We start from the raw sequence: 116,887 nt of genomic DNA on the forward strand, positions 1-116,887 counted from the left end.
GGGGATGAGTAGCATTATTAATACAGTCACCTTCATGCCTCTTTTAACTTTAAAACAAAATTTAAACTTTTTTTAGGGGGGGGGATGGCCCCATGTTGTCCCCTCTCCTAGATTCACCTTGATCCCCCCCCCCCCCCCCTTCAAACCTCATACAGTGTGCCAAAATTTGCTCTGTTAAAAAAATGGAATAAATGTCTATTTGTAATCGAGGTCACGTCTGACAGCGCATTGCTTGAACGCTCCGTTGCATACTGCCAGGGTCACACCCACTACCCTTAGCCATTCTCAAGGCCATTATCTCTCCGTCGTACGTGTACTGTCAAAATGAAAGAGACCTATCAGTACTGTACATGTGTATGATGTACATGTATGATGCGCATAACCAATGTGCACAGACCAAGTTATGAAGGTGATGACCAACACATTAATCATCAAGAGTACTACAACAAGAACACATGCGTGAATGAAGCTGGCATGCCTGGCGTGATGCCAATTTCATGCTACATATCCTACTGCTTTTAATTAAAGAGCACTTTCAAGAGAATCCCACCCTTTTGGCTCGAAAATGCATATTTACGGTGAACACATTTACCACTTTTCTCACAGTTTTTGCCATCTATCACAGCTTTCAAGGCTTGCCTATGTACCTGCTATGCGTGGTGATACACTATTTTTTGCCCAGTACATGTACAATAGCGACACTGACTTTCTGGTACCCGGAAGCAGGCCGGGTCATGTGGGTCAGTGAGAGAACCCTGTACATTGTACTCTGAAAAAATGCAGGTTTTGTGTGTGTGTGTGTAATTATCACGTGAAGTAATGTCAGATATATACAAAATTGTGGTTCAAATTGGCACACAGACACTAATCTTTGATTTCCACCTTTTTCTTTTTCAAAAATAGCGCTTCAAATTGGATGCTTACCACTGTTGTGGGACCCGATTTCGTACAGTGAATTGCAACTTATGTGGCACGACAGACTGATGTTGAATACTGCTAAATACATGTTAGCCGAAGTAAAAAAAAACACCAGTTGACCCTCCAGGCTTTGTCAAAAAAGAGGAGGATGAGGGCCTTATTATTTTTTATTGAAAAAAGGCTAAAATAGCCATTTTTAGCTTAAATACACGATCTATGCCTTAAAAAGGAGGAATCCTTTAATTTGATAGTTCTGTGTACATGTAGTTGTCTACTACCAATACCAGTAGTTGATGGTCACAAACCTTAAAGTGCTTATTGAACATTCGTAAAGCTAATAGAAGCATCTGAACTTCTGAAACATCTTGAGAAAATGTTGTGCCTGATAGTTAAAAAATGATGCAGCCTCACAAAAGGAAGCGGGCAGGGACGATCAACTGGTATACTTTCTTTTTCCTTGGCTTAATTTGATGGCCCCGTAACTGGAATAGTATTGGGTAGACAAAAAAATGTGCCTTGTATGCATTTTCAACGGACTATTTTGTAAACTAATACAAACCATGTACATGTATTCAAAAACTTACCATGAAAACCATACTCAGCGATGTGTGCTTGAAGCAATGTCTTTCATCACACCAGGCTATTTATGGAGAAAGTAATATTGAGATTATGGAAAAAGGATACACTTTTTTCACAATGTCATGAATGTAGACGTACATGTTTGTCCTTTAAATTGAGCTTGCAACCATAGGATCACACATACGTGTGCATGTATAGGTGGGCACAGAAATTTGGGATTTTTTACCCCCAAAATGGCTTATCTACATGTTTGTAGCTCCCAGATGTTGTTGAAACTCATGGTTCTTGAGTCTGGAGTGCAAATGAATAATAAACATACATGTACATGAAGCAACCAATGAAAACTGGTACATAAGTATGCTAATGAATACATGTATGTGTTTTCATCAGATGACATCAGCCCCCCCCCCCCCCCCCTGTAGGCGTCACCGGACCGATTTGAATGGAAGTGGGAGGGGGGGGGGAGGGGAGGATGCCATCCGAGTGATGCTGCTTTTGCCGGTTTGAATATTTCAACAACAAAAAAAGGCATGTACCGGTACACACACGACTGTGATGTTATTTTATCGTAAAATTGCGCTGCTTTATTATCAGGTGCCACTTTTTTGTCGAGGACTACACCCTTGGTGTAGTGGATAAGCAACGGATCTCATGAGCGGGATCCGGGAAGACCCGGGTTTGATCCCGATCCCCGCTGACGACATTTCTAAGGTTTTTTTCCCCATCCCCCAAAAATAAGAATATTCTTCTTTTATTATTTTAACATGTCTCAAACATTTTATTGCAGGGTATTACATTTTCTTTTTCAGACTTGTGGCTCTGGAGGATTTTTATTAAAGGGAAATAATGTCCGAAATTGTAAAATGGTCTGATTCCCATCTTGTGAATACGAAGTTACAACAATAATGTTGGCATGGAGCCAGACTAAAATTTGTCACCGGAAAATGTCTAAGTACAAAAAAAATAGTAACTGTACATGTTCAGTGCATATCCAACAAGCTAACGTTTACTAAAGGTCTCTGGCAAAATATCCACTGGGCACCAAAATTAAACGCACACTGATAACTGCAAAACACTCCAGCAGCCAACGCTTGACCGGCACGCCACGCAATTACAGCTGGCAGTTTCAAATATCCAAATATTTGGTCTTTGAAAATGCAGTTTCGAGTATAAATCAAATAAAATAGTAAATTATTCGAAAATGGACAACCCTATGACCGTTTTCGTTTTTCCTAAACTTAAGTATGAATTTTCTTCCTTTATCATTTTAAATCGAATCCTAGTTCCGTAATTGCAGTGTTTTTTTTTTCTGATGCGTGAATCTGGAAGATTTCAAAACAATTTGGAAAAAAAAGTGTGAAGCCCCCCCCCCCCCCCCCCCCGGCCGCGAATTTTCTTTTCCCAAACGACATCCGTATACATGGTTATTTAGCGCCCTCTAACTTCTAAGTTACTTGTATGATGCGTACGCAGGTGAGGTAGGCCCCCCATATAATTGTTTTCTCCCAACGTTATTACGTTAGCGAGCACTGCGATTCACGCGGAGCCTCATACTAGTTCTAGGGGTACATTAATTGCGATATCTCAGTCGATACAGGGTTGTGATTTTGCACCGCGAGGTTGCGGGTTCGAAACACGGTTTTGCACCTGAATTTTATCTCTTTTCCAACCTGAGGCTTTGGAGGATTTTTTTACATGTTTTAAAAGGGAAATATGGCCTAGGCTATAGGCCTAGTCCGAATTTCAAAATGTTCGAATTCATTTGTTTTTTGTAGGGCCTAATTTTACATATTTTTTCAAGTTTTTAGAAAAGTTTAGTCCAAAACGCCATAGCGCACATCCATATCCGGATGTCGTTCGGGAGAAAAAAATTGCCCCCCCCCCCCCCCCCAGCCAAAGCCTGGGTGCGCCATCCCACTGGAAACACGTGAAATTAGATGCTAAAGTCAAAACTCCCAAAATCTCCAAATCTGTTTATGTCATAAAATGATTATAAAAAGGGGTAAAAATGACAAGAAATCTCAAGGAATAAAATACCTTCATGCATTTAACAAAGTGTCCAGGACTCGCCTTGTGATCTTTCACAGTTTCAGGAAAATCTCGATTTTCACAAATTTCAGGGAAAACCGAAGGCCGCCACGAGTGGCACGACTCCACTTTATTTACAACTCGATGCCAAAAGTACATCAAAATGCAATAGCGCCCTCTGTAGTCTGTACCGTAGTTTTAGTTTGTATGGCAAGCCATGCTGGACAGAAATTGACATTATTTATGTAGATGTAGGATATTCGAATAGTTATGTGGACGTCAAGTTAATGTCTACATCTTGTCGAATTATTCCTCACATACATGTTTTACACAAACCGTTCCTGTCTTTTAATAATTGTATTTGTTTGATCAAATGAAATCAGTCGAATTGGCTCCATCAAAATATTTCCGTTTTTGTCTAACACGGCTTTCCATAAGTGTAGGCCAATTAGGTCCGGAAGTGATTGACCAAAAGGCCACACACAACATGCACTGTGCATCACTAGCGCTTTCTCGATTTCTACTCTACTACTAGTTCTAGGTTCGCTATACGCATTCGTCGAAAGCGGTAGGTAGCCTCAGTGATCATACTGTTTCCGAATATTTTCTATGACTCGTTGGAATAATATACATTTGAAAAGACTGATCTCTTCATTCAGTGTGTGTGATTAGTCTGGTGATTTGACAATGCCATTCTAGTATGATCTACAGTATGGAGAAATGTGTAGTAAATAGAGACTAGGCCTAGTTCCTAACTTGCCACATGTTTCTTTTGGCACAGTAGATTGATAAAGTTCTGAAGCTAAATTGAAAAAAAAAATGTTTCAATTTTGCCGACACGCACGCGAAGACCAGAAACCAGAAACTTTGTTTGGGGGGGGGGGGGGCCTTATGGTTGGATAGCAAATTAATTTAATTGTAATAGAACATACATGTACATGTGTTGCCACACGAAAGGAGTTTAAAGCTATTCACTGCTTAAAAACACCGTCACATGAGATTGAGTACATGTACGTAATCAGAAGGGGAAAAAGCTCGTTTTATTTAAATGCCGTGCTGTTGCCGTAATGACTTAAAAACACAATTCATTTGCCTTACTTTAATTTGGCATGGTGATAGCACGACATTTAGAGCCATTTGGCTCTGCAAATTGAGTTCGGCACAGCACCATCCTTTTGGTTTGACAGGGCCTTTCGTTCTATCCTTGCTCCGAAAACCAAGCCATGGCACTGTTCCAAATGCCATGTTACCATGCCAATCTCAATTTGATGTTGGGGTGAACGTTTTAAGAATGCGCATGCTTACAATGGCGTGTCTGCATCCCGGGGAGTGCATATGGTGCGAATACTTGACGGCATGGAGTGTGCATTGAACTAATTGAAAATTATTTTAACAATGGCATGCAATTAACTGCTGTGCAGCTCTGTAGCCGAGCTATTGCAGAGCTCAATTCAATTGAGTTCAGTACAGCAGTGTCATGGCATTTAGAAAATACCAAAGAAAAAAAAAAAAAAAAAAAGTTGATTTTAGACTTAAAAGTTTCAAGAGAAGAATTGTTATAAATTTAACATAATGCCATTATTATGGCCTTGTGTTACACAAACTCACCCGTACCTAAATAGAATGGACCTATCAAGACAACAAAGTGTTGGACAGTACTACTACTAAATGTGTTTTTTATCCACTGTTTATTGACACCTGACCAACAAAATGCCTTTTCTCACCATCCAGGAACCCACTCGTGTGTAGCCTCAAACCTGCATTCCATTCTCGTGGGCCTTTACCTGCCGCACTGGTGCAATGAGTGCCATCAATGAAACATCCAAGCAAGAGGCCGAGGGTGAACAAGAGGACAAGCCAAACTGTCATGACACTGGTGGCAAGGTCCGCGAGAGAAAGCAGGGGCATCCTCGGAGGACCCAAACACAGGAAAAGACATCTGCCAGTGACATCTGTGGCCAAGACTCCTCGTTGAGTACTACGCTTCAACAGAATCAGAAGGTGGACACTAACAAGGAACCATTCTTCTGTGGCATCTGTGGCAGAGGCTTCTTAGAGAGAAGTGCCGTACTAGAACATCTGAGTGTCCACGCAAATGCGAAATCCTTTGCTTGTGATATTTGTGGGAGTCTCTTCTCACGGAGAAGTGGCCTTCAAAGACATCAGAGGGTCCACACTAATGAAAAACCATTCACCTGTGGCTATTGTAGCAAAGGCTTCTCTCAGAAGAGTCACCTGAAAACTCATGAAAGAGTGCACACTAAAGAGAAGCCGTTTATTTGTGACGTTTGCGGCAAAGGCTTCTCGGACCAAAGTACCATACGACAACATCAGAGGGTGCACACTAAAGAGAAACCATACGTTTGCACCATTTGTAGCAAAAGCTTCACGACGAGTAGCCACCGACAACGACATCACAGGGTCCACACTAATGAGAAGCCATTTGCTTGTGGTACTTGTGGGAGATGCTTCGCACTGAAAAATGACCTTCGAAGACACCAGCGGGTCCACACTGATGAGAAGCCATTTCTCTGTGAAATCTGTGGCAGAGCCTTCTCACAGAGTAGTCACCTTAAAACTCATACCAAATTGCATGCCAGTGAGAAACCCTTTGTTTGCGACTTTGGAGCAGAGGTCTCTCGTGCAAGAGTAGTCTTCCCCACACCAACATCAGAGGGTCTACACAAGTGAGAGACCATTCGCTTGTGAATATTGTTAAAGAGGTCTCTCACCCAGAAGCACCCTTCCTGGAACAATCTTAGGGTCTACTCTGATGAGAAACCATTTTGTTTTGGTATAATGCCAATGATACAACCATTGATTTGCACTGCCTGTCTGTATTTAATTTATTATTTATCTGGCACACGTGTTTCCTCCACTCCCGTGTAAGCACAGATCTGTTGTAGACTTCACATGTCATGTTTATAAAAGTGATTAAAAAACATGGTTGTGTGTGCATTTGCACAGTCTCATTCATTTCATTTCTGGCACCTAAAGCTGTTAGGAATCCTTGCATGGGGTATGGTTTGTCTTGGTCCAAGTCTTGGAACTCTATGCTTGTTATACAGCCAGTCCCTGACGAGCGCAGTAATTAAGCCGCGGTGGCAGTAGAGGCTGTTTTCAACAAGATGGATCGAATCCAGTCTTGGGAACAATAGACAGCGCTACCCAAGGAAGTTCCGAGCATTCGTCACGCGCGTGCATTAGCTGGAAAACAGCGCGCGCGAGGTACAAATGTATGCTTAGAATTGATTGTGACTCGCAAAACTTGAACTACAGATTGCGCACTGCAATGTACAAGTTAAGAAGACCCACTGACGGTGATTGCGTTTTTAGTTTTAGTTGACAATATCTGTGCCGGATGAGCCATGTGCTGAACTTAGACATCAAGCGTCTCTATATCTCCCTCCTGTCAAATTAGTGGATTACGGGGTGCGAGGCTGCTGGAGCAAACTTGATATTAATCTTTTTTTGTCAATAATAATAAAACGGGTACCTATAAAGCACTTGTTACTAATATCATAGCGCTTGCTGCCATTTTAAGAGTAAATTAGAACATTCTTAATACTAAAACATACTTCCTTTTTTCTCAGCGAAACAACCTTTTATTCGTTACCAAAGACAGAAAACCGTAGGAAATCACCATCGATGGAAATTCATTTTTAATCACATGACGACATAGTTATATTTCTGTTGCCAGTTTGACGTTGGGAATATGATGAACAAACTAAGAAAACTGCCGCCAGCGCCATGGGCAACGGGTCTACTCCGACACGCAACTGGGGTGGATCCGAGTTTGGATTAAAAAGGGGGGGGGGGGGCAGCTACCAAAGGGAGGGGTGTTGGAAGCATTTCTTGCCCTTTTTCTGTATGATTTTCCGACTTTTTCTATGCGGCCGAAGAGGGGGTTTAAACCTCCCGTAGGTCCCAGCTTGCCTGCTGAAGCTTTAAATGCTTGGATTGGTGAGTAGATGTACAATACCGGCGATAATGCAAAAAAAAGACCGCAGACAGTGCACGATTCTACTGGAATCTATCTGTCGGAGCCCGGTCTTTTCTTGGGTTTTTCTTTTAGATTTGTTAATTTTTTTTTAAATTCCAGCCCAATTTAAGTGAAAGGTTCTTCGTATTTTTTGAAACTCTAAAATAGTGGCGTATGTCTCTATCTACAAATATTATCGGACGTATATACAAATTAGCGCCTTGTGCCTAGGAATCCATCAAGCGCCTCAATCCATAAAGATTAGAAATGTGCATCTTTCTCAAAACTTCTTCGTATTTTTGAAAACTCTAAAATAGTGGTGAATATCTATATCTACAAATTAAAGTTCTTATCAGGCGTATTTACAAATTGGCGTCGTGTGCCTATGAATCCACCAAGTGCCTCAATCCATCAAGGCTAAATGTGTATTGTTCTCATTGTCCAAATCCTAAGGTATGGTCCTCATGTTGACGAATCAGTCTCAAGTCCGGCGATCAATATGATATGAATCTAAATATATATTTATATGATAAATTCGCATGAACAAAATCCCGTGACCACAATTTACAATTCAAAAAGGTTGCAGTTTTTCACATATTTGAGATCAGTGACTTCAGCCTCGGATCTGGTGGCGTTGTTGAGCTGACAGACTTTCTTGTCATCACCCTTCTGCCAGAGATTGAAGGAGCGGCATCGAGGCTCCGCCCAGCACGCCTGACTGCACCCAATGACTCCCGCAGCCGTCAGGTTCTTGATCTCATGGTTGAGCAGACACTGGTGTGTGAAGCGCCCGTCAGCATCAGCTTGCAGGCAGTATGAGCGACGAGAGACGCGCATCTCACAGGCGGCGTATTTCAAATAACTGCAAGATGTATCTCTCCAATTACCGTTTTTTGCCATTCGGACACATCTGTGATTAACATTGTTCTGTTCAAAATATTTATTTTTCCAGTTTTTGTAGACAGGATCCCCATTTACACCGAAGCATGAAAGCGACCCGTTGTTGTAAATATCCTTACATCCTATCCACATGTCCAAGCCATTAGCGGAGCCAAATTCCCGCCAAATAAAGTCCTGTTCTTTCTGCGAGTCAGGAACGATCAGGCTGCTCCCGGGCCGGTCACAAACCCTTTTAGCTTGCCACCAATCCATTTTGTCAGGCAGCAAGATGTAACAGGCGTCTTGCCAGGCCAACCAGCCGGGAGGACAGACAGCCAGCAGAGTGTGATATCCCCCAACAGTCATCAAGATCAGAACGTTTGCAAGGCTGAATATTGACATCTTTATCGTTGGCCTTTTTTCCTTTCTCAAATTAATGTTATGCGCTCACGTGAGCCAATTCTTTAATGTCCGTACGGGATAAACAGCACTCTCCCTGTCTCTTCCTTCAGGTTTCTCTCAGCTTTGGCGTTATTCTGAATTTTAACCAAATTATAACCGATAGTTATTATGTTGGGTTAGATGTACTTTCAGATAACTTCGTGACTCAGTGCGCACATCTCTCTTTGCTGGATACCAAGGTTTACTTTAATATTTTAGTGATTTACAACTGCGACATAAAGTGGTTTTCACAAATTTTGTAGCAGCTAACATTATACATTATTTAAGCGTGCATTTGTGGTGGCAATAGACTGCTTAGCGCTTAATGCAAAATTTATGCTCCAATGACATTCAAAACGCATTTGTCAGACTTTATTTCTCATGTGCTTATTCCATGAGGTCATGCATTATAAAAGATGACAGCTCAATTGTAGAAGAACGTTGGCTACACTAACTCGAAGGCCGGGAGATAAACACATTATCCTTGCTCACATTTGAATACTCCTTGGTTTCACTTTTAAGATTCTAAAGTTTTGACTGCAGTATATTTGTAAAATCCGACCATTCATTACAGACTTTACTTTTGAGACCGTAAATACCTACACTGTAAAATAACGTCGCTTAGAATTATATTTGGCACCTACTTTTCCTACATTGTCTCAGTCATGTTCAGAATTTTGTGCACAATGTGAAAGTCTGTTTGTGATTCAGAATATAAATGTCAGTCAGTTTTATGTCTTAAAAAAAATTGGTGATATAAAGCAAGAGAGGACAGTTTGTATTTACTGCCGGTTTTTGTTTACTATTTCATAAGCCACTGTTAATTATTTAATTAGCTACAAGGATTATTTTATTTTCCACAAACATATCTTGGGGCGGGTGATCCAATGGCCAATTTTGAGGGGGTGCTTTCAGGGTAATCGCTGGTGAAAAAGGGGCATTTGAATGAAAAAAGGGCAGTCTTTACAAAATATTTGGGGGGGGGTGTAAATAACTTCCTTACCACCCCCTCCCCCTTCCCCACCATACTGGCCCGATCGAAACTATTGAATCATTCACGACTTTCGAGCAACCCACCTACGGAAAAGAAATTCGCTTGCAGCAGCACATTTTGCGTTAAGTAAAACAAAACATGTTAATTTCGTATGGTTCATTAACCAGGATTGGTTTTTCCCCCGTGTCGATGTGTCTTTTCCTGTCAGGAAATCGATTCACAGTTCAATTTTCATTTTTTTCATGAGCTTCGCAGGGCGTAACTACCTGTAATGGCAAAAACACAGGTTCTCTCTTGTACTAGTTTTAGGCTTGCAATACCATCATGATGCTTTCTCTCGAGAGCTCTTTATTGTAAAAGGAAAAACATATATGAGACCTGATTTTAGCTATAGCGCCCTCTAGAAAATCAGGTCTCAAGTGCACACACCAACCATTTACTCGCCACTGTTGTGTATTTCTTTTTAATAACAGACTTTACAGTTTCGATTCCATGTGGTTGTTTCCCAACATTATCTGTAAAGTTTAAAAGGGAATAGGCGCGATTAAAATGTATACAAACTGACAGGAAATCCTTCAGATGTCAGGGTTATGTGCAGAGTGACTACACCCAACTCGAAGTGAGTCTACGCTTACAATGCGACGGCAATGGCAAGACGATATATAGCACTGCCCATGTTGATTCCGTTTCTACATCTGACCTCGTCCCTGACAGACAAAAAAGGAAGCAACCAGTTAACTGCGAGTAAATATCCAGACGCCCCAATGGAATCACAAGATGTTTTTACCATTCGCGTAGGCTCCCCTGACGTTGAGGGACTTTCGTCTCTGGACAGTACTAGCTGCATGTGCATACGTTGAGTTTTTTACCACCCCGTCAGCAGATTGTTTTTGCCTTGACTCTCCCAGCTTGAACGGTGCATCACGCGTGCAGCCAGCTATTGGGAATATTTGGGCCGAGTAGTCAGTTAGGGGATTGCGGTTCTTCGCTGTGTTGCCACTGCCTCGGGGCACCGCTGCCGAATTTGGCGTTGGTAGGAAATAACAAACGGAAGACGGTTATAGTTGAGTGCCTTGCCCAAGCTTAATTGCCACGCCTTCCCTTGCTGTACCGAGGCTCCAGAGGCAGGAGAGCAGGCAACAAGGTACGAGCTGCAGATGCGAAGCCAGGGATAGGAGTCCGGCCTTCTTTTACCATGACACAATCTTCATCACTCCATCAGCATGCACCACAACACTGCAACAAAAAGGTTCTTGACAGGCATATCCCATGCTGAGTAGTTTACGAGGCATCAGACGTCACATGTTCAGACGCAACTCTAAACTCCGGCGCTCGTAATGTAAGCACTTAACTCGGGACCTTGGTGCCCTCGTGCCAATCAAGCTACACCAACCTTTTTTTGCTCATGGCAGCGTCTAACCTTCTCTAGACGAAGGTATTCCGATCAACAAGTAAAACATCTACAAAAATATATGTATGTATAATTGACACCTGTTCATAACTTAACTACGAGTACTTCCGCCAATGTGGGACGTGTATGTGTGGGATTATGCTGCACGTCTATACAAATGGTAGTTACAGATGATGACACCTCGGAATTAATGCACAGGATTGGCTGAGTAGGGGAGAAGTTGGATAACAAACTATAAAGGACCGACTCCGGTATTAGGAAGCAGGCCCATTCAGACGGCGATGCCCGCCCGTACCTTGCCGGTTCTGCTCTTGTTTGTACTCTACGTAAGCTGTGAACTGACCGCCGCTGGCGCGGCGCGAGGAGGCCGGGGACGGGGCAGGACCCGTGGCCGGCGGCCCAAGCGGCCCGATGAGACGCGGTGGGAAGGAGATGGTGGCGGTACTCTCATCAACCATGCGGCCAGCAACGACGTGCAGGAGGCATTGGTCTTCAGCCGGGATATTTATGAGGGAGAGGTGACGGAAGATGCCCCGGTTGGGTCGCTTGTGCTCACCCTATCGGCATCGCAGACAGGAAATGGTAATGTTGATTGTTTTCTCACACTTTCTTGGATTCAAATGTCACATAGGCCTACCTTGACTATATGGAAGTTTGTAGCAGTTTTGGCTGCCTTTATGACAAACTATAGTCTTATATATTTAGCAAAAATATATTCAGGTGTATTTTTACATTCGCAAAACATCATGATCGCTTTATGCTGGTAGGCCTATACTTGCTATTGAAATAATTTCTCACTTGAAAAATGGTTTTGAATTTTTAATAAACATTTGTTTATCCTGGCAAGAAAAGACTCTCTGAAATGCATACAAAGTTGTAAAAAATATGTAATCTTATAAAAAGAAGAAGTTGCACTGCGTTTAAGAACAGATTAACTAAAAAGCCAAACAATGAAAACTAAACTGTATAAAGTCTGCACAACCTAAACGCGTTTTACCTTCCCCTTGAACTGCACTAGTCTGGAATATTCCCCAAGGGTTAAGAAGGTCATGTGACCTGCACCAGGCATGAGAGGCACAATACATATTTCTCTGGATGACATGCTGATGTCAGCAACTGTTGAAAGATCATATTTCATGAGAATACAGCGTAAGCACTGAGCTTTATGAATATACAAAATGTGAGGACCGCGGATAAGTGGCCCTAATCGGAGCGTCCTACGGGAGTGATAGGCTGGGCATGGAGCTATGTGTTTATAGCTCCATGGGCTGGGTAAGCTATCGATGAAGTACCTGGTCTCACGGGGGGAATTTGGTCACCTGTTTAGGCTGTTTCAAGTTGGAGTCGCTTATTCCGGCGACTGGCTTCCACAAAAACCACATCAAGGGAATCGGCAGCCCTCACCTGTCGTAAAACTCGATAAGGTGTTTGCAGGAAACCTAACGCAGTTGACTGATTAATGTCAAATGTTTTTGCCTGTAGTCTTGGGTCTTATTCTGGCGCTAAAGAGGCAGGGCGAGGTGACCTTTGACCTGTTCTTGCGGGCCTGACGACTTCCTCCCCGGCCCACGCCGCTTGTTTTTCAGCAACTAGAACTCAAATCCAAATGTCGCATTGAAGCCTACATTAAAGCGCTCCTAGGTGTCGATTTGTTTGTTGTTAACTTGTTGCGTGAGTTCTTAGAACTTTTGGAGTCGAGATTTTTAGACTAAATATTCATTCAACCATACCAAATACACATACATACCAGGTTAATTGGCCATGACCTTTGGCGGCAATTCGTATGTCACGGCACAGATCGAGGTCATGACATCTGACCCTGAAAAGCAAATGAATCCCGGTGTTTGTTTATTCCAATTGCTAAATCGACTTTGGAAATATTACCTTGAGCAATAACAACTGTAAAGCCATTAATGCCATGATTGGTGCACTTTGCACACTTTCGGCGTAAACACTGGCAAAGTAAACATGTCCTCAGAGACCTGAGTCAAAGACACCCTGGCATGCATGCATGTATTATGGCTGTAAGGGCATAGGGTGTGAAGCACTGAAATGACTGCATCCATGGAGGAATAAAAATCGAAGTTGCCTGTGATCTCTGCAAGCAAATGCTGACCCATTCGTAAACGGGAAAATATCAAATGAATGTCCATGTCTGTGTATTTTTTTTCTTTCTTTTTAGGTTTCCGCTTTTTTCCCCATGATATATTTGAAATAAGCACCATGAGTAATACTTTACAACGGCAATTTCTACCCTCTTTTTATCAAAACGGAGTTCCGAGTCCTCGCGTGTCCACGCTGGTGCCCCTAGTCCCCTGGGGTATGAAGCAATGATGGGTTGCGGTCACTAGTATTCCCCACGGGATCTGGAAAGCTCACCCTGTCAGCTCATTTAATTCAATTTAAGCTGGGATAAAATAGGAAATAAGTCATGTAAATGATTTCGGCTCGGATGGAGAGGAGTATCCAAGGTTGATGGGTCCCGAGTGATTCTTTTCCGTTTACCGGAGCTGCATTTCCCCCCCAACTGTTTTAGACTGCCAAGCATCGCCAAGGGAGTGTACATTGAGAGAGATTTGTCGGACTAGTTATCCAATTTTCTGCCCGCGTATTTTCATGCTGCGGTGCTGGGGACCTACTGGACGGTACCCGCGGGGCCCGAGGCTGGAAGGAAACGAGCTGCTTATATGAAATCGGACAGCTCATATCTTGCATTTTATGACTTCTCATTAGGCGGTAATTGTGCCGGAATTGTGGACGGTATACTTCTGAAGAGTCGAAAATGCCACTGTATTTTTGCAAGGTTAGACTCGCGTCAGTCGTTCCAGTTTTTGTTTTTGTTTTAATCTGTACACATTATGTCTAAGATATCATAACAATTGTTCCGAAGCTATTACACAAATTCCTTATGGTCACAGTACAGGTTCTCCGTCAATACCAGCCGAAAGAGGATTCACTAGACATCACAATTTAGGCTTGTCATTATCTCGTCCTCAATCAAGGATTGCTACAATTTTTCTTGCCAAGAACTGTGGCCGGTACCCTCTACCGGTATAAGAGACTTACCAAGTCTGACTGTCTTCAAATCTAAAATCAACAACATAAATCTCCTCACACTCACATAGGGGTTCTTAATAGCACCGCGTCTGTGCCCTGTGCGGATATCCGTCAAGGAGTTTGCACAGTATTTTACAGATGCAGATATGAACGAGTGAAAACTATACTTATTAGCATGCTTATGAAAAAAATAGGAAAATGAAACGCAATGTAACTATTTTTAATGCAAAACTTGGAAATGCACCCGTGGTGTACCATCGAACCTTATACAATATTCACTTTTTTGTTTTGCCATTTCAAAAGTGTTTTGGTGTCTTTTTTATGCTAATTAGAATGTCCACATTCATGAGCAAAAGTGTGATGACATTTCGGGCAGAAACAGTTATTTCAGCACCAAAAGCTGCCCGAATTTTGGGTATTTCTCTGTCGTAATTTTCTTTGATGTTTCGTTGATATGTCATTAATCTTGATTCCAGTCACACATTGTTTGACAACTTTACTTCGTGTTCTTATTGTTACTATGGGAATTGATTTCCCATGAACAGGCATGTAGCGCCACCGCCAGCCTGATGAAAGTAACAGTGGTGTTCGAAAAAAGTCCGTAAAACCGACATTATGTGGATTGAATATGTGCACTGGTGGAACATGTGCGACTGGAATCACGTCTACCACCCAAACAGCAATTTTTGAGAGTCAAAATTTTGACCCCCGAAATTCGTTTTCTTTTGAAATGCGCATCTTTTGATACCAAAAACATAAATTTCAGACCGGGTTGCCGCGCAGCGAAAAAATTCCGACGCTACGCGCCGTGAAAACTTAATTTCCTCATATACGTAATGTACACAAAGCAGAATTACCGTTCGTGCATATCAATAATTAATTAGCCATCATTCCAAAACCCTTTGACCTGTAGCCATGAAATTTCTAGGGTATGTTCATGATAAGTCATTCTATGCATGTACCGAGTTTCATAATTTTTTGTCACTCGATGGCCGAGATTTTTTTTGGGGGGGGGGGTAATCTGTCCCCCCCCCCCCCGGCAGTGAGATGTCAAAATAACCCGGCCCTTTTATGGTTAAACACAAAATGGCCAGTTTTTAAAGCATGGTTGTGTGGTCGTTTATATTCAGCTTTAAAATGCTCTTTCCAATTATTAAAAGTGTTGGGCAGCCGTGTTAGTCAGGCAGTAGTGTCCCTTTATTATCGCCACTTAGACAGAAACTGGGCATGGTATTATACAAGGTTCCATACCTGTGTTCTTTGGCAATGAATCAAGAGTTATCAGCATAACAAGGCGGGTTGCGACCGCACAGCTGTCGGGGCCACTGACAGGGTGTAACACCCTTGAGCTGTTGTTGGAACGTGCTCTCATGGAAACATTCTCAATTTCATGTTTTAATGTTCCCAGCGATTCCTGGTCCTTGCCCCAGCTGAGTTTATTTTCATGTGCACAACATGTTCTTCATGCTTCAAATTCCTTTTATATACAAATGGGCTTTGTCTTTCGTACCGTTTCCCATGTTAGGAAAAGAAAAATCTTTTCTTTTTTTGTTGTGAAGCTTTCCTTTTATGAACGGAATTATTCATAAGTGAAATACTGTTGTGCCTGACAACTTTTTTGTCCTGGGGCATTTCGTTTCACATTTTAAAACAGTTAGGAATACTATAATACCATTGGCTTTTGGAAACAGTAAACTAAAAGGTAACTTTTAGACAAGGGTATCATATTGTGACGCATAAATTAAAACCAAACGATCTTTGACCTGCATTCGATGTATACTTACTTCCGGACAATTTCTTTTTCCTGTTTTTTTTTTAGGGGGGGGGATGGGGGAAATGTTCACGTTTCTTTCATGACACGAGAGGTTTAATGGAACGTAGTTCAGTTATGGGTGCATAACGGAAGAGAACTTGTAAATATCTTGACTACGGGGTCAAGTTTATTTTATTTCTTTCTTGTAATGAAACCAAGGATTCCTCAGAAGTGCCCTAGGCACCGTGTAGAGACGAAACAATGAGAAGAAATTACAGTTTTTAGAGATGGAAGGAAAAGCCCAGAAGAATATTCTGGGGGAAAACCCACGGAATCAGGCATGGACTGAAAACCCAATCCACATATTGGCCGAACCCGGGTCACAGCGGTGGAAGGCGGGGAAAGTATACCGCTACGCCAACCTGACTCCCCTTCGCGGCAAGGGTACTAGCAGTGCTTTACCAGAAAATGGTACATGTAATTCATTATTGGCATGTTTTTTGTTGGTTCGAGCTTCTAGTTTACAAATGGAGACATTCACTATGTTCAGTGTACGCACCCGTACCGTGTGCCTCGTTAGCGAATTTCCGTATTACTTAAGGAAATATTACTTAAGGAAACGCGGGAGTGTTTTACAGAACTTCCCTATCAAATTGTTTCAGTTGTGGGTTTGAGTCCGTCGAGACCTATGCGACTATGGCAACAAGGCTGGAAATACATGTTGTCTGTCTACCAAAAGTGAAACCATAATAATAAGGGTTCCGTTCTGGAGGGACTTTACGTGACCCAATTACGCGTGCCCACTAAATGTGTGACTTTGAACGCGCAGCCACCAAGGTCATAACAAGCAACATGTTTTGCCTGTAGGTACACAGTACGGTTACAGCCCGATAGTCCGAAGGTTCGATAGTCCGAAGGTTCGATAGTCCGAAGGTTCTTTAATAGTCCGAAGGTTCTTTAATAGTCCGAAGGGTAATTAGTCCTTAGGATCGTTAGTCCGAAGGTTCAATAGTCCGAAGGTTCGATAGTCCGAAGGGCCCAACAGTCTGAAAATACAATAAGGTTAATCAATCCGAAGGCTCCATAATCCGAATGGACGATAGGGTGCGATAGTCCGAAGGTTCTTTAATTGTCCGAAGGTTCTTTAATAGTCCGAAGGTTCAATAGTAAGAAGGTTCGATAGTCCGAAGGTTCGATAGTCTGAAGGGCCCATTACTCCGAAAATGCAATAAGGTTAATCAATCCGAAGGCTCGATAATCCGAATAGACAATAGGGTGCACGCGATAGTCCGAATCGACAATAAGGTTCGATAGTCCGAATAGATGATAAGGTTCGAATTTCGATAGTCCGAATATACGGTAGGGTTTGATAGTCTGAATTGACAATAAGGGTCGATAGTCCGAATGGACAATACGGTTCGTCAGTCTCCTTCTGACTATCGGACCTTACTGTTGATTCGGACTATCGGACCATATTGTCAATTCGGACTATCGGACCTTATTGTCGATTCGGACTACAGGACCCATAGTCTTTCGGACTATCGGACCATATTGTCAATTCGGAATAATGAACCTTCGGACCATTGAACCTTATTTTCGTTTCGGACTATTGAACCTTCGGACTAAATAACCTTACTTCTAAATTCGGACTACGGAACCTACAGATAAATGAACCTTCGGACTAATGAACCTTCAGACTATAATGAACCTTCGGACTAAAAAACCTTCGGACTAATGAGCCTTCGGACTAATTAACCTTCGGACTAAAAAACCTTCGGAATATCGGACCTTCGGACTATCGGGCGGCCCCCGTACACACATATACAAAATAACACATGCATGAAGTGTAGTTGGGACGTAATCTGGAACAAATATTGTCGACACAACATTGAACTTTTTTCTCTCTATCGCGTTTACGAAGCCATAACGAGGCTGGAAGGCAAGTACTGTATGACTTACCAAACGAAGTTTCCCCCCAATACTTTGCCCAATACCTTGCCTCCAAACCTGTATTTCTCTTTCTTTCATGGGCGTCTTTTTCATGTACTTGCTCCTACTGCAAGTGTTTACATTAACTGTTTTGTGAGGTAATGATAACATTGTTAGGCATTCACTAGCGTATATTATGTTAGCCCATGTATATTTTTTTTGACTGAGGGGACTATTTTCGGCCTGTGTTGCATAAGCTAGTAATGAAGTATTACCTAGGAAACTTCCAATTTCTCACAAATTTTAAAGGCTTGGGATGAATTGCATTCGCTTTTTCTTATACGTAGGCAAACTTGCAGTAAAATATGACAGCCTTGTTGTTTACCATAGTTGAAGGTGATAAGGCCCATTAAGAAGTCTCAAGGGTCTTCCACTCTCGAGTTCATGTCTGTTCCTTGTATTTCATCGGTCCGTCAGAACTAACCCCATTTAGGAGAGTTGGACGGACTTAGTCCACATTCCTCGCATGTCTCCCGACTTAACTCCAGCTTGCAAGGTAATTGTTATGGATATGTAAGTGGACAACCAAACATTGCTTGACGTCAAAGCCTGAGGTTTGCCCATCTTGTAAATATAAAGCAATGTCATAGGTCAATGCCATACTAAACGGACTTAAAGGTTGTTTATATAATTATGTCTATACTTGGGCAAGCTGTAGGTATTAAGTACGCTTTATATTGGTGCTGGTATGTTATTACCTGTACCAATGACTGGAAACCAGTGTGCTTGCAGGGCTGAACTGTTTGTGTGCAAAAAGTAACCCCCTTAACAGCCTTTATTTCAGAGGGTGACAAAAAAACCCAGAATAAAAGAAAAGGAGTTATTTTCCTGCAAAATCAATAATCGTTGAGAGAAAAATATTAATGTGTTGAAGAACTCGGACACTACACCTTTAACCAGTTACCGGTGACCCTAGGTCATCGCACCAGAAGATACGAGTGTACGGGCGTTTGCTTGTGTAATTACCACTGGCACACTATTATCCTCAAAATATGTGCGAGTCTGGTTAAAATCAACTACGCAAAAGGGTCAAAGAACCAGCAATTTTTTTTTAGATTACCATTACCATTTCTAATTGCCCCATGGCCAGTATCTCACTCTTAGAGGTCCAGTCTGAAGCCGATCAATTACAAGATGAAGACAAAGATCAATAAGATCATTTGATCACTGCAAAAAGCTACCCACAATGCATTGCGCTACCTTCGCATTTACTTTCTGAAAAGAGATCAGAGTATATCCACCTGTACCTTAATGTATTAAAAAAGGTAAATTCAAGGTCAATCGTCGTGCTCTTCCGCGAGGCATGATAAGAACACATTTTGCTTCACGTCATAATTTGACATTCCCTTTTCTATTTGTTGTGACAGAGGGCAGCAACCAAGACATCACATATCAGATAAAAAAGAGGAAAAGTGAGAAAACCACACCACCATTCAGTGTCGATGCGCAGACCGGCGACATACGAACGCTGAGGGCGCTCGACTTCGAGTTGCAAAATGAGTACACCATGCTCGGCTATGCCGGTGTCCAGGGCAACAGCAAACTGAAGACCAAGACCAAGATCACGATCCGGGTGCTGAACGTGGACGATGTGCCGTTGCGGTTCACGCAGGACAGATACGAGGCTTACATTGACGAGAACACTATCGGGAAAGTGAACAACTCGGTGGAGCTAGCGCAGGGCGACTCGGAGGTTGTGTTTACGCTGAGGGAGTCCGTGCCTATGTATGGCATCGATATGTTCAGGATCCATCCTGGAACAGGGGAGGTGTTCACCATCACACCCTTGGATCGGGAGGAGTTTGCTTGCTTCACCTTAGTGGTCGTCGCCAACACCAGGAAGCAGTCTGCGCAGACGCAACTCGACGTGCATGTCAATGACCTCAACGACAATCCGCCCACCTTCCCCCACCATGTCATGACGTTCAGCATCTACGAGAACGCCCGCTGCTGGTTGCCACTAAATGCCACGGATAAAGACATAGGGGACAACGCCATCGTCAAGTACGGGATTGCTTGGGGAGGATCCCGATCCTTTATGATCGAGGAAGACACGGGAGTCATACGGAACATACGCAGGATAGACTACGAGCGACAGAAGATATTCAGGCTTGTCGTCAACGCCTTCTCGGGTAATCTGTTCGGGTATACCAGGGTAGTGATACGCGTGATTGATACCAATGACAACCCGCCCATATTGAACGACTTTCAGGTAATATGAATGGTTGATCTGTACTCATGAAATAAAAGTGATGGCATATGACACATAAAGTTGATTACAAATCGGTAATTGGTACGGTTTTAATCGTTCGGCATGTTGCGTGCGCGCATCCTTGACCCCAAATGCACAAACCTGAACTTCCAGTTAAAGGTACTTGGGAACATTTGAAATTAACCGGAAAATGGACCTACCGAATTATGAGAAAACCTTGCTCAAAGTGCAGATACGGATGGTACCAAATACCCTTTCGAAATTATTACGCATGGAATGGTTTACTTCGGAAGGAAACATTCATTGAAGATGGTTTTATTATATAGTGTACCTGCACGCAGGCACTACGTGCATTGCTCAAAATGTTAAGTATCCCCTGGGCTGAAAGTCCAGTATCCCCTGGACTTGAACAAGTTAGTTGTTATGCACCCTATACTTAAGATTTCGAGCAATTTTGTTGCTTCAAACAAAACGTCACATAACGCAAAATGATCTCTCGTATCACGCCTTGCCCTTAGTTCTTGTAATTTTGACACAGAAGAGTGTCATTTTGACACAGAAGAGTGTCATTTTGACACAGTCAATTGTCATTCTGACCCAGAAAAGTGTCATGTTACAAGAACAAATTGTCATTAATTTTAACCCGGAAGAATTTCAGGTCAAATCTGACCTGAATTCAAGGGTCGAATCTCATCGGGATTTTTAAGAGTACACATTTGATACTGATCAATTTCTCGAAGGTGATCTACAATGCCCTGCCCGAGTCCCTGTCGGGAGCCGAGCTGACCCGTGTGCCTGCCCAGGACGTGGACCGGGCAGGCACGCTCAGATACGGTATAGTGCCCGGCCGATCTCGCTGGAATAACCTGGTCAAGGTGGACGAAGTGACTGGGATCATAAGTCTATCCAAGAGGCAAGCCAAGAAGGTCCGCACCAAAGTCGTGACAGATATCACTTTTTATGTCACAGGTGAGTGTATATTGGCCGATCGGTGGCGTAGCGACCGGGAGTAGAATTCGACCTCACGGTGAAAAAAGGGGGACTGAAAAAAAGGAAAAGTGCCTACACGATAGCACTGCCCAGCTCTCTTCCCCAGCCTACATCCAGTCCAAGTTACAATTTTTAGTCACTGACAGTCAATCATTCTGTCAGCGAGATACGTACAAAGAGCACACTAGCCTGGCCCTATCCCTTTGGGCCATCAAAAAGCGCTGCACACCATAGCAAATGCGAGTGCACAATAGGCTCTGGCGAAAAGTGCGACGCCAATGGCACATATGGACACCATACTTTTGGTCAATTTTCGGGACAGTCAGAGAGAGCATCCGACCGACTGACCGACCACCAAGTGACATGAAGAAACTCCTGCCAGAGCTTAAAAATCGAACCCCGCCCACCCGTCCAACCACTACACAAAATGGCGTCCACCTTGTTCGAGGAAGATGTTGTAGTACAGCGCAGGTGCGAGTGCACAATAATCTCTGGCCGTGTTGCAAATAGTCTTGCATGAAAGTCTTGCATGAAATCGATCAAAATGATCCCTGCCAGAGCTGAAAAATGCGAAGCCGAAACATGCGACGCCGAAACATGCGACGCCGACGGCACATATGGAACACCATCATGACCTTGGGTCAATTTTCGGGACAGACAGACAGACCGACAGACCGACAGACCGAGCTTAAAAACCATGACCATGTTTTCCTGCTCACACAGATGGCGTCCATGGTGCACAAGCAAGTTGTCTACTTGAGCTTACCCCAGTGTCAATCGAGATGATGGCCAACGGTGTCAGTGTCAATATCCTGAATGTGACAGGCGACAATTTCCTGCGGTCATCCCGCCTGCACGCGCTTCGTGACGCCTTGGCCCAGAGTCTCAACTCGCACGCGAATCAGCTGGTCATATTCAACCTGCAAGAGGTATATCACGTCAATTGCTTTGCCTTCCTGTACCACTGGGATTGATCACAACATAACTCAACACTCTTAGGTTACTACACAAACTTTAACTTAAAAAAACAGATGACGAACAACATATTTGGCACTGTCATTCTATCCGAATTCTGAAAGAAATTACCTCAATTGTTTGCTTATTCGAGTAAAATGTTATCGATATTTGTGGGAGAAGTTCCCCAAAGGTGTTATGGGCTGTTGGTATTTTGGCTAGAATTTGAGCAATTTTTATTTATTAAGATGACTTTAAGAAACCTTTATTAAGTTTAACATGTACATTTCAGCGATTGTAACGATTGATTATATGTAACGATTGATTTTATGGCATGGACAGTTGCAAGTGACTACTTTAATTAGGAGAATGGGACACATTGCACTGAGGCATTCTCTGTCGCTGTGTCCCATATGGAGAAGGATTTTTAATGACGGCCCTTTTTTCCTGATGCATGGGAAACCATCTGATTTTGGCATCATTATGTCGGCTACACATCTTGTATTTACATGTTATTTGTATCTTCTAAATAACCCAATTCGCGCGCATTTCGGTACTTTGGCTTTCGTATGCAATCTCTGCATCACAATTTGTGGTTGCTTTGCCGCAGGTAGCGCGTGATGGCTACCCGTTACTCAACGTCTCATTCTCGGCTCGCGATCTAGACAACAAGTTCTTATCCCGGGAGTACATCTTGAGCACCATCTACTTCGAGAGGAAGCGGATCGAGGCGATGAGTGGCCTGCCCATCCTACCTGCCGAGGATGATGTGTGTATCTTGGAATCCTGCAACGACCTACAAAGATGTGTTCCTAAAAAGGTAAAACAGCTGCACTTGAAATAAAACAGAGACTAGCGGTCCGATTATGATGTGTAAACAACTAACAAGAAAATATTACAGTTATCCGCGACGATAAAGATTGTGAATTCCTTTGCATGTTTGAAAAGATCCTATTATCAATATGACCGAAGGTCCTCTAGGAAACTACATTCAACTGAATGGAATAGGATATACCAAAATACTTTCAATAAATCTGCAATTCCACTCATACAAGCCTTCAGGAAAAAAGTTTTTCCCCATTGACCACCTACAACAGGAATACATTGACCTCAGATATCACTTTCTCTTCATGACTAGACAGTGGCGGCATTACCTCAAACAAGCCCACATTTGATACCGATTGAACTTACCTTATTATCTTTTCCCTGCTGATTTAAATACCTTGAGGATTACCATGCCTACTAAACTGTACAGCAGGAGAGATGGATGTTTGTCAGTGGAATGGTTATCCACACAGAGGCATACAAATTTACTGTAAGCCTAGCCTACTCAACAGGTTTTTTTTACCGTTATGTACGATTGAAAGCCATTTTGTACGGATTTTACGGAAGCATTTGCATGAAAAGATGGCGGCCCACAAAATGTGCTCGCCAATAACGTCGACGAATAATTATGAAGAACATTTTGTAAAGCGCCGGTATCCGCCTTAAAGGCGCTCATGGCGTTTGAGGAGAAAGTAAAGTTTATTGTGTATTGGGAGAGTAAGCTTGTTTGTACAGGTGAGATTTTATGTTTTCTTAAATGTTGTGATGGATAGAGATGATTTGATAGCCAGAGCTATATAATAGAAAGAAATGAAGCCTTTTGATTTGCCGATTAAATATACACGATGTATCCTGTCATTGTTATTTAAAGTTTAAATAAATTAGAAGTTTTGAGCAAAAACAAATCTGCTTTGGTTCTAGATTCTGAGTCAAATTTCGTCAGCATTTGCTCATTCTCGGGGTGATCTGATCACCTTCCGTGGTGTGCATCCAGCCGTAGAGCAGACGTGTGAGTGTCCGGACATCTACAGCTTCAACAACTGCTCCTCGGTCGTGGATTTCTGCGAGTCCCAGCCGTGCAGCAACGGCGGCACATGCGAAGGAACGGACGGCGGATATACTTGTATCTGTCCGCGCCATTTTGCCGGTAGGCTCCTTTTCACTTCACGATTAGGCCTAAAGGCAAAAAGGGATCATTTGCATTTGTCCAAAAAGTAACGTTCCGAATTATTAGCAAAAATCATACTCGGATTACAGATCGTATTGGTACTAAACACCCCGTGAAATGTTTCCGTCTAGTTTGTTTTCATTAAAGGGAATGCACAACATTGGCTTTTGCTGCAATTTCTCAGAAATAAGTGCATTTGGAGGATTTATATGTTTTAGCAAATATTGTTAAACTGACTTGCTTCACGTTTTTGGCTTGTAGATGCTGGAAAAACCAAGAAAATCAATTATATTCTTGTAGTTTGGTTCCCTGACCCCACTTAAGATGAAACAGAGTAATTTATAGACTTTGGGGAATTGTATGGCCAGAGTATCAATTTAGCTGGCTTGTACCCGTTCACAGGTGTGTAATCAATTGCAAAGAAAGTGTGGAATAACTAAATATAAGAAATATGGAGTAGTTTTTGAAAATAGCCAGTTTTCTCCACCGCTGGTCGGCCGACCAGCGTTGGAAAAATACAATTTTTCTTGAAAATGTCAGCACACCAGGAGCCACAATTGAACAGAATGCTTCAGACTGTCATTCCCTAACAATCCAGTAAGGTATTTCGTGATAATTGGACGGTTTTTTGATATTTGCAAATGTTGTTTCTTCCCTTTCAGAAGATATCAAGAAATGTAGGTGATTTCCAACAATTAGTCAATTGACTGATTTTTGGTAATTAAGAAGTGCTATTGACGAATTCGTGTTTCGTGATCAAAAATGTGTGCTTGGTTTTCACCGTTTTCCCGAATAGTGTAATATCCATTGAGCGTAAACTTCAACAGATTAGGTTTTGAACAGTCTTCTTTGGATTTGAGCGGTTATTATTGGAAAAAAACAAAGTGCATGAAAAGCAAACGATCTTATATGCCATTAACAATTATGACAGGACCCTGCCATGCACAACATGAGTAGGCCCTATTAAAACATGTTTGTAATTATTAGTTTTTCACATTCGGTGAGAAGCGAATAATTCTTCATTTTCATATATCACTTTTTTACATCATTTTAAGATGTTCATTGTGTTTACCGTATAGTCGTGTGTCCACTTTCGCTAGCTTAAAGAGATACGGGCAGCCAGGTTCCGTGCCAGACTCTTAATATATACATTATGTCGGCAAAAAAGGCGACTGTTCCTCTTGATTTCCATTGGCTAATAGACACCATTTGCAAAAAAACCCCAAACAAACAAACGTAAATTTGCCAATTTAAGGAACAGCAATACAATTAAAGTGAAGAAGGTTATTAAAAAACTAAACTGTGGCAATTTAGCTAAGTAAATATCGTGCTTTTCACAAATAAACTGTGAAAATGCATCTTCTTTTTCTCGAAGGCAAAGCAATTAGGTTGAAAGCCCTCTCCTTCAAAACGTTGGAAGTATTATCCAAGTTTGTCACTCGGATAAAAATTCTCATTCACGGATTTGTATAACCGATTGCAAACTATTAAACAAAAATTGGTCAGTTGGGAGCAGTACATGTATTTGAAAAAAGCCGTGTTTTTTTTCTCCGATGGTTTGGTCCTTACCATAGCGAGGAAGTGAGAGTAATTCCTCTTTTCTCGAAATTGACAGCATATTAGGCGGAACAATTTCAAAGGATGCTTGAAAGGATAGGATATGTCATATTTTTAGCAGTTTTGTTTTTGAATGTATATGTGTTGTCCATTACAATGACCTTTAAAAGGCCAATCTTCAAAAGTTGTTCTGGCAACTTGTGACTCATATTTGTTATAGGTTGACTCAGTCAGTTAAGTAAATCTAAAGTCAAATCACCTCTTGGGTTGTACGTTATGTGATTTCGTTTGAGATTTCAGGCGACAATTGCCAGATTGACTTCACCGGAGGGCGCTGTTTTGAGGGCGCCTGCAAACATGGCGGCCAGTGCTTGGACCTGGCCGAGGGCGGCTTCACGTGTGACTGCATGCCTGGCTACGATGGGCAGCAGTGCGAGATGACGTCACGGTACTTCCCCGCCGGCTCTTACATGACCTTCCCGACCTTGCACCAACGTTCCATGATGAGGATATCGCTGAAGTAAGTTAATTGGACACAGACATTAATAAGATGAAGGTTTACGGTAGCACCATGTGGCAAATCTCTTTGTGAGTTTGTGAGTTTCTGAAAAGAACCAAGGGAAATTCAACGTTGCGGGCAGTATTCTCCGCCTGTCGTCAGGAGACGGGTACATGTATTAATAAAATGAAACTTATTCATTGTTGTAAAGACTTAAATTCGTGAAAACTTGTTAGGCATATACCAAGCAACATTAGGGTGCAGAAACTACCATAGACACATGATAAGAATAATACTAACAACTCTCTGAGGTGTTCAAGACATACATCACATTAAAGCTTGATTCGCCCTCTTTAATTAGCTGTTCATTTTTAGGGGTTAACGAATGACTATTTTGGGTGATTTTTCCCTTTCAAAAATGATCACCCCTATACCTAGTCCTGAAACCCATCGCAAGTTTGAAAAAGAAAAATCCCTCCACTATTGCAAAATAGAGTGACTTCGGGTTCAAATTCGTCCCAAAATTCCTCAGAAATACAAGTTCAAAGACCGGTCCAGACCTGAACCCCTCATTGCTACAAACCCTCAAGTGCAAGGGCAACAAAACTCCCTTTTAAAATACGAACTGGCAGTATTCTAATCTTGATTTGTTTAGCATAGATAATTGCACCTAATTTCTGCACCATGATTACCCCAAGGCTAACCTATGCTGTTCAAACAGTCATTTTCCACCACAGGATATACGAATCCCGTAGCCAGTTTTTGCAGATGAGTTCTATTACTTGTATATCCGGCATTTCTGGTTGTCATTTATCAAGAGACAGAATCTGGAGATAGTCAGCCTGATCATTACGGCTAGCCTTGTTTTGCCATTTCAGTACACTGTACACCTTCGTAGTCACTTTACAATACCTTACAAATGTGAACGCCGCTGTTTACTGTTTTGGACATGGAACTTAGGCAGCGTTAATTATAAGTTAAGCAAGATAATATTAAAGTGTTCCCACACTGTATCTTCACACTGTTCGCGAGGCGTTAAACGGCATGTTTAAACTTTGTTTTCCTTAAAGTCAACACAAATTACTATTTTACTCTGTGGTGTGCAACAGAACTGACATTGTTATAGTACATTTTTAGATAATGTTTCAATTACTCACTCATTCATTTCGTCAAAAAATTCGTACTCCACAAGTTCCCTGTTGAGACATAGCTAAAAATCATCATGAGTGGCCTTTTAACCCTGATTGATTTTTTGACCCAGAATTTCTGAGACATAGATCAGACCCGGGCCAACTCCCATAGGATCTGTATTGTCACGTATATTATTGTAATTGTAGTGTAGGTATAACTGCTGTTATTACAAGCCATCAATCATCCTGTCTCTTGAAGCCTGGAAACAGGTGGTCCTCATCCTTTTTAGCAATATACATTAGCCTCAGGCTGTTGTGCTGGGGGATGCCCAGGCAAAATCCAGGGAGATAAAACTCAAATTTTTTTCGCACGGGTACTGACCAGATAAGAGTAATCTGGGCATGTATACACTTTTTTGGCTTAAAATTGTTTTCTTAAGCAAGAAGGCCTCTATCCATCTATTTAGACACTGTGAGAAGGGATTACGTTCACCAAAACGCCCACTGAAGGGATGTGTTAGACCGTAGCACTTATCATCATAATGAAAAGTTCAGTATTGTGGTGGATTACAACTAAAATAAAACGATGGCGCCTCGCAGGGTTCAAATGTTTAGGAAATACCTAACCAACCTTATTTTAATTTCATATGCGTGTTAGCCAATTTGGATGTGCACAGTTTCGACGGAAAACTAATTCTACTGGTTAATGCTACAAGTTACGTCAGCATGCTGCAAGATACTGTTTTATACACCATAGGCCCTATTGTTTATGTTTTAGCCAAATAACATCTAGATTTAATAGTATATACTAATTTCAACTTTGCACTAGTCACTGCAAAATATCTCGTCACCATGATGTCAATTTTCATCCAAATTTTTATTAAATATGAGAAAGACTTGACAAATAGGCCTACGTTTGCTTACAGGTTTTCAAGTTCGTAATATTTGCTTTTTGTGGTTTTTTTTCGTTTGAAGCAACCGAATTGCTCAAAAATGTTTTGGCTACTTAAAGGAAATATACAACATTTGTTTTTGCTTAAAAATTAATGGATGTGGGGGTTAGTATTTTAAAGTAAATATTCTTATTACGTTTGAACTTTTGTTTTCGTAGATGCAGTCTGGTTTCCTGACCCCACTTTAGATGAAACGGAGCAATTATAGATGTCGGGGAATGGTATATATAGGTCAGGGAACCAGTCTAGCTGGCTTGTATTTCATAATAATTTGGTAGTTTTGTTTTTTGATGTTTGCAAATGTTGTATGTTAGTTCAGTGGCTAGCTGGTTTACATTTCTGAAAAACAGAAAACATTTGCAAACATTTTCTTGGTCTCGTATAGCTGGAAATTTCTCAGGTTATTTGGTACCATCCAAGCTTCACTTTGAGCAATGTTTTTCTCATTAGATCGGTAGGTCTGCTTCCGTGTATTAGTACCAGTGTTCCTACCTATACCTTTAATTTGCAATTCGTTATGTAAAACGGTTTTTTTTTTTGAAGTTTCTCGACAGAGATAAGAAATGGACTGCTCCTGTACGTGTCCCGCTACAGTCAGGTCAACGATTTGCTGGCCATCGAGATCATAGACACCCAGATAGCCTTCTCGTTTGCAGTGGGCAAGATGACCATGCGTGTCATGGCGGGCACCCCAGGGGGAGTCAGCGACCTGAAATGGCACCTGGTGGAGCTGGTTTACCGCGACAAGGTATGGGCTCAAATTTAGGTTTTCTGAAATAGTGCTTTGTACCAAAATCTCAAAGCGCTTCAATAAGTATAACCCGGTTCATTTGGGGCATGGAACCAGTTTTCTGCAGCAGAGCAGTCTGGCCATCACACTCATAGCTATACCATGCATTATTCTGGATGGAGAAAGGCAATCTGTTCCAGTCAATCCAACTCACAATACCAACAGACCAGTAACCAGAAGCCGACCACAAAAACTCATCAAACAATTCATCAACTTCCCAGCCAGAACAGAGATCTTCAAAAACAGCTTCTACCCCCGGACCATCCGTCAATGTAATCTCCTACCATCTAACATCATCACTACATCTACTTCTGCCAAGTCATTCAACACCAATCTATGGAGCTACATGAACGATCGCAAGGCACAGCTGTACATGGGCAGGCCAGCTGGACGTTCCATCTTTTCAAGCAACTAGTCTCCAAGTTTTTTGTACATGCGCACTTTTTTTTGTTTGTTAAATTTTGCACTTTCAATAATTGTGATGTGCAAGAAGAGGATGACATGTCCCTGGAAGGCTGGACGAAGATACTAATCGGGCCTGTCTAGTATTTACTTAGATGTCGATATATACTTGTAGTACAGTATCGTGCCCAAGAACACAAACACCGTCTTTCCCCCACCATCTAGTCTGACACCGTGACAATTGGACCACGGTACTGCAACTGCAGGGGCGGTCGGAGCGAAAACCTATTGCTCATCCGTTGTTGCATGACTTGGCGTTCATTGATTTAGCTGAAAACTACAACTTTCGTTTTAAATTACATCTTCACACAAAAAGTGACATACTTCCGCCTTGATTGATAAGCTTTGCCTGCTTTAGCCTACTTCTCGCATGATGCAACCCTCACGATTAGTGAACACAGATACCATTCAATGACCATGATTTTCAACTGACCTTGTCATTTCCGTGTTTACCACATTCTGGGTGAGCTGCAGTGTTTTTTTTTCCAACTTCACGTAACTTTTTTATTCTCCTTCCTGCTCAACAGCATTAAAAAAAAGGGTGAACAGCTATTTTCAGACGAGAACCGGTGTATTAATTCGTGGTCTTGGTCATGGTCATAGTTTTGGCGATGTTAAGAAACTGTAGGGCGGCTTTTTCTGAGGTTAGGAAAACCCCTCTTGTTGTTGAGCGTGACAACGCTTCAGATCTAGGGGAAGTCTCGCTATTAAGTGATGGCTTCCACACAGGATGTTGTCGTCCTGGAATCCAGCCATAACGAGAAATTCAGTATTTCCGATTTGCCGCCATACGGTTTTGCCTTGAACTCTCCCCGGTTTTAAGCTCCGGGCATAACGAAAAACAAGCAGTGCCTGCCAAAAGATGTACAAAGACAATGCTGAAAAACAGGGGTTTTTTTTAAGTTATTATCAGCAACAGCTGTCTTAATACTTAACAGTGACAAGATTAACTCTAACACCTACTTTTGTTCTGGTTTGTTAGGAAGAACGGCATAATATATGCCAAACTTGTCGCAAGTTGTCTCAACCCAAATGGCGCCTCTATGTTTTTTTTTTTTTTTTTTTTTTTTTTTTTTTAAAGAAGTTCGGCATGTAGCTTTTCCAGATCTAGGATATGAAAGCCAAATTAATAAGCTTTCTTTTAGTGAAAGAATAATTCAAATCGCGCATGTAATTTTCCAGTTATGGCATTTTGAACACAAACACCGTTTTTTAAAGGTTAATGATATTTCAGCAAAACGAAAACTATTCACATATCCAAAAACATATCAAAGCACTAATAACTACGATAACTGGCAGTTATAACATTGTTACATTTAAAAACTTGCTGCTTCCTATGTTAAAATAACATGATTTATTATATCCAGAGTTTATAGTTTTGCCCTGCCTTCTACTTGGCTACCTCGGAGACTTAAGGGAATATTTTGATATCATTTTCAAGGTACGACATGGTTTCATTTTTACTGAAATATCACGTACCTTAAATGTGATCCGTGGACAAGGTTAAAAAAAAAGGGTTTTGTCTTCAAAACTCCATAACTTAAAAAGTACATGAGCGATTTGAATTATTTTTTTTTCACTAAAAGAAAGCTATATTAATTGGGCTTTCATATACTAGATCTGGAAAGCGCTACATACAGAAATTCTTTAAAAAATATGGAGCACCATGTGGGTTTCCTTTGTTGTTGTTCCTCACCCTGTATAATAATCCGAAATAAAGGATGTATGTATTTTCGCATTCCCTTCATAGTATAAAATGAATCGAACAGCATCACACGTCACATATTTTTTTGTCAACTTGTGTTTGAAGTTTCAAGTTTAAATCATATTGTTCTATCACTACATTTTCCATTCTATTTTTAAAAGTTGGTATGACCGTGATATTTCGATTCTTTCTCTAATCAATTTTATGTCTTTAAGGATGCACTCATACAGTTAGAAATTAGCTTTGTATAGTGTTCATAGTGTGTCGTCTATATTCAGATAGGTTTCCAAAATATGATGATAAAATGTTCATTTTTTGTGACGTCAAATATTATGCTAATGTCCTCGTGGTATCCAACATAAATAAAACATTAGTATTGTTAAACTAAAAAATAATTAAAATGCATTCTATAAAGTGGAATAAGAATAGTATGGAATATACATTCACATTAACAGGAGAGGTTTCAAAGAAATGTTTTTTAAACTTGCTCGGAGTAATAATTATTTAATGAAAATACTAAAATATTAATCATCTATGTTCGTTATGTTCTTTTTTATAAATATAAAACATTGCAGTGACAGACGCAATATTTATACCCAGCACGATATGGGACAGAGCCCCCCCCCCTAATCCCTATACACACGCTAGACTATTTGTTACCTAACACATCCCCCCCCCCCCCCCTACATATCTCAAAAAGAATTCCTGAGATTCTGGTAACACAATGACCAACACAAAAGGGGGGGGGTCCCTCTGTCCCATATCGCGCTAAAAATGGCAATGTTGCATTCCTCTCGGCTTTGCTTCGTGGAATGGAACATGGATGGAATGTTCCATTCCATTCAGATAGAATGTTTGACTCGTGGAATGGAACATTACATCTGTCAACACATGAAAATATTCTTGTCATTACACTCGTTGGCCTAATATTTATTATTTGTATAAAATGATGCCACAAAAATACACGGTAGGGTGTTACGCCGCGGACATGCCAACTTTAATATTCAGATATAAAAACTCATATCTGGCCATACACACCAATTTTATATATATTTTTTCTACTCAAATGAAATTTCATGCGATTTACTGAATGACATATCTTTCTGCCTTAATTAGATGGTGGAAGTAATGCTGGACAGCTGTGATCGCAATGAAGAAGGAGAGATCCTTAGCAATTTCCCCTGCGTGGCCTACGCTACTCAAGCTCTGGACGTTTCAACATGGTAAAATGCAAAAAAAAACACGAACAAAATCAACCATTCCTTCCTCCTGTTGTGTTTTTCTTCCCGCCCATGCATGCTTGTGTGTCTCTTACTTGTTAGTTATTGTCCTCATGTCCTTTTGCCTTTGAGAAAGATCCTGGATCAAAACAGCCCTCTAACTGTTTTGAATTCTACCATTTCATTTCAAGACATGTATGTATCAGATCATTTGCTTTTCATGCATTTTGTTTGGTTCCAATAATAACATCACCAAATCCAAAGACGAATTTTCAAAACCTAACCTGTTGGATTTCAGCTCATTACACTTTTCGAGAAAACTTTGAAAAACCATGCACAACCTTTTGATCCCCAAACACAATTTCGTCGAGAGCACTCTTTATTTCCAAAACAATCAGTCAATTGAATGAAATCACCTACATTTCTTGACTTCTTCTAAATGACAGCAAGCCAGACGGAATCATTTCACGGGGTGTTTAGTGCCATAAATCTTTAATCCAAGTAAGCATTTTGATAATAATTCGGTAGGTTACTTTTAGGATGAATGCAAACGATCCAATTAGGCTATGCCTTAAAAATAAAATAAAAATCTCGAATACATCACCTTTTTTGCGTTGATTAAAGATCGGTGGAAAATTAACTTTTTCTTGCTACTTTTTAGTGTCAATATTTCGACCTAATTGTTAATATTTTAAGCAGAGTATACTAACAATTCCATGAGTGAAATATGACAAATTACTCAATGCGCTTATCAGAAATGTGAATGTTGATTTTTTTCTACGTACAATTAGGGGTTATATAATCTTGTAACTGATCTTTTCAGTGACATTTCTAGTGGGGGCCTTTGCCAGCACTGGATCCTATCTTGAAGACTTTGATAAACTCTAAAGGAAGTCGCAATTCACTCTCACGTCTTTATTTAATTACCTTGTTCCTACATTGCGAAATCCCATTTTTTTTTCAGAATCCGAAAGACTTTGGCTAAGCATGTGCTTATATCTGCTTTGTAATTGTGATATTGAAATGAAGTCGTCCAGGGTAGTTTTGTTTTTGCCATTTAAAAAAAAATAGTATTCGTCCTTAAAGAGCCTAGCCACAGAACACGCGCCACTCTTAAAACTGTGTTTATCTGCAGCAATTTAACACTATCTTGTTCTCACTTTGTAAACATGTATAAAAGCTAAACACTACGTGTCCAATTCCTGAACATCGATGTTTAATTGCTAAACACTATCCATCAATACTAACATGTTTGTTATGTTAACATACAACTTTCATTGAAAATGTCAACACACCAGTAGCCACGATATTACAGGATGCTTTAGACTGTCATTCCCTAACAATCCAGTAAGGTATTTCGTGATAATTTGATCATTTCGTTTTTTGATGTTTGCAAATGTTGTATCTTCCCTTTAAGTAGTGAAGCGAAAGAGGAAACGAGTACCGCAGCTATGCAAAGAATTCTACGTCAGAATTATATCTTTTAACGAGGAGAAATACACAATGTAAAACAACCTTTTATCTTAATTGGCACAGGTTCTTGGACGTGAACACGCCCCTTTTAGTGGGCAGTATTCCAGCCAATCAGGAAGAGGAGCGTATCCTGAACCGTGATTTCATTGGCTGCATCAGGGACGTGCGCATTGATAACAAGGTGCTGGACTTCGCTGATAGTCTGACCGAGTCTGGCACGGAGCCCGGGTGCCCGTATTACTAACAGTTAGCGAGATTGGGTACACGACTACGGAGAAATCCCAAACGTAACAATGAGTCTAAAAGTCGATAATCAAGGCCTGTTTGATATTGATGTCAACTTTGGCCTACTTGAGCTCACGTTAGGCCTGCTACTTATTATGTTATGAGTACCTAGACCTGATAATAAAAACGAGCAACCGTGATTTCAAAATGATCCCATGTAAAACTTTCTCTCCTCGTGATGTTAGTAAAGGCCCGTGGCATGGATTTTACTTGGGAACATGGAACTTTCTACTTCTTTTATATGTATGAAAACTATATGACACCTATATTTGGTTTAAGTTGATTGAAATGTGTACTTTGTTAAACATAACAATTTGCCATGCTTTTCTTGACTAATGAGGGCGCTGTTGCTGTGATGTCTTTTCAGGAAGACACTGTTGAGTTAATGGGTTTTCTGTTCAAATTGTGAACTCAAATTTTGATAACCGAACATATTTGCGAAAAAAACTGACTTACTGTCATGTACTGAAACAACAACGAATCGCCAAAGAAAAGCAAATTTACATCAGCAATTATCAAAAATTCTGGCCAGCTTTGATGCTGCTGGAATAGCTGTAACACTACACTTTTGCTCGTAATAATACGGAAACTCGCATTATTGTAATAACCAAAAAGTCACCAAAGTACCCTTAAAAATGCCAAAATGAAAATTGAAAATAAAGTTATAGGGACACAAAGGTGCATTGTCAATGGCTGCGTTAAAAAAATACGTTACATTTAAACATATTCCCACTCCTTATGAATTTTCAATTTGTATGTATTATTTTAATGAAAACTTTAATGCAAAACCATTTTTCTATGTAAATGGGTCTACAACCTCTGAAGGCTTTTACTTTGGGGTACTTTTGCACATCTAAGGCACAAAAAGATTGATAAGTAATAATTCCATAGGAAAACGCGGTGCACTTCCCGTTCGACATGTCCTGTAAAAGTGAATAACTTAAAATAGCAATTAAAACGAAATTGATAAGATGTGACAAGACATTGATGTGATATAAACGAAAAGATATTGTTTTCCTGAGTGATGCTCAGCATAAGCATTAACTACTCTCTGTATATAGGCCTAAGGTTTGAATTCTCAATATATACTTCAAGTAGGTCTGTGTGATTTGTTTTGCTCAGAATTCATTGTTAAGCACCGAAATCTAATGGTATTCTATGTCGGAATTTCAAGAAATATTTGCTGATTATTTTTACAGACCACCAACATTTTGACGTGAGGTTTGTGTCCAAGTAAAGAATTGATATTTTTTATAATACAATATGAATACGTTAAAGAATTCTAAAACTGTAAATTAAATATTCAGTGACGTCACCTCTTCAAACAGCCCATTGAATTGATGTTTTTTTTAGGTCTTTTGTAATCAACTTTATATGAACGATAAATAATTGCCAACGATAGCTAGTTTATAGTTATCAAAGCATGTTTAAAAGTTTGATAATAATATACAAAACATTTGCTTTTCAAATTCTTAACCTTTTTAGTCTGTAAATATCCATACCTTTATTGCCATATTGTAATCAATTTAATTACTATAAAATGTGAATAGCTATTTTAAACACCTGTTTTTAACACCTTTTTTATAGATTTGCTCTAAAAATTTAACGGCTTTATTTTACTGCAGCTAATGCGTGTACAAAGCTTATAGCTGAAACATCTTGTGAAAACGTTTGAATGGAATGATTAATAAAAAAAAAAAGCCCTGAATTTTGCTGTTTTAAAAATGTGTTATTCGTCAGCAACAAGTATAGGCTCGTCTATTCCAGTTTATTACAGCAAGAAGAAATGCAAGCGTATAAGGCCATTCCGGGCACGCTATGGCGAAACCTTTGTGTCCAGCGTGTACAAGTTGACCTAAAACTTAAAAAGCTGCGAGATTTTACGAGAATACAGCACATCCGGGCACCATACGATCTACAGCGTGTGTAATGTGTTATTTTTGCATTTATTTTGTGTCCCGACTGGCCCAACCAATCAATAAGGGCAATACTTGGGTATTTCGAGAGAAAAGGAGACATTTCAATTTAATACACTGAAAGTATTGCGAATTGATGACTATAAAAATTTAAAATGTTGACTTACTCTTTGGGAGCCAGCAGAAACAGGTCCGGCCCAGCCAGTGACCCACTACGGTAGGCCTGAATAGCGCTGCCGTCGAACCAAGGATTTCCGCACCCAGACGTGGCTCAGCCAAGCCACAGGTAGGTCGGCGTCCGACCCTGGAAGCTGAAGTCAGCCATACCTGGCGGGCCAAGACAGTCCAGTCCGGTAGTATAGTACCGTCAAGCTTCGGCCATGCACGATCCAGCGATGAGGGGTAGATCGGTATATGAATGGCGGGAGGTGTATTGTTTGTCCTAGGAGGGTTGAGACAAAGTCATACAAAATTCAGTTTTTCCTTCAATCATTGCAAGATACTGAGGTTCTCGTTCTCTTTTCCCATTAAATTAAAATTATTTCAACGATAAATTTAGAGAAGAAAAATAGTCGATGAAAATTGGCAGCGACGACATCGATTCGAACCAAGGATCTTTGTACGTGTAGCATATCGATATCTCATCTTGCTATCCACTATAAGCTACTGTGTGGTAGCTCGACTACAACCGTTCTTTAAAATGTAACTGGTCGACTAAATAGTGTAATGGACATACAGTTCAAGTAGCACTTTTGTTGTGGCTTTTGTTCCTAGCCGCCACTTTGACGCGCTGGGGCCACAGGTGCGCTCACCTGGTTTTGGGTCTGGCTAGCGCGCTCCAGAAATAGGCTCTATAAATAGGCATCATTGCCTATCAGAGTTAGAAATCCCGTCTGTGCGTCCCTTTTTTTTTTGCGTTTTGCTCGACTTGGCGGACAAGAGCCCAATAGGTTCCCGCTACAATACGGATAGCATCGTTCTGTTTATGAATAAACATGCATCGAAACTACTGAATTATTCATAACTTGGCTCCAATCGTCTTGGGAATAAAAGTTACGCTAATGGAAATCACTTTGCACACTAGTCTTGCACACGTAGGGCCTATAGAATAGTCATGGGCGTCGCGGGGGGGGGGGGGGGGGGAGAATGGGGCGCTTGCACCCCTGGCTGGAAAAGCAAAAACAAAACAAAACAAAACAAAAACAAACAAAAACAAAAAAAGAGGCGCGAAGTCATAGTGGTGTAAATTTAATGGGTTGGGGGGAATATCCCCGCCCCCCTCTAAAACTTATAAATCGAAAATATGTTGAGAAATACAGTATTTTTTTTGGAAAAAAAAAAAATGTTTTGCCCCCCTCTAGAAAAAATCTTGGCGACGCCCATGGGAATAGTCTGGTGCCTGGCTGAGCTTTAAATCAGTATTTGGTTTTTTGTACAGCATCAGTTCGTCGCGGCGTTAGATTTCCGAAATCACGATTTTCTTCAAAGTTTAAAATGTTACAATCTTATCCAGCCAATTTGCAGTATCACATTACACAATACAAGCAAAGTGGAAGGGGCCTTAGGTGGAATGGATTGCACGTTAAAATACGCATTCTGATCAATTTGGGAAATAACAACACTAGACCTATATACACGATAAAACTTATATATTTTCGTAAGTTAATATTTAATATCGAATCGTGCGGGATAAATGAAGCAATTGAAGTTTCCCATCCATGGGTTATACTATTGGAAACGAGGTTTTAACATAAAATATCTCCTGAGGACGAGGTTAGTAAGTCAAGTTGTCCAATTCAGTTACGTTTCGACAGTCCGATCGACGTCCCATATTGGTCCGACGTCCCATTGGTCCATTGGTCCGACGTCCCATTGGACAGGCGTCCCGGTCCGCCGTCCCATTGGTCCGATGGAACATAATACTGAGTAGTTCCACTGGTTCGGGTTGACTGACCTTAACCCTAACCCTAATCTTATGGGGCGTCGAACCAATGGGACGTCGGACCAATGGGACGTCGGACCAATGGTACGTCAGACTATCTAGAGACGTCCCCGTCCTACTCGATCTTCGAGGTTAGCGCGTATCTAACGTCTGATTATAATTATCTGAGCAATGCAAATTAATTTTATGCAACCCAGTGCGCCAGCCAATCGGAGTCGACTTTAGAAATTATGACGACATTTTGATCAGAACTGTGAACGGAATACGGAAGACCCGAAACAAGGCGCCGTTGAATGGGTAAGAATCTCGACGTCAAGACGCAGTCTTGTTTTACATAAATATTCACCGAATCTGCTCACCTATGATGAATAATTTGCTGTGCTCGCATATATAGGCCTAGGCACCATGACGAGGTTGTTGGCTTTAAGCTTCAACTCTCTCAATGTTAGACCAGTTTTTAACATCTAGCCCAATTAAGTGTGTTTTATCCATAGCTCTATGGTTTTATCCAGAATATACCACCCTTCACTTATATACCAGGCAACCTCTGCAGCTCTGGCAACTACCAAACTTCACGGATAACATCACTACATCCAAGTGATGCAGCAATCCTTCAAACTTGTGTTATCAATAACTGCCTGATATTGTCTTTCCTCACCTCGCCCGCCTCTGTCACCCTGCTCCTCTACGAACAACCACTCCGGCTGAAATGATTCGTATAACAGCTTTCTAAGAATGAGATCAGCTTCATTATATCCTAATGCAGGACCGGAGTATTTGGGGTCTCGCAGGGCGGGGCCCACTGGGGTTCATACCTATGCTCCCCACTAATACAATACCTATGTTCCCCACTACAATGTTCACTTCACCAAAATCCTTACCCTAGCCCTATGCTATAACCCTAACCCTAACCTTAAGGATTTAGATGAACGTAGGTATTGGGGAACATAGGTATTGGGGAACATCGGGTAGCCGCCCCCCCCCCCCCCCCAACTGCCAAGGGCGGGTCATCCTAATTTCCACAATTCCCTTGGAACTTACATTCATTGCTTAGAGAATATGCATGACATTGGACCCCATGGACCGGAAATTCCCTCTATATTACGTATACAATGGGTGGATCGGATGGACCATGTTTTGTTTTTTTCAAAATCAGAGAGATGGGCTTCAGGACCGTTTGTAGGGTTTTCAGGATCGTTTGTGTCACCTTTGGCCAGGGAATGAGTCATAACACGTCAGCCCCACCCAAAAAAAAGAACATGAAATGAAAGAGGGTGATCAAGCTTTAATTTGACGTGTGTTTGAACATGGAGGAATTTATGGTTTGAACACCTTGGATAGTTTTAAGTCCCGATGTTTCTTGTAGAGATCAGTCAGTGGTCAACGCACGAGAAAAGACATGGACTAGCGTAGCCGCGTGAGGTCGCTGTTACGGCTTTGCGGTGTTTACTTTTATCAGCTGCTGATTATTTTGGGAAGATCGTGCGTGATCGATGATGCATGTTCACGCAAGCTGATCAGGCACACTTGCATTGACATCGCGCATCTCGGCATGGCCGTATCGATAGTTGGTAGGAGAATATCTGATAATTACAGTGTAGCTGTTGCATCAGGTTTTTGTTATAGAATTCACGTACATGTACATGTACGTTGTTGTCAGTTCAAAACTTATCAATACCATTAGTTTTTTACTTAACACCGTACTGTAGTCAGTGCAGTCATTCCTCCATGGTGCAGTGCAGCGTGATGTCATTGTCAGAATGTTTTACTTGACTGAGTGTCGAGGCTGCACACGAGATGCTGCAGCCATAGGCCCGTGTGTTATTTACAGTCGTGGCCAATTCAGACATGGCCTTGGCTTAAATGACAGAGCAAGGCCATCAGTATAGCCACACTAGTGTGGCTGCGGTGGTAATGCTGCGCCAGACTTGGACTGTACATGTAAGTGAATGAAAACCATTGCACTCGTACCATTGCACTCACAAACAGACAAACGTTCATTATTTGTATACTATCTGCTGAGAGATTGTACAAGAAACAGCTGTCGCGTTGCTCGCGCGCCTGAGCAACAAGATCAATTTGCATAAACGTGACGTCACAGCTTTGGGGTCATCACTTTTTACATTAAAAATGGCTGCCATCGTGATTTTCGTGTGCATACATGTATGGGCTCCAGAAAGATGCTCAAGAAAAAATGGATATTAGGCCACACTAGTAGGACTATCCATTTACTTGACAATATATTTATTGAGAGTGCTAGTGGAATCCCAGGGAAACGGGGGATGCATTAAAGTCGTGAACCCTAAACAAAGTGGTTACTAGTATAAGTGTTGACTTAGAAAATACTATTTTGTCAGTCAACACTTGTAAAGAAAAACAATTGCTACTCGTGAGTACCTACTTCTAATGGTGCCAGGACGAGTACGCAAGTAGATACACTTAACACTTACACTTAACACTTAAGGTGTGATGGGAATAGAATAGGCTTCCCTTTAAGACCCCATATCCTTTTTGGCTCCAGTAGGAATCTAGCTTATTCTTGAATAGGTTGATTGACTTGGCATCAACTGCATGTGCTGGGAGACTGTTCCACTCGTTGACTATTCGGAGAGAGAAAAAATTCTTCCTGCAGTTCAGTCCCTTCTTTAGTGCTGGCTTGAACAATTTGTGACTGTGATCTCTGAGCTGATTTGAATTCCTAGTGAATAGCTTGCCTTCTTCAATACCTTCCAATCCATTGAGGATTTTGAATGCCTCTATCAGGTCTCCTCTTATTCTCCTTCTCTCCAGAGTGGTTAGTTTTAACTTGGCCAGTCTCTCGGAGTAGGGTTTGGACTTCAAACAGGGAATTAGCTTGGTTGCTCTGCGTTGAACCTTCTCTAACATTTGGGTCGTATGTAGGTCTTATAACTCAGCAAAACATTTCACGTTAAAGTGCTTGAAGGTTCTTTTTATTATCCTTAGCTTAGCCATAGCCTTGTTTGTGGCCGCTGCACACTGCCTGCTGGTTTTGCCTCCTCTTCTGTGTCATGCGGTATTATTTCCCCTCCATGAGTAGAACAACGAGTAGCAAATACTACTCGCGAATACTCTAGTACTCGGGTTACTCGTCTAGCACTAATGACCATTTTGACAGTGCCCTTAGACTTTGGTAGAAAGTGTGATTTAATGTTCATTTTCAAGCATCTTTGGTCCCCATAGTACCATGGGACAACTCATGGGAATAGTCCCCACAGCTACAGAATGAGAATGTGTGTACAGTGTGCATGTACACTCGGTTTGTTTATCATGTTTATGGTGTAAATCGAGGATTTTCCCTGGGCATAGCATCTTCGGTCCCCATACGGAATAAGAATGTGTGTACAGTGTACATGTACATATGTACACCCAGGTTTGTTTATCATGTTTATGGTGTAAAAAAAATTGAGGATTTTCTATCATTCCTTTTCCCTTTTCCTTTGTTTATAGTCTTTTTTTTTTGCAACAGCTCTCATTGGTTTTGTACATGTTTTCTAATCGAGGTCGTCCTTGATTTGTTTCCTGTCGTCCTCAATTTGGTTCCTGTCCTCAATTCATCGATGATGTTGCACACATAGTGACCGTTTTAGCCAATTTTCGGCTAACTTTGACAGATGTTTTTGTTAAAAAACAAGTTTGACAGAAAATTTGACAGAATGGACTTTTTGGGCATATTTCTGGCAGAATTCTGCAAAAATGGTTATTTGAAAGAAAAAATAGCAAATTTGCCAAAAAAATGGTACATTTGTTCACAAAAGCTTCAATCTTTTCAAACAAACCCTTGCAAAATAGGACAGGTTGCCTGGTCTAGGTGCTGAGGTTCACTGGGAACCGAATTTCGTCGTGACGCAACCGCGTTTTTGCCTGAAATTTACGTAATTTCATATTATCTTTATGTGGCTATAGATTGTTTATAATGTAATTTTAACATTAATTAAGGCAATATTACACAACATAATGTGATTTAAAGTGTTTATAGTGTATTTTGAGCAATTCTGGGGAATTTGGCCGATTTTTGATAAATCGGACAGATTTTTGAAGTGCATTTAGCAGAATTTAGTCATGACCTTACGGTCACCCTGGTTGCATGTTTGTCCTCGATTACACCATAACCATGCAGGCTCTGATGTACACACTTGTATGCAAAAATGCTTATTCATTCAAAAAGTGCTGTGTCATTATATCAGTGTTTGCACAACTTTGTCAGTTTTGATCAGGAATCCACTTGAAATCTTTCCTAAGTAAGCTTTCCTTTGGAGGTCAACGTCCATTAAATTTCAATTGTCACAGGAACATTCAGGGCCTGGGAAACTGTATGTGATGGAATATTATCCTGCCATAGCTAAAAATATACGTACATTGTAGGTCCCCAGGCCTATGTACAGTCTGTCGTCATCAAAATCAGTTGACCGTGTTGCAGTTGGCTGTACAGTTTTTCCATCAAGTTTCATGTTTTGTACAACATGTTTACAAAATGTATGCTACTCAGGTTTGAAGAAAACCGTGTTCATTAAAAGTGGGAAAACTACTAAAGATTACGGTAGGTTGAATTTACTGGTTACGTTCATTGTATATTCTACAATTGGCAAAGTTGAAAATTTGGAACAGGCAAAGCTTAAAACCGAAAATAAGGAGGCTGGAAAAAAATTGAAATGATACGTTTTTTTCCCGAAATTTAAAAAAAATTATAATTTATAAATTGCCTGACTAGAATTACATGAAGACTGTGTTAGCATTGGTTTATTGAATAAATTAAATCTGACAAGAAAAGATGGTTTTGGCCTATTTGTTCATCACATTGTTTGTTGGTTTTATGTTGTACAAGTACCCTGTGTACATGGTACATGTATGTGGTTACATACTTTGTTGCAGCATCATGAGGTTTAACCATTAAAGGGGCACTGCGTCCTGAAACCCCCGAAAATTGCATGTTTTGGATTGTTTACTTATCCTATTTCAAACATTTAGTTGAAAGAAACCCAACCTAATGTCTTACCATTCCCCCAAAAAGATGAAAAAAAAACCCAGCCAGGTTGTTTACATCGGACACAACAGAGTATGATACGTGTTTCCTGTTGTTTTCTTTCAATGTACCATATACGTTGTGTGTGTCTAGTATTACACATGTACACAGCACCATGCTCACCCACTCTTGTTTTTACTATACTCCCGAGGACAATGCTTTGTGTTTTTCTTTGTACACTTCCATAGACTAAGCAAATAGAGAGGACCGTTTTGAACAAAAGACCCAACGCCCGAGGACTGAAAGGATCCGTTGTTCTCCCTTTGTGTGTCTGTCAGCTCGACTTGTTGGGGTTGCAAAAGTGGACCCCGAAAGTTGTTCTTGCACGAATAACACAAGAATACTACAAAAGCGCCCAATTTTTAAAGGATAGTTGTGTGGATGTTTATCTTTCCAATTAACATCATTTCGTTCAAAACAGACAGGTCTGTTTTGTAGCTCAATTGGGCATATTCCAGGACGCCATGTCCCTTTAAGCAAACAGCTAGGGTACACTAAAAGTGTGCGAACTGTACATGAACAGTAAGAAAACTAGTCGTGTAATCTTCTGTAGTCTTTACTGCCAGAGTTATTTTTTATTAATCAAAGAGTTATTTTATTATCAAAAACAGGAATTACAATGTCGTGCAAAAGTGTGGCTACATTGAGAAGGCTAGTGCATCGTAGCTTGAGCGTTGCTCAGACCACTAGCACCAGTGGGTCATCATTGGAATCCAGTCCCCATCAACTCTGGCTGAGGAATGGGCCCAGCGTGAGCTGTATGCCTGCAGGTAGGTGCACTTTCGTTCGGAGATCGCCAACATTTAGTGTTTCACTTTTTTCCCTAGCCATATTTCAAAGGTCGTGGTCACCAAAAAAAAAAAACTCATAGTGTCTTACATTTATGGAACACAAGTCTTTGCAATAATAATAATCCATTTCAAATAATCTATTTTTGAATATATCTATTTTTCTCCTCCAAGATTTTGTTATTAAAACAAATTAATGGCAAATACTGATTCAAACACTTGACAAAATAAATAAAATGAATGAATTAAAATCAATAAAGTCACAGACTTTAGGTATCTGTCTACCAGTAAAAGTGAAACAAGTTCACGGCAATTTCATTTGAAATGTGGATGATTATAGGGGAGAATACTCCAATACTCCACTATGGAGGGATGTACTCACTTGAAGAAGAAGAAGAAGAATACGTAATTAAAAGTTAATGCAGTATCTTGAGGTTGTCTCGAGGTTATGAGGTTTTTACCAGGTTTTACAGGGTACCTCGAGGTTCAACCTTGATAGCTTGCTAATAATTTTGCATGCCTCCCTTATGTCCACTTGTGTGCGGAACTGCAGGGGTTTCATCAACAAATCGAGGGACGTGGTTTCAGCAATACCGAGCACTCAGCCAGGGGAGTCAACGTTGCCAGAAGGAAGAAACCCAGCCCAAAACGACCGCGACCAAAGTAGAGACATCAGAGTCAGCTTCAGAGCAAAATGCTGGGACTCCGTCTTCAGACGCTTCACCCAACGACCCGCTGCCTCAGCTTGAGGTCCCCGAGTACGAAAAGGAACTGATGTTCAAAGGATTGGAGACCGATTTCCCCTGTTTATCAAGGCTGTAAGTCAAGTACCATTCTTGTTTTATTTTTCAGTTTGCAAAGAATTTCTTCTTCAAAGTTCTGATTATTACATGGCTGGCATTTTATTCACAGTCCACAAAACAAATGGGCAAATACTGTTGCTAGATGTACTATTACTAGCATGTTGTTCAGTTTCAAATTTTGAAAAGTGTTTCCTTGATTTTGAGAACGTTAAAATCACTATGGGCCATTCTATAAATTAAAGCAAACTTTTGTAATTTTTGCCATTAAAGACGACTTCAAAGTTCAAACAATTTTTTATTTGTTGGTTAGGTAGTTTGCTATTAATAATCAGGAACTTGAGTACTTGCAGAATTTATAAAATTATAGATGTCAGACGTAAGAGGGACAGGATAAAAAGTGAACCCTAAATTTATAGAATGACGTTCGTAAGAATGCACTCATTATTATCAAATGTGGTGAATGGGAGACAACATCAATGGACAAAAACCTGGTCAAAACAGACTTATAATCAAAGCATTTGTGCGATAAATAATGTGTAGTGGGCAAATTCACTTCACCTCTAATCTATTTCAACCATTGAGATAGACCGACACTTAAATCACTAAACTCAGTCCAATGGTCCAGGGGATATTTTGAACTACAATGCATACATGTAGTTACTGGACAATAAAGTGACCTTTTGAGTTTGTAAACACTCATTGTTGCATTGACCAGCCTAGCTGTTTCTTTGGGGTTACTTTGTGCGCATCTATGGATGCCTGTGTGTATGGCCCTAACCCCCAAAGGGCTGTTTGGGAGTCAAGTACCAAATACCACAGAATACTACATGTGCTGTGCACACTTGTATGCAAAGAAATGCATACTACAGGTTACTCCTCAGTAGTATTTTGTAGCATTGGGGGCGGTTAGGAGTACCTCCTAACCGCCCCCAATGCTACAAGATACTACTGAGGAGTAGCCTGTAGTAAGTCCAGCATTTGTAATTTGTGCATTTTGTTCGTTTGAAGTAACAGTGATGTGCTCAAAATCTAAAAAAGGGTGCTGAACAACTAACCTGATGAAGTTTCAGCACAGCTTCAGCTGTATATTCCGAGAGAAACAGCATTCTAGAATCTCGATTTCATATCAAAAGTTGCTGAATCATGTTTTGAATTGGGCCTGAATTCAGCGTCCGAGACACGTTCTTACTGAGCCGATTGCAGCTACGCGATGTCGCGCACTGATCCGAAGAATTATAGCAACCGCGTGTGCGTCGTGCCAACACTTGCGCACGCTTGGCCGAATAAAAAAACCGGACTACTAACGGAAATTTCCAACGGTGCGTCTTTAGACGCACCGTTGGAAAGGCCTCCTTTCCTTTCTTCAAAATGACAGCTTGCCAGAAGGAATAATTTCACAGGGAGTCAAGTCCCCTTACTATCTTTCAACCAAGTATGTTTTTCAACATTTATTATGTCAGTGACTTTTTGGATAGCTGCAAATAATGGACTGTAGCTTTAATCTCGGCATCATTGCCTGGGTGCATGGGTACCGCTGACCTACATCTGCTGCTACAATATGCATTGCTCTAGTCTCGGCTCAAGACTGGATTGTATTTTGTTTCCCTAGTGCAGCCAATCTGGATCCTTGGCAAGCACAGACAGAAGCTGCCTTGGCGGTTGAGGGCGCTATCAACAAAATGAATCAAATCCGCATATCTTGGGAACTTTGGCAGCGAGCATGTCTCACATGTGCTATATTCAAGCTAATGCTTGGAACATATGGGAGGGGTAGGATTTCGAGCAGCTTCGCGAGGCCATTTAAAACTAAAACAAATTCAATTGTTTTTTCACAAACCTTTTTAAAATAGAACACAAATTTTAGAATGGGACCTGGAAATTCCACGGTCTGCCTTAATTTCTGTAGTCTGAGTATCACCCGTTATCCACGGAGCCAAGTCCTGTATAACGTCTGATATGTCTAGACATGCAGATATATGCAAGGCGCGCCAGCCAATCGGAGTCGACTTTACTAAATCGTGACGTCATTTCATTCCTAAATCAGGACTAAATGGTTTGATTGGTCAATTCGAATGCAGTGTTTTGAAGTACAACAGCCGGGCGCGATATCGCGTTACATGTTACAGAGCGCGTGACAATTTTTTTTATCCATTGTCTATGATGCGCAACGGGTGAAAGACTGAAGACCCGATATAGAAAGCGCCCGCTGATTGGTCAAAATCTAGGAGGTCAAGAGGCGGGTGCTGTAGTACTTGATCACATCTTGGGAAGTTTAAGCTCTTTCAGTGACTGGCAACTATGCATTGATTCAACCAGATACAGTGTATACAATTATTGTCTTTAATGTTTTAATATGATCAACTTTCCGTGTCCTTTCTCCACGCATTGCACAAATACTGGGATAGGATAAGCAGCAGTTGTTAACTTTTGGAAGAAGGTTTAAACCGTGTGTGAAAGCTTGCAAAACATTTACAAAATTAAACACAGGTTCCCATTCTTTTTCCCCTGTGTAGGCCGCCTGCAGGGCCAGAGCCAGAGTACCACAAGATCAGTTCTGGATTTAAACTCTTCCACTCTGAGCAGCCGTTTCATCTCAAGTACCTTGGCGTCCTGCCAGAGTTACACATCGCCTATGAGACCTGGGGGGAACTGAATGCAGATAGAAGTAATGTGGTTCTCTTGAATACTGGCATGTCGGCTAGCTCGCATGCCAAAAGCCATCAGGTTGGTAACATACATGTAACTGAACCATTAAGAAAAGGAAACTACATGTACGGAGAATCTGTGCAAGTATATACAAATACATGCATATCTGCTGTTGTATCCGGTGGTAGTCCCTGGAATAACTTGCTGTATGCACCGTGACTCGATCCGGCAGTGAGCTAATTTCTGCTCATGCCTGGCGCAGGGACATGTACTTCTAAAATAAACAATGCAAAAAAGACAGTCGGCACTCATTGGAGGGGTCATAATTTTGAATCTGATTGTCTTATGATAATGTCATTTATATAGACAGTTGCTAGCTACATTTAGATACCCCGTTTGCTACCAAAGACTGTCCAAGATTGACGTTTAAAAAAACAAACAACGTTGCAGTTTGAAAAGTTGCAATTCAAGAGATGCGCGAGGAGAAATTGCTAAGCGCAAACACATGTGCCCATTATTCATTGGCCCCTATCCCCTGCACAGTGCCCGAACAAAGCGCGGCTAATTCAATTTCACGTGTTCCCATGTATACAAGCACGGTGCGATCGAGATACCCTGCCGTTTGTTTCGGGCAGTGTCACATTGTCACGCAGCAATTTCCACTCGACTCGCGTACTCTTTAAATTTGCAACTTCAAGTTCAAACTGCATCATTTTTCATAAACTGTTGACAGTGTTGGACGATTTACAGTCTTTGGTAGCAAACAGGGTACCAAAATGTAGCTAACATCATTCCCCAAAAGTCTATATAAATGACGTTACTTATCATAAGATGATCAGATTCAAAATTGTGACCCCTCCAATGAGTGTGGACATTCTTTGTTTGCGGTGTTTATATTATGTTAATAGTCATCAACCAATGAAATTTCAAATACTAATACAATTGTATAACAGTCATTGGATAATGATTGGATAATTGTTGGTCTCTGTATACAGGACATCCCAACGCCTGGCTGGTGGGAGAAGTTTGTAGGACCAGGCTGTGCCATTGACACGGAGAAGTTCTTTGTCATCTGCACCAATGCCCTGGGTGGTTGCTACGGATCAAGGTTAGTACATGTACCTGTTAACATGAAATGAGCAAAACATCAAGTCGGAAATTGCCAATTTGCAGTGCAGTGGGGCAAAGTGCATGGGGCTCGTGCACAGGGCTTGGTAGCATTTTGTTGGAGATTTCCGTGTTAGCCGTATTCTGTATTTACAGAGCTACATATAGCATAGGAATACCACGCTAATCCTGTAATATCTCAGTACATTGTCATGGCCTGGTGGTTAAGAGCACGGACTCATGCTCTGGCGTTTCAGAGGCAACAGTGGCGTGGGTTCAAGCCCGCCGGGTGGACACTTGTGCCCTTAAGCAAGGCACTTAACCATTATTGCTTCGTTCTTCAGATGGGACGTAAAGCCGTAGGTCCTGTGTGTTGTGTAATGCATTGCATGTAAAAGAACCCAGTGACACTTATCGCTAAGAGAAGGGGTTTGCCCTGGTGTTTCTGGCCTCCTGTATAAACTCCCACGCAGAGTATTTAGGAGAAGAACCAACCAAGAACCAAGAACATAAAGTACAGAATCCTTGCTGTACTTCTTGCTAAATCATGAAACACCCAAACTGATAGGATTTCCTGTTCTTATTGGCAATTGGCTACACTGTAGTTCCAAAATTCCTTGCTAAATCTAGAAATATGCTAAATGTGAAATATGTATTTATTTTTCTCTTCCTTTAGTGGTCCATCCTCAGTGAATCCAGTATCGGGCAAGCCGTACGGCACTCACTTCCCTGTGGTAACTATCGAAGACATTGTCCATGCTACATTCCTACTCCTAGATCACCTTGGAGTAGATCAGGTCAGTATCAGATTTTGTAGTTATCGAAGTGATTCACAAGCATGAGTTCCACGAAGCGAAGCCGAGTGGAATGGAACAACCCATCCAACCTCGTTCCCATGGGTACGAGATCTTGCTGCGCCATGTTGTTTCCCATCATGCCTTGCGCGATCTCAACCCCTGGATTTGTCTCATTTAAATGTGTCAAAATATGGCACATTATAATTAGGCTGCAGTTTATCCGTTTTACGTGCCGACGCCATCTTTAAAATGTTGAAAGTTGTGATTTTGAAGAATCAATCCTTTCAAACATGAGGTTTGGATGTTGCGTTATTCAGCAAAGATTTGTATTAAATGTACGTACCCCTTTTGTCCCTCTACAACCGAAGATACAGGGTTTTTCTTAGCGAAAAATGAGGCTGCCATAATCCATATCATACAGGCATCGCGAGTTTTCAAAAACAAAAAAAATTTGTACGTGACGTGATGTGCAAAGCACGCAAGTGCATTATTGGCGCGCCCGGCGTGCAATCTTCGAAATGTGGGCACAGTACGCTCTGAATAGCCAGTCAGCATCGTTTACGTGTACATCACGCCCAGGGGTTAGTGAAGGAACGCGCACGCGCCATGGAGTAGAGGCTGCAATCCATCTGTCACCGAATGAAATCATTCTTTCCATTGTATGAATCTGCATGTATTTGTTTTATACAACACCTGAATAAATCCTCTTCATTTGATTGGTCAGAGCCACCAATAGTTGGACCATGCAACAAAACTTTCATATTTGTGCTGCAGTCGGGCCGTGGGTTGGGGCAAATTATTCAAAGGCATCATGGACATGTGATCAATGGCCTACGAATCAGATGACGGGGATTTATTCAGGCGTTGTATAAATTACAACTGATAGTAATTACTTCTACTGTTAGGGGCAACTACGATTTAAGTTCTTGAATTAAAGTACTGAATAAAGGAATTTGTTGTAGAAATAAATGCAAGGAAAACAATTAATTATGAGAAATTACAAAAGGTGGGGCTCGGTGATGGTCACAGTGAGTGGAGTAGCTAATGGTAAAAGCACCATAACTCTACTCCCAACCCAGGGGGGATTTAACTAAGATGTCATGCACTACAACTTACGTGGTCATTACATCAAGGCCTTTCCTTGCCACGCCCAGGCAAAACCTGCACAGCCCTCCACAGACAACCTATCCCTAGCACAGCTCCCAGCAGACTGAAGCACATGTGGATAGTTCAAAATTCCATGCGCATGGGGCTAACAATAGAATTATGCAAATGCTGCATGCCTGGCTGGACTGATACACACTCAGCTCAGGGGGTGTGATGGATGAGAGGGGCAGGCTAAACCAAAAATATAAGGTAGGGAGGAAGGTAATGATGAAGGGTTATTTTCATTACACAAGCATATTTTGACTGAAAAGGTGTTTTTTTTGTTTTTTGGTTTTCATTTTTTATTGTAAATGATATAGTCAGATGTATTGGTCTTTTGACATGCATGTCTTTTTTGATGTGTTTGTGGGTTTGCGCCGACGCACACACAGCCTTGGTTCATTATCTAGAAAGAATAATAGTACGGTATGTGCTCAGTTCTCTAGCAAAATATTGTGCCACTGACAATCTGACATACATGTACAATGTATGTACTCTGCGCATAAGTAACCCCTGATGAACAGCTAAAAAAGGAAGACCACTGAGAATAACCCATCCATATAACCTATCCGCCATGTGGGTGGCTTGTGCGTAAAGCGCTCGCCTCTCACCACTGTGGCCCTGGTTCGAATCCCGTCCGCGGACCATACATGCCATATATGCGTTGGTACTCTCCTGTGCCATGAGGGTTTTTCTCCGGGCCCTCCGGTTTTCCTCCCTCCGAAAAAATCAAACACTTTTGATCTCTGGCTTTGCTCCGTGGTCATGTATGGGTCGATGAGGCCGGCTGTCAGCTTGACCACGTTGTAGCCGCGTCCTTCGCAATTCAGCTTCTCAGTTGCCAGTAACGATGATGAGCCTCCCAAACTTATTATTGATATATAATGTTGTTGTTTTGTTTTAGGTGTATGCCTGTGTAGGCTCGTCTATGGGAGGAATGACATCATTGCTTGCTCCAGCGTTGTACCCAGATAGAGTAGGAAGGTAAAGCAGACACTCAACCCATGTAAAAGGGGGATTCCTCTACCCCCCCTCTCATCAAAGTTGATCCCTCACAAGTCCATCACAAGGCCATCACAAGTCCCTCACAAGTCCCTCACAAGTCCCTCACAAGTCCATCACAAGTCCATCACAAGTCCATCACAAGTCCATCACAAGTCCATCACAAGTCCCTCACAAGTCCCTCACAAGTCCCTCACAAGTCCATCACATGTCCATCACAAGTCCATCACAAGTCCATCACAAGTCCATCACAAGTCCATCACAAGTCCATGCAGTTACAAGTTTATAATCGCCTCATTTCACAAGTCGGGTCACGAGAAACAGCGGATGAACAATATCAAAAGAATGTCTTTGTCACGGTTCATTTGATAACGGATCCTCGACACAAGAAGAAACGACTCATCTGAGCTCGTCATGCTTGTGCACAAAATGTACGGAACAGAGATGTCTACATATGCGTGATAAGCCGCGTCCGCGCAAAGAACAATGCATAGAACATGTAGAACAATGCGCTGCCACGATTGCCGACGGCTGGCGTCCTGACAGAAATTTGACCACTGAAAGACTGCAGTGCACTACGAGTCTTGCGCATGCGCATGCATGATGCGTAAGTGCCGTATCACGCATCTAACCAGAAATGTGGGGAAGTCGTTATCCTTGTGTAGAGGATCTGTGATTTGATCAACTGGTGGCTTGATTTGGGCCTGATGAATGACCTGTAAAGGACATGTGATAGACTGGACTACAACACTATCTCAGTCATACAATGACTGATTTTACTGACATTTATAACATTCAGACAAGGCTTTTTAGGTTATAATTATTGCCATGTTTGGTCCATGAATGAGCAATTCTTCCGTAACGAATGAGTGTTGAAAAACTGAACATTCTGTGGAAGCCTGGCTTGAAAATAGTAAATTAATTTTGCTAGAACGGTTTGGCAAATTTTTATAGAACCAATGTCAAAACAAGCACAAAACATTTACCCTAACCGAACTCAACCCATCAGCAGGTTTTGTTTAAATCTGTTGGGATAGGTACAGTACCCCTAAACTGATGGTCTTTTACACTGGGGTTGGTATACCTCCAGAAACTAAGTCCAACAGTGTGTGTGTACGATTTCCCATGTGGGTGTTGGAATTTGCCTGAATGGGTATGGTTCCTATAGGCTGGGGAGTTAGGGTTAACCAAAAAGGTGTTTAGTATACATGTACATGTAGGGTTGGGTTAAAATACATTTATATTCTTTATGTTTCTTTCATTCAGAGCTATCTGCATCTCCTCCTGTGCCCAAACCCACCCATCAACTATAGCCATGCGGTATCTACAACGCCGAGCCATCATGACTGATCCCAACTGGGCTAGGGGGCATTACTACGGGTCTTCATACCCCCGAATGGGCATGAAGCTAGCACGGTGAGTGTGAACTGTTTCTCACTGGGCTAGGGGGCATTTCTACGGGTCCAGAGGTAGATAAGTTGGTTCGACCCATTGAATTGATTTTCATTTAATCCTAACTCCCTAGGCCTTTTTGCAAGGATGTAGCCTCAATCCTGCAAAATCCTCCAATTGGCCTCGTGGAAAAATAGCATATAGCCTCAATCCTGCAAGTTCCTTCATTATTTCTTGAATATGGTCCGTGGAGGGGTGACCACTGCCTTAATCCTGCAAAATCCTGCGGCAGTGACTGTCAGATGTTGAGGCTTGGCCAGTGACATCCTGGAGCAGTACTGGGGATTTCAAGCATAATCCAGGCCTATATTTATGCATGGCTGAGCAAAAACAAAACATGGTCCGGCCCAAGACCTTGACAAAGTGCATCCTACGAAATCAGTAACGCACTTTTGCCATGTAACCTCAATCCTCCAAATTCCTCCAGTGGCAAAGAGGATTTTGAAGGATTCAGGGCAGTTAGGGTTAATTGATTTTTGTGCTATTACTTTTGGAACAGAGAGCTAGGCACCATTACGTATCGCAGCGGTGCCGAGTGGCTGAATCGTTTTGGCCGATCAACAATCAGCGATGAGCTGCCTTCGTTATGTCCGTATTTTGAGATCGAGCGCTACATAGAACACCAGGGAGAGCAGTTCAGCGTCAAGTATGATCCCAACTCACTCTTGTACCTATCCAAGGTAACTCACAAAAGTTTGTTTTTGCATACTTGCTATTTTTGAGTTTAATCCCCAAAAATTGCTATGCAAAAGTTATTAACTTTTGAATGAGGCATTGAGTGAAACCTTCCGCCCACGTTTAGTTACTTAATAATTACTTTACAGAGATGAATTAACAATTGTTGGCTGCCGTGATGTGGGATATGACGTTTGAACACCCGAGGGGCGCATAGCTGCCGAGGCGAAGCCGAGGGTGCTATGCGCCCCTAGGGTGTTCAAAACGTCATATCCCACATCACGGCAGCCAACAATTGTTTTGTTATACCTCTGTCTTGGATTCTTTGAATGTAAAAATCACGAAAACAAACAATCGAACGTCAACTCACATGCATGCTTGAAACAGCTGATCGTCTGCTAGTTCGCTGCTCCCACTCATGTGTGAAAACATGGTGAACCAGCGTGGGTACCAACGATACAAGCGTTTAAGTCAAAGTACGCGATATCCCACAGGAAGTGTGCCACGTCTTTTTATAAAAACTTAACACTTGATCGTTCTAGGCCAATGAAAATACAGTATTCAAGACAGAGGTATATGTTGACTGCTGTGATGTGGGATATGGCGTTTTTAACACGAAAGGGGTGCATAGGACCCTGGGCGAAGCCGAGGGTGCTATCCGGTTTGTTAGTGTGACGTCACCTCCAGCACTTTCTGCACGATTGGAACCGGAAGTTAACGCAGTTCGAGCGTTTGCAGCCAATGGGCGCTAGTAATCAGTGGTGCGTGCGCGTGTATGACGTTTTTACTAACGAGCCGGATACGCCCCTCGGGTGTTCAAAATGGATGTGCAAAAAAAAAAAAGAAATGCTAGATTCTTTGCTGCACCAACGGAAGATGCCTTTTACTGAGCAAGTGCCCCTTTTTGGTGATCCCCCCCCCCCCCCCAGTTTGAAAACTGTTCCGCTGCAGGTGACGTTCTCAGCTTGGTCTGTTTACACATGTAGTGTCTAACTTTTCAGATCCTGAAAAATCCTCCAAAGCCGGGGAGAAATAATTGAATTAACAAGAGAATATCCCTTTTTTTCCTTGTAGGCAATGGATTTCTTTGACATGGGGGAAGGTTTCCCATCGCTTGTGGAAGGCCTAGCGAGGGTGAAATGCCCCGTTATGGTGATGGGTGCTAAGACAGACATTCTGATACCTATAACGCAGCAAAGACAACTGGCCAACTTACTACAAGAAGCAGGTCAGTACCTGACAATGTATGTTGTCAGTCATCCAGTTGGAGTACATAAAAAAAATAATCTAAAATACTGGGCTTACTTTGTGAAACAACTTACTGCTTTTTGTCCAAAACCGTCGGACTTCGTCACGGAACCGATATCACCTGGTGGCTGGTCCTGCAGGTGGGAATATCGTGGACACCCCTGGCTGAGGGGTGTGCATACAAACCGGGTACCCGAGTACCAGACCGCTGATGTCAGGAACCGGTTCCAGATATGGGATTGGGTACTCGTAATAACTTTACAAATTACTAAGTAACTTGTAAGACAATGAAAAAGAAAGGTTTTGAATGCCATTTGGGGGGAATTTTTAAATGAAAACCAGGCTTCATATGGAAAACAAAAGCAGATTTCATGTTTATGTGCATTTTAACGCGTGACCTGGTGACAGATGATGCTCACGAAAGTTACATTTTATATCGTAAAGCTATAAAGCCCTTCAGACAACTGCCAGGAAATAAATCGTGGGGTTGGGTTTCTGTTAGTGGTACATAGGTTTTACTGGAGTAGGGTACCTGGTTCCTGTACTACCTGTAATTGCACACTACCAGTAGTTCTATGTGTGAGATAGATTGAAGTGTAAAGTAAGTAAAATCTGTCACAAGCCAATAAGGCCCATCAGGCTCTCCGGTTTCAGTAGCATGAAACAACTGTGAGAATATTTCTTTTCCCCCTGTACGGGATGCTATAGTCAATCGCAGGTTAAACCGGCATTACATGTAGCTTTACATGTATGCCGGTACCAATTTATAGTACTCCTGGGTGGAGAGAGGCAAGTGGTGATGAAGTGGCTTGCCCAAGGACACAGCATACAGCCAGCAGCTGGATTTCGAACCCCTGACCCTCTGATCATGAGTCACGAACCCTTCTCACTGGGCCACACTCCCCACCATTAAAGTGTATATAGACCCCCCTTTTTTGTCAAGTAATGATTGTTATCAATGTCACCACGTAATTGAAATAACTAATGGAATTTTGAAATGCTGGCATCTGTGTAGAGTCTCATTTACACTAGCGTGGCCTACTTTGATTCCAAATCTGCATACATGTATACCACTTTGTATTTAAGTTGATTTGCAAGACTCGGAACAGGACTCGACCACAACACTGTAGTGATGTGCATCGGGTCGGGTGGACGAGGCCAAACCGACATTTATTTTATAAACCGAATCCGAACCAAACCGAGCTGGACTACCTAAAACCGACCCGACCCGACAATTCAAAGAAAACCGACATGAACCGACCCGAAACCGAACCCGACCCAAAAAACCTGAATATCTGGCTTCGGCAAATATGTCTGCTCTGCGCCTGAACTGACTCGCTTCGCGTACAAAATGTCTGCTTTCAGTAACTGAATCATGCCATGTGGCACTCACAAGGTGAGCTTCTGGTGGGCCTACATGTTATAGACCGATCGAGACAGACCGCAACCATTTTTATTCGCACAGGGCGCAGTGACTCTGTACTTAATAGTGCACCATGTGAATTTCCATTCTTTCTCGGTTCATTTCGGTTTATTTCGGGTTTTTCAAAAATAAAGCTTACCCAACCAGACCCAAAAATCGCAAATGCGAAACCGACCCCACCCGACTGAAATGTTGGACAAACCGACCTGACCTGAAGTCGGTTTTGGGTTGGGTTTGCACAACATTACAACACTGTTGATATTGGTGTGGCATTTATGTGATGCAGGCAATGACCGTGTGACTTACTATGAGCTGGATTCCATCTATGGCCACGACACATTCCTGCTGGATCTGAACAATGTTGGAGCTGCTATCAAGGTACGATATGACCCCAGTATTTTGCAATAGACCTTTCTCAGGGCACGCCATCTTGCATATATCGCAAACAAACATGGCGGCATAAATAGTGTGTGCGGTGAAGTTACAGCAGATTGACACGGTTATAAAAGGATGAATAGCTTGAATTCCCTGAAACATCAATCAACATTCTAGGTACATGTAGGTCATGTCTCATTGTATTTTGAAGAAGGATCTTATAAATATAAAACCAAAAACCAGTGGCCGAACTGAAGTTTCCGTGACTTTAATATGCGTAGCACCACCGTCTGATCAGAGAAACGTCAAGACTTTAATGGCGTTTAAATCTCACCCTCTTGCACAAAGCTTGTGAAAATCACTGCATAAAATCTGTCTTGCCTTGTCTACATGATCTGAAATTTTGGTTTAATTCCATTGGTTAACACCAGAGTTTTTTAAGATCAAACGTGTAGGACATGTTTGTTTTTGACACGTAGTATATTATGTGATTGTTCTTCAGGGACAGTTGGAGACAGAGTTGAGAGAGCGTGGCATGGTGCGGAAAGACAAACCCAAATGGCTTCAGGATCAAGACAAGTAACGAGTCGTGCTGTGTAGTACATGTACATGTATTAACAGCTCTATAATGTGGACAAACAACTTTTTACCAAATTTAAGTCTAGACCTCCACGAGTGTGCTACAAAATGCAAAATTGAGATGCGCACACAAGAAAAACTATGAAAAAGACGGGCTTTCACTACATTCCACTTTAAGTGTGCCTTAAAATGCAAATTCAGATGTGCGTAAAAGAACACCTATATACATGTATGTACACAGACTAGATTTGTGTTTGTAACAAACACATGTCTGTTTCGGCATTGTTTTGGTGTCATCTGACATTTAGATTTTATACATGTAAGAAATTTCATCCAGGTCGGATGTGTACTTTTAATTGCTTAGATGTTGGACTGTGTACAATTTAATGTAGTGTCATTATGATACGCGTTTAAAAAAAAATATCACATTTTTAATGATGTTGTGATGACGTCACACATTTTGTTACATTCTGTGCCTATATGACCTACCAAACAATGTTGAAGAAAGAATTTTGATTATTATATTTAACATGTTGTGTTCGTGAAATATGGTACAAAAACATATAAATTACATAACATCATGCTGATGACGTCGTCATGACGTCACCTCAATCTTCATCTATCTCTTATCCGTGCCTGTGAACAGTATCAAACCAATCGGCCTTGTAATTCTCTAGATATAGGACTTCAAATTCCCATTGCACATTAATGATGACATCAGATGGCCATCAGTGACGTCATCAAATTGTATAAGTACCGGTAAAAATTGTAAAAAAATCAACTGATGACGTCATCATGACATCACTTTAGATTTTTCATATTAATATCATTATCTAACTTCCAACCAAGTTTGAAGTCGATCGAACGAACCATTGTAGGTGTTTTAAAAATCTCATTTTTGATGACGTCATACATTTGTCACGTTCTTGTGCAAATATCAATCACCTAACAAACCCATTACCAAAATAATTTTGCCTGTAGCATGTTTTGTTCATGAGATAGGCCTATAGCCTTTATGGTCAAACGTTCAAAATATCATAAAAAAATTAACACATCCCTGGCTACATACATATCAAGTTCCAACCCAATCAGACTTGTAGTTCTCCAGATATGGGAAGTTCAAATATGTACCTTTAAGGTGACGTCACATGACATATGATGACGTCATGATGACGCCCATCTTCGCGGACCATCTCTGGTATGTTATCTTAGTCTCAAAGTAAGATGACAATGTTTTATGCTAAAAGTGCTGTGGAGAATAAAACAGTACAGCATCTATGGGATTTGGGATAGAGGAAGAAAAAAAGAAGAAATAAAAAACAAATCGGAACAAAAAAAAATGCTGTTTCGGCAGTATGCCGAAACAGCCAAACACTGGCTTCCAAAATGTGCAACGTCAAGATTTTATCGACCTTAGTATCTTATTTTTAGTCTTTGACTTACAATGTGTCAATACATGTTTTCAATGAATGTGATATAGGCGCACAATGATTATAGTAATGATTTTATGTAAGATGTTATTTATAAGTGCTGTAATGTATATAATAGCTGTTAACACAATGTGACTTAAACTTCAGCTCAAACAAAATCCAGTGTCACATTCAAAATTTACTATTTGTTAAAAGTAATCAAAAAATGGAGTTTGTGTACATATGCTTCAGTTTAAATACGTATGTTTCAGTTATGCTTTATGATACGCTAAATTATATTTTAAACGATTTTAAGTGATTATCAAATGATTATTCATTAAATTCTTTCATATGTGGCCATTAAGTTTTTAACTTAACTTTAAATAGCTCTTATTTTTGTTCTCTAGATTATACATTGTGGATTTAGTGTTCAGGAAAGAGTTCCAACTTTTCTTGACTTTTATATGTATTTATGTATATTTCCTAGCATGTTCTTTAACCCTCCTGCTATCTGAACAGTCACAGACAGTCAAAAAATCAGTCCTCTTTCCCTGCCACACCGTTTACACAGGCTAGTCACCAACAGTCAGATCATATTTCAAGCAAGCACTGTAACTAGTCAAATTCAGTCAACAGACAAAAGCAGACAAGTGGTAGGCACAGCTGGCTTATGGTTCTTGGTTCTTGGTTGGTTCTTCTCCTAAATACGTCACGTGGGTGTTTATACAGGAGGCCAGAAACACCGAGGCAAACCCCTTCTCTTAGCGATAAGTGTTTTCTGGGTTCTTTTACGTGCATTTATGCAACACACGAGACCTACGGCTTAACGTCCCATCTGAAGGACGAAGCAATAATGGTTAAGTGCCTTGCTTAAGAGCACAAGTGTCCGCCGGCGGGCTCGAACCCACGTCACTGTTGCCTCTGAAACACCAGAACATGAGTCCGGTGCTCTTAACCGCTAGGCCATCATCACCTACAGTCAAAGCATAGCTGTCCCAAGTATGGATCACAGCCAGTCAATCCTGCTTTATGTAGGCTGAGAGCTCTTAACTGTTGAAAACAGTCTCTTGATTGATTTTGACTGAAAGGACAACTTGGCACAGAATGTATGTTTAAAAGTTGTTCAAAGCAATTGACACAATATTGCTTGATTTTGACATGTACATGTGTGTACAACGGCATGCAGTGTGTTGAGTGGGTGTTAGTGCATTGACATTTGATGGGACACTATCTGATTGTCAGTGCAAAATGCTCTACATGTGACTGTGTAGTCGTTTCGGAGTTGCAGTGTATGTAGCACAGTGCGACCACTAAGTCACAGGGTAAGATAAGCGGCCGAACGACTTGTCACGGCATAACGACTACTAGTCAACTATTTAAACATTTATGATAGTGACTATCAATTGTATAGCATTGGCAACTAGTCATTTATCAATTAGTTCTTCGTGTTGAATCGCTTTGTGCATGGCGTAGTGTAAAAGTAGGGATGGTTGGTTCGTTGCTAAATTGTATTTGTCAGTTTTTGTTTGAAGACTGAATCGACATTAGGAAGCATTACTACAACAAAAATATGGACAAAATTGTAACTTGAGAGTAAACTAGCTGAAGTGTCGTAGGTTCTCATATAGATCAAATCTTTATGCAAGAATATATATATAAAAAAAAAGTACGGAAAGAACTTTTTTTGTGGTCTCTTTAACCCATATGGCATTTAGAAGATAACAAGGTAGTTTCTATATACAGTTGTAACTTGTGCTTAGAGTTATATTTTTGTTCTGAAACTTTGGTGAGGGTTTGGGAAGGCTGTTGGTTTTATATTTATATCATGACAAAAATAATGAAAATGGTGACAAAAAAGTACAAAATATTTTGGATAGCTTATTTTCTGGAACTTGGTTGATGGCTAGACCAGTGGTATTTATTTAGGATTAGAATCGTATTTGACGTTATTGAAGAGCCTAGTACTTTAACAGCTTTAAAACTGAATCTTTGTAAAATTCTTTATCAGATCAACTGTGCTGTTATGCCTTATTAAACCAATGTAACTATTGCTGCTCACTAATATTCAGTGCCTTTCAGTGCATCTACTCCTTGTTGCTATACAGGGTGAGTCAAAAAAAGCGGAACCCAAACCCCCAAAATTATATTTCATATTTTAAAAAAATGTGTAGCATCAAAAATAATAATGACTGGAAAGCCAATTTCATAAGCTACTTTTAGATGAAAAAATTACTGAAATTGCTTAATCTATTCAAAGAATATCACCATATAGACACAATGACCCTAAAACCTCTTTCGTCCAAAAATGCGATTTCAAGAATCGTCGTCAATTGTTTTCAACCATCACCAGCGATAAAACCTAAGTTTAAAAGTTAAAATAATTCAGCAAAGTCCTTTTGAAGGCCCGTCTTTTAAAAAAAGTTGATTTTATAAATCATAGTTTTTGCCTAACCAAGGTTGTTAATAATATATTGTGTACTACAGTGGTTGAAACAAGTATTCTGTGTCATTTTCTTTGTTCCGAACAGTCAGAATACACAATAAATTGGTTTTTTTTGACGAAACAGGGTTTAGGGTCATTGCATTCAAATGGTGATATTCTTTGAACGGATTGAGCAATTTTAGTAATTCTTTCATCTAAAAGTAGCTTATGAAATTGGCCTTCCAGTCATTATTATTTTTAGTGCTACATATTTTCTTAAATATGAAATATATTTTTGGGGGTTTGGGTTCCGCCTTTTTTTTTCTCACCCTGTACAGTAGCGAGAAAGACAAATAATGTCTTAAAGGTATATGGGCAATTCCACGGTTACTCACGTTACATTTTCGTAACGTGAGTAAACGATTTTGTGCGTCTGGTTTATCATACATAACACATTTTTCTGGATGTCATCTTTGGTGCTTAGGTAGGTCTAGGTCTACTCTATCTACCATGGGGATAACAGTTATTAAACCTTTTCAGTAAGGTAGTTACAGCCCAAAGAAACTCAAAAGTACATCAAAAATGTAACGTGAGTAACCGTGGAATTGCCCATATGCTTTTGCTGTAATTTTCAGAAATGGATGGATTTGGGGGTTAGTATATTATAGCAAATATTGTTACACTAGCTGATCTGTATAAACTTGTGTGTTCATGGATACTGGAAAAGCCAAGAAAAAATTGATATAATAATTATATTTTTCTATGATGTAACCAATTTATCATCTGTTGTAATAAACCACGAATGCTAATCCAAAGTGTGATTTTTATAATTTGATCTCATTTTACAGGAATTATTGGGTTTAGTCCCTTTATTTTTTTTTGGGGGGGGTTGAAATTATTAGAAACTGTCATGAATGTTTTGAGAGAGTTCAGACCCCTTGGGAAATAAAGCACCTCGTTAAACATTTTGCAAAATACAAGAAATCTTCAACAAAAATCTTGAAATTGAAGCTTGAAATATACCTTTCCTCATTATAATACACTGCACAGTAGCTGACACGTTTGGTTGTGTGATTGATCCATTCAAGTCTCCGTTTTCGGCAAGCGATAAACTCCCGCCGAGTACACCAGCAGCTGTTCCCGCACCTTGCGGTCCAGGAACTGACGTAGTTTGTGCTCGGAGAATTCCGAGGAGGATGGGCCTTGCATGGCAAACATCTTGAGCATGGAGTAGATGCGATCCAGACTCAGGGACTCCAGGTTGGTTAACATGCCAACAATGTACGACCAGAACACCTGAGGCAATAAACAAAACAAAGAATCATAATAATACTTCATTATAGTGGAGGTCATATTAAGCGCTTTATACAAAGCCTCAAAGCGCTTCACAGTTATTACCCCTGTCGTTTCAGGCCATGGAACCACTTTTCTGCAGCAGCACGAGATCAGCGCAATCTTGTCTCTACCCTCACAGGTACCCACTTTTACTCATGGATGGAGAGAGGCAGTTGAAGTAAAGTGTCTTGCAAAAGAACACAAAGACCGTGTTCCATGTCAGGTTGCAAACCACCTGACTCGCACATATGCCTCAAGAATGTGACTAACTGGCATTTTTTTTAGACTGGCGTTTCGCAGTCAAAGCCAACACAAATTATTTGGAAGCTTTGAATAGGGTACATGCACATGAAAAGTTTGTAGTTCGTGGCTAGGACAAAGTAGGAGCAACAACATGTATGTTGAAAGATGGACTGTTGTACTCCTTGCCTTTGGAGTAACTCCAAAGTCATTAAATTAAACCCTTAGTCACTGTATAGTGCCCGAAACTGCCCTACCTATCACTCATTATAACACCTCGACCACAGATTCTGTATCTTGATTGGCCAAGAGCGAGTCACATGGCATTCGCTAGTGTTGCTATCTTGCTGTGCACGGCCAAAAGTACTATACCCATAGCAACCAAAGTACATGTACTTACCCGTAGCAACCAAAGTACCCTACGTACCTGTAGCAACTAAAGTACTATACACATAACAACACTTGTTGTGTGCCAATGCATACGGGTGTGGGTGTTGCGCATATTGTTCCCAAACACTAGCGCTACAGAGCTACTGCGTCTGAAAGAGGAACTACCAAGCTACACGCCAATATGACTATAGAGGTCATTCATAATTATGGGTCTGTATTATACATGCAGCGTGACAACAAGAGCACTGATTTCGGGGCAGTTTCGGGTGCAACAGAGAGTAATGCATCTGAAAGAGGAATTCCCAAGCTACAGCCAATATGACTATAGAGGTCGCTAATCACATGAGTCTGTATGATACAGCGCGACAAAAAGAGCACTGATTTCGGGACAGCTGGGTGCAACATTGAGTAATAGGCCAGGTGGTTTTGGGTGCAACAAGGAGTAAATACATATGCGTCCGATGAACCGACAAAGCCAGGTAACCGCCTAGTTTAAAGGATTGACCAGAACTCAGTGACTCCCCCACCCCTTAACCCCACCCTCTTTAAAGAGGCTCGGTACAACTCACCTGGAGTTCTTCCTCCTGTTGGTCCTGTGCTGTTGCCATGGCAGACTCCGTCTCCTCATCGCTGTCCAACAGGATCATCTCCTGCTGCACCCCCCGCCCACCTCTCTGCTCCTCAATCAAGACAAACGTGTCGGTGCCTTCCTCTCGTAACACCCCCTGACTCTGCCAGAAGGCCATCTTGCGACGCAGCGCCGTGACCGAGACCTGCATGACGCCACTCAACTCCTCCACTGTCCATTTGGCTGCAAGAGAGTTGGAGGCAGTGTTGTATAGTCGTGTCCATTCCATGACAAGACCATTCAAAAGGAAATCACAAGTCCTTTCAAATGTCTAGTCACAAGTAACAGGCAATAATATTAACACAGTGGCTAGCGTTACGGCAGCTGTAATGCGACTTTTAACTACTATCGTTATGGAACTTTCTGGTTCCCTTACATAATTGTATTCAATGTTCCAATCTTTGGCAGTGTTGTAGTACTCGTACTTGGTACTTGAGTACTACTCAAGTACTTTTTTTGGAGTACTCGTACTCGTACTTGAAAGTGCTCGTACTCGAAATGACGGTACTCGCACTCGGGCAGCAATTAATGTACTCGTACTCAGCCTGTGGAAATTGTACTTGATCATCAAAGTACTCGTACTGGAAAAGCAGTACTTGGGGAAAAAACGACAAAGCTTGACTTAACCACAGCCTTATTGTATCGATACTTTCAGTTTGAAATGGTTGATTGGCTTGTAGAGAAATTGAAGTTTCCTGATTTTCCTCTGTGCACGTCAGGACAAACACATTTCACAGCTAGCGGTGAGTGGGTCTGTATATCGGTCTGACTGGGCCTGGGCCTTTTACGCACAATGAACCATTTGCCGTACTCGTACTCGGAAGTACAATACTCGTGCTCGGAGATCTGAACTTGTACTTGTACTCGCTCTCGTACTTAAGTACGCAACCTAAGTACTCAGCAGTACTCGGTATTCGAAAAAAGTACTCGACTACAACACTGATCTATGGCTGTTGGTAACCAGACTATCAACCAAATGGTTCTCTGATTTTATTTCCGTTTTTTCTTTATCCTCCAAAAACACTGATTTCAAAGAAGAAAATGAAATCTACTTTTTATATAAAAGAATGATTTGATTCAATACCAAAAAGTTGAGAAATCTTTTCAAAAATGCCGGACATGCGACGGAGCATTTGACGTTCTTTGTGCACTAAGCTATAGCACATTGGCAGTTTCCACACACGCGCGCAATGCGCGCAGTGAACGCAGTACAGTGCGATATCACCCTCAGTGTGTGACATGCCTTTTTATTGTCCAGACTGCCCTAAACCAAGGTAATTACAGTATCCAAGCACACGATATAACAATATACATTTTAAGACGACCTTGGTCTCATAACTAAATTCCCTTGCTTACACACGTAAAAAAAACTGTGCACGTAGACATCCTATTTTGAAACCACCTTCAATGTGAGTTTGCTTCCAAACCATTTCAAGATGAATAATTTCACTAGTCCTATCTTCACTTTGAGCAAGGCTTCTGTCATTAAAATTGGAAGGTACTTTTCCGGGTAATTGCAAAAGATCTTAAGCAGTTTTAAAGAACTGGCAATGCCAATATATATTTAAATTACATTATAATATTGGGGAGTCAGGTTGGCGTAGCGGTACTTTCCTTGCCTTCCATCACTATGACCCGGGTTCAATCCCGCCTGGGCCAATATGTGGATTGGGTTTTCAGTCCCTGCCTGATTCTGTGGGTTTCCCTACAACATCATTTTAATAATAATAAATTTAACAGGTTCTTATATCCGCTCCGTTCACAAGTACCCTCACCGGCAAAGAAAGTACAGTTGGAGGTGACGGAACGACGCCATCTTGCCCGCGATGCGCGGCCACTGCGTGTACATAGTACAAATCCCCCGGTGTACGTGCATCACACACAAGGAACGGCGCGCACGCGTCAACCAGCGAAATGTATGTGTCCCGCCCATGGGACGTCGTTGCTAGGTAAAAGGGCGCCCTCTTTGTTGGCACACGGAGCCCATAGTGCAAAAGATCAAAGCGCTTTACCTTATTATTACCCCTGATCATTGGGCCAATGAAACATTCCAAAGACCATCTCAGCTCCCTGGGGAGTATACAGCCCGATGCAGCCGTTTTGGCGCAAAGCAGCTAAAATCAATCACAATAACCATCTCTGCCCTCATCACAGATACCCATTTACTCATGGTTGGAGAGAAACAATGAGTGACAAAAAATGCCTTGCCAAACGGCGCATTCTCCCACCTCTTAAACTACGATTTCTTCTCGTTGTCTTCTCTCCACAGGTTTCTTCAGGCTTGCAAGCTACAGTGCCTAGGGCGCTTTTGAGGAATCCTTTTTATAACCAGAAATGAAAGGGTGACTTTTCCACAGCCAGGAATTGAGGGAATTTTGTGCATGCCGTTTTTCCCAAGGCAATTGTTTGGACATACACGTACCTTTGTTCTGGAAGTGCATGATGATGGTAGCATGTATCGGTGACACTGATAAGCTGAGCTTGCGATCTTTCAGCTCCAGTTCCAAATTGACCAATCCTAGATTGGTCTTCCAGTTCAGAGTACGCATACCCTTCAAATCCTTTAGATAAAGAACACAAACGATGTTGCATTTGTGATGTGGTCTGTCAGAAGCAGACTCTTCTGAGCTGCTAGTTCAAACAAGTTTATTTTAATTATTGCACTAAAGTATTTAATAATTGTTGACGGCTGTGATGTGGCACATGACGTTTTTAACACCCGAGGGGCACATACATGTAGCACCCGAGGTGAAGCCGAGGCTGCTCAACCTCGTCCCCAGTGCTTACTTTATTTCCAACCACGTTTCCAATAGTAAACCCTGGATAGGAAACTTTCTTCCTGTATCCTGATTGGATACCGCAATTGGCTAGTAATGGGTTTTTATCGTGTACTTGGTGCTATATATTCACAACGTGCAGTACGTGTTTTCGCGATCATTCGTCCACGCCTTCTCGAAAATACAAATTTCCTTTCCAATTTGCTCATATTAATATGAAATATGATACTGCATGTTGTCTCGATAAGATCGTAACAGTTTGATTTCAAAAATCGTGTTTTCGTAACTCACGCCATGCTCGCGCTGCTACGAATTGACTCTGTTTTTACCCCAGACACCGCATACAAAAACAAACGCTAATGTGTAACGCATATCCAGGCACCAGACTGTTCCTCATTTGCATACGTGTGCAAAAATCTTGCAATATGCAAATGATCCAATACCAGGGTGAGAGAGCAGGTAGTGGTGGGCGCGTACTGCTCGACACCCTGGGGAAGAGGTTGGAGGCTGCTATGTACCCCGAATGGATTAAAAACGGCATATCTCACATCCCAGCAGTCAACAATTGTTTTATTATATCGTGCCAATAACTCAAAAAGATCAATGGTTGTAATTTACTGTCTGAGAAATAAACTAAATCACTGTGATGTCACCTCTGATAGCTGAAGGTTGTGATGTCCTGCCAGACACGAGACTGAGCGTCTGATATTGCAGTTCTCATTGCGCAAAGCTAGCGCACCGGCAGGCCAGGTTCCACACACGAGCGCAACGCTCTCAATGAACGCAGTGCGATATTACCCTCAGTGTGTGACATGCATGTTTATTATACAGACACGTGGCCGTCCTAAACCAAGGCAATTACAGTATCCAAACACACGATACAACAATAACAGTTGTTGACTGCTGTGAAGTGGGATGTTTTTTTCAACACGTGAGGGGCATACATGTACTGGAGGCCAAGCCGAGGGTGCTGTGCCCCGTGTCCCGAAGGGGTTAAAAACGACATATCCCACATCACAGCAGTCAACAATTGTTTTGTTATAGCGTGCCAATATAAAGTTTAAAAGATACAGGTTTTTAACTCACTATTCAAGAAATAAATTAAACAACTGCAGTACATGTATAACCTTTTTGAGTATGCAAGCTTTACTGCCAGACATGAGACTGAGCGGTTCTAATCAGCTCAGATGCTAGGTGCGCGGACTGGCCCTACACGCAAGCGCAACGCAGAGGTAAATATGCAAAGCAGTGTATATGAGGTAATTCAAATGCATCGCAGTGTATATGAGGCAGTTATGCAACGCAGTGTACATGTATTTGAGGTAATTTATATGCAACACAGTGTATATGAGGTAATTCTGATTCAAAAAGTCTGATTTCAGACTAAAGTCTGAAAATACCATGCCTGCCCTTTGAAACCATGTGACTATCTGGTTTTCCCGTGATCTTCCACCATTGCAGTAGGCAAGCATTTGGTTAGCAACCATGTCATGCATTGTAAACTAGACGTGGAGTGTCATGGCCTAGCGGTTAAGAGCACTGGACTCATGCTCTAGTGTTTCAGAGGCAACAGTGGCATGGGTTCAAGCCCGCCGGGTGGACACTTGTGCCCTTACGCAAGGTACTTAACCATTATTGCTTCGTCCTTCGGATGGGACGTAAAGCCGTAGGTCCCGTGTGTTGTGTAATGCAATGCACGTAAAAGAACCCAGTGACACTTATCGCTAAGAGAACGGGTTTGCCCCGGTGTTTCTGGCCTCCTGTTAAAACTCCCATGCGGAGTATTTAGGAGAAGATCCAACCAAGAACCAACCAAGAAAGTAGGGCTTATTTTCACCTAAAACAACCCCAAATTCTTTATCAAATGGCATAATGGTCATTACTTTTGCCATGCATGGTTGTCATAGCCTTGCTAACCCAGCACTGGGTGTTGGCTCAGTTTTTGCCGACCGTCACAACTTAGGCGGCTTGTCTACTACACACTGCGTGCAGCACTATGCGATCTTTGCCTACTACAAAGGTTGTGAGAGAGCCCTATACCTCGTACCTCGTAGGACTTTGTGTACTCCTCCATGGCTTTCTCAATCTCCTCTGGAATTTTGAGTTTCTCTTCTTTCAGGTTGGGCCAGAACTGAGCTGACAGAATCATCGAGTTGAACTCAAAATCCTGACCAAAAAATATAAGAATATCATCTGCTTATTGGAGCAGCACCAAAGTACTAAACATGTAAATAAGAATCACTTGTCATAATTGTATTGTTTTTGCCGCCAATAATATATGAATGTAGTCATGGAGTCTAGTACTGTAGTGAAAGATTGATAATGGCATCAATTTGCCATATGTAAATTTGCTCTGATAAATTAGATTATTTATATCTTGAACGTAAACTTTCTAACAGCAAGAAAAATCCACCTCTCTCTTTCAAATTTCATGAAGTGTACAACAAATTTGTAGTTAATGTTGCATGTTTGTTTGCTAGCCAGTTACAGGAAAGTGAAACAGAACAATTTAAAATTAATGGAATAAATGTGTGCTTGGGAGGTGTTAAACACTATATGTTTGAGACTGGTTGGAGTCTGGAATGCTGACAATTACCCGAGGCAAAGCTGAGGGGTATAGACTCCAACCAGTATGAAACAAAATGTTTAATACTGACCAAGCACATATTTATTCCCATTCATAAGTACCTTTTCGGTCAAAAAATCAAAATTTTTGGTCCAAAAGTAAAAAATATCCAACGATTTTGGCCAAGTTCGCGCAAGGACTATAGTTGACCAATGGTTAACTAACGTTTGCCCGAACTCTGTCTAGTCGACGATGGTTGACTACGCTAGTCGACTATTTGCAACCAGCCTACTGGGGTTGGTTGCTTCGCTGGTAACCAATAGCCGCGCGCATTCATAACGCTAGCAGAGAGCCAGGATCCAGAAGTTTTGCGATGACATTTTGACCAGCGTTTGACTAGAGACGTTCGCACGTTGCTATTAGTGCGCAGGCGTAAGGTACGTCACAAATCAACCATTAGTCGACTAATGGTCCTTGCCCGAACTTGGCCATGGTTCAACAATGTTTTTTTTTTTTTTTTTTTTTATAATAATAATTTGGGAGGCTAATCATCCTTATTGGCAGCTGGGATGCTGAATTGCAAAGGACGCGGCTACAACGTGGTCGGCCCGCTGGCACGTAAAGGCGCCTATGGCTGCCGGCCACATCGACCCATATATGACCACAGAGCACAGCCTGAGATCGAAAGTGTTTGATTTTTCCGGAGGGAGGAAAACCGGAGGGCCCGGAGAAAAACCCTCGTGGCACAGGAGAGAACCAACGCACAACTCTACTCACATGCGACCCGCGGCCAGGATTTGAACCGTGGTCACCTTGGTGAGAGGCGAGCGCTTTACGCACAAGCCACCCATGCCACCCAAATGTTACTTTCTGTTTTTTTCAAAACACCCTTCTAGCTATATAATGGAGTGTCCAGTTCGCAAGTAAGACATAAACAACTCCTTTTATGGAGATAGGAATGCGCATCCTACGCGATGACCCGCGGATGCAGCTGTGGTGAATGCGTTGTGAATTTAGGACTATGAAATACTGACTCACTGGTAGTATTGCCCATGCCTATGTGAGGACTGTGAACGTTCAACCAATAAAACAGTAAAAGGCACTGGATTTCATAGGAGTCCAAATTTCATGTGGCACTGGAAAAATGTTTAAGACCAGCTAGCCATGTCTTCATCATCCGTTTAAGACCAGCCTAGTGACAGGCTTTTGACCAATGGGAATTGGTAAACTGTCTTTAATTTATGATTCATAAATACCTCAGACAGTTAAGCTATTCTTATTGGTCAAGAGCCCGTCACGTGGCCGGTCTTAAACGGATGATAAAGACATGGCTGGCTGGTCTTAAACACTTTCCAGTGTCACATAAAATGTGGACTCCTATGAAATCCAGTGCCTCTTACCATTTCATTGGTTGAACGTTCACAATCCTCACGTAGGCATGCGCAACACTACCAGCGAGTCAGAATTTTATAGTTCTAAATTAAAAACGCAACGCCCCAGGTGCGTTCTGCGCGACATCGCGCAGAACATGCTACGCGCGCGTCATTCTCCACAAAGGGTTGTTTACATCTTACTCGCCAGCTGAACACTCCATTATTTTGCTAGAGGAATGTTTCAAAAAGCATGAAGTTAACTTGTTGAACAAAATCGGGATTTTTTGAACGAATTATTTGATTTTTTTTTACCGAAAAGGTATTTATGATTGGGAATAAATATGTGCTCGGTCGGTATTTATCACTCTGTTTATGACCGCTTAGAGTCTGGGTGCTGATGATTACCCTCGCCTCCGGCTCGGGTAATTATCAGCACCCAGACTCTAAGCGGTCTTAAACAGAGCGATAAAAACCTCCGGAGCACACATTTATTCCCTTAATAATGGTTTAAAAAGTCAACTGTCATGATAAAGAAATACATAAAGAAGGGATTTCCACATCAATTCACAACACTAGTTATGCCTGCCTTTAATTGGAAATATGTTGAATACGCTATATTTAGAAAATGAATACCATGTACATGTAACCAATATAGATGGCAACATGGTAGTTGCGTTCTTAGGCAAGACACTTTTCTACAATTGTCTCTCTCCTCCCAGGCAGAGACCAGATTGTGCTGTAAGAAACTGGTCTCACAGACTGCAGAACAGGGGTTGTTTAACCCTAAGGTACCTGAATCAATCAAAATCCACACCCCTGTTTCGGGGATTTCAGCGGATTCAGGATACCTCCATATTGCACAAACTGGGGGATTATGATGGATTCAGGATTGTAAGCCTAGCGGAACTGCAGGATTTTGATGGATTCAGGATACCTCTATATTGAGCTGTTGGGGGACTTTGGCGGATTCAGGATCCCTATAGATTTACTCCCGCCCAACTGGTGGATTCTGATGGACTCACTGGCCACCAACATTTTTTTTGCATGGAAAACTTGATGGATTTTGGCGGATTCAGGATACTTTCAAGTAAAAGAGCCAAATGGGGTAAGGTTAAGCACTTGGGCAAACTGGAGACTTTGGGTTTTTTGGCGCTATACAGTGTAAGCACCACATTTTTATTCTTACTTTAGTGGCGTCTTTCGCCTCCGGTTCCTCGTCCTTTTTGAGTGAGTTGATGTGAGCATTGCACCGGCGCGAGTCGGCTACGTCCTTCAGTATCACCTCGCAGTGGTGGAGTTGCGACTCTCCGAAGCACAGCTTGAGCAGCTCCAGGTAGCGCAGTTCCCGCGCCGTGTCGTAGTTGAACCCCGTCAGGATGCGGTCGGCCAGCAGGCCCCGGTACTCGTTGACAAACAACTCGCGGCTGCCGTAGATGTTGACCAGCATGCTGATGATGTCCGACGAGCGGCGACTCTTGGAAGTCCGAGCTACAAACATGGTAATGTGCAAATTATCAAGTGCATTGTTGATGATAATTATGCGTTTTATAAAAGTGCACATATCCAACAATATGGGTTCCGTGCGCCAACAAAAGAGTGTATTTTTATCATGTTTGAAAGCCCCGTGGACGAGACACACCATGTGAGCATACTGGTACGTGTTCTACTTAACCCCCGAGGACCGACACACAAAGGGAGAACAACAGATTCTTTCAGTTCTCGGGAGTTGGGACTGTTGTTGGAAACGGTCCTCTGTAGTAAATTTGTGTATTAGTCTACAGGAGAGTGTAATATTACACGGACAAAGGGAAACACAAAGCATTGTCCTCGAGAGTATAGTAAAGCACGACTGCGTGTTTGTGCACGTGTAGCACGAAATATGCTCGACCTGTTTTATTCTGAATGTGCACAAAGCCGTAGCATCTTAGCATCAGCGTCAACGGCAATGTGTACGATTGTCTCTCCCAGTGGTCTCCCCAAACTCTATCTTTCTTACCGTTGAGGGGGTACTTACCCCTGTTCACTGGGCCAATAAAACATTATACAGATCTATGACTACAAAAATCACCCATGTAGTTCATATTTGGTCAAGTTGTTTCTGTCAACTTTTGTTAAGTGTTTGCACATTTCTAGCCACATCTAAGAGGAAAAACCACGGTCATGAAATTTCATACCGATTGCTCGGTATAAAAAGATATTGTCACTGACCCTAACCGCCCTGAATCCTTCAAAATCCTCTTTGCCAAAGTGGAGGAATTTGGAAGATTGAGGTTACATTGCAAAAGTGCGTTACTGATTTCGTAGGATGCACGTCTTGGGCCGGACCTTGTGTTGTTTTTGCTCAGCCATGCATAAATATAGGCCTAAATTATGCTTGACATGCTTGAAATCCTCCGCACTGCTCCAGGATGTCACTGGCCAAGCCTCAACATATTGACAGTCACTGCCGCAGGATTTTGCAAGATTCAGGCAGAGGTCACCCCTCCACTGACCATATTCAAGAAATAATGGAGGAATTCGCAGGATTCAGGCTATGCTATTTTTCCAGGAGGCCAACTGGAGGATTTTGCAGGATTGAGGCTACATCCTAGCAAAAAGGCCTGGGGAGTTAGGGCTAAACGGCAGTACTGAAATATAGTCCAAGCCTAATTTTCAGACAGTGAAAGACAGATACTGCAATCCCATTGTGTGTTTCATTATAGGGTCATTCCGTGTCAAATCAACACGCTTTTGGACCCGACCCTCACAGATTGAAACGATATTTGGTGTGATGATTGGCCTATATGAGAAACCCCCAGAACTGAATTTTTTTGTAAATTGACTCGTTAGTTTTTGAGATACGGGTCAACGAACTTTTGACTAATTAGCATGACCTCCGAACTTTAAATACTTGTATCTCCAAAACTATAGCGCCTACAAAGCCAAGTTGTACATCATATTAAAGTTCTTTGAATGGCCTCCATTTCATAAAATAAAACCAAAATCGTAGCATGAAGTGCAGAGAAAATGCGTAACAAAATGACCTTTGACCTCGAATCACGAAAAACAATATGCTTCAAATTTTTTAATTTTTTTTCAAATGTTAGTTAATGATGTCAGCAACAATCTTAAAAAAAAATTGGGATGGGCGCTCTTGAAGTTTTTAGGTTATGATTTTTTGAAGAAAGCCTGTCCATGAAAAAGTATGCATAATATTAAATGTACATGTATGTATGTACATGTACATGTATACTTGTACTGTGTACATATGTTCATGTGCACATTTTACTTGTGCATCATGTTTGCCCTTTACAACCATATAGTCTCAACTCATATATATTAAGGGCAGAACAAAATTACTTATAAAAAATATGTTATACCGGTCTATGTTACTTTCATTTTTCGCTCAACCAAAGTCTGTGTTGCAGTGTTCATCTCCTCGGCGGAGATCTTGTATACGCGTCCTGTTTCAGTTAACGGTTCCACTGCTGTTAGTACATCCTTGCCATGAATTACAAGTGTGTCTGGTCGATAGGGGAACTTGAAAGATGGAGATGGCCCATGGGGATGAAGGAAACTCAGTTCCACTTCTTGGGATGCTGGAAGGATCTCCTGAACACATGCTAGCCACCAGTAACAGTCATACATCACCTTAACATACCCCTTGATATCTGCAAAATCAATACATGCAGTTTGTCCATGGACTTGGAGACAAACTGGTTCCTCCCTTGAGTCTGAGGAGGAGGAAAAATCATGCACCTTAAGTTTGTCTTTAGACATCAGACAAAAACAGTGCAGCTTTTGTGTTCCTGGAATGGTACGTGCAATTTGGAATCTTTGCCTGAGAATATCCGCTTCATTCTTGTATTGCTCTGTTGTTGCAAAAGCGAAGTCAATACTGACTGAGAAGTAGCAAATTCATACAGCTGCCATGGGGTCATAATCTGCTGATCCAAAGGTCGCTGGAGACTAGCTCTTGCTGCAAGGCGTTTAACAGTTCCTCCAATTCCATCAGATGGGCCTTTCCCGTGGGAGATTGCAAAAAAATGCCGATCTGCTGGTACACCAAAATCCTCTTCGTGATGGCACAAGTTGATGAAATTCTTGAGGTTCTTGTACTGAGCAGCACAACCATCTGAGAAGTACAATATCTTCTTGAAACTTCCAATTTTATTAGTGAGAAATTGAAGGAGCAATTTCTGGAACAGATGCACTGCCACAGTATCATGGGTATTACAGTCTGAGATGACGACAAAGCTTAGGTGCTCATCAAGTTTGCCTTCTTGTTGGAAGTAGCACACCTAGGGGTGAATTGTAGCCTGTAGATTGTTCCAGTGGAATGACTGGGCAGCATCCTGAACTACAAAACTGTAATTTTCTGCAAAATCTGCAATGACCAAGATTTCGCTTGGTTCCATGTTGTCTTTGGTGTGCTGGAGAAAGTGACTCTGCTGTTTGGCAATAAAGTCATGATGTAGTAACTTGCGGAGAGTAGCCATGAAGGAATCCAAAAAATCATCCACTGTATGAATTTTGGTTTCAAGTGTTAAACTGTTAAACGCCTTGCAGCAAGAGCTAGTCTCCAGCGACCTTTGGATCAGCAGATTATGACCCCTTGGCAGCTGTATGAATTTGCTACTTCTCAGAGAAAGAGTACTGACTTCGCTTTTGCAACAACAGAGCAATACAAGAATGAAGCGGATATTCTCAGGCAAAGATTCCAAATTGCACGTACCATTCCAGGAACACAAAAGCTGCACTGTTTTTGTCCAATGTCTAAAGACAAAATTAAGGTGCATGATTTTTCCTCCTCCTCAGACTCAAGGGAGGAACCAGTTTGTCTCCAAGTCCATGGACAAACTGCATGTATTGATTTTGCAGATATCAAGGGGTATGTTAAGGTGATGTATGACTGTTACTGGTGGCTAGCATGTGTTCAGGAGATCCTTCCAGCATCCCAAGAAGTGGAACTGAGTTTCCTTCATCCCCATGGGCCATCTCCATCTTTCAAGTTCCCCTATCGACCAGACACACTTGTAATTCATGGCAAGGATGTACTAACAGCAGTGGAACCGTTAACTGAAACAGGACGCGTATACAAGATCTCTGCCGAGGAGATGAACACTGCAACACAGACTTTGGTTGAGCGAAAAATGAAAGTAACGTAGACCGGTATAACATATTTTTTATAAGTAATTTTGTTCTGCCCTTAATATATATGAGTTGAGACTATATGGTTGTACAGGGCAAACATGATGCACAAGTAAAATGTGCACATGTACATATGTACACAGTACAAGTATACATGTACATGTACATGTACATACATACATGTACATTTAATATTATGCATACTTTTTCATGGACAGGCTTTCTTCAAAAAATCATAACCTAAAAACTTTAAGAGCGCCCATCCCAATTTTTTTTTAAGATTGTTGCTGACATCATTAACTAACATTTGAAAAAAAATTTAAAAATTTGAAGCATATTGTTTTTCGTAATTCGAGGTCAAAGGTCATTTTGTTACGCATTTTCTCTGCACTTCATGCTACGATTTTGGTTTTATTTTATGAAATGGAGGCCATTCAAAGAACTTTAATATGATGTACAACTTGGCTTTGTAGGCGCTATAGTTTTGGAGATACAAGTATTTAAAGTTCGGAGGTCATGCTAATTAGTCAAAAGTTCGTTGACCCGTATCTCAAAAACTAACGAGTCAATTTACAAAAAAATTCAGTTCTGGGGGTTTCTCATATAGGCCAATCATCACACCAAATATCGTTTCAATCTGTGAGGGTCGGGTCCAAAAGCGTGTTGATTTGACACGGAATGACCCTATAGTGATGTTGGACTGTCCCTACCTGGGTCAGCATCTATGGGATCAGGTTGCCAATCCTGATGGTCTTCATCTTCCTGCTCACTGCAGTAACTCTCATCCATAGTCACTGGTTCAGCTTTGATCAGTTCTTCAGCTAGTTCTTTGTTGCTGTCATCTGTCAGGCTGGATACAATGCACCGTACAGTGTCTTCTCGGGTCCTGAGAAAACAGGGTGTATGGTGTATTTTAGCACCATGAACTCGTGGTCTGGAGCATTGATTTCGCAGTCTGCGGGTAATTCCGTAGGTTGTGGGTTCGAGTCCAGTCTGTGGCTACGGTGCATGTGCCCTTGGGCAAGGCACTTTGTCACTGATCGCTTCTCTCCACCCAGGAGTAAATAGGTACCTGTGAGGGCAGAGATGGTTATTGTGATTGATTTTAGCTGCTTTGTGCCGAAATGGCAGCATCCAGCTGTATACTCCCCTGGGAGCTGAGATGGTATTTGGAATGTTTCATTGGCCCAATGAGCAGGGTAATAATAAGCGCCTTGTATCCTTTGGCAATTTGGCGCTCTATAAGTCCAGGTACTATTATTATTATGATGAACTGCTTTAATACACCTTTAACCCTAACCTTTTCCAAATCCTCCAAATCCCTCTTTGCAGAATGTAGGATTTTGAAGGATTGTGGCTACATGGCAAAAACATGTGGCTGATTTTGGAGGATGCACTGTGTCAAGGTCTTAGGCCGGACCTTGTGTTGTTTATGCTCAGCTGTGCATAAATATAGGCCTGGATTATGATTGAAATCCTCCGCACTGCTCCAGGATGTCACTGGCTCTGCCTCAACATATTGACAGTGATTGCTAGAGGATTATGCAGGATTGAGGTAGTGGTCACCCCTCCAAGGACCACATTCAAGAAATAATGGAGAATTTTGCAGGATTGACGCTGTATGCAATTTTTACATGGAGGCAGTTGGAGGATTTTGCAGGATTGAGGTTACATGTACATCCTAGCAAAAATGCCTAGGGTGTAAGGGTCAAAGGTATATAAGATCATTTGCAACTTTTGCAAATAAACTGTTAAAAGTTTCAGCACAGGTTGGTAATTATAACTACAAACTATACATTTTGAGAAAACAAAGATTTTATGAGTCTCATAAGTGGGCATTTCCACACTAATGGGGTACAACTGACTGCCAACTTGGGATTTCAGGGGGTGGGGGGGGGGGGGGGGGGGTGGGGAGAGACACTGGAGGGTACAGCAAAGCAAGATATTTTGTTCATTTTTTTCCTACACATTCCTGAGGCCTTAACCCTAACCCCCCTCAATCCTCCCAATCATCATGGCGGTTTTGGAGGATTGAGGATGAATGGTGCTTGAAGAAGAGGAAGATTTTGGAGGATTGAGGATGAATGCATTTGCAGAGACAGAACTGTCTGATGATTTTGAAGGATTGAGGCACTGGGTATCCTTCAATTGATCTAGTATGTAAGTGCAACATTTTTGAGGATTTTGGAGGATTGAGGATGGTTCCTAGCAAAAAGGGCCTAGTGGATAAGGGTACAGAATTTTTGCAATAAATGACGACAATTATTATCATGTGCATGAATTTACCCAAATGTCATCTCATTTATATTCATATTATTACATAGCCCATTTAGGATTGGCAACAGCCAAAATAATAACAATATTTTAGGTCTATAAGACAATAACGTGGTCAGAGATGTTGTGACAAATTTCTTTCTCTGACACGTATGTAATATTCTGAGCATAATGCCCTGTGATGTCTTAAATATACAGTAGATTGTCTTGGTTTTACAAGTAACAATGCTGTAGGGATAAGAATGAAAAGGCACAACATTTGATAAATGCAATTATTGTAATAACAACTTTCTAAAAATATTAACAGACTTTCTGTCCATGGTACCCAATAACATTCTGAGCATCTATATCTTGTAAAATTTGCCTGGAAAGTCTTAAATTCTTGGTGAGCACAAACCTCAACAATTGGGTGAAGAAAAGAGGACAAACAACTTGATATTATTATCCTGCTTCATTCTTCAATCCCATGTCACACTTTTAAGTGTGCCGACGACCACCCGTTTTTTTAAACCATCTTTCATTGTTGCTTACTTTGTGCACACGCAGGAACTAGTTCGTCATCTTCCAATACCTTGGGGAGGTAATATTGACTATCAACCATCAAACCGTGATTTATTTGTATACTACTTACTGGGTACTATAAACTCACCGGAGATATTTCCTGACAGGTTGGCATACCAGCTCCAGTATGATACCTGATGGATCCAACACTCTCAGAGCTCGGATAGACGAGATGTATTGAGTCAGGATATCGTCAGTATTTACTCCTTAAAGAGAAGATATAACATTTGCAAACATCACAAAACGAAATTATCAAATTATCACGAAATACCTTACTGGATTGTTAGGGAATGACAGTCTAAAGCATCCTGTAAAATCGTGGCTCCTGGTGTGCTGCCATTTTGAAGAAAAATGGTATTTTTCCAACGCTGGTCGGCTGACCAGCGTTGGAGAAAACTGGCTTTTTTCAAAAACTGCTCCGAATTTTCATAATTAGTTATTCCGCATTTTCTTTGCAATTGATTACACACATGTGAAGGGGTACAAGTCTGCTAGACTGATTCTCTGACCCCCAAAGCCTATAAATTGCTCCGTTTCATCTTAAGTGGGGTCAGGGAACAAGACTGCAAGAACATGATTGGTTTTCTTGGTTTTTCCAGAATCTACAAGCCCAAAACGTGAAAAAAGTCATTTTAACAATATTTGCTATAACAGACTAATCCTCCAAATTGCAGCAAAAGCAAATTTGTACATTCCCTTTAAAATAAAAGACAAAAACTGGGATTTAAAAATTCTGTTTTGCGTAGCAGTACTTTCTTTGCCTTCCAGTATTCGCCAGTAGCCTTAGATTCAGAATGCTGTTGTTACCTGGGTGCAGTAAGCGTGTCTCCAAGGAGCTGCGCAGTGACTGAACCAGGTGCCTTCTCAGGTCTGTCTTCTCCAAGCACTTCTGCAGATCCTCCAGAGCGGAGAGGGAGTCTGGGAACTCAACGATGATGTTGAAAAGTTCTTGAATGCGAAGGTTTGCGTAGGTTTGGTACAGGAGATACTGCAGTCTGTCCTTCCACTGGCGCAGTGTCTGCTGCGTGCTGCCGCCGATGGTCCGCTGCGATTCCTCTCCACAGAAAACGAGATTCAACCATCTCACAACCTTGCTAGACAACCACTGCAGGTACAAACAACACAATTTAACGTTCAAAGTTTCTCAATACATTTTCATGAGCTCTTGTATAACTTAACAGGGTTCTCCCCACGTACAAACGTGCGTATCGGCCCGATACGCTGGAATTGCGGCCCGATACGCCGACAAAAATGCCGATCACATTTTTCAGCCCCCGATACGCACAATATAATTATTATACAAGCCATTAAAATGCACAACATAATCGTTTCATACGCCATTATTTCATCTTGACATGCAAAATCTTGACAAAAATCCCATATTTCTGATGCATGTGTGATCAAAATGCACACGATGACGGGTCTTTCGCGTCTACCGCCAGGACCCAGCTATATATTAGCGCATACAGCATGGTACACTGGTTCCCTTCGCGTAGTATCAATGCTATGATGAAGGACCGGAACCAGTGACTACTGCCTCGTGCGTGCATACACATGTACATGATGATGATGTCGGCCGAAGTTAAGCATATAGTGGAATCAACCACCTCAAATATATTTTTAATTAGGTGAGGCAAGTTTTAATCACTTTTGATGGTCAGTCTTGATAATTTTCGTGGTACAAAGGAAAATAATCCTGGCACAAAACTACATGATTCCTTGTTCAATATGCTCCATTCAATCATGTGTTTTTATTTCTCCATGATTCAATCAGCAGCCCAAAAAATTGGCGAAATAATTTTTTCAACCTTCCGAAACTATTTTGAAAGGCATGTAATCGGAAGCAAAAGCGATTTTTTTTCTTCACCTTAATTTCTTAATTTGAAACTTGCTTGTAAATATAATCCATACTTTCTAGTTCAGGAAGTTTTAACACAGGTTTTGAAATGCTGATTTTTTTTTAAAGTTAAAAATGTTTTTTTTTTTTTTTCTTTAATTACAAAAAATATCACAAGATCTCCTCTAAATTTTAAGGACAAATCTTCCTTAAAGACTCCCCAGATTTGCTCTAAAATGCACCAGAGGGCCTCTAAAGTTCAAAATTTTTACACGCCGTGGCTTCGCAGGTTGGTGAATCACAACAAAACTTCCCCCACAGTTTTGAAAAAATCCTGGGGAGAACCCTGAACTACATGTACAGTACTAGCCCCATAAATGTGGCCAATTTAGTGGACTACCTCCGTAAATAAAGGCCACACTTCCACCATGTACAAACACATGTCGAACTTTGCCAAATTTTGATTTTTGCATTTAGGCTTAGTTTGTAGTTCATTTTTGCTTTAGAAACATACTCACCCTCTTTATAGGCTAATCAGAAAGTGCTTCCTTTTTCAGATGTCTAATTTTCGTGAAATTTCATGTTGAAATTTTGATACGCAAACGTGTGCAAACGAATCTGGAAATTTCGTGAAAAATAGACATCTGAAAAAGGCAGCCCTTTCTGATTAGCCTATTAAGAGGGTGAGTACGCTTCTAAAGCAAAAATAAACTACATCCTAAGCCTAAATGTGAATATCAAAATTTGACAAAGTTCGACATGTTTTTGTGCATGGTGGAAGTGTGGCCTTAATTTACGGAGGTAGTCCAGTAAATTGGCCACATTTATGGGGCTAGTACAGTACATACATTCAGTCAGTTTTGACTACACAGTACATGTTTGGCTGCGGGGCAGGCAACCTTATGGTTCCTTCCTTACACTGGCAAGGCTGATGTCTGTCCTGGTTTTAAATGGCAAATGTCATCTCCAAGATGTTGTTGATACTTGAGATATGATGTTCGTTGACAGTATACAGTATATAATAGAGCATCAATCTGCATCATACATGTAATACAGATGCACTCACTTGTTTAGCATTCATTAACCCTCCTATGCAAACATATAGGCCTATTCCGTGCCAAATTGTCCTTGCAGTCAAAAAGAATCAAGTGACTGTTTTCAACCCTTAAGAATTCCCAGCCCACACAAAGCAGGATTGACTGCCTTGGACTGATTAAGTAACTTGATACAACTATGCTCTGACTCCGGGTGAGTGATAAAACAGCTGTGACCACAACGTGCCTGCTTTGTCTGTCGGCCCAGTTTGACTAGTCACAGTGCTTGCTTGACATGTGAACGACTGTTGGTGACTAGCCTTTGTTAAAAGTATAGCAGGGGAAGTGGAAGTGAATTTTGACTATCTGTGACTGCTTGGATATCAGGAGGGTTAAATTAACCCTCCTGCTATCTGAACAGTCACAGACAGTCAAAAAAAAATCAATCCTCTTCCCCTGCCATGCCTTTTACACAGGCTAGTCACCAACAGTGAGATCGTATTTCAAGCAAGCACTGTGACTAGTCAAATTCAGTCAACAGACAAAAACAGGCAAGTAGTAAGCACAGCATAGCTGTACCAAGTTAGATACAATTTTTTTGCAAACAGTCACAGCCAGTGAATCCTTAAAACTGTCACTTGACTGATTTTGACTGAAAGGACAACTTGGCACAGAATGAATGTCTGCATAGGAGGGTCAATACTTAATCATACCTGAACATCACACATATACATGTAGTTAGGAGTCTATGGGCTTATCTTGAAGTACTACCGACCAGTTGAGCAACAGTACTTGTGTCCCACGTGCCAGCACAGCTACATGTACATGCACTTTTACTCCCCTATAACATATTAGAACATTGACCAATGACAGAGGTGTGCTTGGCTAATGAATATGTATGAAGTGACAAACCAATCACAGTAATTCTCACCCTTTCTAATGTAACAATGTAAGAAGTCTCAAACTCTCCCCTGCACTTGTTGTCCACATGATGCTTGATCTTGGCATGGATCAGGGACGTTACGGGCTCTGCACAAACTCGCTCCAACAGGCCTAAACAGTGTCTGTAAACAAAATATTGTGAATACAGTGACCGCTAGATTGTCCGAAGGTTCGATAGTTTGAAGGTTGTTAGTCCGAAGGTTCGTTAGTCCTCAGGTTCAATAGTCCTCAGGTTCAATAGTCGGAAGGTTTGTATTAGTCCGAAGGTTCAATAGTCCGAAGGTTCAATAGTCCGAAGGTTCAATAGTCCGAAGGTTCAATAGTCCGAAGGTTCAATAGTCCGAAGGTTTGTATTAGTCCGAAGGTTCAATAGTCCGAAGGTTTGTTGGTCTGAAGGTTTGTTAGTCTGAAGGTTCAATAGTCCAAAGGTTCAATAGTCCAAAGGTTTGTATTAGTCCGAAGGTTCATTAGTCCGAAGGTTCAATAGTCCGAAGGTTCAATAGTCAAAAGGTTTGTTAGTCCGAAGGCTCGTTAGTCTGAAGGTTCGAAAGTCTGAAGGTTCGTTGGTCCGAAAGTTCGTTAGTCTGAAGGTTGGATAGTCCGAATAGACAATAAACAGAGATGAAACTGGCATGTGGCAAAAAAATCGGAAAAAAGGCCGAACAAAAATACGTGTCCGAAGTCTGGGCCGCGCTGCCATTACACACATATACATGCATGTACAATACACTTCATGCCCAATTTCCGGACACCAACTCCTGCTTTATTTTTTATTCAAACAAAATTTTACGATGAAAAAAAAAATGGTCAGCGATTTCGGAGCCGCGATTTCATTGCATAAAATGCCTGAATTACGGTTAGAGTAATGGAGTCATCAATAAAGAAGTTCACTTCTTACTTGAGAAAGTCGAGGGAAAAGTCCGAAAGACAAGGGCACCGTTCATGGTGCTTCAATCATGTCCATGATTCAACCACTTGCATTCATGCATGGGAAAAAAATCAGGCATTACCGTCTTTCTCTTCCAACAAATGCCAGTGAAATGTTTCGCTAATGCTCTCTTCGCTATCCTCGAGATATTCATCATGATTTTTAAAGCATTGCATTTTGTACAACTGAATCTGAAACCTCCGAAAATCGCACAACATAATGATTTTATCCACAGGATCCTTCACAAGGCTACCCGTCCCGGCCGGCCATGTGCTAGCGGACGGTACGGTGGTGCGGTACGTACGCACGCTGGTACCATTGCATATTCGCACGCACGTGCGACACAGTGATTTTTCCATGTCGCCTGTCAATGTTTAACCTTTTGTCCAGCCGGAGAAGGCTCCGATCAGTGTTATGCCCTGTGTTTCTACCGTTGAAACTCTCCAATAACGACTGGTGAAAGAGATTAAAACTACGTTCGCGATGATTTTAGCACGCCATTTCCATCGACTTTCTTCGAAATTATGATTGAAATAAAATGACATTTTGTGAAAAAATCATCAGAAAATCAAATTTTGGGACACACTGGGACACACTGTAAAAAAATCGGAAATTTCGTTGGAAAATTCAAAAAGTCGGTTTTCCGATTAAAATCGGAAAAGTTTCATCTCTGAATAAAGGTCAATAGTCCAAATTGACAATAAGGCTCAACTGTCTGAATTGACAGCACAGAACTTTATTGTAAATTTGGACTATTGAACCCAGTGTGAACTATTGAACTCAAGCAACGAGACCATGTGGCAGCCGATATCAGCGCACATTCGGTCCTCTACCCTCACAGGTACCCAGTCGTACTCCTGGGTGGCAAGAGGCAACTGAAGTAAAGTATCTTGCCTAAGGGCACAAACACCATATTCCAGGCAGGGTTCGAACCCTGAATCGTACATGTATCAAACACCCTAACCACTGGACCATGGGCACTGGAATAACTTACAATTTGGAATTGATTTGATGAAACTGTTGAAGCACATCCTTGCAGTGACACGCCTCCTTGGATTGTTGGCATGCGGAACACCTGATGTCATCATCTTCTTCTTCTGCAGTGTCTTCCGTTTCGCCATCGTCACCTTGACTTCTCATGCTCACGTCACCCCCTGACCTCTTCTCACCATGAAAAGCTCTAAAAGCTTGACTGTAGAAATCGTTCACTACACTTTGGAAGCATTTCGGAGTCTGGTCAAAGAGCATAGCTTTCAGCATTGTCTGGACTCTCTCGACAAGCTGAGTACAGTTTATCGGCGAGCGTATCTCAGCGGACAATTCATCGAGTGTTCTCGCACTATTGATGAATGGTACCACATTTGCGGACAGAGCACTGATGGCAGGAACAAGTGGGTTATCCACAGACAGAGATGATGTTTCTAGGGGTATGTGATGGGGTGTAAAGTGCGACCAGAACTGAGGGACGTATTTTCTCTGGAGTGTGTGCTGTAGCGTTTCCATGAACCACTCTTCTAGAAGGTTTCCCATGCCTTGTTCAGCGAGCACACCGTGGGCTGATCTGATGTCATCCATCGTGCCGACAGCTTGCTCAGAAATGTCCATAGCGGATGTTGAGCCCTTTTGTCATCAGTTCACAGCATGAGAAATAAACAAACAATGATTTAATGACATGCATTGTTGCTCTTTTTCCAGATTAATTAAAATTTTGATTGAATATAAATATTAAATCATCGCCTCTTTTCTGAATGAGAAATCACTAGAAAGATTGGCAGCAGCTTGTGTTTAATAGACCTTATACCTAGCAGCAATCTTAGAGAGCCTCACCCTCCAGGATATTTTGGCTAGAACCCCTGTCAAAAGCAGCAACATGCAACACTTGTCTAAGTGACAAGCCTGCCCTGTGCAGCAAGATCCATCAGGTCAAAAGTCTCAAGGCCACACTGCCTCAGAGTCTGTGGTCACCAAATGAAGCAGGCTACACCTGTGGCATTGTTCAATGGGATTAGCTCTCATTTGTTCAGTACTGGCCATTTATGCACTGGTGTTACAGCTGAATACACCAAGTGCATTAGACTTTTCCACCTGATGCACCGTGTTGCATCTGGCACAGTTAGGGTTAATTGAGTAACAATAAGGTTCACTACTTCACTCAGAATGCAAATCCTACCAAAACAAAGGCATTGCCCTTAAAAAACTGTTCAAAAATTACCAAAAAAGGTGTCATTACATTGATGAGAGAAGTCTGCTTTGCCTTTAGCCTGAAAAGGTCATTTTTTAGAAATAAAACAAAATCTTGATTCTAATTTTATCGAAACAAAACAGGGGCCCTACTACACTACACGATCGCCGAAAATATTGTCTGTTTTATTGAAGTATTGGAAAGATTCCCATATTATCTGGCCATCACTTGTCAGTAGGGCCTATGTCACCCTGCGCACAAACCCTATGTCTGACTCCGAGTATGAAACCGGTCTGAACATTTTAAGTGTTTTCTTAGTAAATACTATACTATTAGCTCTACTGAGTGGAGTTGAATTACAGGTACCCCTCCATACAAACGCTCCACCGATTTGGCATACTTTGGTGACGGCGTCACAGTAGCATAGTCACAAACCCACGCGAGGACAAAAAGACCCCCAAAAAACCGGTAAAGAGAATACAAATGAAAGAGACAGTTACCCTGGATTGATCTACACATTCATGACATTCCATCAGACCCCTTACATTGTTCCCAAACAGCGAACATTTTGAAGAAAAACAGCAAAATAGTCTGAAAACTTACAGCTCAATGTGTTCGCCGTGAGGCTCAATCCTTGCACCAGTTTGCCGAATGAGGGCGTCTGACGTGACGTCACCGTCGTTGCTCGATCGAAGAAAAACAAGTCGCGCTTTATCAACGACTGTTTCGTGTGATAATACGTGCTCCGATCCGCGCCGTACGACAGTATGGGCTTTGAACACATGCAAGGTGGAGACAGCTGAAACGTATTTTAATAACAATGGGATTTTCATTTGTCAGTATTAGCATGGAGGAAGGAATTAGTAGTTCTTTGATACAAGTTTCATGTGGGTATCTGTCGTCATTTAATTTGTTTTTAATTTAGAACGTGTACGCTTCAGCCGTCTCCACCTTGCGTGTGTTCAAAGCCCATACTGTCGTACGGCGCGGATCGGAGCACGTATTATTACACGAAACAGTCGTTGATAAAGCGCAACTTGTTTTTCTTCGATCGAGCAACGACAGTGACGTCACGTCAGACGCCCTCATTCGGCAAACCGGTGCAACGATTGAGCCTTACGGCGAACACATTGAGCTGTAAGTTTTCAGACTATTTTGCTGTTTTTCTTCAAAATGTTCGCTGTTTGGGAACAATGTAAAGGGTCTGATGGAATGTCATGAATGTGTAGATCAATCCAGGGTAACTGTCTCTCTCATTTGTATTCTCTTTACCGTTTTTTGGGGGGTCTTTTTGTCCTCGCGTGGGTTTGTGACTATGCTACTGTGACGCCGTCACCAAAGTATGGCAAATCGGTGGAGCGTTTGTATGGAGGGGTACCTGTAATTCAACGCTCCACTCAGTAGAGCTACTACTAAAAGTACTAGTACTATAGCTGGAGTTACCCAGCCCTGAGTTTTATCATCGGGTTGTCTATTAGGGCTGGAGCTAGTTTTTCTCGTAAACGATAGTATAGGCAAAAAATTTTGGAAAATGTTCAATTTTGTCCCCGTTACACACTAATTGCAACTGCAACTCACCCCAAACTTGCCTGGAATAACCATTACACAGGTCCTTGAAGTAAAAAACGATCCACGATGAAGATTCAGCCTACAATTGCAGTGAAAACAGGAGGAATAACCGCTAACCTGACAACCTTGCTGGCATTATTATTATTATTATTATTTATTCGGCCAAAACATTCAAAATACAAACATGTACATGTACATACAATGTAAGAAATGTCATACATCAAGGACAGTCAAGATGAAAGATAAATTGTGTAACAAATACCAATCAAAAAGAATAGATGTGTATAGGTACAGTAGGTAAGAATGAGATGGGGAAGAATTGGGGGTGGGGATGAGGAATGTATACATGTAGAAGGGGAGCGGATTGGGGAAGAGTGGAAGTGGGAGGGAGTTCAACAAGCAGAGTAAAGACAATCCAATCTAAGATGGCCAGGATGAACAAAAGTGAAAACACTGTGACTCAAAAGCCTGTTCATCCAATCCTAGGTTGGTAACATAAAATAACTTTAAAATAAATCTATTATATACAAGTAATATGAGAAGTTAAAAATATATCTGGAAATTAAAAATGCTTTAATAATGGAGGGTAATATATATGAATAAAAAATGGGTAAATAAATATCTGCTAAATATGTAAATGAATTTAAATGAAAATAAAACAGTAGCATAAATAAAATAATTCAGTAAGAAACACAATAAGTGATAAACAAGTAAGCAATGAAACATACAAACGAGTTGAAAAAACATCTTAACAAAGACGAGAACAATCAGATAAAACCATACAGAAAAAAACATAACAGATACCGTACACATGCAAACAGACAAGCAAAGTTACGATTATACGAACAGTCTAATACATGTACAAACGTAACACACACACACACACACACACAAAACATATTAACAAAAAACAAACAAACGACAAACAGCCCAACACCCCAACAAACAAACAAACAAACAAACAAACCAAAAGTTAATAAGAGAACTCTATACGAAAAAAAAAAAATTAAATGATTCATGAAGGAAAGAAAACTGACTGGAAAAATTTGAAATGAATATTAGTTGAGCAAAGAAATCTGACCGAACCAGGACCCGAACCCGAGACCCCTGGACTACCGTTCCAGCTCTGGAACAGCAATACAGAGGTCCCGGGCCCGAATCCCGACTCGGCCAAACCTCCCCGCTCATCCAATATCCAAAACACAATTTAGATCAAAAGCAACAAGTAGACAAAACATTACAGGCATTTAACCATCAATAAAATGAGCACATAATGCACGATTAAAACACTGAAATGAATCAAGTATCAATGAGTCCTTAACGTGGATTGGGAGATTACTCCATATACGAGGAAAAGCATGAACAGGGGAATTCCTTAAACTTAGGGTTCTGGCGTAATGGTGATTAAATGAAACTGTGTCCAGGTGACGGGTATTGACTACTGTATGGCCAGGACCGCAATTGGTTTGTGCACCAAAAAAAATTGTGTACAATGAATGGCGGTTGATTATCAGGCACAGAGCGCTGTCAACTACTCGTTTTTGTCGGCTGCGCTGGCTGTTGGCGCATGACGTCACGCGGAAGCGTAATACCCGATGACTGTTTCATGCACTAATATGAGGTTTACCACTCGCATCACAGCTTTGGTACTGGAACCGCAACCGATTGTGCATGAAACAGTCATTGGGTGTTACGCTTCCGCGTGACGTCATGCGCCAACAGCCAGCGCAGCCGGCAAAAACGAGTAGTTGACAGCGCTCTGTGCCTGATAATCAACCGCCATTCATTGTACACAATTTTTTTTGGTGCACAAACCAATTGCGGTCCTGGCCATGCCAGCAAGGTTGTCAGGTTAGCGGTTATTCCTCCTGTTTTCACTGCAATTGTAGGCTGAATCTTCATCGTGGATCGTTTTTTTTACTTCAAGGACCTGTGTAATGGTTATTCCAGGCAAGTTTGGGGTGAGTTGCAGTTGCAATTAGTGTGTAACGGGGACAAAATTGAACATTTTCCAAATTTTTTTTGCCTATACTATCGTTTACGAGAAAAACTAGCTCCAGCCCTAATAGACAACCCAATGATAAAACTCAGGGCTGGGTAACTCCAGCATGTCCAGCTATAGCCCCACTAGTGTGGCCGTCGGTATGCTGCGCTGAACCTAAGGCCACACACCGTGGTACCGCGCGCTACTGGGGACGAAGTTTTCATAAAATTCAGGGCAGTTTCTTACATTCTCAGTTTCTTACTTTCTTATGGTTGTATTCTATGATGTCTCACCAATCACTTCTGGAATGCTAAGGTCTAATGATGTTCCATTTTCCGAGATATTCTTCAATCTTTCTGGAGTCCATAAGGTTTATCGCAAATAGCGTTCTACCAACAGAGGGCGCCCTGTTGCAAAGCATCATGGGATGCAAAACGGAGCACAACTATTTTGCAGTCCCGGATGTTGAAGCGCGCATCGCGCAACCAACACAAAATGATGGCTGCGATCACACACGAAAACTTTCAGCGATCGTGTAGTGTAGGGCCCGTTTGGTTTCGATAAAATTAGAGTCAAGAGTGTTTTTTTACTACTCAAAATGACCTTGTCAACCTAGAGCAGACTTCTCTCAATATAATGACACTTTTGTGTAATTTTTGAACAGTTTCTCGGAGTAGAAATGATGATTTTCCTGCGCGGTTTACAGTGGTGCAGTGCGATTCAGTGCGCCTTGCCATTCACGGTACATCGCGCAGCGATCGGCATCTTTATTTTCGTGTTGCGTTTTGTCGTTATCATCTTCATCCCCCCCCCCCCAAAAAAAATTCCCTAAAAAATTAAAAACCCTGCCCTTTATCTATGACATACCTGAATGTTTTTAATATCGCAAACTTGTTTGGTACTGGTAGGTCAAATAATTTAAAAGTGGATTTTGTTCCCTAATACAGGTCGCGGGCCCGTAGCTTCACGATCGCCAAAATTTCTAAGCCAACATGCCTACCTAGTTACATGTGTACATGTATGTAAATAACTGTTGTGTATTTTATAAATTGTTTTTTTTATGTTAAACAGGTTTTCTTGTATTCGTCCAAGTAAATTTGTGCCAATATTGGGGCTACCGGTTATTTAAGAAACACAGGTCATATTTGCCAAGTTTTTAAACTTTATCCAACTCTTTTTACGAGAATCTGCTCAAATATTGCCAGCTTTTTAATTAAGAAACACGGCTCATATTTGCCAATTACTTTCACCTATTTATTCCAACTGTTGTTTTGAGACTCGGCTTTTTTTATTTGAGGGACGTAGGCGCATTCCTTGATATTTGACAACTGTTCATACAACTCTTGTTATGACACTCGAGTAGGCTTGCATTTGCCAGTTTTATTTTCAATTTTCCAGGGTTTTTTTTACTATTCATTCAATTCTCGTCAAGAGACGCAGGTCATAATTGCATTTTTAAACAATGTTCATGTACTTTTATAAAACATGACTTGATCATTTCAATTTGCATTTTCTACATCCTTATTGTGTGCAACTTTGTTCCAAATTTTATATACATTATTTTTAATAAAACATGTCTCTTATTTTTATGAACCTGCAAAACCTTTTACAATTGATATAATTTCTATTATCATTATCATAAGTGAAGACCGTTCATGTACATGTAGGTTAATGCCATTTATAATTTGGTTTATTTTGCATACAAACCTTGAGTAAGAATGAACAAAATAAATAAAAACTTAAGAAAAGGTACAGCAAAGTTTTGATTTTCTCAGATGGCCGGCAGTGGTGTAGTGAGATCCAATGCTCGACTCTTCACCGGTGCTCTTTTCAGTGTCTCAGGAAGGTCGTATCCTCTCAAAAATAAAGATGGGTGAAGTTCATCAGGATATGGCTGGCCGTATTTGAAGTGGTTGCTGCAGACTGTAGTCGATGATTTTACTTTGAAATCCTGCCGTTGGGTCAGTTGAGTCCAGAGAGGGAAGAGTTTCTTATGCCTGCATGAGTGGAATCCGAGTGTGTTTACATGCTCTTTGATGACATCTATCAAGAGAAGGGGAAACGTAAGATAGAGATATTTATTGTTTAATGACGGAGAAAAAATAAACCACATAAGACTTCGCAATTATTTGTATGAGTAAAACAATGGAGTAGGCTAGCTAGCTAGGCCTACTAGCTGACTAGGACAAATATATACATGTGTACATGTATATATTTTTTTTACATTTTTGTGAACAGAATATAATTTATTATAAATAAACAATCATGAAATTGTCTGTAAAAGTCACACATCGTTCGCTGACAGAAGTAACAATTAAACCATTATAAAAGCCACATATTTTTCCGATAAGAAAAGAGTCATAAAATGGAGCTTTTGAGGGGCACAGAAACTCTAAATGCACTGGCCGACACAGTCATGACAGTGCAGAGTGTCCCGTGTTTCCCCGGTCGCGTGCCGGTCGTCGGCACATCGCGATCGCGTCGGGTCAGAACTTAACTGCACGCTATCCTACTTTTTGTCGTGAGAACATTTTTTTTCTGTACAACAAAACAACTTTAATTTATGTATAACAAAGATCATACCTTTGTGGATAACAACAGTCATTATTGCAACCCAGAACAGCACAATAATCACCTCCCATCGAACACAATACGTCAGAAAAATGGGCAGCCAAGAAATATCGTACACACCGCACCGTGCAATGCCGTGCATGCCGTGTGTACGTTTTCCCACCGCCGTGTGATGGCGCTGTTGCTCCGATTGCAGCCCCATGATCCTTTGCGGTTTGTATTTGCGATAAACCTTATATGCACTCGTGAAACGTCTGGTGATGGCAGCCATTTTGAATGGGACAAGAGATGACCTCAAGCTGTGACGTCGCGTGTATGCAAATTGCTTGTCGAGCGCGCGAGGGCGCGAGTTGCAAATGCGACGGCTGTTTCCTGTACCATGCATTTATCGTCAGGGGGCCACGTGCACCGATCTCTATTCAGGATCTACGGCACAGGAAACAGCCGTCGCATTTGCAACTCGCGCCCTCGCGCGCTCGACAAGCAATTTGCAATTGCATACACGCGACGTCACAGCTTGAGGTCATCTCTTGTCCCATTCAAAATGGCTGCCATCACCAGACGTTTCACGAGTGCATATGGACTCCAGAAAGATTGAAGAATATCTCGGAAAATGGAACATCATTAGACCTTAGCATTCCAGAAGTGATTGGTGAGACATCATAGAATACAACCATAAGAAAGTAAGAAACTGAGAATGTAAGAAACTGCCCTGAATTTTATGAAAACTTCGTCCCCAGTAGCGCGCAGTACCACGGTGTGTGGCCTTAGGTTCAGCGCAGCATACCGACGGCCACACTAGAATACAGGTCAACTCGTACGCGAACCAACTCGTACGCGACCAACTCGTACGCGGGTCAATTCGTACGCGAACCGACTCGTACGCGGACCGACTCGTACGCGGACCGACTCGTACGCGGACCAACTCGTACGCGTGAGTTTAGACGATTGGTTTAGCTCACATGGACAGATGAAATTAGGTTCGGTACGTACGGTAGGTCGGCATAATTTTACCTTTTCTGAAAGGTTGAGATTTTCAAATTAAATGTAGTTGATTTATGAATCCGCCAGTGCTACTTACATTCGCGATTTTTTAGAGAAGAATTCTGCGGTTTTTTTTTTTTTACAAGTTCGCTTGATTGATTGGGAAGTTGTCTTCGCGATAACCAGTATGATTGGTTCCCGCCGCACCGCGCACTGTATAAAGAATGCATGATTGAATCGCTGTAACCTGTGTATGCCGCGGTACAATTGCTGGTTGGTTAGACAAGTAAAATGACAAGAAAACACCGATCTTTGCGAGGTCTATTGTATAAAAAGGAGCTACTATAAAAAAAGGAATATAGCATCACGCATGCATAACTTTTGTACGGACAGTGTCCGCCAGTTTTTTGCTTGGGTCAGATAGTTTTTAGTCCTAATTATTATATATCCAAATAATATTTTGTAAAAAAAGAAATAATGGGGAGTTGATTTTTATTTTTTTTTTAAATCCGAATTTTATATAATTTCACCGGAAATGCGAGGTTTCTTGGGTCAAATGGGATTTTCTTGGGTCAGAAAATTAATTTTTTGCTTGGGTCCGATAATTTTTTAGTCCTAATTATTACTGACATGACAGGTACATTGATTAAAAAAACACGAAAAATGCAACTGGTACATCGTTGCATTAATATATGGAATTAAATTTGACGTGACAAGGCTACAGGTATGCACAAAACGATACAACACTCGTCTAACTACAAAAATCAGTTACTTTATTATCATCATTCACGGGTTCACTCCCAATCACACACAACGGTCACACATTGAACTACGAACTACCCGTCACACTATTCCCAAATTCTTCCCAACCATGCCAACCCAATCCTCGAAACCACTCCTAAAACGGCCCGCGTACGAGTTGGTTCGCGTACGAGTTGGCTCGCGTACGAGTTGGTTCGCGTACGAGTTGGCACGCGTACGAGTTGGTTCGCGTACGAGTTGTCTCGCGTACGAGTTGACCAATCCGCGTACGAGTTGACTCGCGTACGAGTTGGTTCGCGTACGAGTTGACCTGTTTCCGCCACACTAGTGGGGCTAGTCCAGCTACTACTACTAGTACTATACTATCCTTGCTAATTTTGACTTTTTAAGACATATTATCACTTTCTGATGGCTGATAAGGGTACTGATAGGCCACTGAAGGGAAAACTTAGTGATGGCCAAATGGGATTCTTTCCACGTCACATTGGAAAATATGACTTTTGCAAATGACTGAGACTAGTCATTTTGCAATTTTAAGTTACTTTTGTCAAAAAAGAAAAAGAAAAAAGGGAGGTGTCGTAAACTACACCATTACCTTACATTCTTTCCCAAACCTTTTATAATTAGAATTTACATCGATATGACCAAATGTTTCCATACAATTTACAGACCTCGGCATGATTTTCTTGACTGCCAGCAAGTAATCTGGCGGTGATTGTCTGCCAAGCTTGGTTCGCCAACTCCAAATCATGCGCCATTTTCGCAAAAGTCCTGTAGAATAGTCTGTTGAACACACATCGTGTACGCTAAATGCATTAGACGTACAAGTACCATGCAGTTTCTCGACTATTAGACTGGTGACATATCCTCGTGGGTACACATGATCCTTCCGATGGTGTTTTAAGCGCGACCAATGCAATCCGAATGAAAATCAATGTGTATTTTTCTCGAGTAAAACACTACATTGTTACGATCATATTATTGTTATCGTTGGACCGTTTCTTATGATATTCAATACCCCTCTGTTACACATCGTGGAAATTAATTGCACGAAATTTCAGTTTAATACATCCTGTATTTCTCGAGTTATTGATCGGAAACTGAGTTGTTATTTTTGTTCAATAGTGCAGCTTCCGCACCATATTCTTTTATTTAATAGAGGGCGCGCCACATAAATAGTGGTCTCGATAATTATCCGCCACCAAACTCGTTTGAGGGGCAACAACTCCAGAAATACAAGATTTTTTAAATTGAATTTTCGAATAGTGATTTGTCATTATGTTTAACATTACGAGATTTAATTTCATAAGAAACCGTCAAACAATGAGGCAGTATTGACCGTAACAATACAGTCGGACAAATGCAATCCGAATGAAAATCAATGTGTATTTTTCGCGTGTAAAGCACTACATTGTTACGCTCATATTATTGTTATCGTTGGACTGTTTCTCATGATATTCAATACACCTCTGTTATACATCGTGGAAATTAAATGCACGAAATTTCAGTTTAATACATCCTGTATTTCTCGAGTTATTGATCAGAAACTGAGTTGTTATTTTTGTTCAATAGTGCAGCATCCGCATCATATTCTTTTATTTAGAGGGCGCGCCACATAAATAGTGGTCTCGATAATTATCCGCCACCAAAATCGTTTGGGGGGCAACAACTCCAGAAATACAAGACGTTTTAAATTAAATTTTCGTCTAGTGATTTGTCATCATGTTTAACATTACAAGATTTAATTTCATAAGAAATCGTCAAACAATGAAGCAGTATCGACCGTAACAATACAGTGTTTTAAGCGCGACAAATGCTATCCGAATATTTTTAGCGTGTAAAACACTACATTGTTACGATCATATTATTGTTATCGTTGGACCGTTTCCCATCATATTCAATACCCCTCTTTTACACATCGTGGAAATTTATTGCACGAAATTTCAGTTTAGTACATCTTGTATTTCTCGAGTAATTGATCGGAAACTGAGTTGTTATTTTTGTTTAATAGTGCAGCATCCGCACCATATTCTTTTATTTAATAGAGGGCGCGCCACATAAATAGTGGTCTCGATAATTATCCGCCACCAAACTCGTTTGGGGGGCAACAACTCCAGAAATACAAGTTGTTTTAAATTGAATTTTCGTCCAGTGAATTGTCATCATGTTTAACATTACGAGATTCAAATTCATAAGAAACCGTCAAACAATGAAGCAGTATTGACCGTAACAATACAGTGTTTCAAGGGCGACCAATGCAATCCGAATGAAAATCAATGTGTATTTTTCGCGTGTAAAACACTACATTGTTATGATCATATTATTGTTATCGTTGGACTGCTTCTCATGATATTCAATACACCTCTGTTATACATCATGGAAATAAATTGCAAGTAATTTCAGTTTAATACATCCTGTATTTCTAGAGTTATTGATCGGAAACTGAGTTGTTATTTTTGTTCAATAGTGCAGCATCCGCACCATATTCTTTTATTTAATAGAGGGCGCGCCACATAAATAGTGGTCTCGATAATTATCCGCCACCAAACTCGTTTGGGTGGCAACAACTCCAGAAATACAAGATTTTTTAAATTGAATTTTCGTCTAGTGATTTGTCATCCTGTTTAACATTACGAGATTTAATTTCTTAAGAAACCGTCAAACAATGAAGCAGTATTGACCGTAACAATACAGTGTTTTAAGCGCGACAAATCATTATTAATACATTGTCGTAAAAGTTGGTATCTGAAAATTTCTATGCGAAACCCCGTACACCGGGGGCTTGTGTGGAAAATATCAGACGGTTATTTATTACTCCCCATCACGTTCAATTAATTTCGGCAGCGACCGCAAGCCCCATTTGAAAGAAAAAGTGAAGACCGGATCAAGGAACCAATTTTTACGACAACGTGCTGGTAATGTCGCGGCTAAAGCTTTGCCATCTCGCGAACGCTGAGGTGCACTGAACTGCAATGAACTAATTCAAGTGAGAATTTCTACGCGAGTCATTAGCATAAAGGTGCCCACACAATTTCTTTTGAAACCGGAGATCATTTTGCTTTAAAAACGGTGGAATTGTGTAAATAATTTTATACCCAAGCAAGGATCAACTCCCTGGGGCTTCAATCCGAGGGCAGGTTTGATCAAATTACGGATGAAAAATGGGTCCTATTTGCCTGTGAAAGTGGAAGGATGCCACTTGCCTCCAGTTATTGACTCCACAAAGACCTATGTGGCTATGATTCGGAATGAATGTTTCGTGATAAAACACTATATTTTCTTTAAATCATATTAAATTTATTCTTCGACCGTTCACGTCAATTTGCAAATTTTTGTGTCAAATATCATGACCAATAATCGGTCGCAATTTTAATCCAATGCAATGTGATGTTCTGCAGTTGTGGTCTCATCGTGATCCACATTGACAGAAGTCTTTACGGGTGCATACCTGCAAATAAACTCCCATAGACACTAGTGCTAAATGCCCGTACTTCAAAATTCTTTTAAAAATACTCAAAACTCTCACAGGTATTCAAGCTGCACAGAAAAATGATGATCAATGTGTCATCTTTCAATTTCTTTTCAATTTATGGTGGGTTGACCATTGACTTTTCGAGATATTTTCACGCAAAGAAGACGACCCCTATTTTCCCCAAAGCGGAAAAGTAGCCATCTTGAAAAACGATCCCTCCACAACATGGCAAAATAGCGCCACTTTCGAGCCCAATAGCATCCAAAATGCTCAGAATTGGAAGCCCCAAGTCCGGGCCAGAGGTTCACTACCATATCTCTTCAATTCCCCAATTTTACGGCGCTCAGAACTCTCTAATATAGAATATTTTGAGGGAATAACTTTTATTCATGAGCTTGGCGGATCGATTTACCGGTGTGTACCCTTACGGCGCTGACCAGTGTTTGTGTAGGGCGCCCTCCTTTGGAAGAACGTTATGGCAGCAAAAAGTACGGTGCGTCCCACATACTGTTGTTTTATTGTCGCTGTGTGTATATTTTCTTCCACGGTCGATTTTTAAAACTTTTTATGTCATTAAATCACGACTGATGATCGAAAGGGGAATGCAATATGTAATTCTTGAGCTATCGTCTCCAAAAAAAAGGGGTTTTTTTTTGTTAATTATAAAAGTGACTAAGATTCGGAATGAATTTTTCGTGAAAAAAACTGTATTTTCTTTAAATCATATTAAATTTATTCTTCGACTGTTCACGTCAATTTTCAATTTTGTTCTGTCAAATATCATGGCCAACGGTCTTTTGGACGAGATTTCAGTCCAATTGATTACGTTATTTTGCAGTTATTGATTCCACAAAGAGTGTTTTTTTCTCAATTAAAATTGACTAGGATTCGAAATGAATGTTTCGTGATTAAAACACTATATTTTCTTAAAATCATGTTAAATTTATTCTTCTACGGTTTCCGTCAATTTTCAAACTTGTTGTTTCAAATATCATTGCCAATTGTTGGACAAGATTTCAATCCAACTCAATATGTTATTCTGCAGTTATTGTCTCCACAAAGAGTGTTATATTTTTGTTCAATGAAAAAGGAAGATTCCGAATGAATTTTTCGTGATAAAACACTGTATTTCAAAAAAAAAATCATATTAAATTGATTCTTACACGGTTCCCGTCAATTTTCAAACTGGTTGTGTCAAATATCATGGCCAATTTTCGAGTGTAATTTCAATTCAATGCAATGCGTTGTTTCTCAGTTATTGTTTCCACAAAGAGTTATACTTTTGTTCAATGACAAGTGACTAAGATTCGGAATGAATTTTTCATGATAAAGCACTTTATTTTCTTTAAATCATATTAAATTTATTCTTCCACGGTTCCCGTCAATTTTCAAAGTGGTTGTGTCAAATATCATTGCCAATATTCGGATGTAATATCAATCCAATGTAATGTGTTTTTCTTCAGTTATTGTCTCCACAAAGAGTGTTATATTTTTGTTCAATGAAAAGTGACTTAGGTTCAGAATGAATTTTTCGTGATAAAACACTATATTTTCTTTAAATCATATTAAATTTTTCTTCCACGGTTCCCGTCAATTTTCAAACTGGTTGTGTCAAATGTCATGGCCATTATTCAGATGTAATTTCAATCCAATGCAATGTGTTGTTCTTCGGTTATTGTCTCCACAAAGGGTATTATATTGTTGTTCAATGAAAAGTGACTAAGATTCGGAATGAAGTTTTCGTGATTAAGCACTATATTTTCTTTAATCATATTAAAAATTATTCTTTCACGGTTCGCGTCAATTTTCCAACTGGTTGTGTCAAATATCATGGCCAATATTCGGGCGTTATTGCAATGCAATGCAATGTGTTTTTCTGCGGTAATTGTCTCCAAAAAGAGCGTTATTTTTGTTTAGTGGGCATCGTGATCCGCATTGACAGATTAGTCTTCATGGTGCTTACCAGTAATTGTGTAGGGCGCCCTCCTTTGGAAGAATTTGATGGTAGCAAAAAGTATAGATAGAGCGTCAATTTAAATTGATGACGTCGAAATTTACCGAGGTGTGATTGGATCTCCAAGACCACCAAACTTAAGATCTTCAAGACCTCAGTAGAATCCATCCTCCTCTACGGTTGCGAGTCCTGGACCCTGACCAAACAGATCTCTGCATCCATTGATGTACACGGATGTTGCGGGCTGTTCAGAATGTTTCTTGGCAACAACATCTCGCTAACTCTGTTCTGTATGGTGCCCTTCCCCCTATCTCCACCACCATCAGACAGCGTCGCCTTCGGCTAGCCGGTCACGTTTATCGACATAATGAGCCAGCTAGTCAAGTTCTCCTCTGGAATCCTGAAGCCCCTCGACGAAAAGGTCGTCCCAACATGACCCTGAAAACATCCATCGAGCTAGAAACTGGTCTGAGTGGTACATCTCTTTCCAACACTATGCCCGACAGGGACAGTTGGGCCTAACTCATCAAGTTATCAAGAAAATGAATGAATGAAGAAGAAGAAGAAGAAGAAGTGATTGGAACTCCACATTATTAGCCCCGCCTACGCTTATCTGTATTCGCATATAAGCGGTCGTGCGCTGGAAATCTAGTGCAAAATAAAGAAAAACATGAGCTTTCGCGGACGATAAGACCAAGGCGTTCGTATAGTCTGGATCCAAATGATTTGCATAAAATAATGGCCACATGAGAACGCTGTTCGCGCTGTATTTTAATGCACTATGTATAGCAAGGATAAGCCGCCGATCGTTTACCGCGTACGGACGATTAGAGACGAACGCTTTGACGAAGGCTAGCCATTTTGTAGTCTGGAAGCAGTGAAGCGCGTGCAGGCCTGTGTGGAGTTTTAGTTGGGGCAGGGGATGCTGGACTTTAATCAGTGAGCCATGCCGATGTGGAGTCCATGCTGGAGCTGAGAGTCGATCTGTGAGGCGTGTCATCAGTGGAAGAAGAGAGGAGTTGCCATGGGTATACCGAGTAGGAGACCCAACAATACGCGATGACACTCACTGCGTTCTGTAACTCTGCCAGTTTATTATACGTTTATGCACGCCGGCCGTGTGAGATTAAATGAAACGTGAGAGTTCAATTTAAACAGCTAATATCTCCCACTTCGCCCTAATTTCGTCAACAGTGCGGTGCAATTAAGTTAAGAAGGTCATGATGATCGACTGAACGACTATTTTGGTTGCCAAGTCAGCCAGCAAGTGTACCAAAAGCCTAGCGTAAAGGATAGCCCCGCACTAATTAAAATTATCTACTTCATTCTAGATGGTTGATTGAAACCTGTTAACAGGAAGTGTAACCATGGAGACTGGTTTGTCATCGCCCTTCTTAATTTGAGCGGACGCTGAAATAATATAACGATGGCAACAAGATATCTTGTTGATACTTATATGTCGTCAGAGAAAAGCTCACCACTTTCTGCTGCAGCCATCACTTTTCATTGACATCATTCGACCTCGATGGTGAAACTGCTTGACGGGTTTATAGCAAACAGATCCTCTCCAAGCCATCGTCTGAACGTGTCATCATGTACATCTTCAATGTTTTTGGCATTATAGCAATAACTTCGGCGATCAATGCTCAATTTGGGTCAGGTACCTGCCAGTCTCGGCTCACTGTGAAGTGTTCTTGCCCGCCACAGTGGCAATTACGGGGAAACGAGTGTTATCGCCTCACTCCTTCACCGCATACTTGGGATCAGGCCAAGTCGGCTTGCCAAGATATGAGAGGCAAGATGGCCGCTCCTCGCTCGCTCGAGGAAATGAACTTCATGGCAGAATTGGCTCGAAAAGTGGACAATAACTCCTACGCCTGGATTGCTTGTAATGACAAAGAAGTTGAAGGAATTTGGGAGTGCGACGGTCAAGAAGGAAGAGAGCCCTTCACGAAATGGGGTAACGGGCAACCAGATAATCATAACAACCAGGATTGTGGTGAGATGGCATCGCAGTTTGATTTCAAAATGGATGATGCTGGCTGTTTGCGCGCATTCATTGCATTTTGTGTGCGTCGTGCTGCTTGCACTCACAGTCTAATCCAAATCCGACACTGATTCATCTCTACTGACATCCACAGTCGTGTTTTCAACTCTACCTGCCTCCCCGACCGAAAACAATTCAGTATTGAGCCACTGAGTGTGTTGGTGCTGGACTCGGTCTGCGTCGAGGGAGCCCGCGTCGCTCGAGAAAAGGAAAAGGAAGAAGGAAAAAAATATGCCAGCTAAAAAAAACCTGTACATGCTCGGGTAACAAGGTCATGTTTATAAAAAAAAAGGTTGTTTCTTTATACATCGGCTCGTCATTAAAAACAACGGGACGATCACGGAAATGTCTGCAAACCTGAACTTTAACTTGAACATGACTTTACAACAAAACATTCACTGCTTAGAAAATGTTTAGGTGGCATTGTTTCCGCTCTAAAGAGAAAAAAGCGACTGGGATGTATATGAAGTAAGCAAGGTAAGCAAATATTTCATTCTCATTACAAAAGAGAAAGGAATTGGATTAAAAGAGAAATTAATTTGAGAAAAAAAACTCGTGCGTTTTGCATTACGCTCTTGTAATGTGGTAAACAAACACTGAGTTTTAGTGTCATTTATATCAATACATATGTGTTGAAACTGCGTAATGGCAAATTAGAAATATGAGTAAACGTGATGAATTTTACTTGTTTAAGATCCAAGTCTGCTTATAAATTCGCCTGAAATTATTTGAGATTGATGTGTTTAGGATCGATGTAGTTTTAAGAACAAAATGTACAAAATATTTGGTGTTCGATCGTTATTGTATATCATGCACAAATTGAGATTTTACATCAGGAACGGACTATTTAGATTATGAGTAACAAACAGTAGCTATAGATTTCTTTTACAAGAATGGTAGAGTCATTTTGTTGGCCGATGTTGATTGACAATATTCATCAGACATGAAAGTGTTGGAACATCTATTTTTCACTTACTGTGAATTCGTTAATTTTGTTGTTGTTTAATATTACGGTTAATTGTATGTATCTTTCCTGTAAACTGAAAATGGAAAATTAAAGGTTAACAGTTATGTATAGTCATTGTTAGGCGCAAACGAATTGTACATTTGCAATTAGGTCTATAGATAAATGCGGGGGTATTGGGGGCCGGGCATGTATTCAGTGTTTTCATTATGCTGTAGTGACAAAGCGTGTTTAAAGTTGCGTTCCGCGAGGCTATTTACGAGCTTTATTCCGAACAAAATTTCCTTGTCTCAATTGCTTATTTTCTTAATTTTCTAGCATCACCAAAATAATTAATTTTTGAATGAGACATCGACCAAGAAACAAAACCCCACGTTTAATTATTGAATTATTACTTTACGATTGCAAATAATTGGCTGCTGGCCAAAAATTCCGTTCTCGGGGGGTATGCTGGCTCCCGCCCCACAATCAGTATCGATAATGTACTGACCGGGAGCCAGTCTGCTCGCAGAGCGGATCTGCTTGTGCCCAAAACAAAACCCTTCTTTTTCAGAGGGTTGCAGACGTCCAAAAAAAGAAGGAGGTTTTTAGTTGGAATAAAACATACAAGTTAAACATCAAACAATTGAAACAAACATTCGAATTTCTTGTAGAGCACGAGGAACACAAATTTAGAAATGTATGATCGATGTCAGTACCAATTTTGAATGTATTATGTGTGTCGAAGATCCACCTGATTTTCAGATGTGTCTGATTTTAATTGTAGGAAGTTAATACATATTGTGAATTAGTTTTGACTGTATAATTGGAATTTTAAATTAAAAAAATGCACCGACTTTTAATATTCAAAGGGTTCGTAAGCGCTGAAATATCTCAAAATATACCCGCAATGGCCGAATTATGTTTGAAAAATATTGATGGATAGTTTTATATCAACAACTTAACCTACCAAGATAAGTCACTGATTAACAATATACTCTAAATAAATCTTGATAATTTCACAGTTTGACACCCCTAAGAGAGTGTATGACCCCGCCCCCTGTGCTACTTGCGACCTACTTTTGAATATTTCATTTCAGACCTAAATAAAATATTTCTTCAAATATTTCTAATAATGTTAAGACCCACATCATTCATTTGAAAATCTCGTTATCTATAGCAAAAATGAATGATCTAGGCAGTATAGGCATATATCCTAATGAATGAAAGTTACATCGATCGCTCAAACTGTTTTCTTGGTCTAGGCCTATTTAATGTAAAGCTACATGTACAGTACACATTATTATATTTATGGCAGTATTATATTGCTGTATTGCCACTGTGGTTTTGAAAACTGATTTTGTCTGGACAATTACATTTTGAATATCGTTCAAATCGTTCGGACACTAAAATGTACATCACATGATCACTACATTAGGCTCAAAACTCCAGATCTGTATACTTTATAAGAATCTAGTTCATAATAAAATAACATATGGTGTTGCAGTTACAGAACATGGAGACCTCTCAGTCTCTTGTTATTTTTTAGGCAGCTCAAGTGACGGAAGATGATCTTTGGAAAAGTGATGGGATGTACCGTCATGATCTAAAAGCACAAAAAAAGAAAATTAACGACGGATGTGGGCTCTTAAACCTACTTTTGTAAAAATAACTTCCTTAGAAATTTATCTCCCTGATAATGCTATACAGAACATTTTGTTATCCCATTGGTGACAAACTTGCAAGGAGACACTTTATGGCATATCAACTATTCAAAAAGAGTACTTCAACGATACCAGCGGTGGGCACATCCTCCGCCCCATTACTATAAACTGCGGTTGGTGATCTCTTACCAACAAGGTGTGGAGGGGGGGGGGGGGGGGAGCGCATGGACCATCAACTTGGAAAACCGAAAAGCGCGGACGTAACCTTTCTGTAGGGGTTCATACATTCATTTCATAGTGGAAATAATACTTTACAGATTTTGGGGAGTGGGGGTATCCTGACTATAGGGGGCGCTGTTTTTGGTTCTCATACGATGAGAAAACATTCGCGAGACTTATCTTGTATATTCAAGTCACTTGACAGCTGTGTGTTATTAAGGTAAAAAAGAGAAATGTCTTCATCCACAAGGTAAGTAAATTCTAATATTTTATAACAGGTTTAGATGCAAATATAAATCAAGCCAAAAAACCCGCAAAGTTAAATCAGACTGCTTTGAACTAAAGTCGATAATATTTTTTCGATTCCTTTATTACGCATGCAGAAATTGGGTGCCATTAAATCAATTTCAGCTAATTACCACAGTTAAGTGGCGACACCGACTCGACTCTGATTTCTCGTTCATCGCTTACTGTCGCAACTTTGTGACTTTCTGCAAGATTGAATTATTTTGTTTATGCCGGGAGTTTGAAAAAAAAATATTGTGTCTTGGGTTTTAGTCCAATTTGTCTGCATTCCAAATTCGCAATCAAATCCTTCAGGAGTCTGTTTTTGCAACAAAAATGTCAATTGCACTTTTTGTTTAAAAATGCGTTTTAGCTTTTGGGTTTCCAGTCAATAGCTAATTCAACTCTGAAGTTATATTAAACATGTAGAAATTAAGTGCTTATGAAATTATAAACTTATATCAAAGAAGAATAAATCTGCTTTAATCTTTGAAGTGGTAACTGATTATTCTATTAAATAACATTCAAAGTTGAATATGAACGTTAGAGGGTAACACACTCTATCATTCAAGAGGGCGTCAAGACGATTGTTTTCAGTTGCTTAAATGTAATACACACACAAAGGCATCACCCGTTTCTGAACAGATTTGTGAAATATTAAGCCGGGCTATTTTTGGTCTTCTCAAGGGGGGGGGGGGGACCGTGTCACAAATCCAATTTTTTATGAGATTTTCGATTTTCCTTAAATTTGCTAGGAATATTGGCTTGCCGCTGTTGCATAATTTAATATAATATCATGGTGACCACAACAGGGCGCTTTAGTACATTTTTGCACGCGTAGGCAAACAAACGTATTTTGGGTGTAATTTCTACATTTTATTGTAACGTCATGATTCGCTGCAGGGGGGACCCCAGTGCCTGAAACTGTCTATTTTTGTTTGAATATGAAGTTTGATTTTATGGGTTCTTCTGTTGGAGGATATGTTGCCCTTTTCAGTTCGTTTTCCTACCATTTATGCAGCTGTGTTGTCAACGGTGAATGCGTATGTCAAAAGTTATTTTACGCCGACTCCGTTTTTGGACCGCATAATGAAATTGTTCTCGGGGTTCATTTCCATTCCTTAAAACCATGATAGCCATCATATCTATGGTCATACGTACGCCATATTAAAATACAAAAAGACTAGCTTGCAAGCCGAGTAAGTTGGTCCCCAAACCAATTTGGTCAAAGGGGTCTAAGAAGTCATCTGAGTCCAACTTTTGGCCAATCTTGGGGTGAGGATTAAACAGGTCTTAGTCACCATAGTGACAGTGGGCAAGTGTGTTTAGTGAGAGTGATATGTATACACAGCACTGTAGATTGCATTTTTGGACCAATAAACATAAAATTCTAAATGTATCTATATGATGGGGAAACAGTTAAGTTGATTTTTTCTTAGGCTTTCATAGAGGGCATCAACCTTTAACTAGCAATTTTACTATAAGTCCCAACTCTCATTAAATAAGCCTTCATTTTTTATTCTAATGCATAATAGAAAGCCTCGCTAATGCTCTGTTTGTTTAAATAGCACTTTTCCTGAGACCTAAAATTGTCATTTCGTACCGATTGATCTTCCTCCAAGAGAGGAAATCCAGCCGATTCACAATGCAGTGCGCCACCCAGAGTTTGCCATGGAGAGTCCCTTTTTTCAAGTGTAAGGTCGGCAAAACGTGGCTCATTTGAATGCGTGTCACTGTCAGAAGACAACTTAAGCTATAATATGTTATTGATTTTGGCAAAGCGTTCCGCCGCTTTACAAAAAAACCTAGTATATTGATAAGAGAAAAGAAAAGAAAAGAAAAGAAAAGGGCAAACATCTCCTAGATCGAATCATATTTATTGTATTACGCTTAATACGAAACTACTGACCGGAAAATGAACAATTTCAAATGTTCCGCGCTGCGAATTTGTCGAACTTATATCTTACACGAAGCAACGGGAAAAATGAACTCGCCGAGGCCGCAAACACTAGGAGGCGCACTGCATCGTGAATCGCCCGAACTGAAAAGTTCAATAACCGGTTAACACGCCGTGTAAGATTAAATGAAACGTGATAGTTCAATTAAACAGCTAGTGTCCCCCACTTCGTGACAACTTTCGCCAGCAATGAGGTACATTGAAGTTCACAAGGTCATGACTGAACGAATATTTTTGTTGCCAAGTCGGCCTTAGCGCAAAGGATATCCCTGCACTAATTAAAACTGTCTACTTCATTCTGGATGGTTGATTGCAACCCGTAAACAGTTGTGTTACCACGGAAACTTTTTTTTTAAAGCACTGCAGTTCACTTCGCTGAATGAACACATCCAGTGACGCTTCTCCGGTGACCTGATATTACTTCGTCGTTTTCTGACCATTTCCCCTCCGAGAGCGGGAATTGAAACCTTTTTCGCACCAGTTGGAAGGGAACAATAGGCGGTGAATTTCACTGCGATGTACTACCTGTCAGGTCATAAGCGAATCAATACCAGCGCGTCAAAGGCCTCGTGTTAAGGCTAGCCTCGCACGTAGGACTACACCAAATTGTCTACTTCATTCTATATGGTCGAGTGAAACCAGTAAACAGGAAGTGTTGCCATGGAGACTAGTTTCTCGTCGCCCTTCTAAATGTAAACGGACGCTGTGACCAAAGCGACAAGATCTCTTGTTGACACCCAGAGAAATCCTCGGAGAAAACCTCGGAGAAAACCTCGGAGAAAACCTCGGAGAAAACCGTCAGAGAAAACCTCACCCACTTTCTGCCGCGACCATCACTTTTCATTTCGCACCGTTCGACCTCGATGATGAAACTGTCTTGACGGGTTTATAGCATACAGATCCTCTCCAAACCATCGTCTGAATGAGTCATCCTGTACTTCTTCAAAGTTGTTGGCTTTGAAGCGATAAGTGATAAAAGATAAAAGATAAAAGTGCCAAGTCAGCCAGCAAGTGTAACAAAAGCCTAGCGTGGAGGCCAGCCCCGCACTAATTAAAATTGTCCTCTTCATTTTAAATGGTTGACTGAAACCAGTAAACAGGAAGTGTTACCATGGAAACTAGTGTCTCGTCGCCTTTGTAAATTTTAACGGACGATGAAATAATGTAACCATGGCTACAAGATCTCTTGTTCATACCATACCGGTAGTTTGCGTCAGAGAAAAATCGTCCACTTTCTGCCGCGACCACCACTTTTCATTTTCGCATCATTCGACCTCGATGGTGTTACTGCCTTGACGGGTTTATAGCAAACAGATCCTCTGCAAATCATCGTCTGAACGTGTCATCATGTTCTTCTTAAAAGTTTTTGGCATTGTAGCAATAACTTTGACGATCAATGCTCAATTTGGGTCAGGTACCTGCCATTCTCGGCTCGCTCTCGAATGCTCTTGCCCGCCACAGTGGCAATGGTGGGGAAAAGACTGTTACCGCCTCACTCCTCGGATACAGCAAACTTGGGATCAGGCCAAGTCGGCTTGCCAAGACATGAGCGGCAAGATGGCCGCTCCTCGCTCGCTGGAGGAAATGAGCTTCATGGCAAATATGACACGAGAGATTGACGTCACTGGTGCCTACCCCGGCTGGATTGCTTGTAATGACAAGAAAGTTGAAGGAACCTGGGAGTGTGACGGTCAGGAAGGAAGTGAGCCCTTCCTGGCATGGGCTGATAAGCAACCAGATAATAATAACAATGAAGATTGCGCTGATATGGCAGAGATGAAACATGATAACAAAATGAATGACGTCGGCTGTGACAGTACGCACCCCCATATGGCTTTTTGCATTCGTCGAGCTGCTTGCACGTACGGCCTGATCCAGCTCCGTCACTAATGCATCTCTACCGACACCCACGGCCGCGTTCCTAAGTCAACCTGCCTCCTCGACCACAAAATCCAGGAGCCTTGTCACCGAACACACCTGTGTCGTGGCCTGCGTCGAGGTGGACGGATGTCACTCCTTCTAGATCGGTGAAATTGAAGACCTGAAGCAAATATGACATCTAAACAATACTGTACAAGCTCCGCTATCAAGGACATGTTTAAAAAAACCCTGGGTATTTCTGTATGTATCGGCTGGTCATTAAAATCAATGGGACAATAACGGAGATGTCTGCAAAACGGAACTTGAACTTGCTGGGGAAATATACTTTTTACAACTAAATGTTCACTGCATCGGAGTATGTTTAGTTAACAAAACGGCCGGGATTCATTTGAAATAAGCAGGGTAAGCAAATGTTTCATTCTCATTACAACGAAGAAAGGAATTTGAAGAATAGAGAATTTAATTGAATAGTATGCGTTTTGAAATTGGCTCTGAATTTCTGTGTTATTTATATCAGTACATAACTAAAAGCGTTGAAAATGCGTAATGGCAACCTTAGAATTATAGGGAAAGAGAAAAAGGAATGAATTTTATTTGGTTTAGAGCCAAGTCTGCTTGCAAATTCGCCTGATTTTTTTATTTTAATGTGTTTTAGATCGTTGTAGTTCTAAGAACAAAATGTGCATATTAAATACATATTAAATACGGTGTTTGATTGTTACTGCATATCATGCACAGATTTAGATTGATGAGGAACGGACTGTTGATTTCAAAATGTAGGTTTTGAGTAACAAACGTCAGCTAAATTTCTTTTTTACTAGAATAATAGAGCCAATAGATGGCCAATTCGTTGAACATTTAATAACATTATGATTAATTGTACTAGCTTTCCTGTGAATTGACATGGAAAATTGACGCTAGTTAGTTATAAAGTCATTTGTTTATGCATCGTATATTTGCAATTAGGCCTAAATGTGCGAGTTTGACATGTATTAAGTGGTTTCATTAGATACTGAAATGAATAAGTGTGTTTAATGTTGCATTTAGTGAAGCTATTTTAAAATGTTACCCCGAGAAATAGATTTATTTTTTCTAAATTGCTATTTTTCTAGCAATAGAAAAGTTATGAACTTTGAATGAGACATCGCCGACCAAAAACAATCGACCCACGTTTAGTTATTGAATTATTACTTTACGATTTCGAATAATTTAGCTGCCAGAAAAAAGTTCCCTTCTCGCGGAGTACGCTGGTTCCTGCCTCACAATCAGTGTCGATAGTGTACGGACCGGGAGCCAGCCGGCTCTCAAAGCGGCTCCGTTTTTGCGTAAAATAAAAAACCTTTAGTCAACTGGTTACAGACGTCCAAAAAAGAAGAAGGAATGTTTTTGGTTAAAATGAAACATTGAAGTTTAACATTTATCAAAACAAAACAAATGTAATTTGTGTATGCACGGGAATGCAACTTTAACATGTATGATCGATGTGGGTTCCAATTTCGAAAGTCTTATGTCTGTTAAAGATCCAGTAGATTTTCAGGTGTTTCTGACTTTAATAGTAGAAAGTTAAGAGATATTGTGAATCGCTTTGCACTCGATTTGAATCACGTTTGTAAAAAAAAATGCACCCACTGTTCGTACCAGCAAGGTCTCGTAAGCGCTGAAATATCCCGAAATGAAACCACAATCATTATGGTCGAATCGTGTTGGGAAAAAAAATATGGATAATTTTATATCAACAACTCTACCATGCTACCAAGAAGTCACTGATGAACAACTTACTGTAAATGAATCTTGATAACCTCACAGTTTGACGCCCCTATAGAGAGGGTGTATAACCCCGCCCCCTCTGCTATTTAGGACCTAATCTTGCAGATTTTATAGCATTCAGTATTCTCCAAAGATTTCAAAACATCTTGGGACTTACATTATCAATTTGAAAATCAAGCAATTAGTAGAAAAAAAACCCAATGATACAAGCTTTACATCTTAAAGAAGAAAGTTACATCCATCACCTAATTGTTTTTAATTTACTGCTATCTGTAGATATTTTACTTATGCCACTGCTAGTTTTGTGTTTGCCCTTGTGATTTTGAAAACTGATTTTATATTGGAAGAAAATAATCTGTTGACAAGTGCAAACCACATTTAGAAGATTTCAAATTGTGTGGATGTTAAAATGTGATCGCTACATAAACGTTAGTCTCACAACTCTGTAATCTTTTATAAGAATTTACTTCATAATAAATAACAAATTCGTGTTGTAGTTACAAAACATGAAGACCTCACAGTTTCTTGTTATTTATAGTCAATTAAAGGTGATCTATGGGAAACAGGAAGGGCATGGTCAGGTGAATTTTCTTAGACTGTGATGGGATGTACCTTCAGGCACACCAAAAAAATATAAATTTCACGAAGAATGGCTGCCCTTTAATTTGAAATTAATAAGCTCTTCAGAAATTTCCCTTCCCGATAATATTATGAACAGAACATCTTTCTATCCCATTGGCATCAAATTGCAATAAGGCACTCCATGGCATATCAACTATATTCAAAAATAGCACTTCAATGATACCAGCAGTGTGCACATCCCCGCCCCGTCGTTTTCCCCGTATATTATTATAAACAGCGGAGGGTGATCTCTTGTAAACATAGACTTTCAACTTTGAAAACAAAAAAGCGAGGGAGGTTGGGGGTAACCTGACTGTAGGTGGCGCTGTTCAAACATGCACGTACGCATTTGGCGGGCACTGTGTCAGAGCACATGAGTTTACGTAAAATGGGTTTTGGGATATCAATCATTTATTGGTGTAACACCACTAATTGTTATAGCTCTGTCCTGAAAACTGTATTTTCATTGGCCTAGAACGACCACGTGTTAAGTTTATAAAAAAGTCACTTCCTGTGGGATATAATGTACGTGATATCCCACAGGGAGTGTGCTATGACTTTGTACGTACGGTACGTACGGTGTGAAACGCTTGTATCGTTGGTGCCTACGTTAGTTTCACCATGCATTCACGAATGAGTGGGAGCAGCGAACTAGCAGACGATCAGCTGTTTCGAGCACGCGACATGCATTAGAGTTAACGTTCGTTTGTCATGATTGCTGTGTTTACTGCTGTCTGTTTTCGTGATTTACATTAAAATCCAAAGAATCCAAGACAGAGATATAACAAAACAATTGCTGACTGTTGTGATGTGGGATATGTCGACGTTTGAACACCCGAGGGGCGCATATAGCACCCGTTTTACGTACAGTGGAACTAATATTTTAAAATTGTGGGTAAATTTGCTGAAATTGATATGCACTTCCGAAAATTATTGCTGTTCCCGCCCGAATAATAGAGATGACAATGTCATATACGGGGCACTCAGATTATATTAGAGGGGATAAGTCCTTTGTCATTTTGACCCGGATGACATGGGTTATATTTGGCCCAATACTTTTCAGGGTCAAACATCTGGGTCAAAGTGATGCTTCTTTTGATCATTTTCCGGGTAATTTTCAGCCAGCAAGTGTCCTGTTTAACCCTAAAAATTATCAGGCCAAGCAAAACCGAATTTGGGGTCACCTCTATAATAAAAAAAGAAAAAGGGAGGAAGAAAGGCCGGTGGCAACTGCATGTACGCTGAAGCGCTTAGGGGCCCAAGAAGCATCTGGATGGGGATCTTTTGTCATTTGCGATTGAGCCTTCATATTGAGGATTTGGTGTTTGTGCATTTTATACAATGGCGTGGCACAACTCATCCACCAGTGTGCAGTCCTCCACTCTCTGGTCTCTACCACTGTCACCATCAAGAGTTATCATCTGCCAGACACAATGTAGCCGCCAATGTTGCCAAACCATGGTCATCCAGCAGCCACTCAATTCACTATGCTGCAACCCACAGCTGCACCGTAACCCTGGCAGGGCAGCAAGAGGTAGCTGGTGCTTGCTCAAGGCACTACCTCAGACTATGAAGGGAAGGAGTTGCCTTACTTCTCCTTTGTGTGGCGGTCTGTCAAGACAGACAAACCACACCCAATACCCACTATTGTAGTACAATAGTGGGTATTGGGTGTGGTTTGTCTGTCTTGACATTGTACCAACTAAAATATAAAAGAAGTCGCTTGCACATGTATCTATATGATGGGAAAAACAGTTCAGTTGATTATCTTTAGGGTATCATACTGGACTAGCTTGCCATCAAATATTTATCCAGCAATTTGACTATAAGTCCTCACTCTCAATAAAAGTTCCCCCTTTCTAATTCTAATGCACCACCGAAAGCCTCGCTAATGTTCTCAATTTGTTTCAATAACACCTTTTCTTTGACCTAACTTTTCGTTTCTTACCGAACTTCCTCCGAGAGAGGGAACTGAATTGGAACAATAGCCGATGATATTCAATAACACCTTTTCTTTGACCTAACTTTTCGTTTCTTACCGAACTTCCTCCGAGAGAGGGAAATGAATTGGAACAATAGCCGATGATATTCACTGCGTTGTTTAACTGTGTCTGTTTATTAGCGAATTTAATAACACGCCGCGTGAGATTAAATGAAACGTGAGAGTTCATGTAAAAAGGTAGTATCTCCCTCTTCGTGCCAGATTTCGCCTACTATGCGGTACAATTAAGTTGACAAGGTCATGACTGACCGACTGTTTTTGTTGCCAAGTCGGCCTAAGCGCAGAGGCTAGCCCTGCACTAATTAAAATTGTCTACTTCATTCTGGATGGTTGATTGCAACCCGTAAACAGGAGTGTTACCACGGAAACTAGTTTCTTGTCACTTTTTTTTAAAGCACTGCAGAACGCCTTCAAGGGCGGATCCAGGGGGGGGGGCCAAAGGGGGCCATGGCCCCCCCCCAAAACGAAACCAATTTTTTTTTTTTTAATGTGACATCGCAATAAAGGCAGGCAATGAGTACACCACCATCTTTTCCTCAAAAAAAATTGGTTAAAGTGGTAAGAAATTGCCTCAGATCGCACCACAGAGCATCTAGAATCCAAACATTTTTCGGGGCCCTCACGGGGGCCGAACCCCACGCCGTAATTTTTTAGACCCACTTTTTTTTTGGGGGGGGACCAAATTTGTCCAAATTTTTTTTGGCCCCCCCCAAAAAAAATTGTGTTCTGGATCCGCCCTTGAACGCCTTTTCACTTCGCTGAATGAAAAAAAAAATACAGTGCTATATTTTGGAGGCATATTAATTAACTTTGAGAATAGAGTATTGAATAAAGAATTATGCTGCATGTAACACCTTAGGGAAAAGGTGGACATGGAAATAAATAATGGTATTGTATTGTAAAAGAAAGGAAGTATGACCTTTCAGATGAAATGGATGGAGAGTTGAGAGTATTGAATAAAGGTGGAATGACTCTGTAGCAAAAGAACGGGCAAAATACGGTTACATGCTCTTTTTGTTTCCTTTCTTCTCTTTCTTGTCCAATGTAGGACTACAAACGATACCTGCATATTCTCAGGACTCATGGGTGGGAAAAAGTGCAGCAGCACGCATTTGATCCTATCTCTGCGTATGCATAAAGGCGAAAGCGGGGTGTGTATTCATGGGTCGACATATCCGGAAACTCAGCCAGTGCTCCCGATGGTAGTGCCCCATGCCCTGCGGACGTGCTAGCCGGAGTCTGCCCTCCAAATTTCCAGTCACTGCGTTTTCGGGACCCTAATAGTTTTGTTGCGGGGGGGGGGGTTACATGAAAACCTAGGCGCTTGGGAGAGAATTCTGCAGGAGAGTTCTGAAAATGGTCGCATGGTAGGGAGGTGGCTGCGTGAGGGTGTAGACTTATTTGAGTTTTTTCAACCCTTTGAAGGAAACTATCGGGGCAGGTATTTCCATTCAAGCATTCCTTCTCCCATGTACTTTGCAAATGCCCCGGTATGCAGGGATTTTGTGTCTTTCATTAATGATACTATCACAAAGGGTCTCAGGGAGGGCTCGGTGGAGTTGTTGGGGCCAGTGCACGAGGTGACTCCCCCCAGATGTGTCAACGCTTTATCGGTGGAACCCACAAAGCCCAGGTTGGTGTTGTCAATGAAGGGGCCCAATCTATGGTGCAAGGACACGCCGTTTAGTTTAGCCCGTTTGGGGGAAATCGTGAAGTCGGTGAATAAGGGAGGTTTTTTCTCCGGTACAGACGACGCCCAAGGATACAAGCAAGTTTTGCTAACTGAGAGGTCCAAGACGTTTTGCGGTTTTGAGTGGGCAGGCTGGTATTTTGTCGACACAACGCTCCCGTTTGGTTTCAAAAATAGTGCATACATATATTCTTCGATTGGGTTTTGTTTCTCGACATGGCTGAAAAATAGAGGAATACACACTGAAATTTGGATTGACGACCGCTTCGTAGGGGAATCTGGTAACGGTAATATTGGTTTGGCTTAGGATTACCCTTTGCTTAATTGCAGAATTCTGATGGTAACCAGGCGGAAGCAGCATTCAGGAGAGCATCTCAGGCACTGTATGTGGTTTGTTACATGCAATCACAGTTGGGATATTTTGTGAATTTAAAGAAGAGTCAGCTGCAACCTGTGTCCAGTATGGTCCATCTGGGATTGGGGATATGCTCGCAGACGTTATCCTTTTGGATTCCGGACAAAAAGAAGCTTTCCTTTGCTACATTGAGGCAGGAGATTCTATCCGCAGACGCAGTACTTTTGAAGACCTTGCAACGTTTTGTGGGGAAGAGTCAGAGCTTTAGATTAGTTTTCCCGGCAGTTTCCCTATTCACGCGGGAGTGTTGTCAGTTCAGGTCCAGTTTAGATGACACAAACGCGATGCCATTATCGCAGCCAGTAAGAGACGAAGTACTGTTTTGGCGCTTTGTTGACTCATTGTCAGAACCGATTCCATGGAGGCGTGAGCGTCACTTGAGGGTGCAGCTAAGTTCAGATGCATCAGGCTCCAAACGGGAGGGATATTGGCGCCCGAAGAGGGAAATGTCTCTTTTGGAGACTACTGGTCACCTGAAATTCAGAGGAGGGCCGATATAGGCTGTAAGGAGGCTCTTGCCTTGTATTTTGTTCTGCTCTCCGTGATAGATGTCCTCTGGGATAGACGGGTTGATGTCCAGGTTGATTCCAAAAGCCTATACCACACATGGACGAACTTGCGATCGAGGTCATCGGCTCTTAACAAGGTTCTGAGGCTGATTTTTGCGCTTACGGTGGAGGCCAATTTTGACTTGAGGCTAGAATGGGTGCCGTCGCACAGAAATCCGGCCGATACTCCATCAAGGGAACTTTCCAGATCGGATTCACGGCTCAGCCAGTCACTGTGGCTCTTCCTTCAAACAGAGCTCGGCACAGATTCAGGTTTTACTTTTGACCTCATGGCACTGCCGTCCAATGTGCCAAAGGATAAACGGGGGGTTTCTCTCGGGTTCTTTTCCAGGTACCCAGTTGTTGGCAGCTCAGGAGTGAGTATATTCGCTCAGCATTGTCCAAGGGGTCAGGAATTGTATGTTTTCCACCCTTTGTACTCATCCCATCGCTGGTGAAACTCTTTGGTGAGTGGGGTGATGTGGTCGTGACGCTGGTGGTGCCAAAGCATGCGCATCCAAAAAGTTGGTGGCCGCATCTCAGGCACTTTGCAGTACAATCAGTAAGGCTTTCAGAGGCTGGCCAAGCAGGCGTTTTGGAATTCCCGTCTAAGCAGGGTTATAGACCAAATGTGGTCGGCCTTCCATTTGAGCTATGGGCATTTAAGTGCTATTTCCCAGCAGATCCGGGCGCTCCAAAGGAGCTGAGACTTCCCAGAACCCAGGAAGTGTTTCTAGTGTCGGATTCTATGTTCAAGGGGTTGGTCGCCTTCGGTTGGCCGTCGGGCCTAAATGTCAGAGTTCAAGTCCAAGGTGGGGCCAAGATGGAAGCACTTTGCAGGATCATGGCATCGTTGTGCCGGGCGCAAGCACCAGCTGTAGCGGTTTTGCATGGGGGTATCAATGACCTCAGCAGGAGTACAGATCCATTTGTAGAATCTGGGAAACTGGGGAGGCTCTTTGGAGTTGTTTCGAAGCAGTTACGAGCTCAGTTCCCGGAAGTCCAATTCGTCATGTCCGGAATTTGCCAAACGAGGAACCACGAGACGAATCGAGTCGTCGCATCTGCCAACTTAGGTCTTAGATCCTTGTGTAGGCAGAATGGTTGGCATTTTCTCTCCAACGATCACATAATGCAGCAGGATTTGATCGATCAGGTTCACTTGACAGTTGAGGGAAGCTTGAAGCTGCACCGACGGCTGCAGTTATTGTTGCGCTCCATTTTGGGTCTGCGAGTGGGTACGCAAATAGTGGTGTAAAACCAGACTCTGCCATGGCATAATTCTGCCTTTGTTTTCTTTTGTTGATTATGTAGCTCGTTCGAGTGGCAGCCAGGCTGAAGGAGCTCGATGACAGGCTGGACAACTCTGCATACAGCAAACAAAAGAGCAGCCTAGTGAGAAGCTTAGAATATTTTCTTAGCAATAATCACGCCGGGGGTTACTGTACAGAAGGCGCCGATCTGGATACGGCTACTCCGAACGATGTTGTCAAGTTTCTGATTGATAGGGATTCAAGGGGCAAGACGCAAGTTCATATTCTTGGATGTCCAAACTTAGGAAAGAATGGTTTTTGCACCTGCGGCTGCTCACGGCACTTGGCGGTCGGTACAATAGATTCTTACGTCGGCCAGCTAAGAGCCTGTTTTAACGCCATTGGAAGGACGCAGTATTGGACAGAGAGCGGCCAATGTGGAAATCCATGCATCTCGCACCGCATACAAAAGTACATCAGGGCCGTCCGCCGGGAGCAAGCAGAGGCGCATGTCACTCCCCGGCAGGCGATACCGATATTTTCAGACAAAATTAAATGGTTGTTGGGCGAAATAAGGAGGAGGATTTCCGATCTTGAGTCAAACGGCAGCAAAGGATTTATTCAGTCTTATATTTTGTACAGGGATCTGGCATTTTTTCTGTGTTTGTGGTGGGCGGGCGATCGGGCAGCGGATCTCGGTCGTGCCAAAACATGGAGGTCACAAGGATTGATGACAGAGATCTTTTGTTCAACCACACGGTGGGCAAAACAGTGAGAGAAAGTAACTCTTCTTTAATCGTAATCCCAAAACTGGAGGCCGAGGACATGGACCCGGCGGGGGCTGTTGACAGGATGGTGGAAGGGGCAAATACCGGGGGTTACAATCTTGCTGATGGGTATCTCTTCCGCCCTGCAACTCCTAATAGACAGGCTTTGGCAAATAAACCTTTCGTCGGAAATGCTCCTGCAAACAGGTTGAAGCTCTACTTCGCATCTTCCTCTGAACCTCGTGACAGCAGCCTTAGGCCGCATGGTGGGCGAGCAGGAGTGGCCGCCACGCTAACACTCCTGGGAGCT

At 41.3% G+C, this 116,887-nt stretch overlaps 7 protein-coding genes and 1 long non-coding RNA gene across 9 annotated transcripts; 4 read left to right on the plus strand and 4 right to left on the minus strand.

Moving 5' to 3' along the window:
• Window positions 1-3,948: 3,948 nt before the first annotated feature.
• Window positions 3,949-6,460, plus strand: LOC119720844 (zinc finger protein 239-like). Its single transcript, XM_038190703.1, has 2 exons — window positions 3,949-4,093; window positions 5,257-6,460. Exon 2 carries the CDS (start codon window positions 5,326-5,328, stop codon window positions 6,214-6,216), a length of 891 nt encoding a protein of 296 aa, XP_038046631.1. The 5' UTR covers window positions 3,949-4,093; window positions 5,257-5,325; the 3' UTR covers window positions 6,217-6,460.
• Window positions 6,461-8,071: 1,611 nt separating this feature from the next.
• LOC119720367 (low affinity immunoglobulin epsilon Fc receptor-like) lies at window positions 8,072-9,503 on the minus strand. Its single transcript, XM_038190023.1, has one exon. The coding sequence runs from the start codon at window positions 8,786-8,788 to the stop codon at window positions 8,072-8,074; it is 717 nt and encodes a 238-aa protein (XP_038045951.1). The 5' UTR covers window positions 8,789-9,503.
• A 736-nt stretch (window positions 9,504-10,239) lies between these two features.
• Window positions 10,240-35,971, plus strand: LOC119720748 (protocadherin-like wing polarity protein stan). The gene is made up of 10 exons (XM_038190580.1): window positions 10,240-11,814; window positions 19,399-20,243; window positions 20,984-21,212; window positions 21,957-22,162; window positions 22,798-23,007; window positions 23,934-24,159; window positions 26,038-26,257; window positions 28,863-29,067; window positions 32,393-32,499; window positions 34,033-35,971. Exons 1-10 carry the CDS (start codon window positions 11,514-11,516, stop codon window positions 34,211-34,213), a joined length of 2,730 nt encoding a protein of 909 aa, XP_038046508.1. The 5' UTR covers window positions 10,240-11,513; the 3' UTR covers window positions 34,214-35,971.
• Window positions 35,972-39,561: 3,590 nt separating this feature from the next.
• LOC119720613 (serine O-succinyltransferase-like) lies at window positions 39,562-59,146 on the plus strand. Its single transcript, XM_038190348.1, has 12 exons — window positions 39,562-39,661; window positions 43,762-43,923; window positions 44,495-44,759; window positions 47,258-47,468; window positions 48,386-48,498; window positions 49,174-49,294; window positions 51,345-51,424; window positions 52,709-52,858; window positions 53,394-53,574; window positions 54,644-54,797; window positions 56,527-56,618; window positions 57,118-59,146. The coding sequence occupies exons 2-12, from the start codon at window positions 43,773-43,775 to the stop codon at window positions 57,196-57,198; spliced, it is 1,599 nt and encodes a 532-aa protein (XP_038046276.1). The 5' UTR covers window positions 39,562-39,661; window positions 43,762-43,772; the 3' UTR covers window positions 57,199-59,146.
• A 2,760-nt stretch (window positions 59,147-61,906) lies between these two features.
• Window positions 61,907-94,133, minus strand: LOC119720376 (anaphase-promoting complex subunit 2-like). 2 transcript variants are annotated; one of them, XM_038190035.1, is made up of 11 exons: window positions 93,764-94,133; window positions 84,035-84,660; window positions 82,102-82,234; window positions 79,107-79,404; window positions 78,388-78,505; window positions 76,175-76,350; window positions 71,521-71,822; window positions 68,443-68,562; window positions 66,041-66,179; window positions 63,560-63,801; window positions 61,907-62,321 (listed from the first exon to the last, which is right to left on the minus strand). In XM_038190035.1, the coding sequence occupies exons 1-11, from the start codon at window positions 93,848-93,850 to the stop codon at window positions 62,109-62,111; spliced, it is 2,454 nt and encodes an 817-aa protein (XP_038045963.1). In that variant the 5' UTR covers window positions 93,851-94,133; the 3' UTR covers window positions 61,907-62,108. The 2 variants fall into 2 exon arrangements, with proteins under 2 accessions (XP_038045963.1, XP_038045964.1); XM_038190036.1 differs by lacking the exon at window positions 93,764-94,133 and adding an exon at window positions 85,826-85,844.
• On the minus strand, window positions 89,962-91,582 carry LOC119720377. Its single transcript, XM_038190037.1, has 2 exons — window positions 91,359-91,582; window positions 89,962-90,818 (listed from the first exon to the last, which is right to left on the minus strand). The coding sequence occupies exons 1-2, from the start codon at window positions 91,546-91,548 to the stop codon at window positions 90,547-90,549; spliced, it is 462 nt and encodes a 153-aa protein (XP_038045965.1). The 5' UTR covers window positions 91,549-91,582; the 3' UTR covers window positions 89,962-90,546.
• On the minus strand, window positions 92,459-93,195 carry LOC119720378. The gene is made up of 2 exons (XR_005270089.1): window positions 92,578-93,195; window positions 92,459-92,543 (listed from the first exon to the last, which is right to left on the minus strand). It is a non-coding gene; the product is annotated as an uncharacterized LOC119720378 (long non-coding RNA).
• Window positions 94,134-100,318: 6,185 nt separating the features above from the next.
• On the plus strand, window positions 100,319-107,523 carry LOC119720368 (alpha-N-acetylgalactosamine-specific lectin-like). The gene is made up of 2 exons (XM_038190024.1): window positions 100,319-100,517; window positions 107,048-107,523. The coding sequence occupies exons 1-2, from the start codon at window positions 100,319-100,321 to the stop codon at window positions 107,521-107,523; spliced, it is 675 nt and encodes a 224-aa protein (XP_038045952.1).
• Window positions 107,524-116,887: the final 9,364 nt, after the last annotated feature.

Source organism: Patiria miniata, unplaced genomic scaffold, assembly GCF_015706575.1.
Source record: "Patiria miniata isolate m_02_andy unplaced genomic scaffold, ASM1570657v1 HiC_scaffold_9, whole genome shotgun sequence".
Classification (NCBI taxonomy): Eukaryota; Metazoa; Echinodermata; class Asteroidea; order Valvatida; family Asterinidae; genus Patiria; species Patiria miniata.

Excerpts from the sequence above, each read along its gene's own strand:
- LOC119720377 (XM_038190037.1), bottom strand. The coding sequence starts at position 91,548 with ATGGGGCTGCAATCGGAGCAACAGCGCCATCACACGGCGGTGGGAAAA. Across the intron at positions 90,819-91,358 it reads GACTGTTGTTATCCACAAAG|ATGTCATCAAAGAGCATGTA; the intron begins GTATGATCTTTG and ends TTCTCTTGATAG.
- LOC119720367 (XM_038190023.1), bottom strand. The coding sequence starts at position 8,788 with ATGTCAATATTCAGCCTTGCAAACGTTCTGATCTTGATGACTGTTGGG.
- LOC119720368 (XM_038190024.1), top strand. The coding sequence starts at position 100,319 with ATGGCCGCTCCTCGCTCGCTCGAGGAAATGAACTTCATGGCAGAATTG. Across the intron at positions 100,518-107,047 it reads TCATAACAACCAGGATTGTG|GTACCTGCCATTCTCGGCTC; the intron begins GTGAGATGGCAT and ends AATTTGGGTCAG.
- LOC119720748 (XM_038190580.1), top strand. The coding sequence starts at position 11,514 with ATGCCCGCCCGTACCTTGCCGGTTCTGCTCTTGTTTGTACTCTACGTA. Across the intron at positions 23,008-23,933 it reads AAAGATGTGTTCCTAAAAAG|ATTCTGAGTCAAATTTCGTC; the intron begins GTAAAACAGCTG and ends CTTTGGTTCTAG. Across the intron at positions 32,500-34,032 it reads GCTCTGGACGTTTCAACATG|GTTCTTGGACGTGAACACGC; the intron begins GTAAAATGCAAA and ends TAATTGGCACAG.
- LOC119720613 (XM_038190348.1), top strand. The coding sequence starts at position 43,773 with ATGTCGTGCAAAAGTGTGGCTACATTGAGAAGGCTAGTGCATCGTAGC. Across the intron at positions 51,425-52,708 it reads TACCCAGATAGAGTAGGAAG|AGCTATCTGCATCTCCTCCT; the intron begins GTAAAGCAGACA and ends TCTTTCATTCAG. Across the intron at positions 52,859-53,393 it reads ATGGGCATGAAGCTAGCACG|AGAGCTAGGCACCATTACGT; the intron begins GTGAGTGTGAAC and ends CTTTTGGAACAG.
- LOC119720844 (XM_038190703.1), top strand. The coding sequence starts at position 5,326 with ATGAGTGCCATCAATGAAACATCCAAGCAAGAGGCCGAGGGTGAACAA.
- LOC119720376 (XM_038190035.1), bottom strand. The coding sequence starts at position 93,850 with ATGGCGCATGATTTGGAGTTGGCGAACCAAGCTTGGCAGACAATCACC. Across the intron at positions 84,661-93,763 it reads GTCAAGAAAATCATGCCGAG|GGCTCAACATCCGCTATGGA; the intron begins GTCTGTAAATTG and ends TGATGACAAAAG. Across the intron at positions 63,802-66,040 it reads CATGCACTTCCAGAACAAAG|CCAAATGGACAGTGGAGGAG; the intron begins GTACGTGTATGT and ends ACTCTCTTGCAG.